The 129,585-nt window shown below is 46.9% G+C and overlaps 10 protein-coding genes and 1 long non-coding RNA gene across 26 annotated transcripts; 4 read left to right on the plus strand and 7 right to left on the minus strand.

Moving 5' to 3' along the window:
* Positions 1-33,483: 33,483 nt before the first annotated feature.
* mrpl38 (mitochondrial ribosomal protein L38) lies at positions 33,484-37,291 on the minus strand. Its single transcript, XM_078102795.1, has 9 exons — positions 36,712-37,291; positions 36,033-36,221; positions 35,777-35,908; positions 35,484-35,686; positions 35,207-35,279; positions 35,046-35,091; positions 34,102-34,260; positions 33,847-33,983; positions 33,484-33,699 (listed from the first exon to the last, which is right to left on the minus strand). The coding sequence occupies exons 1-9, from the start codon at positions 36,794-36,796 to the stop codon at positions 33,563-33,565; spliced, it is 1,161 nt and encodes a 386-aa protein (XP_077958921.1). The 5' UTR covers positions 36,797-37,291; the 3' UTR covers positions 33,484-33,562.
* On the plus strand, positions 37,045-42,104 carry trim65 (tripartite motif containing 65). 2 transcript variants are annotated; one of them, XM_040177569.2, is made up of 8 exons: positions 37,045-37,172; positions 37,638-38,087; positions 38,218-38,313; positions 38,447-38,677; positions 38,837-39,005; positions 39,088-39,177; positions 39,394-39,611; positions 40,114-42,104. In XM_040177569.2, exons 1-8 carry the CDS (start codon positions 37,152-37,154, stop codon positions 40,420-40,422), a joined length of 1,584 nt encoding a protein of 527 aa, XP_040033503.1. In that variant the 5' UTR covers positions 37,045-37,151; the 3' UTR covers positions 40,423-42,104. The 2 variants fall into 2 exon arrangements, with proteins under 2 accessions (XP_040033503.1, XP_077958915.1); XM_078102789.1 differs by having other exon boundaries at positions 37,086-37,172; positions 37,659-38,087.
* wbp2 (WW domain binding protein 2) lies at positions 41,979-52,706 on the minus strand. The gene is made up of 8 exons (XM_040177577.2): positions 52,427-52,706; positions 51,265-51,373; positions 50,940-51,075; positions 50,707-50,799; positions 50,468-50,614; positions 50,253-50,375; positions 49,523-49,599; positions 41,979-43,172 (listed from the first exon to the last, which is right to left on the minus strand). The coding sequence occupies exons 1-8, from the start codon at positions 52,483-52,485 to the stop codon at positions 43,125-43,127; spliced, it is 792 nt and encodes a 263-aa protein (XP_040033511.1). The 5' UTR covers positions 52,486-52,706; the 3' UTR covers positions 41,979-43,124.
* A 1,105-nt stretch (positions 52,707-53,811) lies between these two features.
* Positions 53,812-65,116, plus strand: unc13d (unc-13 homolog D (C. elegans)). Its single transcript, XM_040177545.2, has 33 exons — positions 53,812-53,976; positions 54,789-54,815; positions 55,266-55,322; positions 55,444-55,491; positions 55,577-55,744; positions 55,876-55,942; positions 56,251-56,431; positions 56,518-56,562; positions 56,663-56,734; positions 56,820-56,889; positions 56,979-57,083; positions 57,320-57,412; positions 57,516-57,616; positions 58,387-58,504; positions 58,976-59,097; positions 59,178-59,268; positions 59,766-59,822; positions 59,899-59,996; positions 60,320-60,371; positions 60,457-60,587; positions 60,826-60,943; positions 61,038-61,190; positions 61,289-61,384; positions 61,470-61,676; positions 61,788-61,862; positions 61,943-62,022; positions 62,133-62,247; positions 62,839-62,910; positions 62,999-63,082; positions 63,169-63,289; positions 63,366-63,489; positions 63,586-63,806; positions 64,030-65,116. The coding sequence occupies exons 1-33, from the start codon at positions 53,917-53,919 to the stop codon at positions 64,140-64,142; spliced, it is 3,342 nt and encodes a 1,113-aa protein (XP_040033479.2). The 5' UTR covers positions 53,812-53,916; the 3' UTR covers positions 64,143-65,116.
* Positions 64,164-71,625, minus strand: unk (unk zinc finger). 2 transcript variants are annotated; one of them, XM_040177546.2, is made up of 15 exons: positions 71,147-71,625; positions 70,416-70,625; positions 69,497-69,673; positions 69,277-69,407; positions 68,573-68,708; positions 68,353-68,470; positions 68,177-68,261; positions 67,785-68,074; positions 67,636-67,701; positions 67,332-67,515; positions 67,124-67,225; positions 66,852-67,037; positions 66,585-66,766; positions 66,202-66,462; positions 64,164-65,986 (listed from the first exon to the last, which is right to left on the minus strand). In XM_040177546.2, the coding sequence occupies exons 1-15, from the start codon at positions 71,293-71,295 to the stop codon at positions 65,831-65,833; spliced, it is 2,433 nt and encodes an 810-aa protein (XP_040033480.2). In that variant the 5' UTR covers positions 71,296-71,625; the 3' UTR covers positions 64,164-65,830. The 2 variants fall into 2 exon arrangements, with proteins under 2 accessions (XP_040033480.2, XP_040033481.2); XM_040177547.2 differs by having other exon boundaries at positions 66,581-66,766; positions 71,147-71,411.
* Positions 71,463-73,933, plus strand: LOC120819838 (histone H3.3A). The gene is made up of 4 exons (XM_040177580.2): positions 71,463-71,968; positions 72,780-72,917; positions 73,042-73,195; positions 73,281-73,933. Exons 2-4 carry the CDS (start codon positions 72,790-72,792, stop codon positions 73,407-73,409), a joined length of 411 nt encoding a protein of 136 aa, XP_040033514.1. The 5' UTR covers positions 71,463-71,968; positions 72,780-72,789; the 3' UTR covers positions 73,410-73,933.
* A 41-nt stretch (positions 73,934-73,974) lies between these two features.
* Positions 73,975-77,324, minus strand: LOC120819842 (uncharacterized). 4 transcript variants are annotated; one of them, XM_078102793.1, is made up of 16 exons: positions 77,159-77,322; positions 76,859-76,966; positions 76,573-76,648; positions 76,307-76,463; positions 76,167-76,212; positions 76,002-76,060; positions 75,851-75,886; positions 75,657-75,709; positions 75,418-75,550; positions 74,965-75,179; positions 74,842-74,887; positions 74,697-74,762; positions 74,510-74,569; positions 74,341-74,426; positions 74,149-74,243; positions 73,975-74,073 (listed from the first exon to the last, which is right to left on the minus strand). In XM_078102793.1, the coding sequence occupies exons 1-16, from the start codon at positions 77,193-77,195 to the stop codon at positions 74,039-74,041; spliced, it is 1,308 nt and encodes a 435-aa protein (XP_077958919.1). In that variant the 5' UTR covers positions 77,196-77,322; the 3' UTR covers positions 73,975-74,038. The 4 variants fall into 4 exon arrangements, with proteins under 4 accessions (XP_077958919.1, XP_077958917.1, XP_077958918.1 ...); XM_078102791.1 differs by having other exon boundaries at positions 75,840-75,886; positions 76,167-76,463; positions 77,159-77,323; XM_078102792.1 differs by having other exon boundaries at positions 73,975-74,243.
* Positions 77,325-81,054: 3,730 nt separating this feature from the next.
* On the plus strand, positions 81,055-85,772 carry LOC120819830 (uncharacterized). Its single transcript, XM_040177571.2, has 10 exons — positions 81,055-81,220; positions 82,709-82,772; positions 82,852-82,950; positions 83,058-83,165; positions 83,362-83,520; positions 83,715-83,855; positions 84,134-84,185; positions 84,524-84,550; positions 84,706-84,732; positions 84,819-85,772. Exons 2-10 carry the CDS (start codon positions 82,710-82,712, stop codon positions 85,376-85,378), a joined length of 1,236 nt encoding a protein of 411 aa, XP_040033505.2. The 5' UTR covers positions 81,055-81,220; position 82,709; the 3' UTR covers positions 85,379-85,772.
* A 52-nt stretch (positions 85,773-85,824) lies between these two features.
* Positions 85,825-105,122, minus strand: itgb4 (integrin, beta 4). 10 transcript variants are annotated; one of them, XM_078102778.1, is made up of 44 exons: positions 104,540-104,852; positions 104,315-104,344; positions 102,685-102,767; positions 102,081-102,163; positions 101,672-101,773; positions 101,352-101,556; positions 101,167-101,263; positions 100,887-101,058; positions 100,527-100,790; positions 100,349-100,438; positions 100,099-100,221; positions 99,306-99,473; positions 99,120-99,196; positions 98,827-99,035; positions 98,240-98,343; positions 98,052-98,147; positions 97,830-97,962; positions 97,571-97,699; positions 96,955-97,073; positions 96,831-96,864; positions 96,540-96,734; positions 96,301-96,404; positions 96,156-96,214; positions 95,959-95,982; positions 95,705-95,853; positions 95,407-95,586; positions 95,155-95,303; positions 94,811-95,018; positions 94,389-94,706; positions 94,084-94,241; positions 93,792-93,972; positions 93,552-93,689; positions 93,283-93,465; positions 93,056-93,184; positions 92,154-92,309; positions 90,007-90,165; positions 89,759-89,908; positions 89,183-89,317; positions 88,618-88,767; positions 88,282-88,470; positions 88,013-88,168; positions 87,744-87,908; positions 87,429-87,545; positions 85,825-87,334 (listed from the first exon to the last, which is right to left on the minus strand). In XM_078102778.1, exons 2-44 carry the CDS (start codon positions 104,323-104,325, stop codon positions 87,204-87,206), a joined length of 5,982 nt encoding a protein of 1,993 aa, XP_077958904.1. In that variant the 5' UTR covers positions 104,326-104,344; positions 104,540-104,852; the 3' UTR covers positions 85,825-87,203. The 10 variants fall into 10 exon arrangements, with proteins under 10 accessions (XP_077958904.1, XP_040033477.2, XP_077958906.1 ...); XM_040177543.2 differs by having other exon boundaries at positions 89,759-89,911; XM_078102780.1 differs by lacking the exon at positions 104,315-104,344 and having other exon boundaries at positions 89,759-89,911; positions 104,540-105,122.
* A 5,957-nt stretch (positions 105,123-111,079) lies between these two features.
* Positions 111,080-122,908, minus strand: sap30bp (SAP30 binding protein). 2 transcript variants are annotated; one of them, XM_040177574.2, is made up of 11 exons: positions 121,985-122,908; positions 121,371-121,480; positions 119,716-119,760; positions 118,005-118,044; positions 115,190-115,278; positions 113,875-113,966; positions 113,678-113,790; positions 113,540-113,598; positions 113,336-113,398; positions 112,782-112,872; positions 111,080-111,826 (listed from the first exon to the last, which is right to left on the minus strand). In XM_040177574.2, exons 1-11 carry the CDS (start codon positions 122,076-122,078, stop codon positions 111,648-111,650), a joined length of 975 nt encoding a protein of 324 aa, XP_040033508.2. In that variant the 5' UTR covers positions 122,079-122,908; the 3' UTR covers positions 111,080-111,647. The 2 variants fall into 2 exon arrangements, with proteins under 2 accessions (XP_040033508.2, XP_040033509.2); XM_040177575.2 differs by lacking the exon at positions 113,336-113,398 and having other exon boundaries at positions 121,985-122,171.
* Positions 122,909-123,953: 1,045 nt separating this feature from the next.
* Positions 123,954-127,372, minus strand: LOC144407954 (uncharacterized). Its single transcript, XR_013467679.1, has 4 exons — positions 126,958-127,372; positions 124,882-125,073; positions 124,586-124,705; positions 123,954-124,437 (listed from the first exon to the last, which is right to left on the minus strand). It is a non-coding gene; the product is annotated as an uncharacterized LOC144407954 (long non-coding RNA).
* Positions 127,373-129,585: the final 2,213 nt, after the last annotated feature.

Genomic DNA, 129,585 nt, shown 5'->3' on the forward strand with positions numbered 1-129,585 from the left:
ACATCTTACAGCCTTTTCACAGAACTGTCTTTTAATCGGACCATTTCAGAATAACGTTTGAACTCTTACTTGGAGAATGCACTCCACTAGACAACCGTTTCAACTGTAGTCAAAACGCTTTTCAAAAGCTACAGTTTAGCATGTCTAAAAAGAGTCATATCAAACACATTATGCAACTAAAAATAATCATAATTAGTATGGAGAAAAAGGATTCAGTGTAGCAGGGTGAATAGTTATGAAGAGTGTTCACGTTGGTGAACAATGAAATCTCGATGACTACCAATAGCCACATGGCTCTATGTTGGACCGCCAATTTTATTGACCTCATTATGCTTGCGTTGGGTCTTAGAACAACCTCCATCAACTTTCATTGTTATGCAGATGATACTCCAATGTATCTATTGATCAAGCTAGAGGAAACCAGCTCGTTGTACTTCAAGCAGGTCTTAAGGACATCAAGGCCTGCAACTTCCTGATGTTAAACTCCGAAAAAGGTTGCTTTATTTGGCCCAGAGCACCCAAACTTAAATGTCCAGTAATAGCTTCTATAGATGGCATTCACAAAAAGAAATGAGTTGTTAAGGGTGTGTCCTTTAACTTAACCTAATTGAAATGGAGGCACTTCCTTTCTCAGTGATGACGAGCAGTTTAAGAATTTGTGAAGTCTAGATTAATCAAAATCAGGCACGCTAATAAGGCAAAGTCACTGCATCGCAATGGAAGTAGAACAGGGATCCAATTACTTCCTGAATTAGCGTCAGTCCAGGGGGCAGAGAGTCACCTCATTTAACACTAGGCACAAGACGCCTTTTGGAGATCTCGTCAGCCCCAGGTAACTTGCTACAAGTCTAGACTGCCTAGGATTCAAAGAGCCCATTCCATTCAACACAAGTTCATGGCCAATCATTGAGTCACAAAGTCTACTTCTTTGCTTTTGCACAACAACACGACAAACAGGGAAACGGCAATTTCAGGGACAGTTTTATTTAACACCAGAGATTAAAAGTAGGTACAAGCCAAAATGTCTTAAGAGGAACTATTGCCCAGAGTGCCGTTGCGGCCTTTAAAGTCGTCGCCCAGGGAGGCGTTTTGCCCTGCAGAGTCGTCGTCGGCCAGAGTCCAGTTGTTGCCGCCTGCGGCGGCGTCGTCGCCCTTTGTGCCATTTTGGACTTCGTAGTCATCGTCGCCCACTGTGCCGTTGTTCCTGCTGGGGTAGCTGTCGTCTCCCACGGTGCCGTTTTGGCCTGCAGAGTCGTCGCCCACGGTGCCGTTTTGGCCTGCAGAGTCGTCGCCCACGGTGCCGTTTTGGCCTGCAGAGTCGTCGCCCACGGTGCCGTTTTGGCCTGCAGAGTCGTCGCTCACGGTGCCGTTTTGGCCTGCAGAGTCGTCGCTCACGGTGCCGTTTTGGCCTGCAGAGTCGTCGCTCACGGTGCCGTTTTGGCCTGCAGAGTCGTCGCTCACGGTGCCGTTTTGGCCTGCAGAGTCGTCGCTCACGGTGCCGTTTTGGCCTGCAGAGTCGTCGGCCAGAGTCCAGTTGTTGCCGCCTGCGGCGTCGTCGCTCACGGTGCCGTTTTGGCCTGCAGAGTCGTCGCTCACGGTGCCGTTTTGGCCTGCAGAGTCGTCGCTCACGGTGCCGTTTTGGCCTGCAGAGTCGTCGCTCACGGTGCCGTTTTGGCCTGCAGAGTCGTCGCTCACGGTGCCGTTTTGGCCTGCAGAGTCGTCGCTCACGGTGCCGTTTTGGCCTGCAGAGTCGTCGCTCACGGTGCCGTTTTGGCCTGCAGAGTCGTCGCTCACGGTGCCGTTTTGGCCTGCAGAGTCGTCGTCGGCCAGAGTCCAGTTGTTGCCGCCTGCGGCGTCGTCGTCGGCCAGAGTCCAGTTGTTGCCGCCTGCGGCGTCGTCGCCCTTTGTGCCATTTTGGACTTCGTAGTCATCGTCGCCCACTGTGCCGTTGTTCCTGCTGGGGTAGCTGTCGTCTCCCACGGTGCCGTTGTTCCTGCTGGGGTAGCTGTCGTCTCCCACGGTGCCGTTTTGGCCTGCAGAGTCGTCGGCCAGAGCCCAGTTGTTGCCGCCTGCAGAGTCGTCGGCCAGAGCCCAGTTGTTGCCGCCTGCGGCGTCGTCGCCCTTTGTGCCATTTTGGACTTCGTAGTCATCGTCGCCCACTGTGCCGTTGTTCCTGCTGGGGTAGCTGTCGTCTCCCACTGTGCCGTTGTTCCTGCTGGGGTAGCTGTCGTCTCCCACTGTGCCGTTGTTCCTGCTGGGGTAGCTGTCGTCGCTCACGGTGCCGTTTTGGCCTGCAGAGTCGTCGCTCACGGTGCCGTTTTGGCCTGCAGAGTCGTCGCTCACGGTGCCGTTCTGGCCTGCAGAGTCGTCGCTCACGGTGCCGTTCTGGCCTGCAGAGTCGTCGCTCACGGTGCCGTTCTGGCCTGCAGAGTCGTCGCTCACGGTGCCGTTCTGGCCTGCAGAGTCGTCGCTCACGGTGCCGTTCTGGCCTGCAGAGTCGTCGCTCACGGTGCCGTTCTGGCCTGCAGAGTCGTCGCTCACGGTGCCGTTCTGGCCTGCAGAGTCGTCGCTCACGGTGCCGTTCTGGCCTGCAGAGTCGTCGCTCACGGTGCCGTTCTGGCCTGCAGAGTCGTCGCTCACGGTGCCGTTCTGGCCTGTGCTGCCATCGTCCAGAGTGCCGTTCTGGCCTGTGCTGCCATCGTCCAGAGTGCCGTTCTGGCCTGTGCTGCCATCGTCCAGAGTGCCGTTCTGGCCTGTGCTGCCATCGTCCAGAGTGCCGTTCTGGCCTGTGCTGCCATCGTCCAGAGTGCCGTTCTGGCCTGTGCTGCCATCGTCCAGAGTGCCGTTCTGGCCTGTGCTGCCATCGTCCAGAGTGCCGTTCTGGCCTGTGCTGCCCTTGTCGCCCTGCGCCTTTTCAACAATATGCAGGTAGACAGCTGATGTCGCCACTTCCACTTGATTGGTTTCCAGTTGGACTAAAGTGAAGACATTAAAATGAATGAATGAATGAAAAGTACCATGAGCCAGACACAGCCTCTATGAGACGTAAATACCACATAATGTCATCAAGAACCAGAGCCGTACACAAACAGCAAGTAGCGTTAAGCAGAAGTTGCTCACCTTCTTTAGACTTCCTCAGCAACACAGACTCAAGTGAATGCTGAAGTGTAAGGGCCTTCTTCATGGAGGAGTCATTAGGAGATAGATCTATAGTAAAGTTACAAAAATGAGTGTCATTAACAAACCTCATGAAATATGTAGTCACCAATATTCTTACCTCTCATTGTCCTCTGCTGCCCATTACCACTCATTTCATTCTTGCCACCAACCGGCAAACCAGAGCCTGCAGATAAAGAAGTTGCTTTTCATCAAACATTACTTCATCACCCCTACATTTACTATACTCCACCGCAAAGTTCTTGAATTGAAGTCTCCAACGGGACATAGAGAAATACCTTTGGTAAACCAGACAGTCAGCACAGAAACAAGCAAGGCCCAAAACACTCCCATTACTTCGGTCACCAACAGAAAATGCAACCTGAGTCACGTCGCAGGTAAATATACCCATCTGCAGGTGTCACAGGAGTAGCTGATCAGCCCTGATTGGCTGGCTCTTCAGAAAGTCAGTGTTCATTGGAAAACTAGAAATCTGCTGTCCAAGTCATTTTCATTCATGTCCGTATTCATGAATTTCTAACTGAACTCCCAGAATTCTTATCAAGTTTAGTCCTTAAAGCAGAACAAGAAATGATAGACATTTCAAAGACATCTTACAGCCTTTTCACAGAACTGTCTTTTAATCGGACCATTTCAGAATAACGTTTGAACTCTTACTTGGAGAATGCACTCCACTAGACAACTGTTTCAACTGTAGTCAAAACGCTTTTCAAAAGCTACAGTTTAGCATGTCTAAAAAGAGTCATATCAAACACATTATGCAACTAAAAATAATCATAATTAGTATGGAGAAAAAGGATTCAGTGTAGCAGGGTGAATAGTTATGAAGAGTGTTCACGTTGGTGAACAATGAAATCTCGATGACTACCAATAGCCACATGGCTCTATGTTGGACCGCCAATTTTATTGACCTCATTATGCTTGCGTTGGGTCTTAGAACAACCTCCATCAACTTTCATTGTTATGCAGATGATACTCCAATGTATCTATTGATCAAGCTAGAGGAAACCAGCTCGTTGTACTTCAAGCAGGTCTTAAGGACATCAAGGCCTGCAACTTCCTGATGTTAAACTCCGAAAAAGGTTGCTTTATTTGGCCCAGAGCACCCAAACTTAAATGTCCAGTAATAGCTTCTATAGATGGCATTCACAAAAAGAAATGAGTTGTTAAGGGTGTGTCCTTTAACTTAACCTAATTGAAATGGAGGCACTTCCTTTCTCAGTGATGACGAGCAGTTTAAGAATTTGTGAAGTCTAGATTAATCAAAATCAGGCACGCTAATAAGGCAAAGTCACTGCATCGCAATGGAAGTAGAACAGGGATCCAATTACTTCCTGAATTAGCGTCAGTCCAGGGGGCAGAGAGTCACCTCATTTAACACTAGGCACAAGACGCCTTTTGGAGATCTCGTCAGCCCCAGGTAACTTGCTACAAGTCTAGACTGCCTAGGATTCAAAGAGCCCATTCCATTCAACACAAGTTCATGGCCAATCATTGAGTCACAAAGTCTACTTCTTTGCTTTTGCACAACAACACGACAAACAGGGAAACGGCAATTTCAGGGACAGTTTTATTTAACACCAGAGATTAAAAGTAGGTACAAGCCAAAATGTCTTAAGAGGAACTATTGCCCAGAGTGCCGTTGCGGCCTTTAAAGTCGTCGCCCAGGGAGGCGTTTTGCCCTGCAGAGTCGTCGTCGGCCAGAGTCCAGTTGTTGCCGCCTGCGGCGTCGTCGCCCTTTGTGCCATTTTGGACTTCGTAGTCATCGTCGCCCACTGTGCCGTTGTTCCTGCTGGGGTAGCGGTCGTCTCCCACAGTGCCGTTTTGGCCTGCAGAGTCGTCGGCCAGAGTCCAGTTGTTGCCGCCTGCAGAGTCGTCGCCCTTTGTGCCGTTGTTCCTGCTGGGGTAGCTGTCGTCGCTCACGGTGCCGTTCTGGCCTGCAGAGTCGTCGCTCACGGTGCCGTTCTGGCCTGCAGAGTCGTCGCTCACGGTGCCGTTCTGGCCTGCAGAGTCGTCGCTCACGGTGCCGTTCTGGCCTGCAGAGTCGTCGCTCACGGTGCCGTTCTGGCCTGCAGAGTCGTCGCTCACGGTGCCGTTCTGGCCTGCAGAGTCGTCGCTCACGGTGCCGTTCTGGCCTGCAGAGTCGTCGCTCACGGTGCCGTTCTGGCCTGCAGAGTCGTCGCTCACGGTGCCGTTCTGGCCTGCAGAGTCGTCGCTCACGGTGCCGTTCTGGCCTGCAGAGTCGTCGCTCACGGTGCCGTTCTGGCCTGCAGAGTCGTCGCTCACGGTGCCGTTCTGGCCTGCAGAGTCGTCGCTCACGGTGCCGTTCTGACCTGCAGAGTCGTCGCTCACGGTGCCGTTCTGGCCTGCAGAGTCGTCGCTCACGGTGCCGTTCTGGCCTGCAGAGTCGTCGCTCACGGTGCCGTTCTGGCCTGTGCTGCCATCGTCCAGAGTGCCGTTCTGGCCTGTGCTGCCATCGTCCAGAGTGCCGTTCTGGCCTGTGCTGCCATCGTCCAGAGTGCCGTTCTGGCCTGTGCTGCCATCGTCCAGAGTGCCGTTCTGGCCTGTGCTGCCATCGTCCAGAGTGCCGTTCTGGCCTGTGCTGCCATCGTCCAGAGTGCCGTTCTGGCCTGTGCTGCCATCGTCCAGAGTGCCGTTCTGGCCTGTGCTGCCATCGTCCAGAGTGCCGTTCTGGCCTGTGCTGCCATCGTCCAGAGTGCCGTTCTGGCCTGTGCTGCCCTTGTCGCCCTGCGCCTTTTCAACAATATGCAGGTAGACAGCTGATGTCGCCACTTCCACTTGATTGGTTTCCAGTTGGACTAAAGTGAAGACATTAAAATGAATGAATGAATGAAAAGTACCATGAGCCAGACACAGCCTCTATGAGACGTAAATACCACATAATGTCATCAAGAACCAGAGCCGTACACAAACAGCAAGTAGCGTTAAGCAGAAGTTGCTCACCTTCTTTAGACTTCCTCAGCAACACAGACTCAAGTGAATGCTGAAGTGTAAGGGCCTTCTTCATGGAGGAGTCATTAGGAGATAGATCTATAGTAAAGTTACAAAAATGAGTGTCATTAACAAACCTCATGAAATATGTAGTCACCAATATTCTTACCTCTCATTGTCCTCTGCTGCCCATTACCACTCATTTCATTCTTGCCACCAACCGGCAAACCAGAGCCTGCAGATAAAGAAGTTGCTTTTCATCAAACATTACTTCATCACCCCTACATTTACTATACTCCACCGCAAAGTTCTTGAATTGAAGTCTCCAACGGGACATAGAGAAATACCTTTGGTAAACCAGACAGTCAGCACAGAAACAAGCAAGGCCCAAAACACTCCCATTACTTCGGTCACCAACAGAAAATGCAACCTGAGTCACGTCGCAGGTAAATATACCCATCTGCAGGTGTCACAGGAGTAGCTGATCAGCCCTGATTGGCTGGCTCTTCAGAAAGTCAGTGTTCATTGGAAAACTAGAAATCTGCTGTCCAAGTCATTTTCATTCATGTCCGTATTCATGAATTTCTAACTGAACTCCCAGAATTCTTATCAAGTTTAGTCCTTAAAGCAGAACAAGAAATGATAGACATTTCAAAGACATCTTACAGCCTTTTCACAGAACTGTCTTTTAATCGGACCATTTCAGAATAACGTTTGAACTCTTACTTGGAGAATGCACTCCACTAGACAACCGTTTCAACTGTAGTCAAAACGCTTTTCAAAAGCTACAGTTTAGCATGTCTAAAAAGAGTCATATCAAACACATTATGCAACTAAAAATAATCATAATTAGTATGGAGAAAAAGGATTCAGTGTAGCAGGGTGAATAGTTATGAAGAGTGTTCACGTTGGTGAACAATGAAATCTCGATGACTACCAATAGCCACATGGCTCTATGTTGGACCGCCAATTTTATTGACCTCATTATGCTTGCGTTGGGTCTTAGAACAACCTCCATCAACTTTCATTGTTATGCAGATGATACTCCAATGTATCTATTGATCAAGCTAGAGGAAACCAGCTCGTTGTACTTCAAGCAGGTCTTAAGGACATCAAGGCCTGCAACTTCCTGATGTTAAACTCCGAAAAAGGTTGCTTTATTTGGCCCAGAGCACCCAAACTTAAATGTCCAGTAATAGCTTCTATAGATGGCATTCACAAAAAGAAATGAGTTGTTAAGGGTGTGTCCTTTAACTTAACCTAATTGAAATGGAGGCACTTCCTTTCTCAGTGATGACGAGCAGTTTAAGAATTTGTGAAGTCTAGATTAATCAAAATCAGGCACGCTAATAAGGCAAAGTCACTGCATCGCAATGGAAGTAGAACAGGGATCCAATTACTTCCTGAATTAGCGTCAGTCCAGGGGGCAGAGAGTCACCTCATTTAACACTAGGCACAAGACGCCTTTTGGAGATCTCGTCAGCCCCAGGTAACTTGCTACAAGTCTAGACTGCCTAGGATTCAAAGAGCCCATTCCATTCAACACAAGTTCATGGCCAATCATTGAGTCACAAAGTCTACTTCTTTGCTTTTGCACAACAACACGACAAACAGGGAAACGGCAATTTCAGGGACAGTTTTATTTAACACCAGAGATTAAAAGTAGGTACAAGCCAAAATGTCTTAAGAGGAACTATTGCCCAGAGTGCCGTTGCGGCCTTTAAAGTCGTCGCCCAGGGAGGCGTTTTGCCCTGCAGAGTCGTCGTCGGCCAGAGTCCAGTTGTTGCCGCCTGCGGCGTCGTCGCCCTTTGTGCCATTTTGGACTTCGTAGTCATCGTCGCCCACTGTGCCGTTGTTCCTGCCGTTCTGGCCTGTGCTGCCATCGTCCAGAGTGCCGTTCTGGCCTGTGCTGCCATCGTCCAGAGTGCCGTTCTGGCCTGTGCTGCCATCGTCCAGAGTGCCGTTCTGGCCTGTGCTGCCATCGTCCAGAGTGCCGTTCTGGCCTGTGCTGCCATCGTCCAGAGTGCCGTTCTGGCCTGTGCTGCCCTTGTCGCCCTGCGCCTTTTCAACAATATGCAGGTAGACAGCTGATGTCGCCACTTCCACTTGATTGGTTTCCAGTTGGACTAAAGTGAAGACATTAAAATGAATGAATGAATGAAAAGTACCATGAGCCAGACACAGCCTCTATGAGACGTAAATACCACATAATGTCATCAAGAACCAGAGCCGTACACAAACAGCAAGTAGCGTTAAGCAGAAGTTGCTCACCTTCTTTAGACTTCCTCAGCAACACAGACTCAAGTGAATGCTGAAGTGTAAGGGCCTTCTTCATGGAGGAGTCATTAGGAGATAGATCTATAGTAAAGTTACAAAAATGAGTGTCATTAACAAACCTCATGAAATATGTAGTCACCAATATTCTTACCTCTCATTGTCCTCTGCTGCCCATTACCACTCATTTCATTCTTGCCACCAACCGGCAAACCAGAGCCTGCAGATAAAGAAGTTGCTTTTCATCAAACATTACTTCATCACCCCTACATTTACTATACTCCACCGCAAAGTTCTTGAATTGAAGTCTCCAACGGGACATAGAGAAATACCTTTGGTAAACCAGACAGTCAGCACAGAAACAAGCAAGGCCCAAAACACTCCCATTACTTCGGTCACCAACAGAAAATGCAACCTGAGTCACGTCGCAGGTAAATATACCCATCTGCAGGTGTCACAGGAGTAGCTGATCAGCCCTGATTGGCTGGCTCTTCAGAAAGTCAGTGTTCATTGGAAAACTAGAAATCTGCTGTCCAAGTCATTTTCATTCATGTCCGTATTCATGAATTTCTAACTGAACTCCCAGAATTCTTATCAAGTTTAGTCCTTAAAGCAGAACAAGAAATGATAGACATTTCAAAGACATCTTACAGCCTTTTCACAGAACTGTCTTTTAATCGGACCATTTCAGAATAACGTTTGAACTCTTACTTGGAGAATGCACTCCACTAGACAACCGTTTCAACTGTAGTCAAAACGCTTTTCAAAAGCTACAGTTTAGCATGTCTAAAAAGAGTCATATCAAACACATTATGCAACTAAAAATAATCATAATTAGTATGGAGAAAAAGGATTCAGTGTAGCAGGGTGAATAGTTATGAAGAGTGTTCACGTTGGTGAACAATGAAATCTCGATGACTACCAATAGCCACATGGCTCTATGTTGGACCGCCAATTTTATTGACCTCATTATGCTTGCGTTGGGTCTTAGAACAACCTCCATCAACTTTCATTGTTATGCAGATGATACTCCAATGTATCTATTGATCAAGCTAGAGGAAACCAGCTCGTTGTACTTCAAGCAGGTCTTAAGGACATCAAGGCCTGCAACTTCCTGATGTTAAACTCCGAAAAAGGTTGCTTTATTTGGCCCAGAGCACCCAAACTTAAATGTCCAGTAATAGCTTCTATAGATGGCATTCACAAAAAGAAATGAGTTGTTAAGGGTGTGTCCTTTAACTTAACCTAATTGAAATGGAGGCACTTCCTTTCTCAGTGATGACGAGCAGTTTAAGAATTTGTGAAGTCTAGATTAATCAAAATCAGGCACGCTAATAAGGCAAAGTCACTGCATCGCAATGGAAGTAGAACAGGGATCCAATTACTTCCTGAATTAGCGTCAGTCCAGGGGGCAGAGAGTCACCTCATTTAACACTAGGCACAAGACGCCTTTTGGAGATCTCGTCAGCCCCAGGTAACTTGCTACAAGTCTAGACTGCCTAGGATTCAAAGAGCCCATTCCATTCAACACAAGTTCATGGCCAATCATTGAGTCACAAAGTCTACTTCTTTGCTTTTGCACAACAACACGACAAACAGGGAAACGGCAATTTCAGGGACAGTTTTATTTAACACCAGAGATTAAAAGTAGGTACAAGCCAAAATGTCTTAAGAGGAACTATTGCCCAGAGTGCCGTTGCGGCCTTTAAAGTCGTCGCCCAGGGAGGCGTTTTGCCCTGCAGAGTCGTCGTCGGCCAGAGTCCAGTTGTTGCCGCCTGCGGCGGCGTCGTCGCCCTTTGTGCCATTTTGGACTTCGTAGTCATCGTCGCCCACTGTGCCGTTGTTCCTGCTGGGGTAGCTGTCGTCTCCCACGGTGCCGTTTTGGCCTGCAGAGTCGTCGCCCACGGTGCCGTTTTGGCCTGCAGAGTCGTCGCCCACGGTGCCGTTTTGGCCTGCAGAGTCGTCGCCCACGGTGCCGTTTTGGCCTGCAGAGTCGTCGCTCACGGTGCCGTTTTGGCCTGCAGAGTCGTCGCTCACGGTGCCGTTTTGGCCTGCAGAGTCGTCGCTCACGGTGCCGTTTTGGCCTGCAGAGTCGTCGCTCACGGTGCCGTTTTGGCCTGCAGAGTCGTCGGCCAGAGTCCAGTTGTTGCCGCCTGCGGCGTCGTCGCTCACGGTGCCGTTTTGGCCTGCAGAGTCGTCGCTCACGGTGCCGTTTTGGCCTGCAGAGTCGTCGCTCACGGTGCCGTTTTGGCCTGCAGAGTCGTCGCTCACGGTGCCGTTTTGGCCTGCAGAGTCGTCGCTCACGGTGCCGTTTTGGCCTGCAGAGTCGTCGCTCACGGTGCCGTTTTGGCCTGCAGAGTCGTCGCTCACGGTGCCGTTTTGGCCTGCAGAGTCGTCGCTCACGGTGCCGTTTTGGCCTGCAGAGTCGTCGTCGGCCAGAGTCCAGTTGTTGCCGCCTGCGGCGTCGTCGTCGGCCAGAGTCCAGTTGTTGCCGCCTGCGGCGTCGTCGCCCTTTGTGCCATTTTGGACTTCGTAGTCATCGTCGCCCACTGTGCCGTTGTTCCTGCTGGGGTAGCTGTCGTCTCCCACGGTGCCGTTGTTCCTGCTGGGGTAGCTGTCGTCTCCCACGGTGCCGTTTTGGCCTGCAGAGTCGTCGGCCAGAGCCCAGTTGTTGCCGCCTGCAGAGTCGTCGGCCAGAGCCCAGTTGTTGCCGCCTGCGGCGTCGTCGCCCTTTGTGCCATTTTGGACTTCGTAGTCATCGTCGCCCACTGTGCCGTTGTTCCTGCTGGGGTAGCTGTCGTCTCCCACTGTGCCGTTGTTCCTGCTGGGGTAGCTGTCGTCTCCCACTGTGCCGTTGTTCCTGCTGGGGTAGCTGTCGTCGCTCACGGTGCCGTTTTGGCCTGCAGAGTCGTCGCTCACGGTGCCGTTCTGGCCTGCAGAGTCGTCGCTCACGGTGCCGTTCTGGCCTGCAGAGTCGTCGCTCACGGTGCCGTTCTGGCCTGCAGAGTCGTCGCTCACGGTGCCGTTCTGGCCTGCAGAGTCGTCGCTCACGGTGCCGTTCTGGCCTGCAGAGTCGTCGCTCACGGTGCCGTTCTGGCCTGCAGAGTCGTCGCTCACGGTGCCGTTCTGGCCTGCAGAGTCGTCGCTCACGGTGCCGTTCTGGCCTGCAGAGTCGTCGCTCACGGTGCCGTTCTGGCCTGCAGAGTCGTCGCTCACGGTGCCGTTCTGGCCTGTGCTGCCATCGTCCAGAGTGCCGTTCTGGCCTGTGCTGCCATCGTCCAGAGTGCCGTTCTGGCCTGTGCTGCCATCGTCCAGAGTGCCGTTCTGGCCTGTGCTGCCATCGTCCAGAGTGCCGTTCTGGCCTGTGCTGCCATCGTCCAGAGTGCCGTTCTGGCCTGTGCTGCCATCGTCCAGAGTGCCGTTCTGGCCTGTGCTGCCATCGTCCAGAGTGCCGTTCTGGCCTGTGCTGCCCTTGTCGCCCTGCGCCTTTTCAACAATATGCAGGTAGACAGCTGATGTCGCCACTTCCACTTGATTGGTTTCCAGTTGGACTAAAGTGAAGACATTAAAATGAATGAATGAATGAAAAGTACCATGAGCCAGACACAGCCTCTATGAGACGTAAATACCACATAATGTCATCAAGAACCAGAGCCGTACACAAACAGCAAGTAGCGTTAAGCAGAAGTTGCTCACCTTCTTTAGACTTCCTCAGCAACACAGACTCAAGTGAATGCTGAAGTGTAAGGGCCTTCTTCATGGAGGAGTCATTAGGAGATAGATCTATAGTAAAGTTACAAAAATGAGTGTCATTAACAAACCTCATGAAATATGTAGTCACCAATATTCTTACCTCTCATTGTCCTCTGCTGCCCATTACCACTCATTTCATTCTTGCCACCAACCGGCAAACCAGAGCCTGCAGATAAAGAAGTTGCTTTTCATCAAACATTACTTCATCACCCCTACATTTACTATACTCCACCGCAAAGTTCTTGAATTGAAGTCTCCAACGGGACATAGAGAAATACCTTTGGTAAACCAGACAGTCAGCACAGAAACAAGCAAGGCCCAAAACACTCCCATTACTTCGGTCACCAACAGAAAATGCAACCTGAGTCACGTCGCAGGTAAATATACCCATCTGCAGGTGTCACAGGAGTAGCTGATCAGCCCTGATTGGCTGGCTCTTCAGAAAGTCAGTGTTCATTGGAAAACTAGAAATCTGCTGTCCAAGTCATTTTCATTCATGTCCGTATTCATGAATTTCTAACTGAACTCCCAGAATTCTTATCAAGTTTAGTCCTTAAAGCAGAACAAGAAATGATAGACATTTCAAAGACATCTTACAGCCTTTTCACAGAACTGTCTTTTAATCGGACCATTTCAGAATAACGTTTGAACTCTTACTTGGAGAATGCACTCCACTAGACAACTGTTTCAACTGTAGTCAAAACGCTTTTCAAAAGCTACAGTTTAGCATGTCTAAAAAGAGTCATATCAAACACATTATGCAACTAAAAATAATCATAATTAGTATGGAGAAAAAGGATTCAGTGTAGCAGGGTGAATAGTTATGAAGAGTGTTCACGTTGGTGAACAATGAAATCTCGATGACTACCAATAGCCACATGGCTCTATGTTGGACCGCCAATTTTATTGACCTCATTATGCTTGCGTTGGGTCTTAGAACAACCTCCATCAACTTTCATTGTTATGCAGATGATACTCCAATGTATCTATTGATCAAGCTAGAGGAAACCAGCTCGTTGTACTTCAAGCAGGTCTTAAGGACATCAAGGCCTGCAACTTCCTGATGTTAAACTCCGAAAAAGGTTGCTTTATTTGGCCCAGAGCACCCAAACTTAAATGTCCAGTAATAGCTTCTATAGATGGCATTCACAAAAAGAAATGAGTTGTTAAGGGTGTGTCCTTTAACTTAACCTAATTGAAATGGAGGCACTTCCTTTCTCAGTGATGACGAGCAGTTTAAGAATTTGTGAAGTCTAGATTAATCAAAATCAGGCACGCTAATAAGGCAAAGTCACTGCATCGCAATGGAAGTAGAACAGGGATCCAATTACTTCCTGAATTAGCGTCAGTCCAGGGGGCAGAGAGTCACCTCATTTAACACTAGGCACAAGACGCCTTTTGGAGATCTCGTCAGCCCCAGGTAACTTGCTACAAGTCTAGACTGCCTAGGATTCAAAGAGCCCATTCCATTCAACACAAGTTCATGGCCAATCATTGAGTCACAAAGTCTACTTCTTTGCTTTTGCACAACAACACGACAAACAGGGAAACGGCAATTTCAGGGACAGTTTTATTTAACACCAGAGATTAAAAGTAGGTACAAGCCAAAATGTCTTAAGAGGAACTATTGCCCAGAGTGCCGTTGCGGCCTTTAAAGTCGTCGCCCAGGGAGGCGTTTTGCCCTGCAGAGTCGTCGTCGGCCAGAGTCCAGTTGTTGCCGCCTGCGGCGTCGTCGCCCTTTGTGCCATTTTGGACTTCGTAGTCATCGTCGCCCACTGTGCCGTTGTTCCTGCTGGGGTAGCGGTCGTCTCCCACAGTGCCGTTTTGGCCTGCAGAGTCGTCGGCCAGAGTCCAGTTGTTGCCGCCTGCAGAGTCGTCGCCCTTTGTGCCGTTGTTCCTGCTGGGGTAGCTGTCGTCTCCCACTGTGCCGTTGTTCCTGCTGGGGTAGCTGTCGTCGCTCACGGTGCCGTTCTGGCCTGCAGAGTCGTCGCTCACGGTGCCGTTCTGGCCTGCAGAGTCGTCGCTCACGGTGCCGTTCTGGCCTGCAGAGTCGTCGCTCACGGTGCCGTTCTGGCCTGCAGAGTCGTCGCTCACGGTGCCGTTCTGGCCTGCAGAGTCGTCGCTCACGGTGCCGTTCTGGCCTGCAGAGTCGTCGCTCACGGTGCCGTTCTGGCCTGCAGAGTCGTCGCTCACGGTGCCGTTCTGGCCTGCAGAGTCGTCGCTCACGGTGCCGTTCTGGCCTGCAGAGTCGTCGCTCACGGTGCCGTTCTGGCCTGCAGAGTCGTCGCTCACGGTGCCGTTCTGACCTGCAGAGTCGTCGCTCACGGTGCCGTTCTGGCCTGCAGAGTCGTCGCTCACGGTGCCGTTCTGGCCTGCAGAGTCGTCGCTCACGGTGCCGTTCTGGCCTGTGCTGCCATCGTCCAGAGTGCCGTTCTGGCCTGTGCTGCCATCGTCCAGAGTGCCGTTCTGGCCTGTGCTGCCATCGTCCAGAGTGCCGTTCTGGCCTGTGCTGCCATCGTCCAGAGTGCCGTTCTGGCCTGTGCTGCCATCGTCCAGAGTGCCGTTCTGGCCTGTGCTGCCATCGTCCAGAGTGCCGTTCTGGCCTGTGCTGCCATCGTCCAGAGTGCCGTTCTGGCCTGTGCTGCCATCGTCCAGAGTGCCGTTCTGGCCTGTGCTGCCATCGTCCAGAGTGCCGTTCTGGCCTGTGCTGCCCTGCGCCTTTTCAACAATATGCAGGTAGACAGCTGATGTCGCCACTTCCACTTGATTGGTTTCCAGTTGGACTAAAGTGAAGACATTAAAATGAATGAATGAATGAAAAGTACCATGAGCCAGACACAGCCTCTATGAGACGTAAATACCACATAATGTCATCAAGAACCAGAGCCGTACACAAACAGCAAGTAGCGTTAAGCAGAAGTTGCTCACCTTCTTTAGACTTCCTCAGCAACACAGACTCAAGTGAATGCTGAAGTGTAAGGGCCTTCTTCATGGAGGAGTCATTAGGAGATAGATCTATAGTAAAGTTACAAAAATGAGTGTCATTAACAAACCTCATGAAATATGTAGTCACCAATATTCTTACCTCTCATTGTCCTCTGCTGCCCATTACCACTCATTTCATTCTTGCCACCAACCGGCAAACCAGAGCCTGCAGATAAAGAAGTTGCTTTTCATCAAACATTACTTCATCACCCCTACATTTACTATACTCCACCGCAAAGTTCTTGAATTGAAGTCTCCAACGGGACATAGAGAAATACCTTTGGTAAACCAGACAGTCAGCACAGAAACAAGCAAGGCCCAAAACACTCCCATTACTTCGGTCACCAACAGAAAATGCAACCTGAGTCACGTCGCAGGTAAATATACCCATCTGCAGGTGTCACAGGAGTAGCTGATCAGCCCTGATTGGCTGGCTCTTCAGAAAGTCAGTGTTCATTGGAAAACTAGAAATCTGCTGTCCAAGTCATTTTCATTCATGTCCGTATTCATGAATTTCTAACTGAACTCCCAGAATTCTTATCAAGTTTAGTCCTTAAAGCAGAACAAGAAATGATAGACATTTCAAAGACATCTTACAGCCTTTTCACAGAACTGTCTTTTAATCGGACCATTTCAGAATAACGTTTGAACTCTTACTTGGAGAATGCACTCCACTAGACAACCGTTTCAACTGTAGTCAAAACGCTTTTCAAAAGCTACAGTTTAGCATGTCTAAAAAGAGTCATATCAAACACATTATGCAACTAAAAATAATCATAATTAGTATGGAGAAAAAGGATTCAGTGTAGCAGGGTGAATAGTTATGAAGAGTGTTCACGTTGGTGAACAATGAAATCTCGATGACTACCAATAGCCACATGGCTCTATGTTGGACCGCCAATTTTATTGACCTCATTATGCTTGCGTTGGGTCTTAGAACAACCTCCATCAACTTTCATTGTTATGCAGATGATACTCCAATGTATCTATTGATCAAGCTAGAGGAAACCAGCTCGTTGTACTTCAAGCAGGTCTTAAGGACATCAAGGCCTGCAACTTCCTGATGTTAAACTCCGAAAAAGGTTGCTTTATTTGGCCCAGAGCACCCAAACTTAAATGTCCAGTAATAGCTTCTATAGATGGCATTCACAAAAAGAAATGAGTTGTTAAGGGTGTGTCCTTTAACTTAACCTAATTGAAATGGAGGCACTTCCTTTCTCAGTGATGACGAGCAGTTTAAGAATTTGTGAAGTCTAGATTAATCAAAATCAGGCACGCTAATAAGGCAAAGTCACTGCATCGCAATGGAAGTAGAACAGGGATCCAATTACTTCCTGAATTAGCGTCAGTCCAGGGGGCAGAGAGTCACCTCATTTAACACTAGGCACAAGACGCCTTTTGGAGATCTCGTCAGCCCCAGGTAACTTGCTACAAGTCTAGACTGCCTAGGATTCAAAGAGCCCATTCCATTCAACACAAGTTCATGGCCAATCATTGAGTCACAAAGTCTACTTCTTTGCTTTTGCACAACAACACGACAAACAGGGAAACGGCAATTTCAGGGACAGTTTTATTTAACACCAGAGATTAAAAGTAGGTACAAGCCAAAATGTCTTAAGAGGAACTATTGCCCAGAGTGCCGTTGCGGCCTTTAAAGTCGTCGCCCAGGGAGGCGTTTTGCCCTGCAGAGTCGTCGTCGGCCAGAGTCCAGTTGTTGCCGCCTGCGGCGTCGTCGCCCTTTGTGCCATTTTGGACTTCGTAGTCATCGTCGCCCACTGTGCCGTTGTTCCTGCTGGGGTAGCGGTCGTCTCCCACAGTGCCGTTTTGGCCTGCAGAGTCGTCGCCCACGGTGCCGTTTTGGCCTGCAGAGTCGTCGGCCAGAGTCCAGTTGTTGCCGCCTGCGGCGTCGTCGCCCTTTGTGCCATTTTGGACTTTGTAGTCATCGTCGCCCACTGTGCCGTTGTTCCTGCTGGGGTAGCTGTCGTCTCCCACTGTGCCGTTGTTCCTGCTGGGGTAGCTGTCGTCGCTCACGGTGCCGTTCTGGCCTGCAGAGTCGTCGCTCACGGTGCCGTTCTGGCCTGCAGAGTCGTCGCTCACGGTGCCGTTCTGGCCTGCAGAGTCGTCGCTCACGGTGCCGTTCTGGCCTGCAGAGTCGTCGCTCACGGTGCCGTTCTGGCCTGCAGAGTCGTCGCTCACGGTGCCGTTCTGGCCTGCAGAGTCGTCGCTCACGGTGCCGTTCTGGCCTGCAGAGTCGTCGCTCACGGTGCCGTTCTGGCCTGCAGAGTCGTCGCTCACGGTGCCGTTCTGGCCTGCAGAGTCGTCGCTCACGGTGCCGTTCTGGCCTGCAGAGTCGTCGCTCACGGTGCCGTTCTGGCCTGCAGAGTCGTCGCTCACGGTGCCGTTCTGGCCTGCAGAGTCGTCGCTCACGGTGCCGTTCTGGCCTGCAGAGTCGTCGCTCACGGTGCCGTTCTGGCCTGCAGAGTCGTCGCTCACGGTGCCGTTCTGACCTGCAGAGTCGTCGCTCACGGTGCCGTTCTGGCCTGCAGAGTCGTCGCTCACGGTGCCGTTCTGGCCTGCAGAGTCGTCGCTCACGGTGCCGTTCTGGCCTGTGCTGCCATCGTCCAGAGTGCCGTTCTGGCCTGTGCTGCCATCGTCCAGAGTGCCGTTCTGGCCTGTGCTGCCATCGTCCAGAGTGCCGTTCTGGCCTGTGCTGCCATCGTCCAGAGTGCCGTTCTGGCCTGTGCTGCCATCGTCCAGAGTGCCGTTCTGGCCTGTGCTGCCATCGTCCAGAGTGCCGTTCTGGCCTGTGCTGCCATCGTCCAGAGTGCCGTTCTGGCCTGTGCTGCCCTTGTCGCCCTGCGCCTTTTCAACAATATGCAGGTAGACAGCTGATGTCGCCACTTCCACTTGATTGGTTTCCAGTTGGACTAAAGTGAAGACATTAAAATGAATGAATGAATGAAAAGTACCATGAGCCAGACACAGCCTCTATGAGACGTAAATACCACATAATGTCATCAAGAACCAGAGCCGTACACAAACAGCAAGTAGCGTTAAGCAGAAGTTGCTCACCTTCTTTAGACTTCCTCAGCAACACAGACTCAAGTGAATGCTGAAGTGTAAGGGCCTTCTTCATGGAGGAGTCATTAGGAGATAGATCTATAGTAAAGTTACAAAAATGAGTGTCATTAACAAACCTCATGAAATATGTAGTCACCAATATTCTTACCTCTCATTGTCCTCTGCTGCCCATTACCACTCATTTCATTCTTGCCACCAACCGGCAAACCAGAGCCTGCAGATAAAGAAGTTGCTTTTCATCAAACATTACTTCATCACCCCTACATTTACTATACTCCACCGCAAAGTTCTTGAATTGAAGTCTCCAACGGGACATAGAGAAATACCTTTGGTAAACCAGACAGTCAGCACAGAAACAAGCAAGGCCCAAAACACTCCCATTACTTCGGTCACCAACAGAAAATGCAACCTGAGTCACGTCGCAGGTAAATATACCCATCTGCAGGTGTCACAGGAGTAGCTGATCAGCCCTGATTGGCTGGCTCTTCAGAAAGTCAGTGTTCATTGGAAAACTAGAAATCTGCTGTCCAAGTCATTTTCATTCATGTCCGTATTCATGAATTTCTAACTGAACTCCCAGAATTCTTATCAAGTTTAGTCCTTAAAGCAGAACAAGAAATGATAGACATTTCAAAGACATCTTACAGCCTTTTCACAGAACTGTCTTTTAATCGGACCATTTCAGAATAACGTTTGAACTCTTACTTGGAGAATGCACTCCACTAGACAACCGTTTCAACTGTAGTCAAAACGCTTTTCAAAAGCTACAGTTTAGCATGTCTAAAAAGAGTCATATCAAACACATTATGCAACTAAAAATAATCATAATTAGTATGGAGAAAAAGGATTCAGTGTAGCAGGGTGAATAGTTATGAAGAGTGTTCACGTTGGTGAACAATGAAATCTCGATGACTACCAATAGCCACATGGCTCTATGTTGGACCGCCAATTTTATTGACCTCATTATGCTTGCGTTGGGTCTTAGAACAACCTCCATCAACTTTCATTGTTATGCAGATGATACTCCAATGTATCTATTGATCAAGCTAGAGGAAACCAGCTCGTTGTACTTCAAGCAGGTCTTAAGGACATCAAGGCCTGCAACTTCCTGATGTTAAACTCCGAAAAAGGTTGCTTTATTTGGCCCAGAGCACCCAAACTTAAATGTCCAGTAATAGCTTCTATAGATGGCATTCACAAAAAGAAATGAGTTGTTAAGGGTGTGTCCTTTAACTTAACCTAATTGAAATGGAGGCACTTCCTTTCTCAGTGATGACGAGCAGTTTAAGAATTTGTGAAGTCTAGATTAATCAAAATCAGGCACGCTAATAAGGCAAAGTCACTGCATCGCAATGGAAGTAGAACAGGGATCCAATTACTTCCTGAATTAGCGTCAGTCCAGGGGGCAGAGAGTCACCTCATTTAACACTAGGCACAAGACGCCTTTTGGAGATCTCGTCAGCCCCAGGTAACTTGCTACAAGTCTAGACTGCCTAGGATTCAAAGAGCCCATTCCATTCAACACAAGTTCATGGCCAATCATTGAGTCACAAAGTCTACTTCTTTGCTTTTGCACAACAACACGACAAACAGGGAAACGGCAATTTCAGGGACAGTTTTATTTAACACCAGAGATTAAAAGTAGGTACAAGCCAAAATGTCTTAAGAGGAACTATTGCCCAGAGTGCCGTTGCGGCCTTTAAAGTCGTCGCCCAGGGAGGCGTTTTGCCCTGCAGAGTCGTCGTCGGCCAGAGTCCAGTTGTTGCCGCCTGCGGCGGCGTCGTCGCCCTTTGTGCCATTTTGGACTTCGTAGTCATCGTCGCCCACTGTGCCGTTGTTCCTGCTGGGGTAGCTGTCGTCTCCCACAGTGCCGTTTTGGCCTGCAGAGTCGTCGCCGACGGTGCCGTTTTGGCCTGCAGAGTCGTCGCCCACGGTGCCGTTTTGGCCTGCAGAGTCGTCGCCCACGGTGCCGTTTTGGCCTGCAGAGTCGTCGCCCACGGTGCCGTTTTGGCCTGCAGAGTCGTCGCCCACGGTGCCGTTTTGGCCTGCAGAGTCGTCGCCCACGGTGCCGTTTTGGCCTGCAGAGTCGTCGCCCACGGTGCCGTTTTGGCCTGCAGAGTCGTCGCTCACGGTGCCGTTCTGGCCTGCAGAGTCGTCGCTCACGGTGCCGTTCTGGCCTGTGCTGCCATCGTCCAGAGTGCCGTTCTGGCCTGTGCTGCCATCGTCCAGAGTGCCGTTCTGGCCTGTGCTGCCATCGTCCAGAGTGCCGTTCTGGCCTGTGCTGCCATCGTCCAGAGTGCCGTTCTGGCCTGTGCTGCCATCGTCCAGAGTGCCGTTCTGGCCTGTGCTGCCATCGTCCAGAGTGCCGTTCTGGCCTGTGCTGCCATCGTCCAGAGTGCCGTTCTGGCCTGTGCTGCCCTTGTCGCCCTGCGCCTTTTCAACAATATGCAGGTAGACAGCTGATGTCGCCACTTCCACTTGATTGGTTTCCAGTTGGACTGAAGTGAAGACATTAAAATGAATGAATGAATGAAAAGTACCATGAGCCAGACACAGCCTCTATGAGACGTAAATACCACATAATGTCATCAAGAACCAGAGCCGTACACAAACAGCAAGTAGCGTTAAGCAGAAGTTGCTCACCTTCTTTAGACTTCCTCAACAACATAGACTCAAGTGAATGCTGAAGTGTAAGGGCCTTCTTCATGGAGGAGTCATTAGGAGATAGATCTATAGTAAAGTTACAAAAATGAGTGTCATTAACAAACCTCATGAAATATGTAGTCACCAATATTCTTACCTCTCATTGTCCTCTGCTGCCCATTACCACTCATTTCATTCTTGCCACCAACCGGCAAACCAGAGCCTGCAGATAAAGAAGTTGCTTTTCATCAAACATTACTTCATCACCCCTACATTTACTATACTCCACCGCAAAGTTCTTGAATTGAAGTCTCCAACGGGACATAGAGAAATACCTTTGGTAAACCAGACAGTCAGCACAGAAACAAGCAAGGCCCAAAACACTCCCATTACTTCGGTCACCAACAGAAAATGCAACCTGAGTCACGTCGCAGGTAAATATACCCATCTGCAGGTGTCACAGGAGTAGCTGATCAGCCCTGATTGGCTGGCTCTTCAGAAAGTCAGTGTTCATTGGAAAACTAGAAATCTGCTGTCCAAGTCATTTTCATTCATGTCCGTATTCATGAATTTCTAACTGAACTCCCAGAATTCTTATCAAGTTTAGTCCTTAAAGCAGAACAAGAAATGATAGACATTTCAAAGACATCTTACAGCCTTTTCACAGAACTGTCTTTTAATCGGACCATTTCAGAATAACGTTTGAACTCTTACTTGGAGAATGCACTCCACTAGACAACCGTTTCAACTGTAGTCAAAACGCTTTTCAAAAGCTACAGTTTAGCATGTCTAAAAAGAGTCATATCAAACACATTATGCAACTAAAAATAATCATAATTAGTATGGAGAAAAAGGATTCAGTGTAGCAGGGTGAATAGTTATGAAGAGTGTTCACGTTGGTGAACAATGAAATCTCGATGACTACCAATAGCCACATGGCTCTATGTTGGACCGCCAATTTTATTGACCTCATTATGCTTGCGTTGGGTCTTAGAACAACCTCCATCAACTTTCATTGTTATGCAGATGATACTCCAATGTATCTATTGATCAAGCTAGAGGAAACCAGCTCGTTGTACTTCAAGCAGGTCTTAAGGACATCAAGGCCTGCAACTTCCTGATGTTAAACTCCGAAAAAGGTTGCTTTATTTGGCCCAGAGCACCCAAACTTAAATGTCCAGTAATAGCTTCTATAGATGGCATTCACAAAAAGAAATGAGTTGTTAAGGGTGTGTCTTTTAACTTAACCTAATTGAAATGGAGGCACTTCCTTTCTCAGTGATGACGAGCAGTTTAAGAATTTGTGAAGTCTAGATTAATCAAAATCAGGCACGCTAATAAGGCAAAGTCACTGCATCGCAATGGAAGTAGAACAGGGATCCAATTACTTCCTGAATTAGCGTCAGTCCAGGGGGCAGAGAGTCACCTAATTTAACACTAGGCACAAGACGCCTTTTGGAGATCTCGTCAGCCCCAGGTAACTTGCTACAAGTCTAGACTGCCTAGGATTCAAAGAGCCCATTCCATTCAACACAAGTTCATGGCCAATCATTGAGTCACAAAGTCTACTTCTTTGCTTTTGCACAACAACACGACAAACAGGGAAACGGCAATTTCAGGGACAGTTTTATTTAACACCAGAGATTAAAAGTAGGTACAAGCCAAAATGTCTTAAGAGGAACTATTGCCCAGAGTGCCGTTGCGGCCTTTAAAGTCGTCGCCCAGGGAGGCGTTTTGCCCTGCAGAGTCGTCGTCGGCCAGAGTCCAGTTGTTGCCGCCTGCGGCGTCGTCGCCCTTTGTGCCATTTTGGACTTCGTAGTCATCGTCGCCCACTGTGCCGTTGTTCCTGCTGGGGTAGCTGTCGTCTCCCACAGTGCCGTTTTGGCCTGCAGAGTCGTCGCCCACGGTGCCGTTTTGGCCTGCAGAGTCGTCGCCCACGGTGCCGTTTTGGCCTGCAGAGTCGTCGCCCACGGTGCCGTTTTGGCCTGCAGAGTCGTCGCCCACGGTGCCGTTTTGGCCTGCAGAGTCGTCGCCCACGGTGCCGTTTTGGCCTGCAGAGTCGTCGCCCACGGTGCCGTTTTGGCCTGCAGAGTCGTCGCCCACGGTGCCGTTTTGGCCTGCAGAGTCGTCGCCCACGGTGCCGTTTTGGCCTACTTCTTTGCTTTTGCACAACAACACGACAAACAGGGAAACGACAATTTCAGGGACAGTTTTATTTAACACCAGAGATTAAAAGTAGGTACAAGCCAAAATGTCTTAAGAGGAACTATTGCCCAGAGTGCCGTTGCGGCCTTTAAAGTCGTCGCCCAGGGAGGCGTTTTGCCCTGCAGAGTCGTCGTCGGCCAGAGTCCAGTTGTTGCCGCCTGCGGCGTCGTCGCCCTTTGTGCCATTTTGGACTTCGTAGTCATCGTCGCCCACTGTGCCGTTGTTCCTGCTGGGGTAGCTGTCGTCTCCCACAGTGCCGTTTTGGCCTGCAGAGTCGTCGCCCACGGCGCCGTTTTGGCCTGCAGAGTCGTCGCCCACGGCGCCGTTTTGGCCTGCAGAGTCGTCGCCCACGGCGCCGTTTTGGCCTGCAGAGTCGTCGCCCACGGTGCCGTTTTGGCCTGCAGAGTCGTCGCCCACGGTGCCGTTTTGGCCTGCAGAGTCGTCGGCCAGAGTCCAGTTGTTGCCGCCTGCGGCGTCGTCGCTCACTGTCCCGTTTTGGCCTGCAGAGTCGTCGCTCACGGTGCCGTTTTGGCCTGCAGAGTCGTCGCTCACGGTGCCGTTTTGGCCTGCAGAGTCGTCGGCCAGAGTCCAGTTGTTGCCGCCTGCGGCGTCGTCGCCCTTTGTGCCATTTTGGACTTCGTAGTCATCGTCGCCCACTGTGCCGTTGTTCCTGCTGGGGTAGCTGTCGTCTCCCACGGTGCCGTTTTGGCCTGCAGAGTCGTCGCTCACGGTGCCGTTTTGGCCTGCAGAGTCGTCGCTCACGGTGCCGTTTTGGCTTGCAGAGTCGTCGTCGGCCAGAGTCCAGTTGTTGCCGCCTGCGGCGTCGTCGCCCTTTGTGCCATTTTGGACTTCGTAGTCATCGTCGCCCACTGTGACGTTGTTCCTGCTGGGGTAGCTGTCGTCTCCCACTGTGCCGTTTTGGCCTGCAGAGTCGTCGCTCACTGTGCCGTTTTGGCCTGCAGAGTCGTCGCTCACGGTGCCGTTTTGGCCTGCAGAGTCGTCGCTCACGGTGCCGTTTTGGCCTGCAGAGTCGTCGCTCACTGTGCCGTTTTGGCCTGCAGAGTCGTCGCTCACTGTGCCGTTTTGGCCTGCAGAGTCGTCGCTCACTGTGCCGTTTTGGCCTGCAGAGTCGTCGCCCACTGTGCCGTTTTGGCCTGCAGAGTCGTCGCCCACTGTGCCGTTTTGGCCTGCAGAGTCGTCGCTCACTGTGCCGTTTTGGCCTGCAGAGTCGTCGCTCACGGTGCCGTTTTGGCCTGCAGAGTCGTTGCTCACTGTGCCGTTTTGGCCTGCAGAGTCGTCGCTCACTGTGCCGTTTTGGCCTGCAGAGTCGTCGCTCACTGTGCCGTTTTGGCCTGCAGAGTCGTCGCTCACTGTGCCGTTTTGGCCTGCAGAGTCGTCGTCGGCCAGAGTCCAGTTGTTGCCGCCTGCGGCGTCGTCGCTCACAGTTCCGTTTTGGCCTGCAGAGTCGTCGCTCACTGTGCCGTTTTGGCCTGCAGAGTCGTCGCTCACTGCTCCGTTTTGTCCTGCAGAGTCGTCGCTCACTGTGCCGTTTTGGCCTGCAGAGTCGTCGCTCACTGTGCCGTTTTGGCCTGCAGAGTCGTCGCTCACTGTGCCGTTTTGGCCTGCAGAGTCGTCGTCGGCCAGAGTCCACTTGTTGCCGCCTGCGGCGTCGTCGCCCTTTGTGCCATTTTGGACTTCGTAGTCATCGTCGCCCACTGTGCCGTTGTTCCTGCTGGGGTAGCTGTCGTCTCCCACAGTGCCGTTGTTGCCGCTGGGGTAGCTGTCGTCTCCCACAGTGCCGTTGTTCCTGCTGGGGTAGCTGTCGTCTCCCACAGTGCCGTTTTGGCCTGCGAGGCGTCTCCCACGGTGCCGTTTTGTTCTGCAGAGTCGTCGCTCACGGTGCCGTTTTGGCCTGCAGAGTCGTCGCACACGGTGCCGTTTTGGCCTGCAGAGTCGTCGCACACGGTGCCGTTTTGGCCTGCAGAGTCGTCGCTCACGGTGCCGTTGTTGCCGCTGCGGTAGCTGTCGTCTCCCAGAGTGCCGTTTTGGCCTGCAGAGTCGTCGCTCACGGTGCCGTTTTGGCCTGCAGAGTCGTCGCTCACGGTGCCGTTTTGGCCTGCAGAGTCGTCGCTCACGGTGCCGTTTTGGCCTGCAGAGTCGTCGCTCACGGTGCCGTTTTGGCCTGCAGAGTCGTCGCTCACGGTGCCGTTCTCATAATGTCATCAAGAACCAGAGCCGTACACAAACAGCAAGTAGCGTTAAGCAGAGGTTGCTCACCTTCTTTAGACTTCCTCAGCAACACAGACTCAAGTGAATGCTGAAGTGTAAGGGCCTTCTTCATGGAGGAGTCATTAGGAGATAGATCTATAGTAAAGTTACAAAAATGAGTGTCATTACAAACCTCTTGAAATATGTAGTCACCAATATTCTTACCTCTCATTGTCCTCTGCTGCCCATTACCACTCATTTCATTCTTGCCACCAACCGGCAAACCAGAGCCTGCAGATAAAGAAGTTGCTTTTCATCAAACATTACTTCATCACCCTTACATTTACTATACTCCACCGCAAAGTTCTTGAATTGAAGTCTCCAACGGGACATAGAGAAATACCTTTGGTAAACCAGACAGTCAGCACAGAAACAAGCAAGGCCCAAAACACTCCCATTACTTCGGTCACCAACAGAAAATGCAACCTGAGTCACGTCGCAGGTAAATATACCCATCTGCAGGTGTCACAGGAGTAGCTGATCAGCCCTGATTGGCTGGCTCTTCAGAAAGTCAGTGTTCATTGGAAAACTAGAAATCTGCTGTCCAAGTCATTTTCATTCATGTCCGTATTCATGAATTTCTAACTGAACTCCCAGAATTCTTATCAAGTTTAGTCCTTAAAGCAGAACAAGAAATGATAGACATTTCAAAGACATCTTACAGCCTTTTCACAGAACAGTCTTTTAATCGGACCATTTCAGAATAACGTTTGAACTCTTACTTGGAGAATGCACTCCACTAGACAACCGTTTCAACTGTAGTCAAAACGCTTTTCAAAAGCTACAGTTTAGCATGTCTAAAAAGAGTCATATCAAACACATTATGCAACTAAAAATAATCATAATTAGTATGGAGAAAAAGGATTCAGTGTAGCAGGGTGAATAGTTATGAAGAGTGTTCACGTTGGTGAACAATGAAATCTCGATGACTACCAATAGCCACATGGCTCTATGTTGGACCGCCAATTTTATTGACCTCATTATGCTTGCGTTGGGTCTTAGAACAACCTCCATCAACTTTCATTGTTATGCAGATGATACTCCAATGTATCTATTGATCAAGCTAGAGGAAACCAGCTCGTTGTACTTCAAGCAGGTCTTAAGGACATCAAGGCCTGCAACTTCACCTGATGTTAAACTCCGAAAAAGGTTGCTTTATTTGGCCCAGAGCACCCAAACTTAAATGTCCAGTAATAGCTTCTATAGATGGCATTCACAAAAAGAAAATGAGTTGTTAAGGGTGTGTCCTTTAACTTAACCTAATTGAAATGGAGGCACTTCCTTTCTCAGTGATGAAGAGCAGTTTAAGAATTTGTGAAGTCTAGATTAATCAAAATCAGGCACGCTAATAAGGCAAAGTCGCAATGGAAGTAGAACAGGGATCCAATTACTTCCTGAATTAGCGTCAGTCCAGGGGGCAGAGAGTCACCTCATTTAACACTAGGCACAAGACGCCTTTTGGAGATCTCGTCAGCCCCAGGTAACTTGCTACAAGTCTAGACTGCCTAGCAAAGTTCTTGAATTGAAGTCTCCAACGGAACATAGAGAAATACCTTTGGTAAATCAGACACACAGCACAGAGACAAGCAAGGCCCAGAAACAGAAACAAGCAAGGCCCAAAACACTCGGTTCCCATTACTTCGGTCACCAACAGAAAATGCAACCTGAGTCACGTCGCAGGTAAATATACCCCTCTGCAGGTGTCACAGGAGTAGCTGATCAGCCCTGATTGGCTAGCTCTTCAGAAAGTAAGTGCTCATTGGAAAACTAGAACTCTGCTGTCAAAGTCATTTTCATATGTATTCAGAATTTCTAACTGAACTCCCAGAATTCTTATCAAGTTTAGTCCTTAAAGCAGAACAAGAAATGAGACATTTTAAAGACATTTTACGGTCTTTTCACAGAACTGTCTTTTAATCGGATCATTTCTGAAAACTGTTTTCAAAAAGCTACAGTTTAGCACGTAGTCGTCGTCGCCTACAGTTCCGTTTTGGCCTGCAGAGTCGTCGCTCACTGTGCCGTTTTGGCCTGCAGAGTCGTCGCTCACTGCTCCGTTTTGTCCTGCAGAGTCGTCGCTCACTGTGCCGTTTTGGCCTGCAGAGTCGTCGCTCACTGTGCCGTTTTGGCCTGCAGAGTCGTCGTCGGCCAGAGTCCACTTGTTGCCGCCTGCGGCGTCGTCGCCCTTTGTGCCATTTTGGACTTCGTAGTCATCGTCGCCCACTGTGCCGTTGTTCCTGCTGGGGTAGCTGTCGTCTCCCACAGTGCCGTTGTTGCCGCTGGGGTAGCCGTCGTCTCCCACAGTGCCGTTGTTCCTGCTGGGGTAGCTGTCGTCTCCCACAGTGCCGTTTTGGCCTGCGAGGCGTCTCCCACGGTGCCGTTTTGGCCTGCAGAGTCGTCGCTCACGGTGCCGTTTTGGCCTGCAGAGTCGTCGCACACGGTGCCGTTTTGGCCTGCAGAGTCGTCGCTCACGGTGCCGTTGTTGCCGCTGGGGTAGCTGTCGTCTCCCAGAGTGCCGTTTTGGCCTGCAGAGTAGTCGCTCACGGTGCCGTTTTGGCCTGCAGAGTCGTCGCTCACGGTGCCGTTTTGGCCTGCAGAGTCGTCGCTCACGGTGCCGTTTTGGCCTGCAGAGTCGTCGCTCACGGTGCCGTTTTGGCCTGCAGAGTCGTCGCTCACGGTGCCGTTTTGGCCTGCAGAGTCGTCGCTCACGGTGCCGTTCTCATAATGTCATCAAGAACCAGAGCCGTACACAAACAGCAAGTAGCGTTAAGCAGAGGTTGCTCACCTTCTTTAGACTTCCTCAGCAACACAGACTCAAGTGAATGCTGAAGTGTAAGGGCCTTCTTCATGGAGGAGTCATTAGGAGATAGATCTATAGTAAAGTTACAAAAATGAGTGTCATTACAAACCTCTTGAAATATGTAGTCACCAATATTCTTACCTCTCATTGTCCTCTGCTGCCCATTACCACTCATTTCATTCTTGCCACCAACCGGCAAACCAGAGCCTGCAGATAAAGAAGTTGCTTTTCATCAAACATTACTTCATCACCCCTACATTTACTATACTCCACCGCAAAGTTCTTGAATTGAAGTCTCCAACGGGACATAGAGAAATACCTTTGGTAAACCAGACAGTCAGCACAGAAACAAGCAAGGCCCAAAACACTCCCATTACTTCGGTCACCAACAGAAAATGCAACCTGAGTCACGTCGCAGGTAAATATACCCATCTGCAGGTGTCACAGGAGTAGCTGATCAGCCCTGATTGGCTGGCTCTTCAGAAAGTCAGTGTTCATTGGAAAACTAGAAATCTGCTGTCCAAGTCATTTTCATTCATGTCCGTATTCATGAATTTCTAACTGAACTCCCAGAATTCTTATCAAGTTTAGTCCTTAAAGCAGAACAAGAAATGATAGACATTTCAAAGACATCTTACAGCCTTTTCACAGAACAGTCTTTTAATCGGACCATTTCAGAATAACGTTTGAACTCTTACTTGGAGAATGCACTCCACTAGACAACCGTTTCAACTGTAGTCAAAACGCTTTTCAAAAGCTACAGTTTAGCATGTCTAAAAAGAGTCATATCAAACACATTATGCAACTAAAAATAATCATAATTAGTATGGAGAAAAAGGATTCAGTGTAGCAGGGTGAATAGTTATGAAGAGTGTTCACGTTGGTGAACAATGAACTCTCGATGACTACCAATAGCCACATGGCTCTATGTTGGATTATGCTTGCGTTGGGTCTTAGAACAACCTCCATCAACTTTCATTGTTATGCAGATGATACTCCAATGTATCTATTGATCAAGCTAGAGGAAACCAGCTCGTTGTACTTCAAGCAGGTCTTAAGGACATCAAGGCCTGCAACTTCACCTGATGTTAAACTCCGAAAAAGGTTGCTTTATTTGGCCCAGAGCACCCAAACTTAAATGTCCAGTAATAGCTTCTATAGATGGCATTCACAAAAAGAAAATGAGTTGTTAAGGGTGTGTCCTTTAACTTAACCTAATTGAAATGGAGGCACTTCCTTTCTCAGTGATGAAGAGCAGTTTAAGAATTTGTGAAGTCTAGATTAATCAAAATCAGGCACGCTAATAAGGCAAAGTCGCAATGGAAGTAGAACAGGGATCCAATTACTTCCTGAATTAGCGTCAGTCCAGGGGGCAGAGAGTCACCTCATTTAACACTAGGCACAAGACGCCTTTTGGAGATCTCGTCAGCCCCAGGTAACTTGCTACAAGTCTAGACTGCCTAGCAAAGTTCTTGAATTGAAGTCTCCAACGGAACATAGAGAAATACCTTTGGTAAATCAGACACACAGCACAGAGACAAGCAAGGCCCAGAAACAGAAACAAGCAAGGCCCAAAACACTCGGTTCCCATTACTTCGGTCACCAACAGAAAATGCAACCTGAGTCACGTCGCAGGTAAATATACCCCTCTGCAGGTGTCACAGGAGTAGCTGATCAGCCCTGATTGGCTAGCTCTTCAGAAAGTAAGTGCTCATTGGAAAACTAGAACTCTGCTGTCAAAGTCATTTTCATATGTATTCAGAATTTCTAACTGAACTCCCAGAATTCTTATCAAGTTTAGTCCTTAAAGCAGAACAAGAAATGATAGACATTTTAAAGACATTTTACGGTCTTTTCACAGAACTGTCTTTTAATCGGATCATTTCTGAAAACTGTTTTCAAAAAGCTACAGTTTAGCACGTAGTCGTCGTCGCCTACAGTGCCGTTTTGGCCTGCCTAGTCTCCTCCCTCTGACAGCAGCCCAGCCAATCACACAGCGCTCCTTTATTTCCTCATTGTTGGAATGCATTAAGCATTCCAACTATTGTTCTTCGAATCTTTAATCAACTTATTATTCTATTTCTTCCGCCACCTTTCAACTGCTTCACACTTTCAGCTATTAAAACCATTCAAATGTTAAAATATTCAGATCTTTCCCGGGAGGGGTGCTATGACTTTTCATCTTTCTATTCAATTCTACTTTTTTCACAATCACTGATTATGTTTCACTAGTTCTTCGCTCTGTTACTGACTTTTACATGAGTGTGTATTGCGTCTGCTAGAGTGAGACCTGGAGATCTTAAAAGTGTGGGGCAGCGCCAGAATCTGGTTAAAAAAATATGGAACTTGTGTCCTCAGAGCCAAAGTATACACTTTTGAGGCTTCATATCTTTGGATTAATGATGGCATGGTTGTGCTGATTGGATTAATGTGGCTATGGAATCCCAGAGTTGTTTAGTTTTGGCTGTGTTAAAGTGTTAAAGTGACACAACCTCTGCCAAAAACCCCATAGGCTCCAATACAAATCTGCCGACATATTTCTCAAAAAATCCAGAAGGTACACGTTTTGTCAACTGTGATAGGAGCCGTATTTATTACCGGACAGACATAAAAAACTCATCCATGCGTTTGGTAGAGTCTTGGGTCTCGCACAAGCATCTTATTTTTCAGATAGCTGTTATAGTTTTGCGCTGGTGGACACTTGTTTGAGGTGTGGATTCTGTGTAACTCGCTGTCCTGTGTCTGCCCTTTGCAGCAGCTCGTTAATGAGCCCAGGTGCGCCGTTGCCGTGGTTACTCGCACACACGCTGCAGTATCTCTGTCTGTGACTCACAGCTGCTCCTATTACCTGATTAGTGGAGTCACATGACGCAGCTATGCTTTCTGTCAACAGACCAATATGATAAAGACACTCCCCCCCTCCACCCTGACCTCTTCTCACTGTTAATCACTCACTGTCAGTATACTCACAGTCAGTCAGTCTGTCTGTCTGTCTGTCTGTCTGTCTATTTCTCCTCCCCTCTCCCTCTCTATCTCTTCCTCACCACCTCACCCTTCCTCACCCTCTCACCCTCCCTCTCTCTATCTAGACCCCCCCACCCCACCCAATCCAATAATTTCAAAATAAAAGCCCCATGGAGGGAATTTTTAATGTAATGTTTGTGATTAGGCCTATTAATTTAAAACGTCTTAGTTTGAATAACAAACATTCTGTCTCCAAACCCCCCTCACCCAATTCCATCATATCAAAATAAAAGCCTCAATGATTATCTGTACCGTAACCATAAAGCTCAGAATGAAGCGGTTTCGTTGAAATACGTATTGCTCTTTCAAATACTACTACAACCACTACGAATATTACTGGTACTTCTAGTAGTACTACTACAACTGATACTTCTACCATACTACTAGTATTTATACTTCTATTAATACTATAACTGCTACTAATGATATTACAAATACTACTATGGCTAATAGTATTAGTATTACAGCTGTTTCTACTGCTATTGATACTAAACCTACTTCTACAGCTAGTACTACTAATAACACAATTAAAACTATAACTAATACTACTACTAATATTACTACAAACAATTTTAAACCTCTTTTTAGTCATCTCAGCTCTTGTTATTTCTGTAACTCCTGCAACTTCTGTATTTTTTTGAAAATCTATTGAAATTCAGCTTCCCCACTATTTTCAGCAGTTCTTTAAAATATTTTCAGCTTTTCTTATGCCTGTATTTTCAGCAGGAAATGCATTTTCTAGTTTATTCAGTTGTGTGGCAAAACTTGCTCTTTTACTCAACTACATGTATTGACTTGCAATGACTACTAGTTACTTTTACTTTTTCATTTTCTAAAATGTATTATGTTATTAGGGATATGATAAACTTCCACACCTGCTTGGTTTAGCAGTTATTGTGGTTGATTAGATCTACTCATGTTGTCAAGCATGGAGCTTCTCTGGGATATGTGACGTCACTAACCTCCAACAGTCGTTCCATATCGGAGCCAAACTACAAGACTTAAATGCTGATGAGGTAGTTAACTTTTGACTCCTACAACTGTCATAGCAGACAGGACAATGGTTCTCTGGTGCTGACACCTTACCTTCATAATATTGTGTTGTATCTCTATGATTAAAAACCAAAATGAATCAACCAAAAACCCAAATTACTTCCAATACTAATCTGATAATCAAGAGTTCTTTTCATGGGCTTAGTTGGGGGTTTGCTGTCTTGTCTTGATTTAATTTTGATCTTGAGTTAGGTAAGGGGGGAAGCAGGATGTGTCAAGCAGACACGAGTCTGACAGGATGGTGAGTCAGTTTATGTCCTGGCTGAGGAATGCAAGGTCTACGGGTCAACTAGCAGATTTACCAGCCAAAGGGGGGTTAGAGACACACCAACACTATTCAACATACACACTCTGTTCGCTGATGTTTACGTTAAGTCAGGAGTCTGGACATTGGATGTGACCGGATCTTTAGATGCGGGAGGTGGAAGGTCCTCCTCTACGCCAGTTTAGGGCCAATAGAAATCTTTACTTCTCTGTCTTTCAAGGGTTATAAAACATGATGTTCTTGCTGATGTTAGTTAGTTGTTCTTCCGGCCTGTGTGCTGCCTGAACCGCTCCTGCCTTTGCAAACGCAGCGCTGATACTTGACCTGTGATCTGACAAATAAATTTCCCAGAACGAGAGAAGTCGTTCGGCTGAATTTTTGATAACGCCGACCAGGCTCCAAATCTTGAACACGTATTCTTACAAATCCTTCAATACAACATTGGTCCACACTTATCAATGTGCGAGCAAATTAATGTAAATAAGTTGACTATAATATATGTGGAATCCTCATTAGAAGAGAATTAACATTTCATTAAATAAAACGTTTTGTGTTTCAACAGCCTATAGAAGAGCAGGCATGCTGGCCAAACTTCAACGAGGTTAACGCCACAGGAGTAAAAGTGCTGACACCTCAAGCAAGCACAATTTTATAAATCTGTCATTTTAATCACAGGAAATGTTCAGAGATTCTTTTTTTCAGCATTTGGATATGTATCCGCCTGGCAATGGGTACACATATTCTTTATCAAATGACGCCCTGCCTACTTAATCAAGTGCAGGACTAACATTTAGAAGCAGCTCTTTGGTGATCACGTCGGCTCTGCAGTAACAGGCATTCTGTAACGAGCTGCGTCTTCCACATTCCTCATACCAATTATTAGGCTTATAAGTGATGTAGTATTGCCGAAGACATGCAAATACATGTGAAAGATTTGGAGTTACCATCCAAATCCAAAATCCCTTTAAAGTTCCCTTTCAAATAACATAATTTAAACTCCACACAGTTGACAAAAAAAACAACTTTATTTTTTTCACATAAATACACAAGCATTTACATTTGCAAAGAAATGTGTTTTTACCATATCAATATATTCCATAGCTGTGCTTCTTGCCATCTCTGTATCTGTCTAGGTAGCGTAACGGCTGTCGATGAGGGTATTTGACCTGTGGAGGATGGTACACTGGAGGCCGGATGAACTCAAACACTGGCTCCCTCATATCTAAGGGCAGAAGATACATACAGGCATTATGGTTACTAAACAAACCACACATCCCACAAAACTTTTTTGTCGCAAAATATCAGAAAGAAAATCAAAAGGTCACATGACCAAATGTTCCCTTTGTCAGTGAGTGTTGACGTGGCTCACCGAGTGTGTTATGAAAGGTGTCGGAGACGGATTCGTCCCACTGACACTGGAAGAAAGCCAAGCCTGCAGGTGTCATGTTGTCCTGGTGCTTTCTGTAGAAATCCATCGTCTTAAAGGAACGATCCACCAGAGAATGGCTGCGCGGGAGGGTGGTGGGGGGGGGGGGGGGGCAAGACATGATCAGGATTTATTCAATGAGTGTAAAAGTACATGTGAACGATGGGAGTTTCATTTCATAGGTTTGAGATTGCTCACCAGGGCGACGGCCTGACATCCTCCCGGAAGTTGACGGGTCTCTCTTGCTTGAAGAGGACATAGACGTAGCGGTGGAAGCCCGTTCCTCTGGCAGGGAACGGGGGCAGGTAGTGACACAGCTCTTCCCCGGCCTGCACAGCTGCGTCCGGTATGTTCCCTCTACAGAAACACAGCTGATTTCAGGCTGTTCTAGTTGAAAATAATTAAAATAGCATTTCCTCCATCTAAATAAAATAAATATGCAAATTTTTTGATGTTTCACTAATGGATCAAGTGGTCTCCTACTTTACTGAAAAGTCCCCTCGAAGGCCGTATCCTCACACTACTACGTTCCCATTTAAATACGCAAATACTTTGCTGTGTTTACACAGATCTTCTACACGACGCATGACTTTAACAAAAAATTGAAGGTTAGAAATGCTGTAGAAGACGGATAACTTTGAAAATTGGGTCTGAGCAGTACCGGTTTCCTTCTCCAATTCGGCATGCCTCATCTTTCCGGAAGATCCCAGATAACAGCCTTAATTATTGATTAACCATCAGTTTTTTTGGTTGTTAATGAAAGAGAAACACCTTCAGCATTATAACCAAGTCAGAAAAATAAAACGTGTCACCATTATTTTTATTTTTAAGTTTATAAATCAAGATTTTTAAAAAACGTATGTTAAAACAGCCTTTTAATTTCAAACTCAGCAATGAAATCCTTCTCTCAAATATCAAAGTACGAATAAACTAATAATATTTTCAAGTAGATGGGCTTTTATTTTAAATGAAATTTGGGATTAGGCTGATAAAAAAAAGTAAATTGATGGGAGATGTAATTGATTCATTAATTAATTGATTAATCTTTACTAATTAATTGTCATTAATCACATTTTTAAACCTGCTTGTAAAAGGAAAATGTTGCTGCCAAGATTAAAGCAGAGTCGAGTTGAAATACTCACACCAGCCAATGGACATATTCAGTTTCATTATCCAGAAGATGCTCATCTAAAAAAAAAGAAAAGACAAGTTTTATTTTCAAACGGTTCGTAAATGCGAAGAATTCATGAATAAAGTGTGTTGATTAATTCGTGAGAGGCCTCTTGTGGTAGCAGATGCTGACCTGGACAGGTGAGCAGAAGGGTCCACAGGGAGCCCTCCTCTGCATCGAAGCTGATTTGAGGGAAAGAAGCTGCCTAAGGAGAAATGTAAAAGGCAAGAAACAGACGTTTAAAGGAAAGATGGGTAAAGAGCAGAAAAGTGAATAAAAGGAAATGCAAGGTACATGGAGGGGGCTTTGCCTTAGAGGATGCAGGGGGGAGGTTTAACTTCAGGTGACCTTGACCTTTGGAATATACATTCCAGGCCAACTTAGGACACTCTTAAACTTAGTTACGTACTTCTGTTGGTGTCAGCCGATTCCCATAATGCACTTGACCACTGTTGTCCTGGCCATAGAGGATCCGGAGTGGGACTTGAGGAAGGAAATACGCCATGGGGAAGAGATCCCTGAAGACGCCGTAGTGGTCGGCCAGCCTCTTTACATGAAACGGACCGCTGCTCTTCTCCCAGGTCTCATGCACTCGATCCAGGGGGATCTTAACTGGTGGGGCATAGGGGAAAGATTGTTATCACAAATATCCATTTAAACCATTTAAAAACGCATTGGTATTCCCATTATGGTAAAACTTACAAGTGCGCAGACGACAAGCCCTCTCCAGCTCAACGTTCTTCTTGTTCTCCTTCATCACCTGCTTCCTCTCCTTTGCCTCTTTGGTCCTGCTGGGTCGATAGTACGGAAGTCCAATGTCCACTTTTTCTGCTCCTGTATCCAACGCAGAACCAGAGGACATTGTTGATTTCACAAGCTTCTTCTGGGATGAAATGCAACGCTGGACGTAACGTTAGTCGTGTTGGCGTCAACAGTCGCGGCCTCCTCGGCGTCTCACCGTGCTCGGGGTCATTTCTTTCCACGTAGCTCCTGTAGGTCTTCCACCAGGCAGGTTGGTTGGTGGTCTCCTCGGCTTGTTTCAGGTAACGAGTGTAGCTGCGGTACCGCTCCACCGACTCCAGGTTTTGAGCGTCAAACTCGTCATTGGGCAGTGGACCCCGAGGTGTGGGCCGCCTGCAGAGGACCGCTGTTGTGTGGACACATTCCCCCCCCGAAAGGCGGTTAGTTAGCGAACGCTGTCCTGAAATCTATTGATAGAAATGATTGCGTTTCGTTTTCAGGTGATCTTAAAGTAAGCGTCAGCGCCTTAACTTTTGAGTCAAATACTGTTTTAATTATACAACGTTGAATAGTGTTAAACAGAGTCGGTTAAACGGACGCTAACGCCGGTGAATTAGCAGTGCGCTGGTATCGACCTGATCCGGTCATTCATACATCGTCATTGTAAACATTGTTTTTCCCGCTGTCAACATGTCCGGGACACCAACTATGTCCTACACACTAAGATATCCCGCTAAGCAGCGTCACGCCGAAAATTTAGAAAGGCTAGCTTCCGCAACCGATTTAGGGCAGCTCAGAGAAAGTCTTTAATAAATGAGAGAGCGCGGTAACGGGTGTAACGTTACATGCTGTAAAGAATGCTAAATGTGAAGCATTAAGCGGCCTCGTCACGATACCTGTTGAGACAAATGTTCTGGCATTATTGACCCCAAAATCTGTCCCAGTTCGCAGGGCACTGATGCAGACGCAGCGCAGCGCCATCTTGGAGTGATTTTTTCCTTTTTTTCTAGAAGATATGGTGGCCGAGAGGGGAGAAACGAGCTTTTTTCTGTCGTAGTTTGTGAGTAATCAAAAATTACTTCTTTTTTTTACCAAAAAGGATTCTTTTGTATTGACAGCAGCAGACATTGCATCTCGTTGTAAAAAAACGACCCTGTAAAGCCCCTAAATTAGTATTAATCGTACATGTATAAACGTGTTACATTGTAGTTACTGTCTAGTTTCAATGCGATTAACAATTTTTCCAACAGCCCATGAATGCATCATTTTTACGTGTGTCGTCATTGGGAAGGCTTCGTCTGACGACATTCAGCATTCACACAAATGCCGTACACGAATGTATTTATCTGTTGAAGGGGTAAGGAATGCTATTGTGTTCTTCGATGATATATACATACGTGTGTATATATCGGTTTGAGCTTAAATGTGAGCGCGGACTGTTGTGATGGCTTGAATGTTGTTATTTGTCTCTATTCTACGGCTGCTAAGTGACCTGAATCCAGGGTGATGTTAGCAAGCGCTAGCTGTTCCTTCCACTTGGCTTAACGTGTGTAGTCCACGTTACCGTGAGGACGAAAGTCTCGCCGTGGCTTTGCTGCTCCACAGTCTGATAACTGGCACTAACCAAAATTGCGGTGTTTTTTATGAGCGTTTTATTATTATTTAACCCCTTTGGGAAGCTTTCTTCTAATAGCAATGTGACACTAACCTCTTAACAGGAACGTAATAAACAGTTATGTTCCATTAATATCAAGGTGCACGATGAGACACTTCTATGTTTGAGTTTCATCACATCACTGTCTTCTTTCCTGTCTCCTCACAGAGGTCCACTCATCCGTCACAGATGGAGTCTCAGAATTCAAGCCTGATCTGCGCCATATGCCTGGACCGCTTCCGGATCCCCGTCACCATCCCCTGCGGTCACACCTTCTGTCAAAAGTGCATCGCCACTCACTGGGACACCAAGAGCAAGTCTGGCATCGGCCCTGGGTGCCCGATGTGCAACGAGGAGTTCGCCACCAGGCCCGTTCTCAAGAGGAACGTGTCCATGTCGGTCCTGACCGAGGCCGCAAACAGCACCGGCCCCTGCTGTAGAGAGTCACTCGCCAGGGGGGGCGAAGCGACGAGACCCATGCTGCTGTGCGATCGCCATAAAAAGCCGCTGGTTTACTACTGCAGGCAGGACAAAATGTCTGTGTGCTGCGAGTGCGGCATCTCGGAGTGTGCAAACCACGACAAGGTGTTGCTGGAGGCGGAAAGGGAAAATCAAGAGGTAAAGTAACACGACAAGCTGGTGTTGCGGCGCGGCTCGCGATTCCCCCGATGGCGAGCGTCAAAAGGAGGGGTGTAATTGTGACTGTGCAAAGCGTGTGCGTTCTCACTTTGACGTGTGCTCTTTACAGCTGCTGCTGGAAAGGAAGAGTAACGAGGTGGGAAAACTCACTGAAGAGACGCTGAAAAGTATCGCAGACTTGGCTGAGAATATCAATCAAGCTGAGGTAAACCACAAACCTTTCCCCCGGTGAAAGTACGATGAAGATAATGTAGATCCATAAAACACCTGGAAAAGAAGAATTTTAACCTAATGATGCCACATCTTTTAAGGTATGATTGTACACTTTCCATCAATAGGTGACTCTTCAGCAGACCTCCAGCTGGGTCAGTGTCAAGTTCTCCGCCCTGATCAAGATACTGGTTGAGAAGCAGGAGGCTACAGAGCTCTTTATTCAGGAGCAGAAAAAAGTCGCCATGAACGAGGCAGCGGCGCGGCAAGCGGAGCTCGAGGAGCGCTGCCAGAAACTCGGAGAGAGCCAGTCGCAGATCGCAGCTGTACGTAACCTCTCCGATACAGATCTCATCAAGGTTTGTACCCTTTCACCATCATTTAACTCAAATGCAGGGACCGTTATGTAACACCAAAACAACCAGAAACAGTGCCTCCGCTCAACTAACGCTGGGAGGTAAAATCACCAACCGCCAAAGTCATGGAGGGTTTCTTTCAAACGCCATGTCTCCTCTCAGGAATCAATGGTCCTGGAAGTCCCACGTTTCAAAGACATCCCCACAGTAGTGACTTCAAACCTTCAAGATCGATTGAACGGCGTCACCGATGTCCTGACCCGAGTCTCCAAGCTGGTGTTTGAGGACCTGGAGAAAGCTGTGAACGCCGCTGTGAGTGCGGACGAAGAAGGTAACGTGCCTTCGCTCGGAATGCCAGCGGTTTGTTCCGCGTTGTTTGCTGCGTGCCTCTCGAGCTTGTTGTTGGTCTCCAGGTTCACCTCAGGACAAAAGGCCGATCCTAGCTGTCGTTCCCAGTCCGGCCGCTCCGTGCCACCCGGGGGGGAAGGAGGGCCTTACTGCTTGTAAGTCGTTTGCTCCGACTATCAACCCTATCCTGCTGATTGTAATTTGTAGAGGTAATAAGCCTCAGTGTTTGGATGACATTGAATGTGGAAAGTCAAAGACGGGGGGCAGCAAAGTCACACATTGCCTTAGTTATTCCTGTGACCGTAGCATAGCATGCTAACACTGTGGATATCTGCCTGCAATCCGTCTGATTCCTTTGTTTGGCACAACAGACCGCTGCTCTCTGACCTTCGACCCCCGCACGGCCAACGGGCACCTGTTTCTGTCTCAGGAGTACCGCAAGGCGGAGCACCTGACCTCCGGGCCGCGCACCGTCCCGCCCCACGAAGCGCGCTTCGACCACACGTGGCAGGTGCTCTGCTTTCAGGGCTTCACACATGGGCAGCACTACTGGGAGCTGGAGGTGTCCAAGCCCTGGGCCTACCTCGGGGTAAACAACCCTGCCTGTTGTCTTTGTGCGGTTTTGGATAGAAATCCGACAGGAACCACTATGCGATCTTAAAGAGACGGTGACCTGTAGGGCCACGTGTCAATCTACTCCATAGTTTTCATTTGATTTGCTGATGGTCGGGAATAAACGTGGGAAAGTCTGACAGACTTCTAGGGGGAAGATATTATAGCTGAGCCTTTTAAAAGTATTTGACAAGGGAACCTCGTCTGCTGGGTAGTCGTTTTGAAGACTCTCAATGCTTTTTTGTCATTGACATTGGCGTTGCTGCAATAACAGGATAGCACTTCAAATATCTTCAGCGGCAGTTTACTAAAACTCAGAAGAATTCACAGCGATAGGGTGGATTGCCGAGACATTTTCATCAACATTTATGGCCCCCGGAGAAATTACTTTGGTGATCAGCCTCGGCTTTTCCTCCGGGGTCTGCTTCCACCGCCGCGGCACACGACTCACTCTCATCTTCCTTCGTGCTTCTCATCAGGTCACCTATGAGACCATCCCCAGGAAGGAGAAGGCCAAGAGGTCCATGGTGGGTATGAACGAGCTGTCTTGGAGCCTGCAGCTCGACGAGCACCAGCTCAGCGCCTGGCACGACGGCCGGCGGGAGATTGTGGCCGGCGCGTCGCGGCACAGCCGCATCGGCATGCTGCTGGACTACGAGGCGGGGACACTCACGTACTACGGAGACGGACAGACCAGGCTGCACGCCTTCCACTGTGCCTTCAGCCGGGAGCTGTTCCCCGCCTGCTGGATAGGTGAGGGAGTCAGCGTCACCCTCTGCTCCCCGTGAGCCGATGGCACTGGCTGAGTCCCCCCTTTAAGACATTTAGGTTTTTAATTGTGTTCTTTTTCTTTACAATGACTGCCTTCCTTGAATGTTTTAAGCAGAGGCTTTGACTTATTACAGGAGCACTTACCACACAACAAAAACAGCTAGGGGAGTTAGTGCCGGGTGCTAAGGAGCCCTCGGTTTCTATTTGGACGACGACAACACTTCCTTCATTCCTTCAAAAGTTTCTTTGTTGCAACGCAAGGCGGGATCATGTATTACTGCCGTTTGATTTTAAAGGCAAACAAAATAGTGTGATTACTAAGTAACGTGTAGTATTGCCTCTGACTTTCTTTCTTTTTGGGAGATCTGCTTATTCACTTTCTTGCTGAGGGTAAGATGAGAAAATCAATACTTGGTTTTAAAGAAGCTACATGCAGTAGCTGGCTAGCCTAGCTTAGCATGAAGGCTGGAAACAGCTACGCTGGCTCTGACCAAAGGTATTGGATACGCATAACAGCGCCTATAATACAATGTTGCCTGGCAACCAGTTGAGATGGCAGAAAGTAGAATAAATAGTCATAAAGTCACCTTTTCCCTATGGATTAGAATCAGTGAGCTCTAGAGGTGCTGGTTAAACTAAGTTTAGTTAGCATCTGATTGCTGTAGAATACTTACTCTTAATCTCCATCAGGAAGTGAACAAGCACATTTCCTCCAGGTAAGGGCCTCCAGCCGCTCTTTCATCCGGTCCGCTCTTCTCATGCAGCGGTGGGAACAGATAAAACCGACTCGAGTCGTACAGGCACACACACGAGAAGTCGTAGCAGTATAAGACAGCCACACTTTTCTTTTTTACATTGCTGTAGCACGGCAATTGTTGAGGAATTGCTCAGGCTCAACTTAAGTGGCCCTTGCTCTCTGGAATCGCTGGTTATACTTGAATTATTAAATAATGTTATGAAGATTTCTAACAAGTTTTGGGTTTGTTTAGCAGAATTCACCAAAAGAAAAGCTGTGAGCCAGTTTATAATGTTGTGCATGTGGGACAATAACCCACACCAGGCTACAGTGGATAGAATTTTACTAGGTACTGTCCCATTAAAAGTACAACGCCTTTCTGTTGTACCACAAGCACTGAATTTGGTGAAACCAAATGGTAGGCTGCACATCACTGACACTACGAAACTGAAACAAGGGACTTTGGGAGTTCACCCGGCCTGTACAGTTTTTTAAACTTTGACAGTGTTGTGATGGAATTTTCTGTGCTGTACATTTGGTTTTTAATGGTCTTTTAAAAAGAAAAAAACATCCTGAGCACTTAAGAACGGATGGCTGTGAGCTTGAGGCGTCGAGGTTCACGACATCATGCGGCAGAATGTGGGAAGCTGCCGTGGATTTGCACAAGTTGTCAGAGACGGGAAAAGCACGTTTTCAGCCCAATGACATGAAACATCAGCCCTTGTGCAGACACTGGAATAGGTTTGTGTTCGGTACACTAATGCTGTTTTAAGTGGGACACCCATCAATTTGTGATTTGGCGATGCTCAGTGTAGAAATAAAGGCAAAAGAAACTTGTTTTTCACATGAATCAACATCCGTTTAATAAAATCCAATGCACACATGCACTAGTTGAGATCGTGCTTTCTTTTTTGTACTTGAGCCATTTTACATGAATTATTCAATAAATTAGTTTGAAATAAATAGAGCTTTATTGTTATTATAATACACACAGCCATGACAGAGCGAACAGGAGCCCGACACGTAGCATTCTGAGAGTGCAAAGAATCAGCCGCGGATGTGCCACAGATACAGTATATAGATATGTGACTAGAGAGGAAGGAAGAGTAGATACTCAGATACTGAGGGCGCTCACATTAGATTCCAACTGCGGAGTAAAGATCACGACCACAGAAAAGTAGAAACGCCTTTTATTTGTTTCCACAACGTCTAAAATGACAGAAGAATGAAAGGTGAAGCAGATGACAGTGAGTCGAACCATTTGTTTTCCTCGATTTTTTTTAGAGCCATAAGAAAAACAGGAAGTGACATCATTGGGTAACTGCTCTGCTCATAATCCCTCCCCGCCTCGTTGCCCTCGCTCTCTGCTCTAATCCAGGATCAGGAATTCAACGCGTCGGCTCGCCGCTGCTCTAATCTTTGCTCCTCTCGTCCACTAAAACATGCCAGGGCAATCCGCTCCCTTTACAAAAGTTTTGTTTAACCCTCTAGGTTAGTCTTCTCGAGAAAATGTTGCAATGTTCAAAAGGTCTACATATTAAAAGCCTGTACAAACAAATAATAGAAAAAGAAAACACTGCATTCAGCTTGCCACTAGCAAAGTAAACGTGGTTAGGTGCCTCCTAGTTTTAATAGAGAAAAATATGAATCTGAAGTTTAGGGTGGCGGTATGATTCCCAGGAGAGCTGCAAGGCAAATTGAATGCTAAAAACAAATGCTAAAAACAAATCAACCACATAGCCTCTAAATCCAGACAACTGTGGCGTTCCCTCAAAGATTGCTACCAACTCCTCCCATTCCGTGCTTCTGAATCACAATTTATGAATAATTAAAAGCAATGTGAAAGGTAGAAGATGAGAAGGTGAAACCACAAGGAATGAGTCGGAAGGTGACCGGAGAGATGAGAGGGGGAGGGGGGGAGAGGGGGGGGGGTGTCCACGTTGGCCGAGGGTAGAGAGAACAAGAGATGGAGATCCGGCAGGTCTACTGGTTCTTCTTGTCTTCAGGAGGAGAGTAGGGGGGAGGCTTGTCCTACAGAGGGAGGAAATTCATCGTTTGAGACAACACTGTTGCACAGAAACAATTCTGAGCGACGCTATTTTCATTCAACTGTGCCTTAAAATAGTGTGAGAGAGAGAGAGAGAGAGAGAGAGAGAGAGAGAGAGAGAGAGAGAGAGAGAGAGAGAGATTTTTTTTTGATTTTCAAAGGGTCTTTTATTACATCATTTCGGTTAAAATTAAACGGTTACATATAAACGGTCAATGAGGATCTACAACAAGCCTAAATCATGTGAAGAGAACAACATAAATCACAGATGGATGACCAGAGCGTTCTCGCTGACTGAACACAGGAGGTTCTTCAGACCCCAAATGGTAACAAAGAGTTCGGTGTTGTTGGTCAGTTTGTAGTAGCCAAACTCCACCCTGAGCCGAGCGGCCAGCAGCCCTGTCAGCATCAGATTTGCGTCCTCCGACCCTCCACCACGCACACGGTTCTGTCTCGTTTTCCAAATGGCCAGTTTGGACATTCCTGAAAGGAAGTTTAGCAGAGTGTGAACGTTCTTCTTGCGAGCAGAATATTTTGGTCCGTAAATAAATAGAGGTAGAGAGAATTGTTCCCCTAAGCCCCGAAACCATGCCTGTAAACGTTTGAATAGTCCCTTCAGTCTGGAGCACTCAGCAAACAGGTGGTAGACGGTTTCTGGCAGAGGACAGAAAGGACACTTGTCCCCCCCTCCCGGGTCCAGGTGTACCAGATATTTGTTGGTAGCTATGGCTCCATGCACAACCCTCCACTGGAGGTCCCCTGTCCGTTTGTCCACAGGAGGCTTGTACAGAGACCGCCAGCAGCCCCCCGGGGAGCACTTCCTGCCAAAAAAGTCGACCCACCTTGACACCTTCACCCCCGTTAGAGAGCGCAAGTTTGAGACCTTCACGGAGACCTGGTATGCTGCCTTTCTCCCCAGAGACTCAAAGTCACCCAGTTGTGGTGTCTTCAGGGACAGCAGTGTATCCTCACCTGCTGTCCACTGTCCTGCAGCCGCAGAGACATCAAGGGGGGGGAAGGCGTACTCACACCCACCGTCCCATTGGTCAGAGAGTGATCGGTCTTTTACAAATGACCTGAAACCTTCTGGCAGGGAAGCACAGACCTCCTCCACCAGCCTGAGCAGGAGCCTGTTGGAACGGATGTGGGTCAGCTCTGCCAGGTGAGGGATGGAGATCTTCACCAAGTGACCCAGTTTCACACAGCCGGCCTCTCTCAGTCGGGTTCTTAAGCTGACGGATGTCAGGGCTTGGGATGTGATGAGCTTGCCCCCAAGCAGCGGCTCCTCAAAAAGCCACATCCCTGGTGTTGTCTCACCACTCCGCTTGTGAGTGAGAACCTGCCACGCCTGGAGGACGGACTCGTAGAACACTGTCAGACCAGTTATATCTACTAGCTGGGGCTCAAGCAGGAAAAGATGCTTATCATACCCCATGCGTCCAGCCCTCCTTAGTAGTACACATGCAGCATCAGTCCATGGCAGGCCGGAACTGTAGAGCAGTCTCTGGGCGGTCAGTAGTCTAAAAGCTGTCACCCGTGAGGCGATGTCCACCAGGCCTTGACCCCCCTCCTGGATCGGTAAATACAGCACAGCAGCTTTCAACCAGTGAAGGCCTGACCAGAAGAAGTCCACAACGGCCCTCTGGATCTCAGCAATCAGGTCCCGGGGTGGAGTTAGAGCCGCCAGCCTGTGCCAAAGGGCCGAGGCGACCAGGTTGTTGACAACAAGGACCCTCCCCCTGTAGGACAGCCGAGGCAGCAGCCACCTCCACCTCGACAGTCTAGCGCGCACTCTGTCCAAAGCCCCTTCCCAGTTCTGTTTCTGAAACTCCTCAGTTCCTAGAAAAACACCCAAAACCTTTAACCCCTGCCTACCCCATCTGAGGTTGCCCGGTAGTTTTGGTGCTTCTCCATTGGCCCATTGACCAACCTGCAAGGCCTCACTCTTCCCCCAGTTCACTTTGGCTGAAGAAGCCCTCTCGTAAGTGTTAATACAGCTGCTTAGGAGCAGGACATCCCTCTGATCCTTCACAAACACGTTTACGTCATCAGCATATGCTGACACCATCAGGGGGGGGCGCTGAGGCAGTCCAGGCAACACGACTCCAGACAGACGGGATCTTAAAGTGTTGAGGAGTGGTTCAATGGCTATGGAGTACAGCTGCCCAGAGATGGGACATCCCTGTCTGATGCCTCTCTCGACCTGAACTGGACCGCTCAGCGCGCCCCCCGCCTTCACCAGACAAGTGGCTTTTTTGTACATCGCACCCAACAGTGACATAAACCCTTCACCAAAACCAAAAGCTCTTAAAGTGGAAAAAAGAAAATCATGGTCCACCCTGTCAAAGGCCTTCTCCTGATCTAGGGCAATGACACCAAAATCAATATTACACAGTTTACCAATGTCCAACAGGTCCCTCATAAGAAATATATTGTCCATTATGGATCTGTCTGGCACGCAGTAGGACTGGTCTCTGTGAATAATACAGGCGAGACATTTTTTAAGCCGGTTGGCGAGCACCTTAGAGAAAAGTTTGTAGTCTGTGCACAACAACGCCACCGGTCTCCAGTTCTTTAACAAGGACAGATCTCCCTTCTTAGGTAGCAGGGAGAGTACTGCGTTTCGGCACGATGTTGGTAGCAGGCCCGTCTGCGAGCTCTCCTGCAGCACCTGCCACAGGTCGGCTCCCAAACAGTCCCAGAAGTGTTTATAAAAGTCTGCAGGCAGTCCGTCGAGTCCAGGGGCCTTACCAGCAGCCATCTGACCCGCCGCAACAGTCAGCTCCGCCAGGGAGATGTCAGCATCTAGGAAGGCCTTGTCTTCTGGGCCCAACTGTGGGAGACCTTGAAGCAGTTCTGCAGCACTCTCGCAGTGGTCGGCCTCTTTCCTGTAGAGGGCGCTGTAGAAGGCGACGGCGTGCTGCCTCATCTCAGTCGGATCAGCTGTCATCTTGCCGTCAGGGAGGCGGAGACACACCATTTGTTTGGCCCGAGAGACAGACCGCTCCAGGTTAAAGAAAAAGGATGTAGGAGCATCCATGTCCCTCACACTTATAAACCTTGATCTGACTAGAGCACCTTTAGCCTGTTCCTTTAGGAAGGACCCCAGTCTGTCTTTTTTCTGCTGAAGCTTGTGGGCATCTGTGCTAGTGTGGGGGAAAAAGCTGTGCTCCATGTCCCTGATCTCCTTCTCTAAACACTCAGTGACTTTCTTGACTTTGTAGGAGGAGCCGCTAGTGTACTGCTGCACAAAGACTCGAATGTGGGCCTTTCCCACATCCCACCACAGACTAAGTGACTGAAATTCGCTCTTCCTCTTCCCCCAGATCCCCCAGAAAATCTTAAATTTCTCACAGAAGTCCCTGTCCTGCAACAGCTTCACATTAAAGTGCCAGTAGGAGTTGGATTTTTTGGTTGGTGAGATATGGAAGTCTAGGGTGACCAGGTGATGGTCTGTGAAACCCACTGGGAGAATGTGGCAGTTTAATAGGCGATTACCATAACTGGAGGACACGTAAACCCTGTCCAGCCTGGCTGCTCTGATGTTCCCCTCCAACATTTTCACCCACGTGTACTGCCTCGCCCGAGGATGTTTGACCCTCCATGCATCCTCCACACCTGCCTCAGCAATCACCCGGGACAGAGTGGCAGATGACTGATGGTGAGGCTCCTCCCCTGTCCTGTCTAAAAAAAAGTTAACAGTACAGTTCCAGTCTCCCCCCATCACTATACACTCGTCTTGGTCGTAGTGCAGCAGGGCATCCCTTAATTTGAGGAAGAGGTCTGTTCTAAGAGGGCCTTGATTCGGGGCATATATGTTAATGAACACAAAAATGATGCCAGCTATGGATGCTTTGACCACTAATGCCCTGCCCGCCTCCACTTCTGTAGAGGAGAGGATGCTAACGTCCAGCCCAGGTGAGAAGAGGACGGCCACACCTGCAGACAGGTTGGTCCCATGAGACAGGACATACTGCCCCCCCCACCACAGACCCCAGTCCACCTCGTTGTGAGGGTCGCTGTGGGTCTCCTGCAGAAAGACAATGTCTAACCTCTTTTGTTTGATTATTTCTGCAGTGACCGCTCTCTTCTGGCGGTCCCTCCCACCATTTATGTTTAAAGAGCCCAAAATCACCTTGTGCATTAGAAAGAGAAAAGAAGCAGTGACGCAGACAAAAACAGGAAACTGTAACACAAAAAAGGAGTGCAGCACATTCATCCCAAAATCAATCACTGGTCCTCAGCCTCTTGGAACCCTTCACTCCGTCTCTCTCCATTATCTTCCTGAGAATAGTTACATGCTTCTTCAGTCTGAAGCGCTTTTTCTTATCCAGAGAGTTATCATCATAAACTTTCTGCAAAAGCACAGCAGTTCTGATGAATTTAGCACCGTCTGGGAAATAATCTAAAACCTTGATGGACTTCCCAAACGTGTCATCCAGGAAGCTGTTTATCTCTTCCAAAGAGTACACGTCTCCATCTGCAGACATGGAGCCCGAGTCAGAGAGGTTATCTGATTCACTGTCGCAGTCCATCGCCTCCTCCTCTTTCTCGGGCGGTGCCCCTCCACCCATTCCACCTGGGGGGTCAGCGCTGCTGCCTACTTCACCTGCTCTGTTACAGTGTGCAACACCTTCAGTCTCTGCCCCCTCTTCCCCCACACAGTTCTTTTCCTCAGCCTTTTTCCCATCATCCTTTTTTCCTTCTCTCTGCTCCCACCTATTGTTTGTTTTCTGAGACTCTTCCTTTCCCTCCTCACTGGTCTTGTCCTCAGCTCCAAGTCTCATCTCCACTCCTGTCCTGTCATCTTCACTCGTTGTTTTGGCCTCTCGATTCTCATCCTCTTCTGCTCCTCTGCCTTCCTCTCTGCACTTTGTGCTTATTCCCTCTGCCACACCTCTCCCCTCCTCCCCTGTCCTTTCCACTTCAACGTTCAACTCCTCTGCTCTTGTATTTTCTATCTCCCTTTCCCCGTTTTTCACTCCCTCCCTAACTTCCGTCCTGTCTTCCGCTCCTGTTTCCTCTGCTCCTTCCTTCTCCTCCACCCCCCTCCTTTCCGCTGTATTAATACCGGTAGTTGGGCTCTGATCCCTCTCATGTGAGCCCACCTGTCTGCCGTGACTCACCTCCACTCCTGTCTCAGCCGGCGGCGCATCGCCTCCCGCTGGCTCGTCATCCATCGGCGCCCCGGCGTCACCGAGCCCTTCTGCCGGTGCGGGCTCCGATTCTGCGCGCTCTTCGGCGGGCTTGTGAGGACAAGCGTCACGCTTGTGCCCCATTCCCCCGCACAGAAAACACTTAATGCTACCCGTATTTGCGTAGATCATATAGTGACCCTCGCCGTGCTTCACTCTGAAGGACACCTCTAGCGTCTGTGAAGGACATGTGAGGAACATGGACACTTGTCTCCTGAAGGATTGGACATGTTTAAGTTTATCGCTCTTGCAGCCCAGTCCCACGGACCGGAAACCACTCGCAAGTTTTCCGAAGCGCAGTAGCTCGCGCTCCAGCACCTGGTTGGGTATGAAGGGGGGGACACCTGACAAGGTAACCCGCGTAGAGGGCACCGCGAGCGGTGACACCTGCAGGTACACCCCGTCTACGGTTACGCCGCTTGCCACTAGCTCCGCCACCAGCCGCTCCTCCTTCAGGAACACCAGCAACCCCCGGTTCATGCGGGAGGCGTGGGACAGGTTAGCGTGCCCCACGCACTCCCCGATGGCCAGCAAGACAGCTTCTACCGGGACGCCGGGGTCGGGCTGGACCCGAACCCCATGCCTCAGAGACGGCGTCTCGGAGGACGCCATTCCCGACACGAGGCACGGTCCTCCGTCCCCTAATCACCACCAAAACCCCAGAACCACTACAGACTACCGTTACTCACTCACCCTGTGAAATAAGAGGAACAGTAGAAAGACAGTCCTAGAAAAGTCACCAAACTCTCCACCAAACTCACCAGCTCACCACGCACCCAACCGCCATAGAGAGAGAGAGAGAGAGAGAGAGAGAGAGAGAGAGAGAGAGAGAGAGAGAGAGAGAGAGAGAGAGAGAGAGAGAGAGAGAGAGAGAGAGAGAGAGAGAGAGAGAGAGAGAGAGAGAGAGAGAGCCCTCCAGTAAACAGGGATTGCGTCTTGAAAGCCAAGTCATTTGGTGATCTGTTGTATTGCGTCACACCATAACAAATTGGATTGGGGAAATCGTTTTTTGCTGCACATTAGTCATATTGCCTACAGCAAACATACAGCAAACTGCTGCAAAGTAAACTGGGACACCTAGGAATGCCAAGAAGAACACTACATCTACATTCTATTAGTTTGGGATTATTTGCGCCTACCTGTGGCAGGTACACATGTGTAGGAGCTGGTGTGGCACCGCCAGCGCTTGCGGCTGCTTCAGCAGCTTTGGCCTCCGCTGGGACAGAGACGGATAATGAGAAAGAAGATGGGTTCACGATTAATACGGAACTGACATTAAATTGCTGATGCGTATCAAGTCTGAGGTACAAAGGGTGGCATCATGTCCGTGGGAGAAGGAAATTTAAAATATAAAAATACCTTATTCTGTGTCTGGAGCTACTTAACCTGTTACAATGTGAGGTGAAAACGTTTTCTTTTGCAGTTCTTTAAATGTGCAATCCAAGCCAATACTCAGGGCCACAATATTTCATGGCATTGTCTACAGTTATTCACACCGTTCATGTGTTAATTCCATGAGAATGACTGATGGAGACCACGAGTGATGTGGCGGACAGTTTTTAATGTTTTGTTTGAATGTTTTCAAGTTTAAGAATAAAGCTTCCCGCTCACTTAATACTGACATATATCAAGTGATTATATACGTTCAATGCAACTAACTGTGTTCCACTGATTTGCTTAACATCAGCAACACAAACCTTGTCACACAAAATGACAAGTCAGCTGCAATCGATTCCCAATGTAAGCACCATACAGCAACCCAGAGTCCTCCCTTTCTTTCTTTCTTTCTTTCTAATTTATCATTGGCTGAATTAGCACCAGGAAGGAATTGGAGCGGTCGCCACTTAAGACTCTGCCAGAGAGCCTCACCTGCTGCTGAGGAGGGAAGGTCCGGGTCATGTGGGGGCTGCTGGCCTAGAGGAGCAGAATAAGGAGGCGGGGGTATGTAGGCCGCAGACGCATCAAACGCTGGAGGGTTGGGGTAGAATACACCTGGGTAGATGTTGCACAGAGCTGCAGATTAGATGAGCGAGACGGCAAACACTCGCACAAGAGTTGAAGGAGGTGATTATTATAGCCCCTACCTGGTGGAGGAGGGTTGGGGTAGGAGTAGCCGGGGGGAGGTCCAGCGGGGTACATCCCATTAGCAGGGGGAGGAGGGTAAGCATAAGCCCCGTTAGCCATGTAAGGGCATCCACCAAACCCAGAAGTCACTGGCTGACCTCTTGACGCTGCGAGACATGAAGAAACAACGGTGGCCTATCAGCCAAAACCTCCATAACCAGGATTTTATCATACTAGTAATGTGGCTTTGTAACCATACCCTGCGCTGCAACCTGCAGCATGTGCTGGCCAAACTCTATAGCTCCTCCAGCAGCAAAGATGAGCTTGAACGTAGCAGTGCCCTCCCAGCCACCTGTATGTGACAACACAATAAAAATCCCTGGAGTTACGGTCTGCCCAACAAACTGGCAGACACAGAATACTCTCCAATCACATGTAACCCAAATGAAACACATGCACCTCATGCACATGTATATATATATATATACCTACCTCCAGGCTCAGAGTTGACAGTGCCCTTGATGTAATTGGCTCCCAATACAGGTTGTTTTATCTCACAGCCCTTTATAAGGTAGAAGGGCATCATAAAGGACTGCAGTGCATCCCGCCCTTTAGCCAGAAAGATCACCTGAGAGACAACAACAGCAACCAACATCATCTCAGCACTCACATGAACTCACAAAGCATTTTCCCTTAAAGGACAAGGGGAAAACAAAACCAAATACTGCTCAGTAGTTCATCAAGAGTTCTACAGATTGTTGTGTTACTTGCCATCGATGGTGACACATTTATGTAAACAAGGCTGTGGCGAACAAACCCTGTATGGAGTTAGGTAGATGCTGCCTTTCTTGCTCTTTCTGAAGGCTTCTGGCAGACTGTCCGCATCACAGAAGACAAGCTCCACGTTATCGTAGTTCATCAACACACTGGTGACAGAAATGGACACAATCAGTACGTGACAGAACAATTCGGTGCATTCCTACATTATCTGTACAGGACTTTATTTGACAAACAGTAAGACTCAAACCCCACAACTATAATCTGTTAACAGCTTTTAAAAAAAATAAGATCACTCGGTTGTTGTGCAACTGTTGGGTAACTCCGATCAGGATGTTTTCAGTTAACAGAACCACAATAAAGGGATTAGCCGAAGTGTCATCTAGTAACAGGCTAACTACTGGTTCTGGGTCAGCTGTAATGGGGTTATTACTGCGCTCCAGTGTGTTCCAGCAGAATCTGTCTCGTGTGTATTCGTGTGATTCGCTGTGACTTGGTCTGGACGGCGCAAAACAAAAACACACGATTCATGGTGGAGCAGGATGATGCAGCATCACAAGCACCGAAAATCAACTCAACTAACACAAAGGTTTTAATAATATTGTAGCCTCAGCCAGGTGGGCTAAATATAACGTTTAAAACAAGTAGTTTTACAAGTAGTGAATACGTAAGTACGTCTGCAGTCGCGTGAAGCCTTCTACGGCGGACTGCGGGGGTGATAACCGCTTGTAGGCCGTGTTTGGGCTTCGGGTCTGACACCCGGTTCTGTGAGGTACAACCCGAATAGTCTTGTTAACAAAAATGGCTTTACAACAACGAAAGTAACACGTATGCGTGACGTTATATCTGGTTTCGTTTTGGAATAAGCGCGAGCCACAGTTCAATTCGGCTTACGTAGCACCTCGTTAAAGCGACGGTAACGTTAGAATAACCGCTCGACTGTCAGAAACCACTTGCTTTATCGCAGAATTACACCGGCTCGTGTGAAAATGAAGCTAACCGATGCTAAAAGTTGCCTCCTCGGTGAAGTTAAAGTGACGTCAAGAATCAGTTCGCACAGACACCTGTTTTATTTTTTTTTGGTGCCTTCGTTATAACTAAACGAGCACGGTGTGACGTTCTCCCCGGTGAGAGCGTGACGCGTGAGTCCGGTTAACGGTAACGGCTAACGTTAGCTGACGCTAAAGCGTTGCACACGTTACCTTTCGCTGTTGTTGATGATGACTCCGCCGGACTCCGAGTTGTTCTGGTTCAGAGTCATGTCGACCGGCCTCCAGACTCTCCCGACGGCAGAAAGGTGAACGGTTGTGTTCCTCTACCAGACGACGTGTCTACAGGCCTGTCTGCCGCCTCGGTAGCTTTTTCCCCCCTGCGTTGATAACGGTTGTTTCGATAATTCTGCTTGGTTGTGATGTTGCACCTGTCCTTCCGCCATTCGTGTGACACGCTCACCGCGTGACGTCACGCGTCCTTTTGTAAATGAAATGCGTTTACGTCCATTTTTTTTACAGTTACAGTTGTTTTCTAAAAAAAATTACCCACTACGTTTTTGTATGAGAAATATTTTGTCAGAATTAAAATAATGCAATGAATGGTGAGAAATAATGTGTAGGGCGAGTACACAGAGACGTTTCTAAATGGGGAATATAACAGTAACAATTATCATTTTTAGTCCACATTACAAGACGATTATTTTGTGAGACACCATAGGTTATTTTTAATAATAATATTTTTAATAATAATATTGGTCTAAAGCCATTCTTTATTTACATCCAGAAAACGACATGAGGCTTTTAAAGTAAGAAACAGCTCTTCTGCAAATGAGTTAAGGATAGAAGAGCAGTTAGGTTGCTAAAGGGCCCGCAAGGTTGTGAAAAAAAATGCAACTTCATGTGGGTTGGCAAACAATAGTCTGTCCTTTCTTTGTCTCTGTGACACACAAACACCCACACACACACACCCACACACAAGGTACCAACCACAAAGTGGGACTGGATGGAACTGTCTTTTTTGTATGTCAAATGATTAAAAAAAGTTTTTTTTCAAACACAGGGTCAAATGTCGCAACTCTTATCTTCTGTTGACTTCACCCTTTTATGCTTCTCAAATGCAAATCATCATCAGTCATTTTTTTTTATTCTCTCTCAGTGGGTTTTGGACTGATGGTCGGACAAAAGAAGCCATTCGATAAACTGAACAAAGGCTTTAGAAAATTGTGGCTATTTAAAAAAGAAAATCTCTTTCCAACAATGTTTCTAACCAAAAAATCCACAAATGAATTAATGATGACAATTGCTAGTTGGTGCCAAGATCCAAAATACATTTGGTCTTCTCCATTGTCATTTTTCACAATTCTCACTATATTTGCAGTATTTTTCTTATTTACATCAATAAAACTAAAGTAAGAAAAAAAAAACTAAAATGAATCATACACGTATTGAAATGAATATCACAAATGTGGTGGCTCTAGAGTCAGAGAAAAGATTATCCGGAATCTTTCGCATCCAGGCATAATGTTTTGGGAGTTTTTTTTAACAAAACGCTACAAGTCACAGTTATTGACGTTACCACCGTATGCAGGAAGTAATGGCTTCCTGCTGCTGCATGATACTTCATCGAAACACAGCTTCCCCATATCACACACACACAAAGCGCAGCAGCAGGCGTCTGGTTCTCATATATTAGCATCACCATGTCAAGTCAAAGCGAGCCAATCATCACAAGAGACAATCTACTGCAAACACCTGAACAGGTACGCACTACAATGCACTCAAACTTTGCGATGAGTCTAAACTGGAGTACATTTTTGTTTCATTTTGGCTCTCTGAATGCCAGCTGCTAACCACCTCGTTTATGTGGCGCTGTGTCGATGGGCCAACTGATGATGCTGTCAAACGTATCAGTTTATTAACTTCTTCTGCTCTCATGGGGTTTTGTGTTGCTTTATCTATTTTATTTATTAATCCTTTAGCTGATCATTTTCTTTTGTTCTTTGTGAAATCCCCTAAAATGATCTGCAACCGAGTAATCCTACACGCTGAGTCAAGTTTTCCAAACGGCTGTTTCAAGATGCTTTGACTATGAATCATAACTACCTCAGATGCATGTTTGAATCCCATGGTGCAGAACAAAGTATTAGCTCACGGAAGATGTAGCTCTGCTGCTGTATGCAAAGATTATGAAAATTTCTGTGTGGTATGTGAATAGGCACAGGCATATTTGTATTATTATTTGTAGTTTGGCCGACTGTCATTTCCTTTAAGGCGAAATCCCCCAGTTGGATATTAGGTGGGTTGTTGCTCTCACTGTCAGCGAGAGAGGAAGTCCCTTGCAGAGGAAGGCCTTATTGGTAATCAAAAACACCAGCATTTCTTAAACCTAGTGGGGTTTGGGTTTTCTTGCAAGTTGAAGTATCTCGAGGTTTCTTGCCTTATAAAGAGCTGATGATGAATTTAAGTCATTTTTAAATGCCTGTTTCACTCAACCGGGCGCTATGACATCATTATTTGACTCTGTCAAATATGTGTATTTTAAACATAAGCACCTGTATCATCTGTCTTCCAGGAACTCGGCTCCTCAAAACCCAAACAGGTAAAGCTGGTGGCTGCCGCCTTGCTTGTGTGTCTGTGTGTTTAACAGATTTATCAATGTTGCAGGAACGCTCAACCAAATTGCACTACCGAATTACTTAATGTGAAATGTATAATCTAACATTTTCGGAGCACGGAAGATGTCTTGTCCTCTTGGGTTTTGATTTGAATAAATACTGATTATGAATACATCTCCCAACTACACAATTGAAGTGATTTATGGAAGTGATAGATTACCCAACTCAAAAATACAGACCATGAATTCTGAATGAAAACTAAATAAATGAACCACTGGATGTTTATGGAAAGTGAGAACACATTCAAATGACCATAGTCCATAGTCATGATCTGTACCAAATGGACAAGAACAGGTGGAGGGAATGGTACGGCACATCAAGGAAGAGTTTTGTACCCGCTGACTTTTTTTCTCTTTCTGTTTTTCTCTTGGCAGTTCTCACCTGCCAATGTACGTAAACTAGGGTTGACGAGGAAGACGAGAGACAGGAGGGTAAGCGACGCTCCTTGTCCTGCAAATGCAAATGTGGGGTCCATTAAAACCTCCGAATGCCTTGAAGTTACCTTCTGCGTTAGAGAAAATAGAGTAGAAAATCTTCTGTTCTTCTATCAAGGACGATCACAACCCAGAAGAGAGGGCGAGGAAACACAAGGAGCTGGAGGTATCACCATTCGTGTGCTCTGCATTGCATAAAATAAAAATGTTCCCCCAAACCAAGCTCACACTCTGTTTATTTCTGTTCAAAGCTGAAGCCTCTGTATAAAGAGCTGCTGTACACCATCACTCATAGAATGGGCAAACCGTCCTCCGCTCAGGTCTTCACGGAGAGCCAGCTCCACCAGTACATCCAGGAGGCCTTCACCATGACGGAGGCAGAGCACAGAAGCCTGATGGAGAGGGTGAACGGCACAGAGGTGAGAAAAAAGATCCGCTACGCCTGTTGCCTAATCCTGCGCATTCAAACACTCCGGATATCTATCGAGAGCATTCATAGCAATCATCTTAAGTTAACCTGCGTGTTTGAATAACTATGTGACCCGCACAGCCTCCAGTATACTGCCTCATGGCCACTGTAAAGGAAGCCAAGGAAATCCTGGGAAAAGACATCAGTGGTGAGGATGAATCCCCATGACGACACACTGAATGGTTTCACTCAGTTTTCACTCAGCCACCATTATGTCGACATCTACTCAATGTATTTGGACAAAATCCACTGCAGACATTGTGGTGACCCACAATTGTCATCTAGCTCCACCCACATTCAAATTTTTTTGCAAGACCGTGAGAGCTTTTGACAACTCGCAGATGGATTGCCATTAACTTTCACTGTCTGTAGTTCATGCAGAGTAGACTGTGTAACTCTGAATTATGAAAATCTGTCATGCTACAAGTTACCTCACATTTTTGGGGTGTTGAGCAGGTTTCAGTGACCCATACTGCCTGCTGACCATCATGGAGGATGAGGAGGAGAGCCGAACACGGCGCTCCAAAGCCAAACCCTCTAAATCTATTGTGAAGGACGTTGTATCCAATGACAAAATCTACGAGACAGAGATAAAGAAGCAGACTCTAAACCCTATTTGGAACCAAACCTTCATACTGTGAGTCCGCGTGTGTGTTTGCTGCATGTCAGGTAAAATAGGTGGAAGTGATTTTTTCTCTCATTGGGTTTTTCTTTTCGGTTTAGAGAGTTCAGAGACATCGCCGGTGCCAGTTTCCATCTTGAGATGTGGTGATGAAAACATCCTTAGCTTTTAAATCGTCCTGTTTATTGCATTCACCTTTACATGAACGGATAACCCATGACCCTAACAGTGATCCTTCCTCTTCAGGGATAAGGACGAAGAGCTTTCCCTCACCCAGAAACTAGAGGACATCAAAACCAACTTCAGCAGTTTAAAAAGGTACTGACTACACTATCTTGGTGACCCAGACACAAACAGAAGACCCAGCAGAGAAGGTAAACGTGTGCACTTGTACCTGTTTTAGGATGATCAAGGATGCCAAAAAGGAAAAAGGCCAGGATGACTTTTTGGGCAAGGTGGTCCTGAAACTACAGGTAGTAGACGTTATTTGTTCATCTGTTTGTTTTTTTTACTTTTCTCGTTACTTCTAGTTCCAATGCTCACATGCACCGTTTTACTGTAGGATCTCCACTGTACTGAAGACAACTGGTACAATCTGGAGCCCAGAACAGAGACGTATCCTAATCGCGGCAAGTGCCACCTGAACCTCAAGTTCATCCATAAAGCGGTAAAAAAAGAGTGCATTTGAAACGCTGTTTTATGTTTGGATCTATGGCATTAAGGCACGAAACAAACAGAACAAACAAAAGAATAAAAGAGTGCTGGTCTTTGTTGGTGAAATGTGTGCAACCAGAGGAGGAACTGGAATTTACGGCCTCTAGTAAAGCCCCCAGCGTTCCCTAACAGATGACGGATCCAGCTGGGTATATTTATGAGACTGGATTTGTGTTTTGTGACTGACAGAGAGACGGGACGCTGAGTGCCGGTCGTAGTGCTTACATCAACTACTGCGGGATTCTGCAGCAGTTTGTTGAGGCTTACATCTCCAAGCAAAAGGTAAAGGACACGCACACTCTTTCTTTAAAAAAACAACAAACATTAGAGTGGCTCACTTTTTGCTCTTTCCTTTGGATCGCCCCTCTCGTCCGGCCCCTCTCAGAGTTCCGCTCCGTGGAAAGGGGCGCTGTGTGGCGAGGCTCAGACTCTGCTGGAGTTCTACGCCTCGCAGAATGACCTCTCACCTTTCCTCCAGGACCTGGCGTAAGTGGGTTTTATAGTACACAGGTCCCCGACCCTTTTCTGCCTCACGGACCGGTTTCATGTTCAAGTCACATGGCGAAAAATTGTTATTATTATATTATTTATCATCTTTCAGTGGTATTGTATGACGTGATGTGACATATTTTAGCAAAGCCCCGCTGTCTATATAAATAATACCAGACAAAGTATAGACTCTAATGACAATGATTCAAAGCTTCAGTGGGTAACTTTTATAAAAGAAACTTTTTGTCATATTTGCTCAGATGGTCATTAACTAACAGTAGATGAGATGAACTGTGATGAACAGCTCTGATTGGTTGATTTACTTTGCGCGTGGAGACTTCAGCAGCACTAAAACAAATCAGAGAAACATGATCTTTTCACAGATGATCATGTTCTGCTGGCACGACATAGAGACACAGTTCGAGCAAATTTGACAAACAGTAACTTTTACTAAGATTACAAACTTCAACTTGAAGCGAGGAGTTCTGCCTCCTCGCACATCAAATATAAAGATATTTATCATTATTTGCATTCAAATTTGGAAAACGGTGTCAGTTAATATCCACTTGCCAATATATATATATATATATATATATATATATATATATATATATATATATATATATATTCATTCACATCAATGGATTTTTATCATGGTAGCTGTTTCAAACATATCCCCCAACCCTTATTTACCCCCACAAAGTGTGCATGCCGTTGTTTCAGTTTCCACTTCTCAGTGAGTTTGTGGATTTGTGCACCTCCAACAGGAAGTGGGTGGCTTACAGCAAGCTGTACCAGAGTTTAGAGGTGGATTCTTCTGTGCTCTTCCAGCAGCTGACCAGCGTAGAGTACCACTGGCGACAGCAGGAGCTGCCGCACCAACAGGTACGAGCGCCCACTAACAAAGCACGTCCACTTTACTAGTATGATCTCGTTCTACTGAGTACTGAGCGCCCATTTTTTACTTTATAGCTGTACTACCCCACCATTCAGGGGAAAATTTTTACTCTTTTTAAACTCTACTGTTATCTCACATGTGTGTCATGTTTGACGTGGTGTCCTTGTTGCATATTACACAACTCAGATTAGTTCAAATTAGGCCTTGACCATCAGAAACAGTTTCTGTTTCACCAATAATGACTAATGGCAAAGGTCTCTATACTCCAAAAAAGGAAACATTTGAAAGCAAGACTTTTACTTTCTTATTTGTTTTACAGCTGTTTGACAACTCCTTTTGCCCCAGACTCTCCTGGTTCCTTTTCTTAAAACATGAAATGAAATGAAATGAAAAGAACCCAGGAGTTTCTATCTAAGCACACATGAGGGTCCGATAAAGGTGTTTCACTCTGTTAACAGAAACAGGAACTTGGGGACTCTCTTCATGGTTTCCTGCAGTACGGACTGTGTCTGGTGGCCAAATACAGAGACATCTTTCCCCCGACTCCCAGCGCTACTCCGAAACTACACACACTGCTGAGGTATGTTTTAAGGTTAGCCCAAATGATGGTTGTGATTTAAAACTCAGATCAGGCAAAACAGGCATGTGCTTCCGTCTCAGAATCTTGGTCCAGATCTGTAAGACTCAGGCGTTTCAGAAACTGAACCCGGCTCAGTTTGAATTACACGACGAGGTCAGCGATGCCATACAGGTGAGTAATAAAAAACTAATGAGATTATTACCACCACTTGTTGTATCAGTCCTTAATTACCCATGATTAGATTAGATTAGATTCAACTTTATTGTCACTGCACAGGGTACAAGTACTGAGGCAACGAAATGCAGTTTAACATCCAACTAGAAGTGCAAAATAGCAAAAAGTGCAGAGTATGTGCATATGTAAAGTGTAATAAGTGAATAAATAGATATGTACAGTAAGAAATGGATATGTAATAACAGTGCAAATGTTCAGTGGCTGGAGGAAGGTGTGTGGCAGTCAAGCCAGGGTGGAGGGGGGAAGTACAGTCACTGAGGGAGATGTGTGTGGGGGGTGGGGGGCAGAGTTCAGAGTTCAGGGGAGGCAGTGTTCAGTAGGATGACAGCCGCAGGGATGAAGCTGTTCCTGAACCTGCAGAGGGGAGGAGGGCAAACAGTCTGCGGCTGGGGTGAGAGCTGTCCTTTTCGATGATGATGGGACTTCTATTTCAGACAGGTACACAGGAGTGGTTCACTCTCAAAAAGGGTCTGCATCAGCCGATGACTAAGGTGAGGACAAACACATCATAAAGGCCTTGGATATGGTACTGAAGTCACATTGTTTTTGCACTATGTCGACATACAGGACCTGGCAGAGATCGTGAACGCCCTCTCCAGGTTGATTGGGGAGGTGCAGGAAGACATAAAGCACAACAAGGACGTTTGGAATCGGGTTTTTCTCAGGTGAGATAGGACAATTGGTCTGTCATTAACAGACAGATATTTTTCAGTGGCCTTGGCAGCGTTACATTGGGGTTCGGTGGAAACTGGCTGGCTCACTAGAGCACTTCACTAGAACAAAGCCACCATCAAACCTTTTCTTTACCTGCTACGACATGTCAAGTTGTCAATATGGGCGGCATTATTAACAAAGTAAAAAACATGCATGTAATCTACTAGTTTATTTTATTGGTGTTAAAAAGAAAAAGAAGAGATCAAAACTTCCAAAATAAATCTAGTAAAACAAGATGTACACTTACTGATATGCTTTTCTCTCATCACTACAGTGCCGTGCAAGTGGACGTGTTCACTGTTGTCTACAAAAGGTTTGACTCCCTGGTACGTGTCCTCAACCTCCAAAAACGTCCTTTAAACAATTTAGTCTGGTTTCATATCTTCTCGCCTCATCTTCTCTGCCCCGTAGATCGCAAAAGAAGTGAGGAAAACGTTGTCCCTGCTGCAGGGTCAGATGGAGCAGGCTCTGGCCAACACCCTTTTCCCTGTGTACCTGAGCCTGCAGGCCATCCACAAAGACAAGGCTTTCTTAAAGACAAGGTCAGCTGTCACGCTCACAACACAATCCTTCCTTCCATGTTCTGTTTGGACCATATTTGGATTTGCGTGATCACTTTAAATTAGAAGCTAACCCTAAACCTCTTTCTTTCAACGTTATATTATTGAATGATAGTAAAAACCTCGCGGTACAATCAAGATGCATATGTTTATATCTAGTAGCTTGACTTCTCTGATCGTGCATCATCTAAATGTCAGGAGTATCTACTTGTGGTTTCAGGGGATCACTTGAGTTGACCAACTTTCAAGAGGACTTCAGGGACGCTCTGCCCTACTGGCTGAACCAGGCGTTCAGTCGAACTCAGGAGAGGGTGGAGAGGGCTGTGCAGGTAGACCAGGTAACACTTAGGACTTTGATGCTCTCCTTTTATGGTGAACATAGTTTATTTCACAGGTGATTTCAGCATGATGTGCTCTAACCTCTCCTCTCAGCTCCAGCCCCTGCAGTCTGGTGCGGTGCCCATAAAACACAGCACCTCAGCGGTGGACCTGGTGGCCTGCATCCAACCTATCTGCCATCTGTGGGAGCAGCTGTCCTGGCCCGACCCCGAGGAGGCCTTCATGCTCATGGTCAAGCTCACCGAGGTGCGCTATGCAGCCGTTGACACGGCGGTAATCGCATGACGGTCAGTTCAGAGGATGTGAGCGTGGGAACCTTTGCTGTCTTTGTGTTTTATTTTCAGGATGTGTGCAAGATTGTGGTGAACTACTGTCACACACTGAAGGAGAGGGTCAGGGTGCTGTCGGAGAACTCCGACCCCGGCAGTGCCATCAACATGGTAAGGAGCGGGCTAGGGTAAAAAAAAAGAAGAAAAGAAGCATGGTGTGCGGTGTACGTGTCTCAAATTGTCCTCTTCTCTCTAGTTGTGCGTGGTGGTGAATGACTTGGAGCACTTGCGGTCAGTGCTGAACCGACTGCCCACACAGCTGAACTGGGCAGGACTTCGAGACCGGACCCAAAACGTGATCGGAGAAAGCCAGTTCCACAACACCCTGCCCTCACAGCTGCAGCAAGCCCAGAGCGTCCTCGGCCGAGAGATCCGCTCCGCTCTGGACACCCTTGGGAAAAAGGTGCGAGATTTAACACGGGACATTTGATTCGTCGGTAAACCGACAGAATTGACCATGGAGTTGAGGGGAAACCTCCTTGACGTGACCTCTGCCTCTTGTTTGCCTTTCCAGTTGAACACAGACATCGAGACTCAAGTCCGGAACATGTCAACCAGGAAGAGGCTTCCCTCCAAGTCCACAGAGGACGTAGGCGACCATCACCGCTGCTGTAAGATAAACACAGCTGCCTTCTGTGGATGCCTGATATCCAGCCTCTTCTCTTTTAGGCCGCAGCCCCCTTGATGCGCTACCTGGAGCAGGAGCTGCAGTACATGAACGAAAATCTGGTTCAAGAGAACTTCAACAGGTACACAGGCTACGTGTGAACCGCGTCGATTTAATCCAGTTTAACCGCTTTGCACCACTTGATGAAATCGCCTCGCGTTTTGTTTTGTTTTTTCTACCCGTCGAGTCCAGTCTCCTGACTCCTCTGTGGAATAACTCGGTGAAGATCCTCTACCAGGTGGCCACCCAGCATCCACAGCAAGGGGGGCTCATGGTGTTCTGCCAGAGACTGCTGTATACGCTGCAGGTCTGTCAGAGGAAAACTTTTGTAGTAAATTAGCTTCAGCTCAGAAAGAATTCCACTGAACGTATCACCTCAATATTTTAAGAAATAAGGTTCAATGCAGTAGGCAGTAAGTAAACGTCGGTGCTATAAAGCGCGATGAATTAACACAACCACTATGTAATGGTGGTCTAATATAAAATATAAATATGTTTCTATTCATGGATATCAGATGTTTAACTTACACATAATTACTTTTATTTTTTCATATTTTTCTTTATTTGCAAAAAGAAACCTGGTTTAGTCAAATTCCATGTATGTGTCAGCATACCCAATAAAACGTATTTGATTCTGATTGTGGCGATGGCGGCGTTCAGCCTTCTCATTTAGCAACCGGATTTATTAAACCAAAAAACGAGGGAACCGTCATTATTATTCCCGCCAGCTACGCTTTAGCCACTTTTAGCTTATCTTAACATAAGGACTCTAAGCAGAGGGACGGGGCTAGTCTGGTCCCGCTCTAAATCCACCTGCGAGCAGCTCCAAAGCTCACAAATCAACATTTTACGTTGCATTCTTTGAAGCCAACACATTGTTATGTTGTGTGAATTCCAGTGCCTGGAGCAGTGCTTCCTCGCTGAGGGAAATGGGCTCCCGCTGAAAACGCTCCACTCTGATGAGTATATGGTGAGAAACTCAAGACGAGGCTTTTATTCAGCCCACGTGAAGTGATAATCGTCTTTTCTTCACATTCCTTCTTTCTTCCCGCGTCCAGGCTCTCAAAGCTCATCTGACTCACAACTCTCTGAGCAGCTGTCAGCTTATTGAGAAGTTCCTTGAGAGGAAAATACAGGAGCAGGTGAGAGACAGGGCAGGAAACGCTTCTCCAGCTGCTGTAAAAGCTCCCGCTGCTTGTTAACCCATGCTCTCCGTTTCTCCCGACAGAACGTGAACACCTCGGAGAAATACGGTGCCGTCACCCTCCTGGCTTCCTACAGCAGATCAGACCAAAGGCTCAGAGTTGAGGTGTTGAATGCGGTCAACCTCTTGCCAATGGACTCGAACGGTATGGCCGCGCAGCCCCATAGAACCGTTACGGGAAACCTCTCCCGGTGGCCTAACGCTTCCCGTGCTTCTGCCAGGTCTCAGCGATCCGTTTGTGCAGCTGTGCCTGGAGCCCAACCACGTTTTCCAAGAAGTGGAGACTCGCTGCACTCGCACCAAGAGCCGTGATCTCAATCCGCTTTTTGAGGAGGCCTTTGAATTGTAAGTTGTTGATCTTGCCGATGCTGTACAACCACGCGGATGTCTCAGACGCCGCTTTGTCACCCTTCCCTGATCTCCGAATCCTCTACATCACAGTCTGGTATCCCTGGATCAGTGCCGGGCTCCGGGGGCATGCCTGGTGCTGACGGTTCTGGACCACGACACCTTGATGACGGATGACTTTGAAGGCGAGGCCTTCCTGGCCCTCAAGGGCCTACCGGGAGTCGCTAGGGATATGAAAGGAGATGAACTCAGCCTACAGCCTGAAGTCACGCCTGCTCAGATCCGATTGCCTCTAATTCATCCCAAACATAATGGTATGATCCGTCTGTGGGTTTAGACCAACGTAACAGTCTTTCACTTTATCGACCTGTTAACTAAAGGAGCACAGGGAAAATAACGACATGCTGGGACCTTATTTCAGCACACTTTGGAGCCTTTTTGGTCCCAGATGTTAGAGAATTGCCGCGGTACAACGATATGAAAAAAAAGCTTTAAGACAAAGTCATAATCTAATCCTGAAACTTTCTCGTTTCTCAGACGACAGCATTCTGGCACTTCTTGAGTCCAGGAGAGGAGAGCAAGAGGCTCAAGCCTACGTGAAGAAGCGGAGGCAGAGAGAGAAACAGTCCCAGGAGGGGATTCAACCCTAACAAACACCACACAACAACTTCTTCCTTCCAAAAATATACAATTTATTTTTAATGAGCTGTACCAAAAACAAAGATATCCATTGGCGTCGGATGAACTGCGTTAGTGAGCATGGGTTTAGGGAGGGGGATCATCAACTCTTTCACACCTGCATTTAAACCTCATGCACCTCACACATCTGGCTGCTTCCTGATGCTAGGTCTTAATCAGTGCAAGAAAAACGTATGGTATCACTTAACTATGTGTGTGTGTATATATACACACACAAATGTATAATATATATATCAGACTACATTTGACACACAAAAAATGTCAAAAAATACTACAAATGTAAAAAACTATGTTGGCAAAGAAACCGGTGAGACATTGATTTGAAACAGAAAATGGGCCGCGTTTTAATAAAAGTTGGTACGTCTGAGTTGACATGAAAAGCTTTTAAGTAAAATTAGAAAAGAAATTTCAAAGACTACACAACTGAATACATTTGCTTTGATTGTGTTCACATGCGTTCCTCTTCCAGCCTATGCAGAGGAATATTAGAGATAACCTGAGAGTTTTAAAAGAGGCCATCTGTTGTAAATTGAAACAAATATTAATACATTTTTAAATAAATTCTGTTATTCAACAGTTATTGACCCTTTTAGATATATTTTGGTAGAAAAGAAACTATGGAAATTGTTTTTAATTAAAAAAGAAATAATAATAATAAGCTGCACTCCTTTCACTGGAGGATGCTGAACATGCACTTTAATTGTTTTCAGTCGGACCTCTTGATTCTGTTAAGACCGCTCATAACCCTGCTAACTGCTAACCCGCTGTATCGTGCGTCCACCTAAAAGGTTTGGACAGCTTTGCTGTACAACAACTTAACTTGCCTCTTTTCAGAAATCATAAAACAGTTCTCATGTTGACCCTAAATAGAATGCAAACACTGAATGTGACCTGGCCACTGAGTATTAAAAGTCAGTAAAGACGACCACTGTTTTGCTTTATTCTACATGTGATACACAGCTAGTACGCTTACTTACTTAGAAAATTGCTTGTAATGTGGTTTGACCCCGACTCTAGATTATGATTATTGTGGTTTACGAGGACAGTGATTATTAAGGACTGAATTATCACGAGTCAAGGTCATGATTTCTGGAAAGAGACTCAACACTTATTTTCTATCAAATCCAAGAGTTGTCACAAGGCGAGAGCAAATATCAATAAAAACCTCCACAGATCCCAAAGAAGAGGCCCAGAAGCTCCATAACACTCCAGGAACTAATCTGTAGGGTGAGCTTGTACTTATATGATATGATAACAACCATGATGTATAGGTTAGGGTTAGAGTAGAAATAACAGCAGGTCATAAAGTGATTTTCACAAATCTAGTACAGGGGTTCTGAACAGTGTTGCTGGTCGAGAGCATAAGTAAAAAAGTTCTGGTGGTCCGCAGGTAGCCACTAGAAAAATTATTAATTCTAAATTCCACATAAACAACTTTCACTTAGAAACCTGTGCTGGTCATTCATCAGTAAACGTCATCTTAAAAATACAAAACCAAGTCAGCGCCTGTGTCTTTAGCACATTATGAAAAAAGACCTCAACATGATTTCGGATGGCGGTTGAGATCCAAGGCTGGTGTCTGTGGAATCAGGAGCGACTGGTTTGGAATCTGCGGTGGCCCAGCAGGGCTCAGGGGGGGTCAAGAGAGCTGCTGCTCCTGGGTCTGTTCGGGGCAGAGCGGGCACTTGGTGGAGGCAGAGCAGCTCTCACACTGCAGTCCGTGGCCACAGGTCAGGGACACCGAGCCCTGCTCACCACACGTCACACAGCACTGTCTCTGTTTCCTGTACACCACCTTGAAAAAGAAAAAAAAGGGCAAAAGGATATAGACTTCTTGAACGGAAGGACTTGGACGATTTAGGGGGCCGCACATAGTGTAAAAACAACATTATTGCTCTCAATTAAAAAAAATACAAAAAACATGTTGAGGGTGATCATGTGAGAATTATCAGTTCTTTCGTATCAGTTATTTAAAATGTTTGGGTCCACCGAGCGGGTCGCCGGTATTACCTGTTCCACGGTGTGTAAGCAGCTGCAGAGCTGAGCCTGCAAGCTGAGGACCGACTCCAAGGGCAGCCGGTGCAGCAGCTGGAGTTGGTGCAGCGCTAGATGGGGATTGTCTCCGGTCCGTAGGCTCTCCAGCGCCTCCTGCAGGAGGGACGCCTGCCTCTGCGCCTCCTCCTCGGACTGCTTGGCTCTCTCTGCTTCCATGGTCAACCGGGCCGCGTGGGCTCGCGACTCCTCGGCGTCCGCTTTCAGTGCGGCCCACGACTGCAAGACACGGAGCGCTCATTCGTGAACTGGGGCCGATCGGAGCGCGTGTAAAACCGCGTTAGTTCCACTCACAGCACCGTCACAAGCATGCGTGCACACGTGCCCCACTACCTACCTACCTGAGCCGTGTGTCTCCAGCTGTGCCCCCACTGCTTCAGGGCCCCGTGAGCTTCCTCCAGCTCCTGCTTGAGCCTGGAGGTCTCTGGACCAGGGCCAGAGGGCAGGAGGGTGGGGGGGGTGCCAGGGGACCCCTGGCCTGATGGAAAATGCTCCCAGATATTAGTGCTCATACCATTCAGACCTGCAGAGAAAAGCATACGCATGAGGAACTGCCGGATTATCACTCCCTACACCACTGTGCCTCTGTGATCAAATTCACGCCAAACCTAAATGGTTGTGAGATGCTCCCAAGAAGGTGTTTTCCGATTGGCCGGGTTGTGAGAGGGGTGTTGAAAAGAACGGTGAAGTGTGCGGCCTGATTGGGGGAGACGGCGAAGGGGAGCTGAAAGGAGCGGAGCTGCTAAAGGAGCCGGGGATATTGACTGGGGCAGAACTCTGAAAGTGGCTTCCCCCTATAATGGGAGACAAATAAAAGTTATCTTCATCTCCGTAAAGTTAATGCTAAATGATGTGTTCATATTTGTGTTCTGAAAAATACCCAGCATAACTCCCACGCTGGGCAGACCAGAGCTGCTTTCCAAGTTCCTCTCCAACACCGACACACCAAAGTCATTCAGGTCCAGATCGTCTAGGGCGGACTCTACAACACACACACACACAACACACACCAGACCTGCAGTTATTTGTTGATCTGTATCGGCAAAACCGTTTGACATGTGTGTCCGAAATTTCTGTACATAACCTACCAACGACTGACTCCACTGTCTCACTGGTGGGGTAGAAGGGCAAGGCGTTGGCGTTCATCCCAGAAGACAAGGCGGATCCCGGGGCTCCCAGAGGGGCGGGGCTTGGTGGGGTGGCTGCCAGGCTGGAAGGGATGCTGGAGGACAGACTCAAAGGGCTACCGACGGGCAGAAACACTAACAAGTCCTGAAGGGGGAACAAACGTTCAATGTGGTTTCTGGAGGAGCAAGTGTTTAGTTTATTGTTGTGTCTTTGCAGCAAGATTATTATAAACAAGAAAAGTAAGTAAGAAACAACTGTTTTTACCTGTTTGCTTTGTACTATTGCCAATTCCCTGCTGCGTTGCTCGAGAGCAAAACTTCTTTGCTTTGCCTGAAACCACCAGCAGTAAAACAAAAAATGAACCGCCATTTATTAGAAACCTTGACATCGCTCAAGAGATGGGTCCTTCTCACCTGATCCTCCCTCTCAAACCCCGGCGCCCTGCCGTAGCCGCCCTCTCCTGCCCACGGAGACGGAGGCTCCGCCCTCTCCCTCATGTTCTCACACAGAGACAGAACACTACCCAGCAGTCCGCGCTCCGCCACGCACTGGGAGAACGGATCCGAAACACAACCAGGCCCGTGGCCCATGTTGTGTTTGTTGGGGCTTGGAGGAGCTTCCTGGGCCGTAAGAGGGTCCGGAGGTCTGGAGGGCGGAGGGGAACTTGGTGTGGGGAATGGGGGCTCCTCTGGAACAAAGGGCCCTGGAGGGAAGGTTGAAAAAGCAATGATATCAATGTATTGGTGAATTGCGGGATGATTCATCAGACTCGACAGGCGCTTGGAAAAGTGTTATGAAGACTTACTTTCAACGTGAGCAAAGGCACAGAACGGCCCCCTGGGACAGCTGCCGCACTGCTGCATGTCGTTACACTTTGTGGATTTATAGATCTGGGGCAAATAGAGAAAAATCAACACAACATCGACAATTATCCCCCGTGAGATGCGTACAATTCTTTTCTGAGGGCATTTTCACACAAACCTCTGGGTGGAACTGCTGTTCCGTTCTGGTGTGGCAATACTGGCATCCCTCTGCTCCCTCACATTTACTGGGGTCCCCCCACTCCTCACTCTGTTTCACAGCTGGACAAGGCAACGCTCTGCGGTGTCACGGGCGAACGGCACCATTTGTTAAACACATTCACAATTACACCGTCGCAACAGATATTTGCAAGAGCCTTTTGCAAGACGTGAGGGAGCACCTGTATTTGTGCTTGTGCGGGCTGCGCCTCCGGTCTTTGCTGTTATGGTAGTACGGACAGGCATAGCCTTGACGGCAGAGGCGGGGGGGTTTCTTACAGAGCTCCGTCTTGTAGTGGGACAGCACATAGTTGTTATCTGAGGGGTTGAAACACAAGTAACACAGAAGGAGTGTCAAGAGTGACCCGATCAAGAGAATTCAAAATAAAAGGATTGGCGATTCTGCAAGGAGGGAGATACGTTGTGAATCATGAAAGTGTTATTTCCGTGGCTTGGAAAGGTTAATTCAATAGCTGTGAGCATGAGCTCCTCTTTCAAGTCTCATACTCGTGATGACACCAAGCACAAAGCGTGCAACTGCTCCATAGACGATGGATGAGAGGCCGACGGGGATCTTTTCATATATTTTATAGGGCTTTCTTCAATTTAAGTGTGAAGCATAAAATGGCACACAGTGAAAACTTTTGAGTCCTTCAATGCAGCAGAGGAGACAAAACAAAGAACTCAACTGACGAACAGAGGGTCATCCGGAAAAAAACGATGAATCAACCTTGTCTGACTTTCACAATACTAAATAAACACATATATAACAACATCAGCATGTTTTTTATTGCTTAACTCGTAATTATAGTTTACTAGTATTACATTGATTCAACAAAGGCCTTTTTTCTTCTCACACGGTTAAAGCTCTGTAACACACACTTACCTTGCCAGCGTGGCTCCTCACTCAGTATCTTCTCTATGAGGGCTGTGCTTGCTGCCTGTCCCGACTGGCCGTCTCCTGCGCTTCCCTCTGTTGGCCCCGAGCCTCCCTGAGTCTCCATTACCTGCACTTCCCTGTGAAATGTGCAGTGTAAATAGACTGTAGGTGATACACGACAGCACCAAATAGACAAACATGTGGCGATATTATCTTATTTTGGTACCTGATGTCATAGACAGGGGTGCGCAGGTCATGTGATCCGTGGGCGAAGGCACAGTGGGAGCCGTTTTTGCTACAGTGGCCTTTTCCATCAGTTTCATGAATACACGATCCTGTCTTGTAGTAGCGGAGGTGGTACCGTCGCTCTGTGTCCCCTGCAGTCCGATGTAGAAATGGGCATCTGGAACACAGAAAAAAACATATGCACAGGTCAATATTCTATAGTATACAAAATTGTATGATTATTGACACAACTACACACAAATAACATAACTCCTTTTCAGCAGCGTAACGCTTATTATAAATTAAACTGAGATGTTGTCTTTTGTGATAAAAGCTGGAAGAGGAATATTTTGAAATGTTCACTCAGTGCTCCACTATGTGGTTCATTAGCACACATCACAGATACCCCAGTTCCCTCTGTCCTTTATTCATGTCCCCCTTGTCTGTGATCGTCAACAACAGGGTGAGAAATAGATCAGAACTGTTCAGTCTCAAAGAATTGTGGGAGAAATGCTTTGTGCAGATGCTATTGCACAATGTGAACATGCCCTCCAACGACTTTTAAATGAGGACAGGGTGTATCTTCGTTACCTTAATGTCTTTCGCCCAAAGCTCCATTGACATGCAATTTTCACCCCCATCTGGTGGTTTCAGTGGAACAATTCAAGATTCAAATGTAAAAGGTGACCCTAACCCAAAGCCAGATTGGACCATTTGGAGTTACAGCAGCTTCAGCAAACCCACAAAAGTATGATGAGGGTTCTAACTCTAAACAGAGGGCAGAGGATGTCGTATGTGTGCAGACTGTAAAGCCCTCTGAGGCAAATTTGTAATTTGCGATTCTGGGCTATACAAAATAAAATGACTTGACTTGACTTGACTTAAACGTAACGCAAAGCCGCCTTGTACGTCACACTCACTCGTCTCCATCGGGACAGGTGCCCGTTCCTTCGTCATATTTGGTACAGTACACATCTGGGCTGTAGTTGAAGGTCCCGTCCCGCCTGCGGATGGGTCTGCGGCGCCGCTGGTTAAGGAAGTGCCAGTGGAAACAGGAAAACGGCCTGTGTTGTGTACATTTATGCTGTACGAACAGGGGGCACTGCTCAGTTCTGAACTCCTTTAAATATCTGGGGGAGAAAGCAACACCAGTTAAATGCAAATCTATAAAGGCTCCTTCATCAAGTCATAATTTTCTATTTCTATTTACAGTATTCAGAATGGCTTTGCTCGCAGGGGGGGGGTCTAGTGGACCCTATCTTTCATACCATTATTCTTCTCCATCTTACTCTCTGCTACTGTGAACACAGTGGTACTTACATACAATACATGAAATGCAACTAAACGCGCATGAAGTGAACAGCGAGACCCATTCACAAATGCACAACTTAAACGGTGCAGTGGCACAAACTAGGGGAGACATGGCAACTCTTAGCGCGTACGTCAACGCGAGGCCTCTTTCATGGAGACCTGCTGCTAACTACTTAACGTTACGTTAACGCACTGGGCACATTGGCGCTAAGTGGGGCTGGTTCAGCCACGTTACAGTTCCTAACTCACTCGTTCACTCGTATACAATGTGGGTTGTGATTAAGCTACACGTGAGGTTGTGTACATTTGGCAAAGCTAACCCAGCTAACTAGCTACGTACGTGTAATGTTGAGGTTTCTCGGGCTGCACGTTCAACACGGTTGCGGGGGAAGTCGAGCCCCCAGCGGGCGAGGACGAAGAGGACGAGGAGGCCCCCCCGGTGGTCGTCACTGCCGAAGACGAAGGGGGCAGTGGGTGTGTTTTAGACATTTTACCCGTTTGAAGCCTCACAACAAGAACCTTGTTTTTAGCTTAATGGCTAGCTATTCTTGCTAGCTCCCAAATCCGCATTCTACATCGATGTGAGCTTGCGCAAGGCAGGAGGAAGTAGTAGCAGGGGGGCCGCACGGGATTGTGGGGCATGAAGTCACGGGTGTATATGAGTTGTAATTCGAGTTGTAGTTCAGTCATAACTTGACTAAGGTTTGGGCACATTTCCTTGCGACAATGTAGAACATACACATTGTAGAAAACCGAACCCTTGATGTATTACAATCTACAATTGTGTGGGTTATTCTTCTTTTTTAGGCGTATTGGCGCTTGGCAACACAGACACTGGTACAATGCCGCCATTAGCTGGTATGGAGTGTAAATTACAGTGTCTAGCATTTCGAATATTTAGAATAAAACTCACATAATATCAATAATAATATTGTTTATATGCTAATGAAAACAGGATTATTTCAGTTTGGTCTAAACTTCAGATCAGATTTGTCATTTTCTTTATCGTATTTATTGGTGGAATGTGGACCAATGAGGGTGTCCTGTTTTTCATCCATGACGTCACAACAAAGTATTAATAGTCGGCCTCAACCGCTTCTCGTCACATATCGTTTTCCGCGACAACAAACAGCTGACTAACCGCTCGTCTCACGTCCTAAAGGTAACTATTATATTATTGGCATCTCTTTGGCTGACGGTACAGGGTCCTAGTTGTCGATAATGTGATTTCTGTTTGTGTATCTGAGTGTGTGTAAAGGCATTTTCTGACAAACGAGCTAACATGGCGACTTGCTAACGTTAGCATTAGCTTGAGCTGGAACAATGGATTTCCTTGCAGTTTGGAACCAACGCTAAATAGGATTGTCGGCTCGTTGAAAACTAGACTATGTGAAGTAATTTCTATAACAAACTGTCGACATTGAATGCGTATATACCGTTGAAATACAGCTCCTGGCACGTTAATTCTTTGTAAGCTAACGTTAAGTTAATGTTGTTCAAATCGATTCGATGTCGACTGAGGGTGAAACGAGAAACTGTTAAAATGGCGAGGTCGGGAAGCTGCGGCTCACTGGCGGAGCCGTTGCCCCCTTTACCAACCGAGTGTTTTGATTCTGGCGGCGTCTAAATTGGTGATGACGGTGTAACTAATTTGTTACTTTAGACCTGGTGCCATTTGCGAAAACGGCCATTTAAACTGAAACTGAAACCTGACATTGTTGTGCTTTTAATAAGGCCTCGTTGGCTGTCTCGTTTTATGGCGGTGTAGCGTAACGTTACCGGGGCAAACACTGCGCCTCCCAGTGGTTTAACCTGGAGGGGGGAGGGGGGACTGTAAGCCCGTATGCTAGGCGGGGTTAGCCTCCTAGCACCATCGAAACCACACTGTTCTACCTCGTCTGTTTTCTGTGTGTTGCCGTGGATTTTTTTTTTGTCGGCTGTGTTTAATTCGCCTGGCTGTGTTCCACCCTTAGAAAGCTCGAGATGGCGCGTACCAAGCAGACCGCTCGTAAGTCCACCGGAGGCAAGGCGCCAAGGAAGCAGCTCGCCACAAAGGCAGCCAGGAAGAGCGCGCCGTCCACGGGAGGGGTGAAGAAGCCCCATCGTTACAGGTACGGCATAGTGACGTCACCGGCCCCAATGCGTTGCATACGCTCTTTTCGCGGACATGTCCTATTCCATACTGTAAGGGCCGTACACTTGCGTTAATGCTGCTGTAAACCTTGTTTTGTTCAGGCCTGGAACTGTGGCGCTGAGGGAGATTCGGCGTTACCAGAAGTCCACGGAGCTGCTCATCCGAAAGCTGCCCTTCCAGCGCCTGGTGAGGGAGATTGCACAAGATTTCAAGACCGATCTGCGCTTCCAGAGTGCAGCTATTGGAGCTCTTCAGGTAAACGTGTTGACTCAGTGCATGCGGGTGATGGCTGGGGCAAAAGAAAAGTAGCCATGAACCTAACTTCTTTTCCTTTCAACAGGAAGCAAGTGAGGCTTACCTGGTCGGTCTGTTTGAGGACACCAACCTGTGCGCCATCCACGCCAAACGTGTCACCATCATGCCCAAAGACATCCAGCTGGCGCGTAGGATAAGAGGGGAGAGGGCCTAAGCACCAATGCTCCCTTTTATCGTAATTAACTATTTGTGGACATTTTATTTCTTGGGTATTTTTTTTTTCTTTTGTATTTTAGATTGAGATCAATCATTCCGTGAGACTGATTACACTTAAGATAATTGGAAGTGTTGTGCAGCAAGTGTATCTTCCTAGTTTTCCATCACGGGGTCACGACTCCAGCCATTGCATCAACTCATTGTGGACATTAGGCTCCATCTGGGGATGGAAGTTGTCGAAGGGATAAATTCTTCATATCTTCTCTGGGGGGTCCAGGGTCTCTTCACTCTACCACTCGTCACAAAATGCCAGCATGTCCTGCTCAGTTGGTCTCAGTGTCCAGGTGTTTGCTGCTACAGTAAATATTTATGCCACACTCTGATCGACAGCACGGCACCCCCCCTCTATTTTTCTTGACTGCTTTTTACATGTTTTTAAACATAAACCCTGGCAGCTACATTTAATACTATTTATGAAATGTTGTCGCGTGTCTTTCTATTAAAGGTCTTTATGAGTAGAAATGCTTGTGTTGCTTGACATGTTTGTGGTAATAAGTCAGTAATTTGGTGTGTATATCCAGCCTTTATTTACATCCACACAATCAAGAGGTCGCGTTCGCGGCATTGTCATACAAACCACTCTGTATGCTTGAAGCCAGTAGCTGTAAGAAACATTAGATGTTAGACATGGGGGAGGGTGGCAATGACTACTATAGCGCAAGACCGCTCATCCTCACCAATTCGGGAGACTATTTCTTCACACTCCTTGGTGGTGCTTGCTCGAAGCGCCACGCAACCGAAGCCTGTGGCAGGAGCGGTTTGTAGGGAGTCTCTGAGAAGGGAGCAAATCACGTGCTTCGATGAGAATCCCAACCAAGCCGGTCTACGTGGACCTGTTTGGACATCAAATCTTTGGCGTGTGTACTTACGCCATGCAGAATGCAAATATTGTGTAGTCTGATTGATCCAATCTCCCTACACATGAAATATCTGGATAGTTGTGTTGCAACAGCTCCTGAGGATGCAAAAAGCATGATGTGATTTGACCATTCACTGAGAAAATGCTGAACAAGTAATTGATGGGTATCACATGCTTACAGATTTACTATTTTGGTCTGTGCACGTCAGATGAGTTTCCTTCATATCCAACAGCACATCCTGCAGGAGAAATCGGTTGAGTGCATGTTTAAATTGACAAGTGAATTAAACCAATTCAGTGTGTTGCCGTGCATTTTTGCAGCTGGGTTTAATTTGACCCATGTGGCTTTTGGCACGATCCCATTACCTTGATGGGCAGGTTTTTCTGCAGCACTCTCATAATGGCATGCTGCAGCACCTCTTTGCCCCCACACTGAGGATGAGACCGGATGTCGCAGCAGTTACCAGAAAGACCAACCCATCTACAACTAGGTTGTAAAGCAATCATTTACCAATCCAATGTTCGCCTTTCCCAAGAACTGCACACGGTACACAATCCTGTTGAGAGATCGGTCAGTGCGTTATGTCCCGAGTACGCCGGGCAGAGTGCTCCCTAAATCTGAGAGCCAACTTGCCTTCCCTCTCTGAGGCACTGTGGCTCTGAGGTTCTCTGGCCCTCGGTGGCCGACTGCGGGGAGGGAGCGGGGCCGAGCTGCAGGGCGGGGTTCTCCATCCTCAGGGCCCGTAGGTGCTTGACGAGGGGCCGGTACATCGTCCCGTCCTGGGCGCGCCACCGCAGAATGCTGATGGACAGGGGGCGGCCCTTCAGCCAGGAAAGCACCATGCCTGCCTGGGGGGGAACCGAAAAATAACATTTATGGTTCCGTGCAATTCTAACTTACTCGCGTGTGTATATATGAGATTTTTCCCAGTTATTTTAAGTTCTACCGGACAATTGGATTTAAATGAATGTCACAACTACATATCTAGTTTATAATAAAGTACGATAGACACAAGTACGGGTGGAAATGAGTGATGGAAGTGAAAGCCTGTGAATGGTTAAGACATTATAATGGGTGCCTGGATACCTGTTTATTCTTGGAATTCCTCAGCGAGGTTCCGTTGATCTCATCAATGATGTCACCGGGACGGACAAACCCGTCGGCGTGAGCCTGACTCCCGGGTGTCAGGTCAAGGACGAAGACGCGCCCGCTGAGGTACCTGAGAGGGGCAGGCGGAGGAGACGCGGCGGGTTGGATGGATCTGGAATATTTGGAAGTGAGATGCTTCTCGGTGGGAAGGAAGTCCATTGCTGGACGATACAAACCTCAGCACCAACCCCACATCCCGGCAGGGCACCACTTCATACGTCTCACACACCTGGAAGGGTCCAGAAACAATCAACACATGGGAATCACAGAATCGTCCCACTTGTGAGCTCAGGGACCCTAAAGTTCCCATTTTTCTGTGATGCTGACTGTCCCGTAACAATAATGAGAGATGTTTTTACATTGTAATTACCGGTAGCAGCCAGCTCTCGTCCAGAAAACTGCAGTTCTGTTTATAGAGACCAGAGGTGGTTATCAGTTCAATTTCACATTTTGGAAGAAAATGCATACTTGCATACATGTCACATTTGCAGTTTTAGAAATAAAAAATGTGCCGGCCGGACCTCCATGTCCAGTTTGAACTCCATTTGAGAGAGGACCAGCAGCAGCGACATGAACGGCTCTGGAAGGGAGACAGCAGCGACGTTGCTGTCAGACACTGGACGCCACAACCAACAAGACAACAATCTGTAAAGGTAAGTGGAAGCAGGCGAGTGAAAAGGCCTCACCTACAAATCCCTTGTTCCTGAGGATTGACGTTTCCGCGCTGTACCACTGGAAGGGGCGAGAAACAAAGATATTTGAGCCGAATCGGGTTCTGTCTACCAGTCTCAACGTTCTGCATCACAAAGTAATGTCTGTGTGTGACCTCCAGCACTCTGGGTGTGTGCAGCAGGTGTGTGATTAACTGCGGCAGAGCCTTGCGTCTGAGGGCCAGTCTGAGCAGGTAGCGGCCCCGGCCCTGAGCCAAGAGCAGCTTCCTGCAAACCCTGGTCTGCTCCACCACCAGGGACAGGGCAGACAGCCTACACACGCAGAAAGACAGACACACACACATGCATCAGCAGAGACAACGGAGATTAACATGGCTTTTTTTAATTAGTGATGTCTGTTGGTTGTCTCTTGTTTTGTTACCTGCCACCGGCGTCTTGGCGAGTGAGCTGTTCAAAGCAATGCCAGTAGTCTCTGTGTGCCAGACTGAGAACCGGTTCTGGGGGGAGAGGGACATTTGCTTAACATCAAAACCACTAAATAAAAAAACACATCAAACTCTGTGGAACTGCGCTTATGTGCCAACTATGACGGCCAACGCCAGAACATGTGAGCCGGATTGTACAGCCTTGCAATTTGTTCTCAGAATTTATCAATTTATCAAGGAATATGTATCAAGGAAGTGCATATTCATCATGGGGATACTGACGTTGGAGCCCCTTCCTCAGGACCAGCTCCAGAAGCTCACAGCAGGAGGCAAGATGAGGGTGGGTGTCGGAAACAATCATTCCATCTGACCGCAGGTTCAGCACGCACACTGTGGGGGACCAACAAACACGCGATTTGACTGACGATCTGTTGCACGACCAAAAATAAGCATATCTGTCATGCAACCCGCGTGATCGTCGCCGTATCACACATCAGCATGGCCGCACGATGACGCAGAAGATAAGGATGTGCAACAGTCATTTTATCCCATCGAACTGTACGTGCTGTTATGGAGACCTACCTCTGAGGGTGCCGACCAGAGGGTCTCTGGGTGCCATGTTCGGAGGACCGTCTGTGAGCACCCGTACGGACACACGCAGCCTCCCGTCGGTAAACCGTCATCACACTTCCGTGTCGCGTCCCGCACGTACCGAGACACCCGCCCATTCACTCATCCGCAGGCTGCCCGGGAGCATCGGAGAGCCGGGCACCGAACAACCGGATCAACCACATGGCGAGGCTTTGTAAACAAGCGACATGTAAAAGGTTTGTTCTTGGTGGTGAAAAATGTACTAGGTGGGGCGATCCGAGCAATCTTAGCTGTGTCACCCTCACAGGCAATTCTCTATACTATTTGGATAAGTGTCTGAAAAATTCCATCATGAGTTCTCATGGGCTAATTCATTTGGAGGTTTATTTAATCTTGAGCTCCATGGCTAGGATCCAAAGGCTAAGAGTTTAGTTTAGTTTAGTGTTATTCCAAAAGTCAAATCTATCATCCTGTTCAATAGTGAAAACAAAAAAAAAATCTCAATGAAGGTGCCCAAAGATTGCCCACATAACTCTTACATTCATCCTGTAAAATATACAAAAAAAACTTAATTGGAAAAATGTGGACATCTGAAATGATCAGTGTTCACTGCAGTGCAAAAGTCCTTCACAAATCCTCAGAAACAAACTTCCATAAGTGCACATACCATGCATGGACAAACACCTAAGTTGGTTTACTAAAATGTGTACTGTAAATTTTGCGGCTGGAAAAGATGGAAAAAATCCTAACGCAGAATATCAGGGTGAACCTGTTCAGGACCCAGAATGCCACCGCCTACAAGGAGAAATGGACACCAATGAAGTAAGAAGTTTCATTAAAACAGATCATAGTAGATACATGCAGAAACATCTTTGAGGAACATGTAATGCTTCCTAAAACGCATACCCCACTTGTTAGTAGACTTTTTGTGCGGCAGTGAAGCTGTGGTTTACGTTGGCAACATTGCCGTAGCTGCCCCCTGGGCCAAGTTGGCCTATGTGGTCACCGTGCCATTGCCTCCTTTATGAAACTGTTTGAACGTTTTTTGAATGAAATTCTTATTTTCCTACGCTCTCCTTCAACAAAGTTACAAAGTTAAAAATAAATATATATATATCTATATATATTCTAAATTAAATATGTTAATAAAAAAGGTACAAATATTCAAATTATGTGTCTAATATAATACGCATACTAAAATAGTTGTCTGCATGATAATAAAAGGCAACTTTTGAGATCTTATGGTCAATATAGCTAAGAAATTGGGTTGACATCTAGCATCAATGAAGCTTAAATAACCATATATATAAACAAACTCATGTTTTTAATATGGTTAAGCAGAACCTTCTTTATAATTCTTTATGCTCTTGCTGAACGTGCCATATGACCTTTTGAGTGCCGCTAAACTGTAGCTTTTTAAACAGTTTTCAATTACAGTTGAAACGGTTGCCTAGTGGAGTGCATTCTGCTGGTAAGAGTTCAAAAGTTATTTGGAAATGGTCCGATTAAAAGACAGTTCTGTGAAAAGGCTGTAAAATGTCTTAATACGATATACCAGAACAGGGTCGAGGGTGTGACTAAAACAATGAGTATGCGTCTGGGATTTGAAAGCAGCCTATCAATTCTAAGAGTGAGGTAAATGCAGTGCCATGGTTATTATTTTTGATAATCCACATGCATATTCCAACCACTCACAATAATTTATTGATCTGCTTTAATGACTAAACTTGATAAGAATTCTGGGAGTTCAGTTAGAAATTCATGAATACGGACATGAATGAAAATGACTTGGACAGCAGATTTCTAGTTTTCCAATGAACACTGACTTTCTGAAGAGCCAGCCAATCAGGGCTGATCAGCTACTCCTGTGACACCTGCAGATGGGTATATTTACCTGCGACGTGACTCAGATTGCATTTTCTGTTGGTGACCGAAGTAATGGGAGTGTTTTGGGCCTTGCTTGTTTCTGTGCTGACTGTCTGGTTTACCAAAGGTATTTCTCTATGTCAATTCAAGAACTTTGCGGTGGAGTATAGTAAATGTAGGGGTGATGGAGTAATGTTTGATGAAAAGCAACTTCTTTATCTGCAGGCTCTGGTTTGCCGGTTGGTGGCAAGAATGAAATGAGTGGTAATGGGCAGCAGAGGACAATGAGAGGTAAGAATATTGGTGACTACATATTTCATGAGGTTTGTTAATGACACTCATTTTTGTAACTTTACTATAGATCTATCTCCTAATGACTCCTCCATGAAGAAGGCCCTTACACTTCAGCATTCACTTGAGTCTGTGTTGCTGAGGAAGTCTAAAGAAGGTGAGCAACTTCTGCTTAACGCTACTTGCTGTTTGTGTACGGCTCTGGTTCTTGATGACATTATGTGGTATTTACGTCTCATAGAGGCTGTGTCTGGCTCATGGTACTTTTGATTTCATTCATTTTAATGTCTTCACTTCAGTCCAACTGGAAACCAATCAAGTGGAAGTGGCGACCTCCGCTGTCTACCTGCAAGTTGTTGAAAAGGTGCAGGGCGACAAGGGCAGCAGCAGCACAGGCCAGAACGACACAGTGGACGATGGCAGCACGGGCCAGAACGGCACTGTGGACGATGGCAGCACGGGCCAGAACGGCACTGTGGACGATGGCAGCACGGGCCAGAACGGCACTGTGGACGATGGCAGCACGGGCCACAACGGCACTGTGGACGATGGCAGCACGGGCCACAACGGCACTGTGGACGACTACTCCGCAGGCAGCAACAACGGCACTCTGGGAGACTGCGGCTACCCCAACTGCACAGTGAGCGATTATGACTACGAAGTCCAAAATGTCACAGTGGCCGACGACGCAGGCGGCAACAACGGCACAGCCGGCGACTACTCGGGCGGCAACAACGGCACTCTGGGAGACGACAGCTACCCCGGCGGCAACAACAATGGCACTGGGGGCGACGTGCCGAGTAACGACACTCCCCTTTGGCGACGACAAAGTGTGGAGCGTCAACGCTACTCTGAACGACGACGAGTAGTTAACCGTTAGACATTTTCTGCTTGTACCTACTTTTAATTACTGTTAAATAAAACTAACTGTAATTGATGTTTGTTGTGTGAAATTGAAGAAGTAGACTTGGTGCCTTGCAATAATGAGCCATGAACTTCTGTGGAATGGTCCCCTAGGCAGTCTATACTTATAGCAACTTACCTGGGGCTGACTAGTTTTCCAAAAGGGTCTTGAGCCTAGTGTTAAATGAGGTGACTTTCTGCCCCCTGGACTGACGCGAATACAGGAAGTAATACAATGCCTCTTCTAATTGCATTGCTGTAGTGATATAATTTGAGGTGGGTAAACATGTGAATTTTTTTTCATACCCACCTCGACGCAAAGCCTCTAAGGCTGTATTGCCTTATGTTCGGTTAGTCATATACAATCAATGCCAGTGAATACATGTGTTTGGAGTTTGTAGTTAAATTTCAAGAAAACTGTAAAGCGAAATATTTGTAGCAGCTTGTCCAGGCTGACTAGAAAATTTAACAAAGGAGTATTGACCAGACTTATTTTTGTCGGAGTGCGCCATCAGGTGAAGTAGCCGGCTTTGATAAGCGAGCGGCCACAGAAGCATATTAGCCACACCTTGACGATCCAACTTCACTACAAATCCATAACTAGTTAAAAATAACGTTTGGCTTTAAGGTAATACTTTGCCTTCAGCTAATACACTTAACGTTATGTTTTACACAGACCTTCAATACTGGCTAATGACACTTCTGTTTATATTTTATTAAAATATAAACCATAAAGAAACTGCAAAAACAGGACTGCGAACACCTGGTAAAGTAAGAGGGCTTTGGCGCCCTCCTGCGGCTCTCTTGTCAAACGGCAGCTCGGTGGCAGATATGAGCTCACAAGAGGACAGGCGGAATAAACCGAGCGAGTCCGAGCCGAGCGAGGACGTCACAGAGGACCGGCGGAAGAAACCGAGCGAGTCCGAGCCTAGAGAACATCACAGAGGAGCTTCGCGAAGTTGTCTGCGGAAAGGAATATTCTCCCGTAACAAGGTTAGACTTTGACCTTTTTTTCCCCTCCAACAAAAAATGTAACACTAGAGAAAAGGCGACTGACATTATCGCTGCCTCTGGGCGTTATTAAATGAAAAATAAGTGTCTTCGTGTTGGTGGTTGTTGCCTTGAGGAGGAATCGACGGCACGAGTTTTTTTTTTCTAATATTTGAAAATGATTGAATTTGACGACGGAACACTAGAGACCCCACAATGTAGACCCACATTGCCAGTCAAAAGTATTTTTTTTATTTAATTCAATGAGAAAATATGTCCAAACATTGGACTGGTATTGTACTACTGTTTCTATTTTCACGTCAGATATTATATAATAATATACTCCCTGTTATGGAGGGTTACAGTCTTGTTTGGGTGCTGCCTCGCATGCTGGTCATCAGTCCCGATATAGACCGCCTGTACCTGGGTTTGTACAGCAATAGCAGCAGAGGTAATCCTGGATTTCCTCTAAATCTTCCAGCTCTGCTACATACGTGCTCTCCCCTCAGTGCCAAAAAAGAAACCCACCATCTAACCAGGGTGTTACCATGGAGACGTTTGATAGGCATGCCATGGTATATCCTCCCTCTTATTTGCTCCCAAATGCACTTGAAGGTGAGCAATAGGCCTCCGGTGTATCAGTTTAATCAGTTAACCGGCTCAGAGGCTCATCACCTGACAGGCTTTCCTAGTTCATATGGACCACTTACATTGACACGTGAGTCTTTCTGGCTTTCTCTATTGTGTAAAAAAAAAAAAAAAAAAAAGGTTAACCACAGTGTGCCTTTTTCGAGAAGTCAAAAACAAATGTTCATGTTTATATCACATCCTCACAGGTCAGTCAGTTATTGGTCACTGAAAGATGAACCCTCAGTTTCCTTTTGCCCGAAGCCCTCAAAATCTCCGTCCCATGTATAATCCCCTCAGAGCCATCAAACTGGCGTACGCGCGGGGTGGGGGGGGGGGCGGACTGCTGAATCAACAGCAAACCCGTCCAACGCCTCCCCCCTAAAAAGTGCTCTGCGCTGCTGTCCTGCATCTCCTTGGGAATAAATTTCCAATTTCAAGACCATGATGAGACGCATCGACCCACGCGGCTGCTGCGCCATGCGTTTCTTTTGCTTGTTTAGATATGCAATAAGCCTCTCACTTTCGGCTTGTGTGTGGGTGTGTTGAGTGGGCTGTCTCTTTTAGCTCTACTGCCAATGCATGGGTCCCCCCCCTTCCCTGTCGAGAGCTCACAGGGCCTAATGATGAGCTGTCAGTGCAGAGCAGTGAGGAAAGGTCTGCAGTGCTTCTCTCTCTACACGCACGCTTTTGCCACATCTCATAAATTACCCCCTTTCTGCTCTCTCATCGCTCTGTGTGGCCGATGCCAGCCCAGTCAGCTGCACTTGAGCTCCAGCACTCGACAGAGTGTGGTCCAGAGTACTGAATCTTTTTCAAATCTTTTTATTCCGGTGCATCGGCCTCCCTCTCTCCGTCTATCAGCATGATTAAGGACTGCCTGCAGTTCCTCATTGAGCCGGCCAAGAAGCTCAAGGTCCGCCTGAAGGTAGGATTATGCGACCCTGGTCTCCATAGTACGCTGGCCGTGATGCTCTTCCCAAAGGTTTCCTGTTTCTTTGCTCCAGGAGTCTCGTAGACGAGTGAAACATGACAGGAAGGAGCCGCTGGTGGAGAGTCAGTTGTTCATCATGGAATTGGCCCGAGAACTCAACAAAATTTGCCAGGTAGGCCGTCCTTCTCTTTCCTCCGTCACGTCTTTCTGTCGCAGACGAGCTACGCGCCCCGCGGGATGTCCCGTCTATATCACGTGCTGCGTGTCCATGTGTCCTAGAGGTCCAACATCCTCAGCCACATCTGGACCGGTGAGGACGTCTGGCCGGCCGGTGTGTGTCGTGATTTCATCGTGGAGTGGGCCGCCGTGTTGGAGAGGAGAGTCCAGGTATGCGCGTCTTCAGTTGGTGTTTTTAATAACTTAATTAATTAATTAATTAAATTGTGGATCCAAAAGCTTCTTGGTTGTTCTCCCTTCTAATGGGAGGTAGTACAACTGCTTGTTTTTGCGGTGCCACTTCTGCACCGGAAAGTTTGCGTCAACGCGCTAAACGCTGTGGCCGCGCTTCAATGTCTGTGTCCAGCCGAGGATCATCCCCTCCGAACAGCAGCACGAGAAGGCCGAGAGGAAAGACTGGAAGGGACATCTCCTCTGCATGCTGGAGGCCGGGGGGGAGGGAGACATGGGGCCCCACAAAAGAGTCATCATGGAGTGGACGCGGGGGATCAAGAGCAGACCTCAGGTGACTATAGGGGGTCCGATGTGCGCTTTGTATGCTGGCGGGTTGCCAATTATAGTCTGACCCAGTTCTGATCAGGATGATTAAGCTAAACCTCGCCCTTGACAATCACCCATCGTACTCAGGAGCGTGCACGGAGCTCAGAGTAAACATCCCGGTGAGCCCCCCCCTCTCTCTCTCCGTCCCTCTCTCTCCAGCCCACCGTCTGGCCGGGCGAGCCGGTGCTCATGATGCTGGACGACCTGGAGTTCCAGTGGAAGAGGGGCCGTCTCCTCAACCTGCTCCCCGCCGTGGAGCTTGTCATGCTGGCTGTGATGAATGCCGACAGCCCCGTCAAGGTTCTCGGACGTCCGTCACAACATGCCCCCCCCCCCCCGGATGACATTTGTTTATTGTCCCCCACTTGAATCCGTTACCATTGTTTGGATGAGTAGTGTGCTAATTCCATAAAAGAGGTGTGAAATCTGTGGTGGTGTGGAGAAGTGTAACGTTTACGCGCCTCGCCGGATCCAGACCCTCGAATAGTCTCTGGTCTCATTGTAACCCCCCCCCCCCCACACACACACACCTGTTGCCTGCGTTGCCTTTATTCGTCTGCCTCTGTTGTGTTCTTTAGAAAGACGTGACCAAGCAGTGGCTGGTGAGAAAGCAGAGGAGCCAGAAGATCGGTGAGGGACTTCTCAACGTCTCGTTAACTTTGTAAAGAAAAATAAGCATTTAAACAAAACCAAGTTACAAAGAAGTCCGTCAAGCACTGGCAACGCTTAAAAACCGACTGAACTGCTTTCAATTACACCAGCAGTGTGTGTGTGTGTGTGTGTGTGTGTGTGTTAGGGCAGTTGACCTCTTTAGCCGGAGTGAAACTTGATGACTCAATTTCATTAGAACTAATTTGTATTGATATGTGATTAAAGTGAGTGAAAGCAGGGGGGGAGGATGTGAGCAATGAATAGAGTTCCTGATTTCCATCCTGTAATCACAGCAAACCTCGTTCTTCTCCTTTCAGACGCTGTCCGCTACATCCCTCACAGCGGTGAGTAGAACGCAGACCAACCAATGTAGTGACCCCAGTCATCTCATCAGTGATCAATCTGTGGACGGTAGTGATGTGATTCCCCCCCACGACAATATGTCACGATGGATTGTTTTTATGATGAATTTGATTTATGTTTCTCTTCTTCTTTACAGTGTGGAATTGGATTTGCGATGCTGCAGGTATGAAAGAAAAAAGCATTTGAAATCAAAGCCTCTGCGATCCTGGTTATTATGTCTCATCACAAACCCCGTGTTCCCCTCCCCAGAGGAGGTCACGCTGGACTCTGACTCGGCCAACGCGGACCTGCTCATCTCCGGCGACGGGAAGCGCATGCGCTGCGGCCTGGAGCGCCGCCAGGTCCCGCGGTGCCGCCAGCGCTTCGACGGCTGGTGGTGCGCCGCCGGCCGAGAGGGCTACACCTCCGGGCGCCACTACTGGGAGGTGGAGGTGGGCGAGAGAGACTGGCGGCTGGGCGTGGCCAAGGCCTCGGCGGCGAGGCAGGGCTTCCGCTCGCTCACCACAGACGCGGGCTACCTAACCCTCCGGCTGGAGAGGGGAACGGACCTGAAGGCACTGACGGTGCCCGCCGCCCCGCTGCCGCGGAGCCTCGCGCCCAGGAAAGTAGGCGTGCACCTGGACTACGAGCTGGGCCAGCTGTCCTTCTACGACGCGGAGAAGCGAGCCCACCTGTACACCTACAACGAGAAGTTCACGGAGGAACTGTACCCCGTGTTTGGGACCGTGGAGGTGGTCAGGGACCTGGTGGTCAGGCCCGCGGGTGTGAGACTGCCGTGCCTCTGCCCCGGGCCCTGCCTCTGGAACTGAGCTGCTGCTTCACGCAAACACGACCACCATCGTTCTGTTACTCTGGCTTCATGGAGACATGCTGTGTTTCACTATTTGTATCGTGTGGATGGGTGTTTAAAAGGTGGTTTGGTCGTTTCCACGCAGTTCAACAAGCTTCGAGCATTAACCCAAATGGCCCATGGTTTTTCATTTCTGTATCTGCAAGGTATACCTTTTTTTTTATTACTTTTTTAAAATTATGAGCTGAAAGCTGCTGACTAGCAAAGTCACAATAGCCTGAAGGCACTGGTTCTGATGTGAACAGAACAGCTTGCTAACGTACAGCAGGCAGATGAGTAGGTCGATGCATGTGATGAGTTAAGTATCGCTGTTTGCTTAGAAATATTTCAATAAACTGCAAATGCTGCAACTTGTCAGTGGTCACAGATCTATAAAACCATCAAATCAAATGTTCAACAAATGTATTTATTTCCAATCTTTATTCTGCAATAGTGCTGACACAAAAAAGTATACTTAGAGGTCATGCTGTTTAAAAGAACATAAATACTTTTTGGAGAAAGGTTCTACTAATCACGTTTTTTTTTTCCAGCAATATATCCTCTCAATGTTTCACAAAAGCATTCTCAACAAAACGTGTAATAAAAATACGGCAAATACAAAACACGGCAAAAACAATCTTTCTGCCTTTTCTCGTTCAGATCAAAAATGCAAAATGCAAAATGCAATGACCTTTGCAGAGTAAAGAAGCATATGAAATGTACCAACTTGAAGCAGTGTATACCACATAAAGTATAAAATATCTTACCAAATGCAAAAAGACACGAGAAACATGTTACATCTGATTGTTTGTACTGTAAAATTGTTCCAGTCAGTAAGAAAATTAACCCAATGTGCTTTTAATGAGCGAGACAAGCACCCACCTGTTTTCGAGCAAATACGTCTATATTTGGCATTACATTTAGCGTCAGTCGGCTTAAACACTCTTATTTATTATTTAAAATCACACTTTAATATAATACAAATCTATCCACTTTTACATTTTGTCTTGGTGGATAGAACCTATCCGTTGAAAATACAATGGACCCTATGAAACATAATTTCAAGACAATCATTTCATCATCTCCAGCAGACGGTGAAGCTGAAACCGGGTGGGTTTCACCTGAAACAGTGTAAACCGCTCGCATGCAGACAAACATCTCTTGCAGACGGGTGGAGGAGACAAGGACACTAGGGGACGAGGTTACTCTGGATTACTGAACCACAGTCAGATTAATGGCCATGATTTAAAGCTGTGGCGTGTCACAGAACCTGGACCGACAGAGGGGCGGAGTCTAAAATGTAATCTGCTTAGTCAGCAGTACTGCAGCAGAATTTACAGCAGAACTTACTGCCCTCGCGGTACGGACCACCATTCAAATTCATTATTAACGGTGGGGTATTTTGTTGTACTTGTAACAAAAAACTAGTGCCATCACTAGAAGAAAGCATCAAAATAGAAAAACAGAAAAAAAAGAAAACGTGTTAATTAATGGGCCCCCAACCAAATGTCCTTATGAAAAAGTGTCGCCTGAGCAAAGCAAGTTGAGTGTGAAAAGAATAAACGATATGCGTAGGAACCGGCAGTGAAAATGAACGTAAATGTTAAAATGATCCTCATCTATGGAGGAAGCTGGCCGTGGTCTGTAACAAACAAGCGAACGTCTAGCCTCACCATCTAGCCTCACACATGTAGAAACACACACCGGTTCACGCACGTGCAACCTGAAGCCGACTCTTTTTAAAAGAGAATCTCAGTCTGGTGGATCCTTCGGCTGGTTAGTTGCGCGCGCCGTTAATTAAGACCTTACGATTCGTAAAACATCTTCTTAGTGACCGTGGTTCCTCCCATGACGCTCCGCTGAACTACCTCCTTGGTGACTTGGCGAGTCACCATGCCGCTGGTCTCCATGTGCTGCGTGGTCATCATCGCCCCATCTGGTGGAGAAGTAGGTATTCGGTATTAATGTGTGAACATGTTTTATTAATGTGTTTTAGGAGAAAACGAGTGAAACTGAAGCTTTATCTGTACCTGAGAAGTAAGGGTCCATCATGGTGTGGGAGACGTTCATCCGCGTACTGACCTCTGTTGGCATTTGGAAAACTTCCCTGCTTGACATTGATTGGCTGTTGTACTGAGACAAGGAGCCTACGTGCAGAGAGAAATAAAAAACTTAGAATACATTAATGCTCCTACGGGATAAACAGTCTTGTTCTAGGATCCTACGTTTTTTCCTCGAGTTCTACCATGAGGAGTCAGTTTGCAATTACCACACAAAGTAAATCAGCACGGTCGGCATGCTGTATTGGGAGGGTCTAATAAAGATGTTGGTAGGATTGGTCTTACTTCCATCCTGAGACTCAATGGTGATGATGCCCTCCCTCTCAGGACCGAAGCCCTGCGTGGTTCGAGCCTGAACTTTGAACTTGTAGGGGATGTTCTCAGTCAGGTTTGGGACGGTAAGACTGGTTTCAGCGGTGTCCCCATTCACCTCAAAGGACCGTACGTCTCCTGGAGGAATAAAAGGAAGAACAGTTCAGAAAGTGACATACTTTCACCCCAAGAACCAACTATGTAGACATGTCCACAACACATGTGGTTTATTTCCTTTTGACCTCCGCCATGCAGCTGTTCGCAGGTGACTACGTATCCCAGGATGTCTCCGTTGGGTTTACGGGGTTTCTCCCAGCTGAGCTGCAGGGAGTCGGGGCTCAGCGCAGTGAAGACCAGGGGTCCCGGAGCACTGGGAGTGCTGAGAGTAAATGGCGAGCCTGCAGGTGAAAGACGGAAAGGAGAACCGAATAAAAAGTAAGACGGCGCATGATAGGAATGACATAAAAACAGTCGCAGTGGCTAGAAGTGAGACAACCCACAGAACCTGTACCTGGCATCGGGCTGAGGGGACTCTTGGGGTCGACAGCGGACTCGATGGTGATGACCCCCTCCCTCTCTGGACCCCAGCCCTCCTGGCTCTTAGCCTTCACCTTAAATAGGTAGGACTGGTTGGGCAGCAGGTCCTGGATGATAACGGAGTTCTCTGCTGGGTTCGTCACATTGACAGTGTTCATCTTGCCTACAGGAGAGAACGCATCAACATTGAATACTCCAAAAACGTTTTGATAAAAAGCCTCAAATTTGAAATAAAGTTCAAAGTTGTATCCTAATGCAGCAAAGTGCGAGTTCTTTATTACACAAAGGATCCCTGTGTGGCTTCGTTTACCTCCGTTGAGCAGCTGGTAGAGAACGCAGTAGCCCTGCAGGTCTCTGTCGCAGCGCGGCTCCTGCCAGCTGACTTTGAGGGCAGTGGGGCCGAGGGCAGAGAACACCAGTCTGCTGGGGGTGTCCGGAATACCCGGAGACAGTCGAGCATCTGATGGGATAAACCATTTTTTACTTCTGTTTTGGGTTGAAATTGTCAACCTCATAGCGTGTTGGACGTCACAGAGGGTTTTTAACCATCTATTGAATTACCATCTAGTGACACACCACTTGGATTAATAAAAGGACATTTTCTTTGGGAACAGGAATGAATGGAAAGAGTGACAATCATCACAAAAAGCAGAATATACACTGAAAGCATATAGTTTGGTCTGAAAAGTGGTTACCAATCAATATTGTAAAAATGAGCAAGTTCTCTGGCAACAACACATTTACAGCAGGCGAGATCAGGAGATGGACCACAGAGTATGAGAGCAACAGCGAGGCGGGAATGAAGATGACAGAGGGGGGGTTTCATGAGGCGACACACATCCGGCGCCTTCGTGCTTGTGTTGCCACGGACTCACCATAGAGCACCCTGTCCAGATTGTACAGGGCGTCATTGACGTCCGTAGACTCGGTCCTGGCCCTCGGGCCACCAGACAGGCTGTAGCTGAACTGGCTCTGAGAGCTGCTCTGCGTCCCAGCGTAGCCGAACCCACCTGATGGCGCATTTAGCAGGGGGAGGGGCAAAGGAGGAGGACAAAGGGGTGGTAGAGAGGGACGGGAGGTGAAGGAAGTGGGACCCGGTAGGAGAGAGAGAGATGGGCAGGTCGGGAGTGAGAGTAAAGAAAGTGGTAGAGTGACACAGACAGAGCGGAGTTGAGACACGAGGGAGTTGGGGGACGGGTGGGGGGAGAAACAGCGATAGTCAGCATAGCTCCTGCAAAGTGGAGTGTGGATAAGCCCTGCTTTGCAGCCAACAGCCCCAACCCTGCTAACAGATGTCCAAGCCGTCGGCCTCATGCGCTTGCAGTTTACCTGCCGAGGCATCTGAAACAGTGCACTTTCCAGAGAAACACATTTCTTTGACCGAGGAGAAAAGGGTCATTGAACCTTTACTTTGGAATAAATTCAAACCCACCCTGAGGTCCGAAACTTACTTAGATCTGGGAAATTGCCCGACACGTCTCCCATGACGATAGAGTCCCGGATGTTTTCATCCATGTAGCTCCTGTTCTCTGAGCGCTTCCTCATGATGACCTCCGATGAGTGCATGCCTCCTCGGATCATGTCAGTTCTCTGAGAGCCTCCTGCTAGGAAGGGAGACGGATTGAAGATGAAGACGAATAAAATGGTCATCTTCTGTAGACTCTTTCCATCCGACGTAAACGCTGCCATCCAGTCTTACCTGACATGTATGTGGTGTTTGTTTCGGTGAAGGAGCCGCCTGCCCCTCTGTAGTTTGAGCCCACAGTGGACATCGGAGAGGACGATGAAGACAAGTTGCGTGTCGCTGATCCCCCTGGGAAAAGGAAGTTCTGGTCCCATTTCCCATTACTTGTGTAATCTGCAAAACAGCCCAATGGGAGCCAGACGAGTCAGCAGACAGAATGTAGGCAGCTCAGCTGTTAACATTCAAGCATTCTGACGCTGGTTTGGAAAAAAAACAGAGCCATTGATGTAGAGCACCCGTAAACATATTTTGAGTAAGCAGCAGTTTGAGACATGTAGCAGATGTGTAACATGTAACATGTTAGACTGGCGGATGTGTGTCGTCTACAGGCGAGGAAAACTAACAGCTAGTGGAATTTTGTTAATTTTGCCACCTGCAGCAAGCGATTGCAGTTTTCGTTTCTTTTGAAGAGCTTAACTGTCCAGCTCATTTTTAGTACATTTGTCACTATTTCACCACATGATTTAAACGTTACACTCACTGCTCGTGTTGGTATTAGATGGTTGAAAGTCATTTAACTTCGCAAATAAGGGTCTACAGCTACGTTAGTGACTCTTAACTAATTTCTATCAGCATACCCATTCAGTTAGCTAAAGTTACCAATTTAACACAAAGTGAGAGCTGATGGGAATGTCTTCAGTCTCACTGAAGCTGTACCACGTGTAATCAACCAAGATCCGTCTGGGAACTTGTGTGTCCCAATCAGTAGGTGTTTGACTTGATGAAAAGTTAGAAGATCCCTTTTAGTAACGGATATCTGTATGGAATGGACGGCTAACCCATTTAATAGATTATCATACATAGTACATACAAGTCATTTACTCATTTACTCATACAAGTAAACTTCATGGTGGCACTAAAAGAAAAAATTACCAGTCCTTCTGATTCATCCACTTGGGACCGTGACTTTCGGTCCATAAAGAGTTTGCCATCCCTTAAGCCTCGCCTCCAGGGGTAAAATTGGAGATGTTTTGACCTTGTAAGCCTGTGGGTGGCGAGATCAACGTCCACTGATCTAAACAGCCGTTATTTCCATACAGCCGTAGAGTAACTAAAGCCTAGTTTATGCTTCTGCATTTTCAGAGAGACGCAAGGACACGCAGACGCAAGAGCCCCCTGCGTGTCCCTTGTGTGCCTTTTCACACCTCCTTGCGTGTGTCGACCCATTTTTCTAGGCTTGCGTCGAAAGCCTTGCAAGCCTCCCGCAGCGCACAAGGCTGCGATTGGTCTGCTAACTACATCCTTTACGGAGTCCCACATTTACGGTTTCATAGCACAATACCGCCATTATTAAAACGAAGAATGTTTAAGAGAGAACGGATCAGATTCAAGAACTTTTGTCGGAAGAAATGCGTAAATATGACCACTCATACAAGCCGTCATTGGCGGACTATAAGGACGCGTGGATGGCCTCTGATTCCTGGAGGGAGATCTCCAATGTCGGTTTGCCGGTTGAGGGGCGCACAAAGTTGTGGAGGAAAATACGGGACAAATGTGTCCGTGATGAAAAGCAGCAGTGGCGATGCACGGGGCAATAAAGTCTATGATAAATAAATAAACAAACCAACGACTTCCACACACAAAGACGTGACTCTCTAGGTCGTCTTCGACAAAAACACGTTACTCCACCTGTTGTTCTGGCGGTGAATTGCTCTGCAACGCACGCAAGACTTTTAGAACCATGAATTGAAACAAGTGTGTCGACACAACAGTGCGTAAAGACGCAGACGCAGAAGCATGCGCCAGCCTTAAGCCTTCACACACACCTGACAAGATGCCTTGAGATCACTACCTCCCCAGAGGAATGGTAAGAGGACAGCCAGAGAGACCTGGGAAAACCCTGCCCTGCCCCATGCCCCCATTCAGCTGGAGTTGGGGCAGTTGATGCCAGAGCCCCTGTCTGGGCAGGTGGCGGGAATATACATGGGTGAAGGGGACAAGGACGGAACCCCAATTGAAATGATTAGACAAAATGTTGATACCAAATCACAAAAAGGAAGAGAGAAAATAACGCCCGTTGGCTTGCCGGGCACCTGACTGGCCGTGTATCATAGCTGGCATGCCTGTCCTTCTATCTGTGGCTCTGATGAAATGGTCTTCACCTGGCAGGGGCGTTTGGGCGTAGCTGGGGTGGGGGACCTCATCTGAGCTCGTCTCTGTGTCTGTGCTGAGCCGACTGGGGATGACGTCCACTCGCTTTTTCCAGGACACCTTGCGGAGATCCAGGTTGGACCCCACCATCTTGACAAATTTCCAGCCTTGTGTGCGAGGTCATATGGGAGAGGCAAGCAGGCGAAGGATAGATTTGGAGCGTAGAAGTGCTAAGGGTCGGCTTCACTATGCTGTTCTTTACACACAAAAAAACTATCAAGCACATGAATGGGATTTTACAATATACCTTGGAAGTGTATATATTCATATGTTAATTCTTGTCACAGCAGCCCAAATTATCTCTGCATTCAGTTCCAGAGAAAGGAGTACAAAAAAACGTCTGCAGAAAGTTGGGCAGTAGCAGATTTGAGGAGAGAAGGCCTTGCAGTCTCTCATTGTAAAGCACTACTATCTATATTTGACGGCCATTTTGTTGCCGCCTGGCAGTGGTGTTGCATGGAGGCACAAATGCCCGCCAGATGACGCAAAAACGATGCCCGCTTTGAGCTTCACACCTCCTCCAGCTCTGCCTGAGTGACACTCTTGTAAAAATGAGACAGGTAACAGAGAGGAGTCTCACAAGCCACCGACATTCCCGACAACACAGCTACGACTGACAGTTCATTCCCTCACCTTCTGACCAGGCAAATGACACCACAGGGCATACGGCATGAGCACATGGGCTAAACACTTGGCTGCAAGAACAAGGCCTGAGGGCACTTTGAATGTGGATTGGATCCATATTACAGTGATAGCTCACACTGGCAGTGTGACATGCACAATGTGACAAGAACAATCAGTTTACACCATCAGCTGTTACAAGTAGCTGGTGGTTTTGGCTCCGGGTACCCACCATCACCAGAGACGCTCGGTGTCTTAGAGCCTGTGGGGGTCCTCAGCACTTCATTGCTGTACATCAGGTAGCCGTCGTACTCGTCTCCTGCCTCTGCATCCACAATAGGGACATCGGGAATGATGGGAACTGTAGGGACAGAAAGACAGGGAGATGTTTCTATTTTCAGGGAACCACATACCGACTGGATGTGTTCCTGGGGTATGTTTGCACACCCCCCGACTTACTGGACATAGGTCTAGTAGGCTGTGATGCCAGGTTGATGCTGGCATCTTTGAAGGGGCCCCAGCCTATGCTGTTCATGGCACGGACCTTGTACTGGTAGGTCTGGGCTCTCTGGAGGTTCTCGATCAACAGCATTCGCTTCTTGGGGTTGTCGATCTTTACTTTCTTAGCAGCGCCCACTGCCTCTGTGAGGAGATCATTGCAAGATGGTAAAAATAACATCTGGCAAATATCTGTACAGCATTTCCTTATGTTTAGGCCGATGTCTCACTCAGGTCGTCATCGATGGGTGTGTAGATGACCTCGTAAGCCGTGATGTTGCCGTTGGTCTCTGCAGGCTCTCCCCAGCTGACCTGAGTCACAGTCGGACTGATGACATTAAAGGCCAGACGTCCGGGTTCACCAGGCGCTGGAGGCAAAACCAACAGGGAGCGATTGTAACGTGAAGTGAATAATACAAATCAAAATCAATCTTGGATTGACATCAGTTCATTGAAATGTCAGTAATTACCATCCTCAAGTGTCTGGCAGGTAACAATGTCTGTATCGCTTCCATCACCCAATGCATTGTAGCTGCACACTCTCATCTCGTAGTCACAATAGGGGTACAGGTCAGTCAACTCAGCTTGGGGAGACTTCACATCTAAGACCTGGGCGTCTTTCTCTGGGTCGCCGTAGATCCAATACTTTACCTGAAATAAACATGAAAAGACAAGATTCAGCGTTTGAGGAAAACAGTGGCAATGTTGATGACGATTGTGAGACCAAGTTGAGGCTTCTCAACTCTCAGGATCGATGTGTACCTTGTACCCCGCGGGGTTCCCAGACCCTGCGTCCCAGTTGAGGCGGATGTTTCTGGGTCCAGTTGCTTTGGCCTTAAGGTTAGTTGGGGAGAAAAGGCGACCGCCTTTTACGGCGCTCTTATTCTGCACCTGCTCCATCTCTAAAGGTTTGTAATGTGCTTGAAGGGGAAGAAGGGACAGGATGAGTCAAACATCTACCAGATACGTTACTTAAGAATATTCGCTTCAGTCATCATATCAAATTGAAAACACTCCAACGCCAGAAACTCCACAAATTCTTTGCAACAAATGACTCTGCGCCTTACGTCCGTCAGCGACATTGACAAGGGTGGTCTTCCTCTCTCCAACAGTAGCGTTGACACTCGGGTCAAACAGCTCCAGTTGGATGGTCTCAGGTTGGATTGGGCCAGGGTGAGCCCTCGGGTCGATCACTATGTTCTTCTCCGTCTCTCCAGGACTAAACTTCAGAAGGTCCGATAATTCAAAGCGCTGGGCCTTCTTGGTGCGCCATTTCACTGTGGCCGGGATGTCCTGGTTGCGTGTGCGGACCACAGGGATGGTGTAGGTTGGATCTGTTGTGCTGAAGTTCTGGGAGCCCTTTTTGAACATCATCACACTGGGATCTGGGTAAAACAAAATCACGTGAGGGAAGGAAAGAACCATGGCAGTTGGCACCCCGGGTTACGAGAAGGGTGAGGGGCGCTGATGTAAGGCTTCGTTTTTTCACCTGGCTCGTCTGCGATGGTGACCGTAGTTCTTGGGTAGCGTCCCAGCTTGGCGCCTTGCCGCGGGTTGCTAAGATCAATGGCAAACTGCCTGACCTGTTTGTCTGCCAGGAGGCCATCTTTCTCGCTCAGTTCCAGCAGACGAACAGGCACTATTTTCTGGGTCTCTTCCGGACCAAAGGTCAGGTCACCTTCCATAGCCACGTAGTCCTTCAATACAAAACATAATAGGAATGCAGTCCTAGTGGTCACAAACAAATGCATGTCCTTTCACCCAACAAACGCCAACTGTGGATAGCAAGTCTAAATGTTGCTGAAGGTAGAAGGAGGCAGCACATCAGCTCACCTTCTTATCCTTAGCTGTGATGTCCCGTGTGCGGTATGTGACCTGTGAGCTTCCCTCTTCAATGATCTCTTTGCTGATGGGGATGTGGGCCACTCCGTCCCCCCTGCTGTAGGTGTAAGCCGGCTGGAGGAACGAGAAGACGCCGGTGGCTGGGAAAATGGAAGAGAAGACTTCATTAGAGCAATCCTCAGTGACAGTTATACATCTCATCTTTGACGCAAAAGTACAAATCTACAGTCTGAGGTCTCCCACCATGTTCTTTTATGATAGTGATGTTGACAAAACGTTTTCCAATCTCAGCGATGCCCAGAGGCACATCCGTGGCCTCCACTTGCAACTGCTTCTTGTCATCGTCTTCATCTTTGACAAAGAGTGGCACGTGGACGTCTACCGACCCCACGCCTTCTTGGAACTCAATGGCTCCTGCAGCCTCTGCAGAGGGAGAACACAGTGGGCGGCAGGATTTATAGCAGGATTGATAATGCACGCTGTTGAGTTCAGGAATTTTCTTTTTTGATTTCACCCCCACAAGGAAATAGTTGACAATCACCTCGATCTGTGGCCACTGTGTAGTAGCCGGGCACCACTTTGAGATCATGCAGGTTTCCAGACTGGACATTTTTCTGGGTGAGTTTGACGATGTCAGGGTAGCTGCTGCGAGGAGCAGACAGGACGGTGTCCATGATGGCAAAGTCCTGCCTAAAGAGCACAGAAGACTCAGAGAAGTTATACATGAACGACCAGAGTGTCCAACAAAAAACAACGAACTCTGCTGATGTTTCATTGTATCAATAGAAATGTTACCTTTTTCCGGCATTTTTCTGCTTTCTGCCAAAAAGAAAACAGGTGTTGATGAGTGCAAGCACAGACATCTTATTTCCATTTTTGTTTTATTTGTAGTATGAAGGATAGAATTGAACCAGCGTGCAATTACCTCTGAATGGTTTGTTTTCTAAAGTAACATACTGTATGTACAGTAACTAGTCAGACACACATCTTACCTGAATAAGGTTTTCTGCACCTTCTGGGCGCCGGGGATCTGCTTGTAAACCTCATTTAGCTGGATTGAAGAACAGAAGGGTTAGGATTAGTACTCAGAGACGCAGTTGTCAATGTGGCCACAGCTAAACAAAAAAACACACTCACGTTATCGGCAACTTCCTTGCGGAGCTGTTCGGCATCTCTGGAGTCGGGTCGAGAAAGGTTCTCAGAGAACAGCCTGTTTAGCCGCAGAGAGATGGGGAACGGGACTACAAGGCAAAAAGGGAGCCATGAAAACCAACAACGGAGTTACATCATTTCATCTCCAAACCCGGCGTCACCCCTGCCTCTAAATTCATTTGTCTCACATGCAGTCGGTAAGTTTATAGTTGCGCATCACTCACTGATCTCTTTCGGGTTGGGCTTCATCAGAACCTGCGGGTGAGTGGGGGATCGGTGCACGTTATCTGTGACCTTCCAGCGAACCACATCGGTTCCTTTGGGTGGGCCGGTCCTCACCATCGGCGTGTCCAGATGGTCTGAGGTGAGCAGAGACTGGCGGAACATATACTCATCTTCCTTGAAGCCAACCATACGACCTGGAGGGAACACAATACAAGGGTGACGCAAATCCAGCAGAGTCCTTGATGGGAGGGTAAAGCATCTACAGCGAGACTGTCATGTGTGATTCCTACCTCCTTTACAGCAAGGCAGCAGGGCAAGACAGCTCTGTGTCAAGAGAAGACAGAAGGGGCATTACTTCCACTGGGACGTGGTAAATATACATTATCTACGGGTGTAAATGTGAGGGTTTCATACCTGGAAGCACGTTTTGCAGCAAGCGCAGTATTTCCAGCAGCACAGCAGCAGAAGTGCCAGCAGCAACAAGAGGAACAAGAGGAGTGGGAGCAACCACAGGAGGCTGGCAGGGGGACAATCTGAAGGTACGACGCAAAGGGTACGATCATTCAGAGCGCTGCCGGCTCATGTTACTGTTCTAGACTCATTGTGCTGTCTTCCAGTTTGGGGCTTTCAGGCATTTTCAGTCGTTTCACACAGCGAGGATTTGCTGTTGATATTCACTTCCTGTTGTGTTAAGTAATACATATATTTTGGATGTCATTTGTCCAGGTTTTAAGATACCTGTTCTACACACAATACGATGGAGGTACACAAGGCTCCTGCCTTTGTACTGCGGGGATAGGTCAGGTTTTTCTTAAAGCCTCCGAACTTATCGTTCATAACGACCGAAGTGAGAAATTAATGGATTACATGTCCATCACCTTTTTAACATTGATCATCGTAGCTTAATTTATAAAAAATACCCTCTAAGACACAAAATTACAAATGATTGTTTTAAAAAACGATACATCAGCTGCTGAAATGAGAAGACCGAGCACTTGTTACTGTGATACGTATCAAACCTGCAGCCCACCTTTTTTTTTGAGCACCTGGAACTGCAGCTCTTTAACTTTGGAATCAGGTTTCCAGTCCTCAACGTTGTAGCGGTACGTACAGTCATCCTCCTCGTCACGGAAACTGCATGAATGCGCCACGTCCTTTTCTGAAAGCATGTACACACGTGAGTGTCTTCAGGCACTGCTGCTAAGTAGCATCATCATAACCACCTTAAAGCGATGAGGTGCACAGCGTAGCGGGTCATTTAACCGTTTGCCTCTCTGTAATGTGCATACCTTCTTTGAGTTCATCCACCAAGACAATTTTGAAGGGGCATTTGTCGCATTGCGTTTTGTCTTTCTTCTCTCCTGTTTTCCAGGCCTGACACTGGACGCAAGACCTCGTGCCCTCGCAAACACCCAACTGGGCCTAGAGGCGGCACACACACACACAGTTACGTATAAATATTCCGTAAAATAAGTCATAAATACACGTGTCTATACCTTACATCCACTCACCTCGAAATTTGGGGCACACGTGGAAGTCATACTCATGTCGGACTCGGGACACTTACAGCGTCCGCAGACACATTCTCCTCGCCCATTACAGACGCCCTGGTGCAGATAAACGCACAGTCAGCCTCGTGAATACGTGTAATGTGACCTCATAACATCACCCACTAACACCAGCGGTCGGCTCTACTCACGCCCTTGCTGTCCAGACAGGTCGCGTTGCTGTTGGGACACTCGCAGGCGTTGCCTGCCCAGCCCTCATTGCACGCACACCGACCCCGGATACAAGAGCCGCGGTCTGAGGAGAGAATAAAGAGTGAAATTCAACTGTATCATGAAGTGGTGTGTGGGGAAAATGGTTTGAGGACAAACCATAAATAGTACTCAGAGTGAAGTAAAAATAATACAAATGCAGCACAAGACTTGTTGTGCATGTTTTTTAAATAATTGTAATTGTTATTGTTTTAATTCATTTTTATTTTTCAATTTTATTTATTATTTTAAGTCAATTTCTTAGGTCCTTTTGACCTCTTGGTTGTCAAAATGGAGAAAATCAAAGCAATAAATACAATGCTTTGTTATCATTCAAATAAAAAAGTATTGGAAAATAAATGTGGAACTTAGCATTGCAAACAAATTGCAACATTTTCATTAAAAGGAAGATAAAGATCTGTGAAAATTGATTCATATAAAAGACTTTTCTTTTTGCCACTTGTGGGCAGCAGAAAAAAGTCACACATTCACCCCTCATCATCAATTTAACAACCGCAAATTGCCGTACCGTTGCAGAGGAAGCCGCCATATCTTTGACAATCTGTCTTGTCGTACTGACAGTATTCCCCTTCAAACTGATCCGGATTGTAGCACACACAGGTCCCGCACTCCAGGCAGTCCCCACGGCCGGAACACGGGTCTTTCATATCCGGACCCAAACACCGGCTGGTGTCCTGAGCCGCAGAACTTTCTGAGCAGTTACAGAAGGTGCTCAGCCTGAAGGAGTAAAAGACGTCGTTGAACCCGGAACAGTCCCTCGGGGGAAATATTCTTTGTAAGAACGAACAGTTAAAGTCTCACCAGCCGTCATAGCACTGACATCTCCCGCACACAAGGTCTCCGTGTCCGTGGCACTTGGCTGCTGCAGGGATGGCGGACTGGAGGAAAGGTAGTAAACACCGGGATGAATGTGCTGTACAAACAAGTGTGTACATGGCTTCTCCTTGGCTTTGTTTTGCGCATTTTGGTGTCAATCTGTTTGTGTACCTTCTCACACTCGCAGCTCGGACACAGAATTGTAGCGTCAACATTGGCGGCAGCGTTGAACGTTGTCGGTTTGACCCTGATTGACCCCTTTTTTCCAAGCGGTTCCAGCTGACAGACAGGTTTGCCGCCGACCATCTGTTGGGCCGAGAGCCGCATCTTGAAGTTGCCCTGGCGCACAAACACAACACACAATGTTAGAGCGTCTGTGTCCACTTCAACAGCATAGCATCTCAGCACTATCAACGTTGATATTGGGGATGAAATGAAATGAAGACCCTGTAAAAGGTGACATAAAAAATAATTGAAGTCAATCATTAGTTTAATTGAGCAAAATTCTATATGAACCAATGGTTCATCTGATGGCTGCATTGACATGGACAATAATTCAAATATTGGCAACAAGAAATCCCAGACATTTCTATGACTAGATTCAAAGGAACATACATTTACATTTCTACACTTTTTGAGTACACTACCTAATAATGTTTACACATTTAGATTAGTAAGAAGGGTAATCTACATTTTTGCTTACAATTCCAGAAACTTATTATCCTTATTATCCGAGTTAATGGAATGAAATAGTGATTCTAATTATAACTACATATCTACATATCATTATAAAACGTTTTCGGGAATGTTATATTTAAGTATGCAAATAAGGCGTATTCTGTTGCTATGTTTTGGTGAATTTAGGATCTACAGCCACAAATGGAAAAAGTAGAATAAAAAACTATAAGTATTTTTGCATGTTTTCTTTCCACTAGTCACGGATGTACATGATGTTTTTTCTTACTATTGCGCCAGGCTTGAAATCAAAGGCCCCGTGCTCTACAACTCTTCCACTGGTGTCCAAGAAGTTTGTCACGAAAGCCTTTGGTTTGTCCTCTGCACGGATGCTCATCTTCCTGCGGATACTCTGCAAGGACAAACCAAAACGCCGACAAGCAGACGATTACACAGCCATTCGACTCGATTGGTCAACCGAGTTACCGTCGACTGTAAAAAGCCGCGTTCTCTTCCTCCTGAGGAGGTGACGTTTTCACCTCAAAGGCGACCCGCATGAGTGTCAGGATGTTGGACGAGTCTTCTTGCAGGCGACCGATTTCCGCGATTGGGAAGTACTCTCGGAGTTTCTAAACCGAGAAGTAAGAAAATTAATCTACGACCTAAAACTCCGACCTAGAAAGCCTGACTCCAAGTTTGAATGGAAGCCCAACCCACCTCGTAATACGTGTAGGAGTGGTCGGTGACGGCAAAGATGGGAATGATGTTGTGTTTGCCCAGCAGACGGACCAGCGTGGGTATTGAAGGGTAATCCTGCTGTGTATCCTTTGTGTATTTGCCCGCTGCGTCCAGGTGGCAGCCCTCGTCGTTGCGCGCCAAGATGCCCGACAGCACGTTCACACCGTCTCCCTCGTAGTGGAAGGACGACTCGGTGGAGAAGACCAGGAGATGCGTGCTGTTGTCACGCCAGCCGATCTTATCCTACAAGAAGATCAAAGGTGAGCGGAAGTACAGAGAGACGACTGTGATCACCGCAGCATTGTATGAACTTCTCTGAAAGGGTTGGACGCTACTAACCCCACAAACGGCAGCTTGCAATATGGCATCAAAGCCTCCTTCAGGAGCGTCCAGGTTGCCAGATATCTTCTCCTTCTGGAGCTCACTGTCGAAGAACGCCGCGTCGCTGGTCAACTTGATGACGTTCTGGAAAGAGAACGGCGGGTCGCTGTTGGGCCACGGCTCCTTCAGTCTGCCAAGTTGAACGGAGGAAGGACAAAAAAAAGACGAGAAACAGAGCTTAATCCATCGTGTGAAGGGGCGATATTTTTTTCCCCAAGTGTGACATTTTCCCGCTTACTTGGAGGGTCTCATGTCTGTCTGGGGCTCGACCACTTTGTCCACGAACTTTCCAAACCCGATGGTGTAGTCGTCCGACAGATCCTTCACCAAAGAAGCTACAGGAAATGCATTCAGCGTCAGCGTTGAACAACAACAACTCACTCGACAGTCGGCACGACAAGTTGCCGATGCAAAGACGCTCACCCAGCTGTGTGCCCATCCTCTTCAGGTTGTTCAAATCGTCAACCATGGAGTTGGAGAAGTCCATAAGGATATAAAGGTCCAGGGGGCCTTTGGTTGGGGCGAACACTTCCACATCCACCTCCTTCTCCTCTCCTGGCAGGAGGCTCATGCTGACCTGCTGCGGAGACACTTGGGACTGCTTGAGCCTCATGTTGATAGGTTGCTTCTGAGCAGCGAGAGGAAGCACAGGTGGATGAAAAGTCACAACTTTCAACTTTTGTGTTTCAGACAACAGCATACATTTGAGACTGGAGGAATGCTTGGGAGTGGTGAAGACTTACTCTTTCTATCATCATACTGCTTTTAGCTGTGAGTGCAGCCGCAGCACTGCAGCCGTGGGCGATTATGTTCTCGTACAGGTCACAGCGAGGGCCCTTAAAGCTCTGAGCCAAAAGAAAGTTTTAGTAGAAAGTATTAGTGAGTGCCGCTTTCTGGACATTACTGCTCCAAGTCTTTCTATAGCCATCTCATGTATCAGAGCTGACCTGTTTGAGGTCCAAAAAAAGGTGTTTCACAACTGTACTGTATTACTGCATTTCACTGTATTGTAAAACCCTTCCTCAGATGAAGACAAAAACTGGAAGCTCACCAAAACAAACCAGTAGGTTGAGTTTAACTTGTCAAATTATAAATTGTAATTTGTTATCACGTTGAAGAGAAGAGCGCGTAGCTGCTGTTTTATGCTCTCACCTCCTCAGGGCAATAAGCACAGTCTTTCCAGGCCTGCAGGCATTCTGAACAGGTCCCGGCCCTGACGGCGAAGCAGGGGTTCTCTGGGGAGGCAACAAAGTGAGAGTTAGACGCATTAAGCGTGGCTAGAATACCTTCAGTAACACTAAACAGCCTTGGAATTCCCCCGATAGTGTTCCAGGCTACGCCAACGCAACAATGGTACAGCAGTAAAAAAAACGGTCTCCATTTCATATCAGCCTTATTAAACTAACTCATTATTAAATGATTAAACTATAATGGTATATCAACTATTTTGTTTATAGGGTTAGAGTTAGGGTCAGTGCCAAAATCGATTAACAATCTCCCAGAGGTCACGGTGAAGTGTCCCATTGTTTTTTTTAATTGTGTAAACAAAAGAAACCACAAAATCCCTGCATCCCAGAGGCGTGGAACAGAGAGTGTCTTTCTCTGATAAATGACTTCAACAAATAAGTCACCTTCCTGAAAACTCGCTAAGACTAAAAGAGAGATGGTTGGGGATTGATGTTTAGGCAACTGCTTGGATACAAAATAACATACGGATGGGTAACTTTTAGTGACATGAAATGATTGGCTTCCTCACCTTGGGCACAACAGCAGGTCAACAAGACGGCGAGCAGCCCGAGCTCTGCTGACAGGCGCGGCGTCCATCTCCCCATCTCCTTCCTGCCGACACAAACACGTGCATTCCTGTTTGCACATGTGCAGCTCAAACGCTCCGGTGCAAAGAGAGAGGGAAAGGCCTTCCTCCGCTGGCCATATCTGTGCAGACTAAAGGCGTAACTTGAACCACCCGTATTTTCTCTCAGTTCAGCCCACGGTGAAAGTGAACACGCCCGAACTCTCCCCTTCACCCACAGACACAGGTATTCCTTTGATACCTGTGTACAGGCATGAATGGCGACCTGCGTGCCCGTTTAAAGGGTCTATCTAGCACGGTTTGCATTTTCAAATGTGGACGTATGTATCTTTTGAGATTTCTGCCTACATACTAATAAGATGGAAGCAAATAGAAATGTGTCGATATATTTATTTTAAACAACTTTGTACAGAAGAAATTGAACTTTGGAAAACTGTCAGCGTCAACGTCTGCTAATTACACAGTAAGAGAATCTACTCACCTCCAATATACATTTGGGCTGGACGCATAAAGACCGATATCTCAAAACGTGGATGTATTAAATGGCCAAATATGTTTTTTTATTGCGTAAAATCTAACCATGCTGTCTATATCTGGATTTAATTGCCATCCCTTGCATTTAACGTTTTTAATTGCCGCACCGCCTGCTAGCTCGTTACAGATCGAGACAAACTATAAAGAGCCTGTTGTGACATGATTAAATGTGGTAGAAAAATAATGACAGGAAGAGACGAGTGCAGGGTGGGCCCTGGAAATATTCTCGGCTGCGTGCTGTGTCGACTCTCCACAACAAAACCACAAGATGCACAATGTATGATGGAATCTCTAAAAAAAGAGAAGGCAGATGAACAGCGAGCTGCAAGTAAGCAGAAAAAACAACAAGAAAAAGGATCTCCACTAATGACAGGAGGTGGAGAGCCAACAAACGGCCCTATGTGTCATGAAATGTCTGCTTAATGGTCTCAATGGGTAGAGAACTGAATACTGGTGATTTGTGGAGAAGGAATTTCGACTTGAGGCGAGAGAACGGCCAGTCGCCGTTCAAAACAAGTTGAAAAAACACATGGGAAAGGCCCCGTAGCACATCGCCGTGAGCTTGACTACAGGTGTGTGCATGAGTTCATGCAATGCGCTGTCCCATAAATCACTGACTGAGACAACTAAGGGGGGGGGAAACAGACACGCTCCTGTCCTCTAAAACTTGACCAGCAGTCACAGAATAAATGAGCCGCGAGGAGAAAAGGCACTTTGTGCTTTTTCCCCTCCGTTTCAAACCAAATCATATGCGCGGAGGCCTTCACGGCTCGGACAATAAAACTGGGGGACACAAATTACAGTGAGGGAGAGACGAGGAATAGAACTGAGTCAGTGGGACGGCAGACAAGACGTTCCTCCAGAGTTCAAAGCCCTTTGTTGTTGTGGCTACAGACGAACCACCGGCTACACACACCTGGGCAAGAAAACGGCCTCCCAAGCTACCGAGTTCACCGCTGAGGAACTTCAACACCAGGATAAAAAATGTCCTCAAACCCGCTCGCGTAAACACTCCCTCCCGCTTTCCAGTTTCTCTCACCTGAGCTGCATCGTAGACTGATGTGGGCAGCTGTTTGAAACAGAATAAGAAAATAAAACCGGCCTGAGCCTTCAGGCGTGCAATTCTGAAAAGTTGGGCGGATGTGAGCAAGCGGATCAAATCTGAACATTTTAGGAGAATGTTGAAGGTGAAGGAGCTTTGAAAACAAAATAAGCCATTTGGGAAAGTTGGATCGGATGAAAAGAGATTACTGATTAAACAAACCTCTTATTGCGCTCTCGCCCAGTCCGAGTCCAAAAGTCCGACAATAAATAAGAGAAAAAAAAAATCCTTGTTGCTTCGCTTCACTCAAAGAGTCGGAGGGAAAGTTTGAATCCACCTGTGGAAAAGGAAAGAAAACTTCTCCTCCAAGTCCTCGTGTCCAAGTTCAAAGGACAAACTTTTTTCCCCTTCTGTCTTCTGTTCCCCGTACAGTCCGCTGGGTCTGGTCAAATATTGACTCTGTTGTCCTTAAGCTCAGCTCAGTCGAGCGTGTGTGTTTGTGTGTGCGTCTCGCTGCGTGTGTTTTTAAGTGTGTACGGGGGAGAGATAGGGAGACCCAGAGCGGCCGGGAGAGGGCTGTGACTGTATCCCTACTTTAGCCTCTGCACACGCGCACACACGCGCACACACACACACACTTTCTCTCTCTCACACACGCACACACATCTATCTTCCCCTCCCTGATTAAGTTAAAGAAGCTCCACACCTCGGTGTGTTAGAGCCCCCCTTCTCTCTGCATTCCACACCAGCAGTTCACCTGTGTGGGCTTGAGGCTACTCCTCCTCCTCCTCCTCCTCCTCCTCCCAGGCCGTTGGGAGTGGCACAGGCAGCAGAACACTGCCTGCAGGCCATGGGAAACGACTTGGAGACTCTTGCAACACACAACAGCACGCTCGTGCTGACGGCAACATTTTCTGCTTGTCAGACACTTGAGGGAACATCTTGTTGGCCAGGTACCTTTTCGCCCCTTTTTCTTGGAAGTGAAACCACTTTCAAGCTGATGGGGCTGGAGTGGACATGTTTGTGAAGACAGTCTCACAACTAAAGGATCACAGGTTTAAATATGCTCCAACAAGTTCTCCACGCTTACCAGCCAAACAGCTAATCTACCGAAGCGCCTTCCAAAGTGACCCTTTTGACCCCGTGCACTGAAACCGGGGTCCTAGCGACCACTTGGTTCTTGGTTGGGTTCAGGTGTAACAAGTAAAAGTCCTGCATGTCAAATAAAATAAAAACTAATTTTGAACAATAGTCCAAATACTTCGTTTGATTATAAATATCATTGTCTGATGTGCTAAATGCTTTAATATTCAAAGCTGGCAAATTTAAATCATATATCCAACTGGGGAACAACAGAGTATTATTGAGATAATTATATAATCCTTTATTTGTTAATTATGGTTTGACCACATTTTATATCATGTTTTGTATATTGAGAGTAACTAGTAACTAAAGTTACAGAATAAAAGTAAAGAAAAAAGCTACAATATTTCCCTCTATGATGTTGAGTAGAAAATGGAAATTCTCCCACAAAGTACAAGTACTGAAGTACAGAACTGTATGTGCTTAGTTACTTTCCACCACTGGATAATGTTGAGGTGGAACCGTGGTCATGGTTAGAATGTCCCCGTCCTTATGTAAGGAACCACCAGTTCCTTATTTCCTCCCTTCAGGAACTTGGTGTCACAGGCTCTGCTCTCTCCCTTCTCTCGTCCTACCTCGATGGCCGCACCTACCGGGTAACCTGGCGAGGATCTGTGTCGGAACCGTGTCCTCTTACTACTGGAGTTCCTCAGGGTTCAGTGCTGGGTCCCCTCCTGTTTTCGCTTTACACCAACTCTCTTGGCGCTGTCATTCGCTCGCATGGCTTCTCTTACCACAGCTATGCCGATGACACCCAACTAATTCTCTCCTTCCCTCACTCGGACACCCAGGTGGCGGCTCGGATCTCTGCCTGTCTAACTGACATCTCTCAGTGGATGTCCGCCCACCATCTGAAAATCAACCCCGACAAGACTGAACTACTTCTCTTTCCCGGAAAAGACTCGCTTACCCAGGACCTGACAGTCAACTTTGGAAACTCTGTGCTAACGCCCACTTCGACTGCTAAGAACCTCGGCGTCACACTCGACAACCAACTCTCCCTGACTCCCAACATCACTGCGACAACGCGATCCTGTAGATACACGCTCTACAACATCAGGAGAATACGTCCCCTTCTCACTCAGAAGGCAGCGCAGGTACTGATTCAGGCTCTTGTCATCTCCCGCCTGGACTACTGCAACTCCCTCCTGGCAGGTCTCCCTGCCACCGCCATTCGACCTCTGCAGCTCATTCAGAATGCAGCAGCTCGACTGGTCTTCAACCTTCCGAAATTCTCCCACACTACTCCACTCCTCCGCTCTCTTCACTGGCTACCGGTGGCCGCCCGCATCCAGTTCAAAACACTGGTGCTCACGTACCATGCTGTGAATGGATCGGGTCCAGCTTACATCCAGGACATGGTCAAACCCTACATCCCAACCCGCACTCTCCGCTCTGCATCTGCAAAACTACTCGTCCCTCCCTCACTGAGAGCAAAACACTCGACTAGGTCTCGACTCTTCGCTGTCCTTGCGCCGAAATGGTGGAACGCGCTCTCTGAAGACATCAGGACCGCAGAGAGCCTTCACATCTTCCGCCGCAAACTAAAGACACACCTCTTCAGACTCTATCTCGACTAAAGACTAACAAATTGGAGCACTTAAATTGTACTTGTGACGTCACTCATCTATAGCAAATTGTAAATTCGCTTATTTGAGGAAATTGCACTTTCTTGTTTCTTGTTCTCCTGAGTTTGTACCCTATGGTTGAATGCACTTATTGTACGTCGCTTTGGATAAAAGCGTCAGCTAAATGACATGTAATGTAATGTAATGTAATGATGGGATGTGAACCCCAATCACAAAGTTACATACTTTATACACACGACACCAACCATGAACAGATATACATCTCCAATCAAACCTTTATTCTGAATATTTGTTCTTAATTACATATGTCTGAATAGAGCTCAGATGGCGAATCAATCCTCTGGCATTGCTGCTATTGTGAAACCTCCCCAAGGATCCACAGGACGAGTATTCGCAAAGACATTTTCTGGCCTTTCTGACAGAGACGGTTTGATCCACTCGGCTGTATTTCATTTCCATGCGGATGACCCAGCGCCCACACGAGGAATCAGACCAGCTACTAAATATTCTCAGTGTATTGATTATATAAAACATGCGGATGATACAACACAGGTTGTGAGAATCCTTCGTATTTAGGTTTAGGTTGTGCTGCTCACATGGCACATGATACTGAATTAAATAACATCTAATCAACTAAGCACCAACTCATGTACACACTGAACACATTGCATTATACATTGCTCCTTTCTTAGTTTAGGCAGCAATCCGACAGAGGATGGAGGGAAGCAGCAGGAGTTCCAGTTTGGATTACTTCTCTACAAATGCCTTTCCTCTTGCAGACCGCCGCATCACACTCGCCCCCCAACTGGACTCACACAGACCCTGACCAGTAGCCATGGTGAACCTCGGACACTTATCTTGGAATTAGAGAACATGACTCAGAGGAGAAAACAACCCTCCCCTCTCCTCTGTGCATACCACACTGGGCTATTCCCACTGGGGACAAAGTCAGGCTCCCAGCAACCAGATCTGCTTTTATACAATGGCTAACTTCTCTTGAGGGGGGAGGGGGGGTGAACAAAACCTCTGCAGAGACAATCCTATCTCGCTTTTTTGGCCGACACTTGGACAGTTGGGCACTTGCCGAAGGCGGAGCCAAAAGGAGCGGCCCGCCCACTTTATCTTTGTTCTGGTTCAAGGAAGAAGCTCTTCAGGCTTGATTTGAGCTTTCAGTAAACAGAAGTTAGAGTGAGCGAACGCATCATAACACAGAAGATCCTACTCCAGAAGGAAAAACATAACAGAATCAATAGTAAAATAATAGCAAGGGAATATTACAGGCTGTTCCAATTCATCATCTACACTTAAACCTACAAAGAGTAAAACACTGCAATTTGCCTAACTTTCGTTAGACAACGTAGTATAAAGGGAGGTTTGCCTGGGGAAGATGGGAAAGAGGGTCAAACACACACAGGACCCAGAAGACTGTTCACATTTTAAAATACTAAAATTTAAAATACTTTAAATGTAAACAAGTAAACACACTTCATCTGAAACCAAACCACAACTTTTCCTGAACATAACCTCGTAGATTTTTTGTCTAATCAGCTGCAAGGCTGTGCGCAGAATTCTGATGGATTGAGTGGCTCTACTTTCTTAGGAGGCTAGACGAAACATGGAAAAAATGTTTTGGTAAGATATGATTCAAACCATTGTATGAGGATGAGGGTGCGTGGAACATTGACATCGAACCAAATTAAAAGTACTCATTATGTTTCCACCCAAAGTGGGAATCCACCAAACCCCTACAATGTCTATTTGGTTATGCTCATTTAATATAAAATATTTTTGTGGCAAATAGGGACACTGAGACAATATTGAGGAGATGTTTGCACACGGCCCTTAAACAATTTTAATTAAATGGCTTTTAGTTTCAATATAAAATATGGGACTGCTTTAAATGTATGGCTTTTATCTTCAACCCAGATGATATAGTGAATGAATTAACTTGGGACGACCTGGGACATCATGGAGAGCCAACATGAGACAGTGGTCGCTCACATTTATACCATTACTGTACTAAAAACTCAATTTAAAGGTAAAAAGTGGAAAGCTTATTAAATGTAAAATGTGAAATGAAATTATTCATTCGTGCACATACAGTAGCCTAAAACTATGACCACGGGGTATCACGGCTATGGCATATTTAGCAAAATACCTGCCTACCATGACGTCACCTACCGTAAACAAGGTGATAAAGAGGTGAAATGACGTCATCAGCTCAAAAGAAGGCGTCTGGAATTCAAGAGGAAGAAGAATCGGAAGAATCGTATGTTTTCTTGAATCGAAGTTAAATCCTGTAGAGCAAGTCTCCCCAAACCGAGTCCGGTCGGAGCCCAACTTGTCACCAGTTTACAGGAGAAAACCCGCAGTTTTTGGATCAGTGACGTCATTCAGTGCGTCTGACGGAGACTCCTTTTATGCTCCAATAAATCTGTCACATCGCAGAGAGACAGAAAAGAGCAACACGGACAACAGTAACAGTAACAATAAGTGAAACATCTGTTTGCGAATCAGAACAAAGATGAAAGCGCGACGGTTCACGTTGTTTTACGCGGGAAAGAATAATATACCAAGTACGCTTTATATGACCCGGTTAAAATACTGTAGTAGCATTACATGGAATAGCTAACAGAAATGCCATTCTGTCAATGCTAATAGCTGAAGCTAATCAGGCCTAAAGCAACATAACATGTTATTGACAAATAACACGCTCATGTTTGATATTTTGTATCTGGGGCTTAACGATATCACGGACACCGTATTCTGCTTTAATTAAGTACTACGTGAGAAAAAGGAGTCAGTGTGACGGCTGAGGGAAAAGTCGTGACCTGTTTAGTACAATTTGTTCATTGGCTGCGTCTCCCGCGCTCACCTGCAAGGTGTGCGCGCGCGCACCGGAACACAGGCACACACGCGCGCGCTTGCAGTGTTGCGGGTTTCGTAACGGTGAATCACCCCGATAGCATTCCTTCAAAGAACATCCTGCATTTGTTGCTCACAGCCTTGACTTTACACAACTCACCTTATGAGGTTGGAATACTACACGGAAACGAGGCCACTTCGATTTGTGGAGAAAAGGGGACATTTGCAGAGAAATTGTAAAATATTGTAATATATATAATATATTAATATATAATAATATAATCCTGAATTAAAACATTAATGGGATATATAAGCATAACACATGGAACAGACTAAGTGGAGCTGCATTTTTCTAGTTCTGGGTTTGAATGCCGGGCTCTGCAGAAACATGTCAAGAAGCAACACCACGGGCATTTCGTTCATCTTCTGTACCGAATGTATTAGTTCTGCGATGGCTCAGAGGCCAGATGTGATGATTCAACTGGAAGTCATCGGTTGTCCAGGGCGGCGCCACAATCTTTTCACAATTCTTTAACCTGCATTAACACTTTAGGGTCGAGCACCACACCCAGATCTCACTAGAGAATATTTTTGTAACGTTCACCTTCAACGTTTTTTTTTTTTTTAACTTTGAGAAGAACACGCTTCATGGCAGCTGTTGTATATTTTTCTATGACATCAACATGAATACAGAAGGTTTTAAATACAAAACAATGTGAGCACAGGCAAATCATTTTTGCATACTTCTTTGTATCAAGTCAAAACACTGTGCACACATTCCCTATTTCAGTGTGAAAAGGTTGTGAATAAATATTTGTGGCTCGGAACAGTAAACAGAAAGGTCAAGATCGAAGAGGGTGGGGGAGGGTGGCCTTCTCACACTGTAGACTTTAACCCTAGTGGGACTTTAGAAGTACGCCAACCCCTTACTGCACCCCTCCTCCAGATAGAAGTCCCATGTGGAGACTGAGGGGAGGAAGAACAAAGCTCCCCCTGGCACACACACATGCATTCCCCGAGAGAAAAAGAGAAACTGTGTGTGTCTGTTTGAGAGCTGGAGAGATTCTCCGTTCTGCCTGCAAACAGTCCATTCGCTTCCCTTTCAGGTAAAGTGAGTTCAGTCTGCAAGTTGTAACGAGAGAAAAAGACACAACAAAAACAGTAATTCAATTAAAAAGACATGCGATTCATTTATTCAACTTATCACCAATACATATGTACAATCATAAAAAAAATGTTACCGTGTAGTCAATTTGACAATGATGGAACAAATGATGCACTTGTCGACCCTACAACACACAACTACTGCAAGGTGTGTGTAAATGCTACACCAAAACTATGGATGGAAAAATAGATCATTGCAACAGTGCTTTCTTCAAAAAACTGACAGCTGTTGGCAACATAAACATTTACAAAAAAAAGTAATGAATGTTTTATTAGCATGAGATCTGCACGCAACACACTGGCTTTCAGAGGATCTACGAGATTCTTCAGCCAAATGTTGATTTGCCTCCATCAGATCCCAGATAGATGGCAGTGAAGTCTCTAGATCAATCTAAGTGTAGCAGAGGGAATTTGTAAGTTGGTTTTAAGAGTCCACTCGTTTGTTCACGCTCTCTCTGCTTCCTTTCACACACACACATATATATATATATATATATATTTACACGCACGCAGGTCTTGCAGCTTCCCTGAAGGACGCTCACTCATACACACTGACAGATACGGATGCATCACTGCTTCGCCTTCTTTAGGATGGTGCCCACCGCCGAGATGACAGTGGTCTTGGTGCCGCTGGCGGTGGTCGTCACGGAGACGACGGCAGGCAGGGTGGAAGTGGTTGTGACGAGGGTGGGCTGCGCCAGGGTCACGGGGATGGCAGAGTCCCACTTGCTCTTCCTCTTCTGGGCCTCTGCAGATAACAAACACAGTGATTAAAGCTGTGAGAGCGCCACGATGGGGAAAGACCGGATGTCACTTTGGGAGAGTCTTGAATTGACAGTTGCCAAGTCCCGCCCCTTAAATGCAGATTGGTTAATTATCACATAGCTTAATCTGCCAGCTCAGGAGAGTAAGCCTGCACATGCATAATTAGCATTAGCACCTCTATGCTATGCCAGCTACTGAAAGTGTACTAAATTTGGACACATGCTGCTTTAGCGTTTTAATGACTGGAACAATGAATCAAGATTTAGTCTGCTTTACAGGAAAAGCGTCTCGATAGCGAGGCGATGCAGGGGTTCACCTTTCATTTTGCAGCTCAATGCATTTGACATCCTGGAAATGTCCTTTAAACGCATATTGTGGACTTTTCTGTCAGCTACTCTTTGCTTGAAATTGCTTACTTCTAACATTAAGATAATATTTCTGCAGGGAGTGCAGTTTGTGAGCTCTGCGGGATTGAAGGAGCAGAAGCGGGGCTTAGCATCGGGTCAATGGGGGGCGGGAAACAAAGCAACGCAAAAATCAAGGAAGCCTGGATAAGACCGCTAGCCAGCAAACATGCTTGTTATGGACAGAGTTACAATTATGAAGTGACATTTATATAAATAATGAAAAACAACAAAATCACGTTTTCCTGAAAAAGAAACTCAATGTTCACGAGACGCGCCTGCCCTGCGCCTGTATCTCCTCACTTTGCCGTGCCTCCGGGCGTCAAACCGTTATCAAAACCGGCGGCCAGGTGCCAGATCGGAAGCGCGTCACCAAGGGGACGCAGACGGAAATGGCACACAGAGCTCGCCCGGTCCTGAATAGTCGCGCTCGCCGGATTTGAAAAACCACTTGGTAGTGACACAGTTGCCAGGTCATTGGATGGAGCGCGGTGCATTTCTGGGGCGAGCAGAATCCGTGAGGCGGACGTGTACCTGAGGCCGTGGTGGTGGCGGCGCTGCTGGTGGTGGAGGCTGCTGAGCTGGAGGCCACGGTGCCCTTCTTGGTCCCTGTGACAAACTCAATCTGTGAAAACGCACAGGACGTTAGACGGCTGATTTCCTTTTCCTGGCTCTGCTGGATGTGAACCGGTTTCTAACCTACAACCACAACCTGTTGCTGTTGGTCAAAACAAAAGGAAGGAGGGGGGGGGATCAATCCCTCCGGGTCATTGTAACACCAACAATCTCCCTCCTTTGTAGCGCTGACACTTCACAGTAGAGAATACGGAAGCAGCCTCAGTAGACTGCGTGCTCATTGAGTTGAGTTTCTAAACTAAGGCGCAGCTGCTGGAATGATGCTGCTGATCGTAGCAGCGCGTTTCCCCTCAGAGGGATTATTCAGCGGTACAACCAACAGCAGAAATAGCTGGCAAAGAAAGACACACTCTTTCACACGCACTTGTGTGTGTGTGTGTTTTTGGAAAGTGCATCGCGTCAGAAAAACAGTGAAAAACAGGCATGGGCACGGCTCAGCTGTTAAGACGTACCGGGTTTGGGCCCGAGCTGCAGTGACGGGAGCTGAACTTGGCAATGCAGTTTTCTGCGTGCGTCTGATGGAGGACGTTAAGTAGAAATTAGGTGCAGCGGGTGGGGACTTGCCCTCCGACGCAACAGAAGAGATCCGACAGCTTTTTTTTTTTTTTTCTTTCTTCTTCTCTTTTGCGTTTCTTTGTTTTGATTTTCAGACTCACCTTGGTCCGCTCCTTCTTGGCTTTCTCCAGTTTGTCCATCTCCACTTTCTGGGCTTTGGCTGGAAGGACAACACACGCACGCTTGTTTGTCGAGTTCTCGGCACGCCGAGGTGTGAGGCAAAGCTAAAAGCAGCTTACCGAGAGCTTCATAGTAAGAGTCCTCTGACCAGCCGTGAGGATCAAACATGTCCTTCGGGTAGTTCGTCCCAAGTTCATCTATGCTGCAGAACTGAATGAGCTTCTCGTAAATGCTACAAGACACACAAAAAGACAAAGACCATGTTGACACAAGAAAGCGTTACTGGCAGTGTGTGTGTGTGTGTTTTGATGCATACCTTGGGTTTCTAAACTCTTTCTTTTTCTGGATGTGGTTGTTTGTGTCAAAATCTCCCTGCAGCTTCCTCTCGTACAGCTTGTGGATCTTGTCCTGTTGCAAAAATAACAAAACATCAACAAAAGACGGGCACAAGCAGCAGATGTCATCAACACAGCTTCCCCCGAACTCCCCCTGGCTCAGTGTCACCGAATAAACTAAACTACACAGGTGGAGCGACAGGCAGTGTGAATGGAGCCATTGTGTGGGAAGTTTCTGATCGCTTTGGGGAAATATTTGACGGCCAGGTTCAACTGAGCCACAAGGAGCTGGCCGGTGTAGCCAACACGGGACCAAATGGGAGGACGGGAAGGAGACGCTATCACTGCTCCGCAATCATCCGATCTGAAAACTGACGTCATAAAACAAAGTGATTTTGTTCATAATCTTTGTAATCTTCCACCACTGCGATTGTGATATGGAGTTTAAACACAAGCATCATTTTCCGGGCTTTGAACTTCAGTGAGAAATATTCTGCTTCTTGCTCTTCAATAAAGGAAGCAGCTCTCAATCAATGTCTAAATTCAAGATTCCTGGAGTTCTCGCTGGGAAGGGAACTGGCTTTGTCGACCCACCTCTCCCCCTGTACCGCCCCGCGCTGTTTGGCTGTCACGTCACGTCTACTTTTCAAGGTCGCGCAAAGCCTTTAGTAGCCTGCGCGCTGGTTTGCTCAAAAAAAGGTTTAATAAAACCCGCAGCACACACTGGAAGCACACGTGTGCGCCCGGGGCGGCATACCCAGCCCGGCTGAAGGCGAGTCATTAGGTGCTCATCACATGGGTGGGGGAGTGTTCTGCCTCGGCGGGGATTTAGTCAGCCGTGTGTCCCGACCTGCCTCCGCTCCTTGTGGAGGAACAGGAGCCTTTTCCGTGACCAATGACGCCGCGTGCTCCAGTTACTGGGGAGTGTTTTGGAATTCATGTTGCCACCAGAATGTATTTGTGGGGAAGTGAAGGTAAAACTTCAATTGCTGACTCGGCGTGGAGAACAGCTCATTTTGGGGGGCGTCGACACCGGGAAGGCTCAGGCGCTGTGAACTTAAAACTAAACTCTGGAAACCAACCAGGGACGTCCAGCCTCTGGGGCCATAAATTCACTACCTGGAAAGTCTTTCTCCAGCACAAATAAGCCTGCAGACACGTTAAAGAACGGCACTCGTCCAGCAAGCTCGCTCAAAATACCCACAAACCCCGGCCGGCCTTTGGTAGGCGACAGGCAGCGAGGGTGGTGTAGCACAGGAAAGAGGAGTGAAAGGGGCGACGTGGAGGCGCGGCTACCTGTAGCTGGCTGGAGCAGCGTCCGGGGGGCTCGGGGGGGATCCGGATCTTGTCGGGGGACATGTTCCTCACCTTCTCTGAGAAGAGAGCTGGCGAGAAGATACCAAGACAAAACATCAGTACGCAGTGTGGGGTTGTTGCACATGTGAAACCGTTTTTTGTGCGTTTGAGGGGAATAAATTGAAGTTAGAACAAACAAACAGGGGCTTCGCTGAGCATCCTTTCAACCCTGTGCATGTACCAGTGGTTTTATGTGTTGTGAGGAGTGCGCGTTCAGGGAGTGGCAGCTGTTCGGGCTTGTGAGGAGAAGGGAGGCTCCCCTCTCCTCCCTTTGTACCCGTGCCTTGTTTTGCTCCCTCTGCTCGACTTGCCTCGCTCTGCTTTCTCTGACTGCAGGCGATCGCATTCTTCAGTGTCACCGCACATCCCAATCAGACACATACAGTCGCTCAGAGGCCGTCAATCACGCTCCCAAAATGTGCGTGTGTGCCTGCTGATGTTCAGCTCAAGATCAACAGCGAGTTGAAACTTGACGGGGTACGAGATCATTTTTTTGTCTTTTAACTTGGCCATGTTAGACAATTTATCCCCCCCCCCCCCCCCCAACATTCCAGTCCAGGACTCTCACATTTAGAGTGTCAGGAATCTGTGGAATGGACGAGAGCCGTTTGACCAATACTTGATGACCGATACGGACCTTATGTAAAATAAAAAGTCCAATGTACCTTTCTGTAAGAACTAATTCAAAATCACCCCTATGCAGTGTAACAGCTCATACTGTAGCGAGTGAGTCGTACCCACAATGCCCCTTCGGTCTTGGGAGTGAATAAATAGGAGGGCTCTATTAAACTGCTCGCTCCGACATGCCCGAATCTCTAGAGCAATTAGTATGTGCGTTTACTTTGTTCCAGTTGAGGAATGTGGCTGATTTATAAAGTAACAAAAAGGATTTTAACAGAAAATTAAAAAGTGCATTTACACTTAGTTAGCTGACTGTTTCTCTCTCAGTTTTCAGTCCGACGCTTTCCCCGAGGACGGGTTCAGTGACTCTCCTGCACGCCGCCCACACCTTCCATTTGCTTCACGGCTGACACGGTCTACGCTTTGCGGGAAGCAGGGCGTTGCCTTTTTTTCAGCGAGACCCATTGAGCAGAAATGTTTCTTCGCAGGCAGGTTTTTCACTTTCTTTCTGACTGCAGAAGACAATGATCAGCTACACAGTTACATGGAGACGCACGGTGTTTAAGCAGTTTAAGCAACCTCTTTGAAAAAACTAATATTCTAAAGCCTTCAACGATGAAAGGTGTTAGCTTGGTATCCCATCAAACTCTCACAGACAATTGCACACTGTGGCTGCAACGAGTGGGGGCGGGGGGGTCTACAGTTGGGAGACTTAAGTCAAAAATTGAAGGCCCTCGTTGGACAAACTAATGCAAAACACCAAATAAACTCCACGTGAGCATAGGAATAGTGAATAAATCACAGTGTGTGCGCGCGTTTATAAATCAAAGCAGCTGAGAGCAGCGATGAGCAGACAGAAAAGATGATTACCATCTGTTCCAAAAAAAAAAAAAGACCGGAAAGTCACAGTCTGTGCCCCAGAGGGCGCTTTCGGACAGACGGACAATGTCTCCAGTGAGCGGACAAAGACGCATCTTCAGCCCCCCCCCCGGGCCGTGACATTTACTGACAGGCGACAGGGAGGAGCTGCAGCATGACGAGCTGAAAACAGCTAAAATATACTTTCAGAACATCCAAGCAGCCAATGGCGCAATAAAAAGCCACGAGGCATTTCCTCTCAGAATAAAACCCTTTCTTTACGAGGGTCATTAAGCACTCCTATAATGTGGATTGTTCTTATCAGCTCAGCCCCTGCATGGCTACACGTCTCCACAGGTGTAGTTTTAGGGTGTTATTTTGCAGCGTGAGCCGTTGGTGGCGTTTCTCAGTATGCGGAAAGCTGCTCCCTGCATCACTCATACCCGGTCCGGATCTGATGCCCACCTGCACCACCTGTACGGGTCAGCCGTTACTCACCGCTGCCAGCGCGCTGGGCCGTCACCCGCCTGTCAGCCAGCGGACAAAGAGGCTTTCAGGACTCGCCCTGTGAGTGATTCATGCGCTCAGCGCACCAACACCCACCGACACAGACGCTACTTTTGTTTTATAAGCCTGCATACTGATCCAAATGGTTGATTATTTATGGGTTGTTTTGTTGTCAATGACAAATCATACTAGCCAAAATAATATATGATCACATGGCCTACAGTTAATAAATCAGATAATTCTTAATCACATCATTGCTGACATGAAGGTGACTCCAGGACAAGCAGCAAGTCGTAGTAACAGTGTTTGAAAGAGGAACAGATTTCCAGATAAAAACAGCCTGTTGATGACTCATTTTGGTATTTGGTGTGTAAAACCTGCTGACAGTCCACAATCAGACAAAAGATTTCATGCCCCAGGGGCTGGACTCGCACGAATGCACTCCTCAACTACACTTGGCTGGTTGTAGTTGCTAAGCAACAGACCCGCGCAACCAGCCTCTGGGCCCTAAGTTTTCTGAGGTATTTTGGTACAAAAGACTGTTCAAGACCTGCCTCGTTTCATTTCAGTGAAGGGCCCCATGTGCCTGAGCAACAGTGGGGCCCATTGGTGTCGTTTTAATGGTGTTCAGCCTACAAGACCAACATGACCAATCAGGCTTTATCGAGACTCAAACTGTGTGTGTGTGTGTGTGTGTGTGTGTGTGTGTGTGTGTGTGTGTGTGTGTGTGTGTGTGTGTGTGTGTGTGTGTGTGTGTGTGAGAGCTCACCAACTAGCTCATTGGGGTCCTTTCTTTCTACTTCTGGGATCTGTTAAAGAAAAGACAGAGAGAAGGAAAAAGAGTGAGATAGACAGAGATAAGTGGAATATTAAAACAGAACGAATGGGATCAAATCAACAACACTAAAATGTATAATTAAACGTTCCCAGCATGGATTCTGTGGATTACATGTGGGCTGGTGAGAACTGGCCGTTTTTGTGAGACATTTGGAGACAAACGCTCATTCCAGAAGTACATGAAACCTACAAATCACAGATGCTGAATGCAACAGACTGCGCTGAATGGAAGCAGACATGAAGAATCGCTTCTACAGAAACCAGGAGAGTAAATCTAGACTGTTTCCAATGAATGCCTGAGCTGGCCAGGAGGAGGTGGAGGAGGAGGAACAGCCACTGAAATATGCCGCCTGTTGTGCCAGCTCTGTGAGCAAAACACAGGTTCAGCACAAGAACAGTGCAGGAATTCACGGGTATCTCATCGGCACTGGAAAGGGACACAGAATTGTCGTGAAATTGACCTGATCACAAGGAGGAGGAGGAAGAGGAGGACAGCAGACCCCATTAGCAGAAATCCAAACCAACCAAACTTTTTTTTAATAAATGGCACCTGCTGTTTGAGAACGAGCCAATAAGATATTCTGCGGTTCACTGATTGACATGTGAAGTTTTTTTCCAGTTTGCCGTCCTTCACAAGGTCAGGAGGTCACAGTCTGCTGTTGGACTGCAGCACTGCCTTAACCAACACAAACCCATGTCAGCGATAACTCGCTTCCCCTGTAAACTAAAGTTTCTCATCATAACATACGTGACAAAAATATTTCAGCCTAAAAATGACAAAACTGTAACTAAGTCTGATTCCTTAATTGGGACTTACAAAAGAAGCTTTTGGTCCCAATTTCACTGCAACAAAAAATGTGGTTCCACTGGAGTCGAGACAAACCGTAACAATAACTGACACTAATCACAGTAAGAATATATTCTACTGGAACCACTCTAAGCAAGTGCCTACGGAAAGGTACAACCGCCCTCCCATTGAGTGGGATTTGGAAGGAGAGGCTAATTTTAAACGATGCTGCCCAGCTGCTTCATGGGAAACGTGGGGTCTGACCAACAGCTCTTCCTTTAAACATGCATTTATTTCCTAATTATAAGCTGAACCTACAGCTTTGAGTTCAACGTCGACTAAGTTAACAGGCCCGCGATGACATCAAGTTTTAGCAGCTGAGCTTATCAGCAGCATTAAAGCGTAAACTCATTTACGGCATGATGGCGCCATGGATTCGAGAAAGCTTGGATTTCAGGAGCATATTTCTCAGCCCTCCTAGAGTCCTCTGGATTTTTCACTTTTACCCAAACAGGTCAGTGTGTCCCCTACCATTGAACAAGGGTTGCACGCCACCCCCACCCCCAAGAAAATCTGGAATAAAACAACAAGAGACACATTTAAGAGCCGACCACGCAGCAGACGTTGACTTGTATCGTTTCTGCTTGTTGGTTTTGTGACTCACCTCACTGACCAACACCAACCGTTGCAAGGAGGAAACACACACCCATCCCCATCCACACACACCGCGGCATTACCCACATCTGATATCAGTCCTGAGATACATAAACCCACAGCACCACCTGGTGAGCGTGCTGCTTAATAGCAACCTCCATTTTGATTGGTTACAGAACAAATTAGGTTCTTCCTCAAATACCTCAACGTCTTCTACGTCCCTCCCCTCGTCGGAGTCCTCCATCTCCTATAAAAAATAAAAGATGCAGAAGGTTAACACTGCACGGACATTTTTTCACCACAGCAGCATTTTTCTCAAACACGCAAGCAAAAACACACAGTAAAAAGACCAGGTGTATAGTACAGCACAGCTGGATGAGCCTGCTGTCCCTGCAGTAAGTGGTAGAGAGGGTGGTGCATGCTGCTAATACTAATTCTACAACCACAGACTTTGGTAAAGGAACATTACAAACATTTGGGTATTTGATGCCTTTCTGGCATTTCCCAAAAGGCAAAAATGTTCATTTGGATTGCTCAATAATAACAAAATGTGCCAATTACACTTGGTAGTGGTAGTGAAAAATAACAGTGATGACGTCAAGGCGGCCATCTTGGCTTTGACTTGAGACCTCGCATTTTAGGCAGCAGGTCTGCGTAACCAACTTGAAGAGGTTCGACTGTAGTGGGTAACTAGGAGTCCCTCCGATCCAACAACATAAGATGCTAGTGATGAGAAGTGTGAGGGAGCAGCCTGTGTTTTTGGAGCTTGACCCCATCATTGTGACCAAAGTTCAGGATATCTTGGTCTCTGCTGCTTTCAGGCATGCAGAGAAAGCACATGGTTCTTTGCGCATATCAACCATGTTATAATTAACCTACACGTATTGTACATGTACAGTACAAACACATATACAAGTAGCATATGAGTTACAATTTAAGTAAATCTAAAATTAAATATGGGTCCAATGTCCTTAAAGGAGTGTACGGATTTGTTGAGTGTGAAACCTTAAAACATACAAATTAAAATGATAAACACAGTAAAGCTTACATTTAAGAAGCTGTAACCAATGTAAACGAGGTATTTGAGCTACATTTACATTACTCGACTAGAAATAATTGCAGATTTAAAAAAAAGAATATATATCAATGGACTCTATAGGTATTTAAAGATGTTAGGTGACCTCTAGTTAGGTGACGATTTTGTTTGAATTTGGATTATTGATTAAATTTTAAGGCTGGCGCATGCTTCTGCGTCGTTGCGTCGACGCACTCGTTTCAATTCATGGTTCTAAAAGTCTTGCGTGTGTTGCAGAGAAATTCAGCACCAGAACAACAGGTGGAGTAACGTGTTTTTGTCGAAGACGACCTAGAGAGTTACGTCTTTGTGTGTGGAAGTCGTTGGTTTGTTTACTTATTTATCATAGACTTTATTGCCCCGTGCATCGCCACTGCTGCTTTTGGTTAGACCAAAACATTTAAAGAGAGTTTAATAAATTTATCAAAATCTCAATATTAAACAAAAAAATGTATTTGAATCACATGTATAGCCCTTGTTATTAAAGTAAAGACTACCATACAAAAAACGACTTATTTTAAGGTGTTTTGCAGTACTAGTACCAACTATATTTAAGGTAAAGGGGTGAGCTGACGTTATATATTATTATATTATATATTCTTTACTGAAACAAGTCTGATACTGAAAAGGACGTAGCACCAGAAGGAAACATACATGGTGCGATCCTCTGGGGTTTTTCATTTCTCTGTGTACAGTGAAGACTAAAGTTAACATGTGCTCTGCTCGTTTTCTAACTTCAAAATGTTCAACCAAAATTTCAGTGGAATCCAACAAGTACTGACCGAGTGGCTCTCTCTGCTTTCTTCATCTCCAGACACAATAATCTCCGCACCCTCGGTTCGGTTCAGGTCATCATCGCCGTAGCTGTACACCAGGCCAGAGACATGTCCCCCTGATGGACAGAGTCACAGAGGCAAAGGCTCATCACACACAATGCAGAGCGTCAGGGCTACGAGGAGACACAACCATGCCCAATTTCAAAATATATCTGATATTATAATAAATTAATCACAACATTACACCCTCTGTTAAACGTTGGGGCGGAGAAGTGAAACCAACGTTAGTAAGTTTAGAGAAAATCAAAATACTTCTATTGTTGCGAGCTTCACTTTTTTCAGTTATTTTTATATGATGGGTAACAGGTAACATTTGAAAACAACGAGAGCTTATGGAAATTACTTTGTATTATGCTAATGCTCGTTGTTGGTGTTTTTTTGGTTCACGAACACATCTTGAATATATTTGACACTTTTTAATGTAAACTCACTTACGGTAACTGTTAGCTAATTAGCTACAAGCTAACGTTAGCTTCCACATGGAATCCGGCGGAAGACTAGCACTGGCTAACATACACCGACATAAGCCCAACAAAACTAATACATTCATTATAGTATACCTGTTCCTTCGGATTCGGGGTCGGAGTCGGGCTCTGAATCGTCCCCATAGTCTGCCAAAGAGGAAAGCAGAGCGCTCTTTTTACCGCTCGCCATTGCCGTGTCGCCTTATGCGTCGCATAAACCCCTGGTCGCATAGTAAATACGTCAGTCACATTGCACCGCGTAGGAGACGTCGCGGCACTGGGAAATGTAGTCCTCGTGTTTGTGTTGCGACACAGAACACCAGTTTGTGACTTAAAATCAGGAATCAGGAAACATTTATTACCAAAATTATTATAACCAAAGTTATTTGAAAATACTTCAAATAAAAGTGAAATCACATGCATCTTTGTTTGGTTATTTTATTTTTTTTATTAAATTTCCATTGCTCCCTGCTGCCTCTGTTAAAAGTTGTTGCAAAACAATAATCATTTATTTTCTCAATATGTGTTGCCAGTAGCGACCGTGCTACCGCTAAGGATAAAACTCCTTTGTAATTTGAGGTGCAGTTTTGTTACATATTAAAAAACACCAACATGCATACATCCTGCTTCACTTTGGTCTTTCAGAATGTTTGAATGACTCCTGATATCTCGTCAAAAAACAATGCAGACACCGATTTGATGGTTGAGTGTGCTGTTTTACAACCTTTGTTGTTACAGCAGCATTTTGGTGAAGCAGGCGTTAACTATGGGAACATCGTGGACCTGACTGTGTAATCTGTGATTGTATGCATTTTCTAACGTTCCTGAAGGTTATTTTAAATTCTTAAAGTGTAAAGGCAAATACAAAACAAAGAAAAACAATCGCAGATTCTGAACAAGTGTTTGACTGAGAATGATTATGGGTAGATTCATATCAAGTGCTATAAGTCGAACAGTGAATTATATTAAAAAAGACATTTGATAAAAAAGTATTGTATTTTGTTAAATTGGGACCATTTTGATACATCGCCTGACACATCATTCAGTATTATGTAAAGACGGTCCAATTTCCTACACATCTCTAAAAAAGACAAATGTGGACAGCTACATTTGGGCAAATCCTCCATCACGTCATCGATCAGTAAAGTACCAATCAGGTCTCTTCACAACCATCTAGATCACCCCGTCCCTCGATGTCTTCTTCTTCTTGGGGTCCTCTTGCTGTGGGATGCAGCAGCATCCGTATAGCAGGGCGAAGGCAGCCAGACACAGAATTCCCAGCACAAACACTCCTATGACCACAACACCGCCCAGCGCCCACGGCTCCTGATGCAGCCGGTGGAGGAACCATTCTACCCAGTCGTCAGGGGAACCCGTGGGTTTCTGTTGCTCTGAAACACTGCACCAAAGCAAAACCAAAATAATAGCTCAGATGGGCTGTCCGGATCTTAGATTGATGAGATAAGTAAGCCATCAGTTTACACTAAAAAGGCTGTTACAGAACCCAGATTGTATGCTGTCGATAATATATCTAAGCTCTGAAGCCTTTTTAAAGCTGAGGTGATCTATGAGTCTGCGCCATAGAAGTCTTTAGAAGGTCGACACAAACACATTCCTGTTCAGGAACTCACCCCTCCGCGGCCATGTCCCGCTAAGTGATCCTCTCGCGGTATACTGTGTGTGACAAAACGTGTCTTCAGCTCCGCTTCTGAACCACTCGCCGCCCCAGAACTGTCCCAAACCTTACAGTTTACCACCAGTTTAAGCACTTTGGAGGCATTCTGTGAAACTCCAATGGATCCAACTCTGCTGACACCTTCAGTGCCTTTGTGTGGGAGGTACAAAGTAAAGGTAGCGGCTCCTGGTTAATGTTTACTCAAAATATTGACTGGTGATAAGGTATGCATACACTAGTGGAATGCTTCAGTTGTGGCTTTAAGAGCAACACTAATATGGTAGACAGAACAATTGGAATTATGTGCAATACTCAGAGAGGGGATCATGCTATTCTTCAGCAAATAGTTAAATTTTGACTTTCCATCGTGTAATAAGACACAACTCCGTATTATATATAAACATATATATTTATATTTATACATATCAAAACATTTTTAACAGTTCAGTTACATCCACAAATGCAGTATCGCAATGCCGCAGTAAAAAAAAGACAAAAAAGCCACAACTATGTTACATAACAGGAATACATCTGTAACAATTGTATGTGGAACTATGAACAGCTCATATTTTATATCGGCACGTTTAGCAACAGAAGAAAAGCTCTGGTCCTGGCCAGCAGAGGGCGCTTCGTCTTATTACACTGGCGAGTAGCTTTGTACACTAGTTGGAATATCTAAACATTTTTTATGCTTTCTTTCACAATCCCTGGAATATTAACAGGATAGCAAACAAGTGAATTTACATGGCATTAAGAGTCAGTCCGACAGCTCTCTCACTGTATCTTCTCAATCCACTGGTTGTTGGGAAAAGGCCATCACACAGTAGGTCATTGTCGTGGTCTGAGATGAATCTTCATGAGTCATGACCCTCTGCTGATTTACATGGGGAAACTATTCAAACATCTTGTTCCCATCCTTCTCCTCCAAGAAGTGCAACAACGGTAAAGGGCATTTTCCATTTTATAACTGTGTGCAGAATGGCTACAGAAAGAATGGGAAAAAGGACGTAGGTGGAATTTACTTGGGGGAGTCTGCTCTCTGCCTCATGCTCAGGCCGGCTGTACTCTGGACGTCTGGTGTTTCTGCTTCCCACAGCAGCAGCAGTGGATGCAGGTCAACACCATTAAGAACAGGATCATGGCTGAGAGGAGAGACAGAAGGGGGGTTGACTGAAAATGTTCAACGTAAAAGGGGATCCCCTTTAATGACAAACCCACAGAGACATATCAAACGTCCCCGCTGTCCCCCTCAGATCTTTTAGCGTCTTTGGTGAATGCATCTTGGTCTTGTACTTCAGCTAATTAGGCAAAAACTCACCAACAAACAAGATGATCACGCTGAAGCCCCCCAGCTCCAGACGACTGGCCTGTGGGAGCTCCTGCAGCCTGTTCCACACCTTCTGAACAATACGCAGCGCCTCCTCTTTAAACTCTGACATGCTGACTCCCAAATGCAGGTTCCCCGGGGCGATGCGACGAGTTGCCTTTTAAAGAACTTGCTCAGCCACACCTGAAAGACACAGCAGGCTCTCTTGCTTGAGAAAATATGCTTCGAATGTAGGAATAAAGAGGTTTATTTTCATCTTCAGCTCCACCCTTTGCTCCTGCAATTTTATCCTTCTACCCAGCAATTACCCCTCAGGCCTGGTAAGCATATATGTCCTTCATCCCACAGACTGTGTGTGCTTCTTTTGAGCACTCACTCATTATGTATCAGCACCCCTAATTAGCCTCCTGATGACTTTAGGTGGGACAGAGGTGCGTTTTGTGGATACACCAAGGGCCCTACGTGGTGTCTAATGCCCTGCTGCAGCCATCATCCTGCATATTAAATATAATTATAAACAAGGGAGGATATTTCAGGCCTGGCATTTCAAAGCTCGGGCCCCTCATCACCACTGGAGCAGCTGTGTGTGTGTGAGCCTGCGCAGGCGGATGCTATAGTCGAGGCTGTGCAATGGCAGAGGGACGGGACATTGAAGACATCCGGTCATCAGATGATCAACTCCGAATGGACAACACTAATTTGCTAAATAAGTCGAATGTTTACCTTTTTTCATATTCAACAAAAACGGACCAAAGATCAGTATCAGTCATACCAAAGTTATACAGTATATCTGGGTTATTATTAATCCACAGTTCATATGGATATCTGATTTATTAAGAGAATGTGCAGCTACTATTAATAGTACAAACTATGATCAAATATTTGTATACTTTCCATTCAATATGGGATTCAAAGGCATCGTAAAGTTGTGTGAAGTTTTAACCAACGTCATGTGGAGGAATAACAAACTGACTTACACTTGAGATGTGGGTCCGTCAACGTAGCGCATTGTGAATTACAAATGACGGCGTTGGGGAAATACGTGGTAGCGTTAAAGTAACGTGAAGTAACGTTAAAGCCCGAAGCAAAAATCCCACCGCACGTGTTTAATTGAATAACACAAAATATCCGCGGCTAATTTAATGGCGGTTTATTGATCGATCTAACGTTAGTCCCTGCGACGTTACCGGGGGGATTCATGCCGTCGCTAGGCAACCGTTCAAGTACTTTCACAATGCTCAGCTAGCTAGATTAGCATAGAATAATGTAGCCTGTTCTATACTACACAACATTATATAGGCTGCTACAATACCACTATCACTATGCGAGCAGCTGCTGTTATGTGTCAATGGACACATGGACATGGAGACAACTGAGTTAAACTAGTTAAATAGGCTGTCATTAAGCAAAAATACCGTATCTTAATTCAGTTATATAACGTTAAATGTTGACGTTATCAACTTGCTCAGGAAGCGGATTTGTGTGTTACAAGACACAAGACAGCTTCCTATTGATAGTCGTTTTTTGTGGTTTGTTGCTGAAAGAGTGCAGCTTGTGCAGGAGGAACCAAATTTCCTGACATACTATACAGAAGCAGTGTTCACTGCATTTGTTGTTTTCATTTTCAGAAAACACATTCCACTGTCTCTAAAATGTGCATTAAATATCTATATGTAAATGCACTTGTTCCAAAGTAAATTTGTGTTTGTGTTTCTGAAAATCTGAAACCCCGTTCAGAATAATCCTGAAAGAATGTCTGACTTATGCTGGTGACCCTCTCTGCTCTGCGTTCTCCTCTTTGTCCTTTTTTCTCCCACACAGACAGCAGAGAACGTAGAGACCAAAACGCGCTGCCCAAGTCTCACTGTAATGAAGAACACCACAACAATGTTGAAGGATGAACTTTAAGGTGGTGTAAATAAGCACCAAAGAAATTCTCTAGACTGGAAAACAATAGAATTTTTCACTTGCCGACAATCACAACTGCTTTTTTTTCCCCCACCCCAAAGAAAACAGAGAGACACTTGATTGACAGCCGACATGGAAGTTCAAAAACAATCCTCTTACCTCTGAGGTGAACAAGCTTCACTTTGATCACTGTTCCTTCATGTCAACTCTGGAGTACCCAGCTCAGTACACAGATCCGTTCTTCTTCTTCTTCTTCTCCCCCTCCCCCTCTTCTCACTCCTTGTTGTTACTTTCCCTGACAGTCTCAGCCTCCTCCTCATCTGATCAGCTCTGGTCCACCAGCACTCGGTGTTTGGAGGTAATTTGACTCTCTGAGCAGATGAGCAGCCGTCTGATTGCAACTGCTCCCCCTGCGCTGTGTGTTCACTTTCTTCCACTCACCAGCTCCTGTTCTCAGGGAGTTTGTGTACCTCCTCCCCCCCAGCCTCAACCCCAAACAACGTCCCGAACACACCCGTTCGCGGCTGCTTACGTTGCCCCCCCCCACGCCCCCCTTGCCCTCCGTCCAGTCTGTACATCTGAACACACTCATTCACTGTTCCCTTCGCTCCCTCCCTCCCTCCCTCCCTCCTTCTCTCTCTCCCTTGGTTTGCTAAAGACCAGCTGTGCCCCCCTTTTTTGTCTTGAGTCACCGTGGAGACGGGGGCTCCTTTTAAAAGGGAGTAGGGGGTCGGCGAGCATCCACACGCTGCCCCTCCAGCTGACTGTTTCCACAGAGAGAGAGAGCGGTTTGCATTTGTAGTTGCGCAGCAGACCGCAGAGACTATTGTGAAATCCGTAGCCGGCTGACTACACCCTCCCCGGTCCTTCATCTCGATCAGAGGAGGGGTCTCCTTTGCTACGGAAAGGGTCTCCAAAACAATGAGGCTGTTCCTTTCTCTTACTTGTTTGTTTTTCTGGCGCAGCGTAATTTCTGGTGAGCGCTTTGATGAAAGTCGATTGTAGTTCTCAAGGAGTTTCTTGAAGCTTAAAACATGAGTTTCAAACTACACCAATGTTTGCCATCGCTGACTGTGCTTTGTAGTGTACGAGCTGGAGCCCAGAGCAATGAGCCATTACTCATTAGCTCGTCATCAAGAGAGAGTCAAGGGTTTCTGAATAAGCACAACAACAGGCTAATTTGCATCATGTGTGATGGGATGTAGGGAGGCCTTGTGAATGGAGGAGACCAGATGACTAAGTCTTTGTTTTAGGCAGAATGAGTGAGTAACGTGATAGACCTTTAACCTCTTGACCCTCGTCACGCTCAGAGTGGCCTCCATACCCTTTTAAAACGCTATCTGTCCTCGTTGGGCCTTGTACATGTAACAACATGTTTATTTAGGGATTAAAGGCCCACTTACCTTCATCAACACAAAATGCCAAGAAACCCAAAATGAACACACAAGGAGCAAAGGCTATGAAGAGACACAAAGGGAGTACGACAAGACCAATACAACCGCAAAGATACATGAAGGAATCACAAGGAAAAGAAAAATACAAAGGAGGCAAAAACCAAAACAACTGTAAAAAGACCGAAATTAATGAAACAGTAAAATGCCAGAAAATCACAAACACTGACAATGATCATACAGTCTCAACTGCTTTTTGCTATTAGAGAAAACGAATGGCAGCATTGTATCCTATTTTTCTAAGAAATGAAGTGAATTCTGATCTGTAAAAGTAATTGAATTGAATTAAGTTACTGCTTCATACCAGCCCCAAATCTGCCTCCTGCTCTCCTTTTGGGGTTTCATTTTATGTGCAGTATATTCAGTGGGATGGAGGGAAAATAACGCAATGCTTGATTGCTCTATAAGAAGGATCAGAGCAGACTTCATCTGCTGAGGAGACGGAGGTCCTTTGGAGTGAAGGGAGCCCTAATAAGGAGCTTTTTTGACCTCGTTGTGGGATCTGACATTTTGTATGGAGTGGTCTTCTGAGGCAGCAGCATATCGACGGCCCGAGGGGAAGACACCCAACAAGCTTATCAGGAAGGCCAGCAGTGGGTGTCCGCTGGACACGGTGGAGGCGGAGGGAGACAGGAGGATGACTAAGCTATCGTCTCTGGTGAGCAACACCTCCCACCCCATGGTGGACGCCCTGGAAGCTCTTCACAGCTCCTTCAACAGCGGCTCCTTCACCCCCGGTGTGTGAAGGAGAGATACCGCAGGTCCTTCCTTCCTGCCGCGCTCAGGCTGCACAACCAACTGTGCACCCAGTGAACCACAGGACATTGGAATCACAATGTGCAATAACCACTGTACTGTGTGTACATATGCATTTATTTGTTTAGTTCCTAGTTAGTTACTGTGGGTTTTTGCACTCCTTTTTTAGTTTTATTTTTGTCATTTATTATTGAGGCTGACAATAGATTACATGGAGGTTACATAACGCACACTGCTTTTATCAAACTAAACACACGTTTGGACGGAGCCATGCGTGGAAATGTTACTCTTTATTCAGAGGGGCCTCTGGTGTTTTGTGGCCTGTGTTGCATGCCCTCTAGTGGACTAACTCACGCTTTGTTTCATATGGCCTCTATTTACATCCGGTTGAACATCAAACCTCAACATCAAACTGACGACCCGGTTCATAAATTAATAAAATGCATATAGTGTACACCAGAATACAGCCATCTGAAACTGTGTAATCAATAAAGTAATGACAATATTGTAAAAATACTATATCAATGTACAGTTATGGTTGTATTTAATGTAATCTAATCAACTGGAATGCATGTAATAC

This window comes from Gasterosteus aculeatus, chromosome 5, assembly GCF_964276395.1.
Source record: "Gasterosteus aculeatus chromosome 5, fGasAcu3.hap1.1, whole genome shotgun sequence".
Lineage (NCBI taxonomy): Eukaryota > Metazoa > Chordata > Actinopteri > Perciformes > Gasterosteidae > Gasterosteus > Gasterosteus aculeatus.

Coding starts and splice junctions, on each gene's coding strand:
- mrpl38 (XM_078102795.1), bottom strand. CDS start 36,796: ATGGCGCTGCGCTGCGTCTGCATCAGTGCCCTGCGAACTGGGACAGAT. Junction 35,687..35,776: donor GGCTTGTCGTCTGCGCACTT/GTAAGTTTTACC, acceptor ATGCCCCACCAG/TTAAGATCCCCCTGGATCGA. Junction 35,280..35,483: donor ATCGGCTGACACCAACAGAA/GTACGTAACTAA, acceptor ATTTCTCCTTAG/GCAGCTTCTTTCCCTCAAAT.
- trim65 (XM_040177569.2), top strand. CDS start 37,152: ATGTATTTATCTGTTGAAGGG. Junction 39,178..39,393: donor GAAGGAGGGCCTTACTGCTT/GTAAGTCGTTTG, acceptor TTGGCACAACAG/ACCGCTGCTCTCTGACCTTC. Junction 39,612..40,113: donor AGCCCTGGGCCTACCTCGGG/GTAAACAACCCT, acceptor GCTTCTCATCAG/GTCACCTATGAGACCATCCC.
- wbp2 (XM_040177577.2), bottom strand. CDS start 52,485: ATGACTCTGAACCAGAACAACTCGGAGTCCGGCGGAGTCATCATCAAC. Junction 51,076..51,264: donor TCTACCTAACTCCATACAGG/GTTTGTTCGCCA, acceptor GTTGTCTCTCAG/GTGATCTTTCTGGCTAAAGG. Junction 49,600..50,252: donor CCTTCCCTCCTCAGCAGCAG/GTGAGGCTCTCT, acceptor TCTCTGTCCCAG/CGGAGGCCAAAGCTGCTGAA.
- unc13d (XM_040177545.2), top strand. CDS start 53,917: ATGTCAAGTCAAAGCGAGCCAATCATCACAAGAGACAATCTACTGCAA. Junction 54,816..55,265: donor GCTCCTCAAAACCCAAACAG/GTAAAGCTGGTG, acceptor TTCTCTTGGCAG/TTCTCACCTGCCAATGTACG. Junction 57,413..57,515: donor CTTACATCTCCAAGCAAAAG/GTAAAGGACACG, acceptor GGCCCCTCTCAG/AGTTCCGCTCCGTGGAAAGG.
- unk (XM_040177546.2), bottom strand. CDS start 71,295: ATGTCTAAAACACACCCACTGCCCCCTTCGTCTTCGGCAGTGACGACC. Junction 68,709..69,276: donor TGAGGAGCCACGCTGGCAAG/GTAAGTGTGTGT, acceptor TCAACCCCTCAG/ATAACAACTATGTGCTGTCC. Junction 68,075..68,176: donor TGCCTTTGCTCACGTTGAAA/GTAAGTCTTCAT, acceptor CCTTCCCTCCAG/GGCCCTTTGTTCCAGAGGAG.
- LOC120819838 (XM_040177580.2), top strand. CDS start 72,790: ATGGCGCGTACCAAGCAGACCGCTCGTAAGTCCACCGGAGGCAAGGCG. Junction 72,918..73,041: donor AAGAAGCCCCATCGTTACAG/GTACGGCATAGT, acceptor TGTTTTGTTCAG/GCCTGGAACTGTGGCGCTGA. Junction 73,196..73,280: donor CAGCTATTGGAGCTCTTCAG/GTAAACGTGTTG, acceptor TCCTTTCAACAG/GAAGCAAGTGAGGCTTACCT.
- LOC120819842 (XM_078102790.1), bottom strand. CDS start 77,195: ATGGCACCCAGAGACCCTCTGGTCGGCACCCTCAGAG. Junction 76,061..76,166: donor CAGGAACAAGGGATTTGTAG/GTGAGGCCTTTT, acceptor TCTCCCTTCCAG/AGCCGTTCATGTCGCTGCTG. Junction 74,763..74,841: donor GAAAGGCGAACATTGGATTG/GTAAATGATTGC, acceptor TCTCATCCTCAG/TGTGGGGGCAAAGAGGTGCT.
- LOC120819830 (XM_040177571.2), top strand. CDS start 82,710: ATGATTAAGGACTGCCTGCAGTTCCTCATTGAGCCGGCCAAGAAGCTC. Junction 82,951..83,057: donor AACTCAACAAAATTTGCCAG/GTAGGCCGTCCT, acceptor CATGTGTCCTAG/AGGTCCAACATCCTCAGCCA. Junction 84,733..84,818: donor TTGGATTTGCGATGCTGCAG/GTATGAAAGAAA, acceptor TCCCCTCCCCAG/AGGAGGTCACGCTGGACTCT.
- itgb4 (XM_040177543.2), bottom strand. Junction 98,148..98,239: donor CCTGTCTGGACAGCAAGGGC/GTGAGTAGAGCC, acceptor TATCTGCACCAG/GGCGTCTGTAATGGGCGAGG. Junction 93,466..93,551: donor ACCCATCGATGACGACCTGA/GTGAGACATCGG, acceptor ATCTCCTCACAG/AGGCAGTGGGCGCTGCTAAG.
- sap30bp (XM_040177574.2), bottom strand. CDS start 122,078: ATGGCGAGCGGTAAAAAGAGCGCTCTGCTTTCCTCTTTGGCAGACTAT. Junction 119,761..121,370: donor AAAGCAGAGAGAGCCACTCG/GTCAGTACTTGT, acceptor TATTTTTTATAG/GAGATGGAGGACTCCGACGA. Junction 113,791..113,874: donor AAAGAGTTTAGAAACCCAAG/GTATGCATCAAA, acceptor TGTGTCTTGTAG/CATTTACGAGAAGCTCATTC.